This window comes from Diplotaxodon limnothrissa, linkage group LG11 (genome assembly GCF_057381915.1).
Source record: "Diplotaxodon limnothrissa isolate DT_005_m linkage group LG11, D_limnothrissa_male_GT1.1, whole genome shotgun sequence".
Taxonomy (NCBI): domain Eukaryota; kingdom Metazoa; phylum Chordata; class Actinopteri; order Cichliformes; family Cichlidae; genus Diplotaxodon; species Diplotaxodon limnothrissa.
This window is the reverse complement of record NC_140606.1, coordinates 13,805,522-13,920,959: the sequence shown is the minus strand read 5'-3', so window position 1 is coordinate 13,920,959 and position 115,438 is coordinate 13,805,522. Positions and strand designations below refer to the sequence as shown.

The 115,438-nt window shown below is 41.6% G+C and overlaps 6 protein-coding genes, 1 non-coding gene and 1 pseudogene across 10 annotated transcripts; 4 read left to right on the top strand and 4 right to left on the bottom strand.

Annotated features, from left to right (window-relative positions):
• Window positions 1–1,771: 1,771 nt before the first annotated feature.
• LOC146622450 (uncharacterized) lies at window positions 1,772–3,530 on the top strand (annotated as a pseudogene).
• A 1,208-nt stretch (window positions 3,531–4,738) lies between these two features.
• Window positions 4,739–7,559, top strand: LOC146622449 (snaclec agglucetin subunit beta-1-like). The gene is made up of 3 exons (XM_085366812.1): window positions 4,739–4,773; window positions 5,868–6,022; window positions 7,216–7,559. The coding sequence occupies exons 1-3, from the start codon at window positions 4,739–4,741 to the stop codon at window positions 7,557–7,559; spliced, it is 534 nt and encodes a 177-aa protein (XP_085222938.1).
• A 33,683-nt stretch (window positions 7,560–41,242) lies between these two features.
• On the bottom strand, window positions 41,243–41,351 carry LOC146622448 (U6 spliceosomal RNA). Its single transcript, XR_014906595.1, has one exon. It is a non-coding gene; the product is annotated as a U6 spliceosomal RNA (small nuclear RNA).
• Window positions 41,352–44,065: 2,714 nt separating this feature from the next.
• On the top strand, window positions 44,066–47,514 carry LOC146622447 (fucolectin-4-like). Of its 2 annotated transcripts, none has more exons than XM_085365144.1 (5): window positions 44,066–44,103; window positions 44,217–44,233; window positions 45,201–45,510; window positions 46,842–46,990; window positions 47,168–47,514. In XM_085365144.1, the coding sequence occupies exons 1-5, from the start codon at window positions 44,066–44,068 to the stop codon at window positions 47,512–47,514; spliced, it is 861 nt and encodes a 286-aa protein (XP_085221270.1). The 2 variants fall into 2 exon arrangements, with proteins under 2 accessions (XP_085221270.1, XP_085221271.1); XM_085365145.1 differs by having other exon boundaries at window positions 44,217–44,236; window positions 45,228–45,510.
• A 3,275-nt stretch (window positions 47,515–50,789) lies between these two features.
• LOC146622446 (uncharacterized) lies at window positions 50,790–54,097 on the bottom strand. The gene is made up of 6 exons (XM_085365143.1): window positions 53,806–54,097; window positions 53,606–53,725; window positions 53,331–53,449; window positions 52,970–53,137; window positions 52,235–52,359; window positions 50,790–52,122 (listed from the first exon to the last, which is right to left on the bottom strand). Exons 1-6 carry the CDS (start codon window positions 54,095–54,097, stop codon window positions 50,790–50,792), a joined length of 2,157 nt encoding a protein of 718 aa, XP_085221269.1.
• A 1,388-nt stretch (window positions 54,098–55,485) lies between these two features.
• Window positions 55,486–67,743, bottom strand: tbc1d31 (TBC1 domain family, member 31). Of its 2 annotated transcripts, none has more exons than XM_085365142.1 (23): window positions 67,589–67,743; window positions 65,537–65,677; window positions 65,222–65,337; window positions 64,726–64,904; window positions 64,395–64,546; window positions 64,153–64,312; window positions 63,724–63,924; window positions 63,428–63,601; window positions 63,261–63,355; window positions 63,036–63,182; window positions 62,428–62,561; window positions 62,046–62,179; window positions 61,748–61,927; window positions 61,422–61,654; window positions 61,228–61,300; window positions 61,008–61,087; window positions 60,781–60,916; window positions 60,090–60,182; window positions 59,606–59,734; window positions 59,337–59,492; window positions 56,142–56,211; window positions 55,890–56,060; window positions 55,486–55,634 (listed from the first exon to the last, which is right to left on the bottom strand). In XM_085365142.1, the coding sequence occupies exons 1-23, from the start codon at window positions 67,657–67,659 to the stop codon at window positions 55,486–55,488; spliced, it is 3,174 nt and encodes a 1,057-aa protein (XP_085221268.1). In that variant the 5' UTR covers window positions 67,660–67,743. The 2 variants fall into 2 exon arrangements, with proteins under 2 accessions (XP_085221268.1, XP_085221267.1); XM_085365141.1 differs by having other exon boundaries at window positions 63,261–63,340.
• Window positions 67,744–69,172: 1,429 nt separating this feature from the next.
• derl1 (derlin 1) lies at window positions 69,173–75,129 on the top strand. Its single transcript, XM_085365140.1, has 8 exons — window positions 69,173–69,488; window positions 70,894–71,005; window positions 71,118–71,182; window positions 71,819–71,845; window positions 72,381–72,476; window positions 72,649–72,701; window positions 72,819–72,929; window positions 74,040–75,129. The coding sequence occupies exons 1-8, from the start codon at window positions 69,336–69,338 to the stop codon at window positions 74,179–74,181; spliced, it is 759 nt and encodes a 252-aa protein (XP_085221266.1). The 5' UTR covers window positions 69,173–69,335; the 3' UTR covers window positions 74,182–75,129.
• A 1,396-nt stretch (window positions 75,130–76,525) lies between these two features.
• Window positions 76,526–105,128, bottom strand: zhx2a (zinc fingers and homeoboxes 2a). 2 transcript variants are annotated; one of them, XM_085366220.1, is made up of 14 exons: window positions 104,743–105,128; window positions 103,129–103,181; window positions 87,786–88,265; window positions 86,852–87,568; window positions 86,054–86,266; window positions 85,636–85,899; window positions 85,285–85,500; window positions 84,810–84,894; window positions 83,764–83,949; window positions 80,773–81,176; window positions 79,351–79,597; window positions 79,061–79,217; window positions 78,589–78,708; window positions 76,526–77,992 (listed from the first exon to the last, which is right to left on the bottom strand). In XM_085366220.1, the coding sequence occupies exons 3-13, from the start codon at window positions 87,882–87,884 to the stop codon at window positions 78,591–78,593; spliced, it is 2,706 nt and encodes a 901-aa protein (XP_085222346.1). In that variant the 5' UTR covers window positions 87,885–88,265; window positions 103,129–103,181; window positions 104,743–105,128; the 3' UTR covers window positions 76,526–77,992; window positions 78,589–78,590. The 2 variants fall into 2 exon arrangements, with proteins under 2 accessions (XP_085222346.1, XP_085222345.1); XM_085366219.1 differs by lacking the exon at window positions 103,129–103,181.
• Between the last annotated feature and the right edge of the window lie 10,310 nt (window positions 105,129–115,438).

Here is a 115,438-nt window from a genome sequence, read left to right as displayed (position 1 = left end):
GGACTGTGGATGAAAAGCAGTCCATCATTACTAGTCTTTAAAAGGGAACTAATCCATCACCAAGGTGGCAATATGGCTCAAGGAGGCCATAGACAGAGTTAAATAGGCAATCACTGTTAAGCATTGAAAAGCCCCAGTAAGCTGCAGGTATAATAAGGCCTACTGCGGCAACACCTAAACCTATTTTAAGTAGGCGTTTGGCACCATGACGCCATGAACCACTAGTCGGAGCCACGTCAGGAGATGGTTCTGAGACAGGACAATCAAGCTCTTCAGGTTGAAGACCAAGATTCTCCTGTGTCGGGACCACATCAGGAGGTGGTTCCAAGGCAGGAAAAAAAAGCTCCTCGGGTTCAGGAGCAAGATTCTCCAGCTGCAGAGGTTCACCAGTGATGTTGTGAACAGCAGCTAATATTTCTTCTTCCTCCTCCCTTCTCAGCTCATCCTGAAGATTATTAATTATTTCTCTTTTCATTTTAAGATGTTCATAAAGTTCATCTATGAGATCTTCGTTATGAACAATCTTGAAATTTTGCTCTTTGACTTTTTCTTTCAGCCAAAATATTTGCAGTGTCAGACTTTCTGTTGTCTTTTCTTGATACTCAAGATTTTGTAAACGTTTCTTGAGATTTGTGTTCGCTGTTTTTAATTTGTTTATCTCAGCAGCAATGCTGCTGTTCTCCTTAAGGAGATATTCTTCCTTTTCCTGAAAGTCACAGTGCATCATTTGAACGGTTTTAACCTGTTCCTGCAATTTAGCCTCCAGAGATTCCACCTGTGACTGTTTGTCATCCAGAGCCTGTCTCACCCGACGCTGAAGAGTACAGATTTCTTTTTTCAGCTCAACTATCTGTTCAGTCTTGTGATCTATTTCTCTATTCTGTTTTTCTATTATCTCTTCTTTTTTTGATATTTTATGGTGAGCTTCTCCCACTTGGTGCTCAAGTCTCACTAATGCTTCCTTGAGATGTGCGTTCTCTTTCTTCTGTTCATTTCTCTCCCTTTCAATCTGAGACAACTCAGCAACAATGTTGCTGTTCTGCTCAAGCAGAGATGCTTCCTTTTCCTGAAATTCATGGAGCATCATCCGAAAGGTTCTAACCTCTGCTTGCAAATTTTTATTCTCTGCAACAATTAGAGCTTGGATGTTATCTGACTGTTGAGTCACTTCTTCAAGCTCAACCATGCTTTCCCTAAAGTGGACATTCCTGTCATGCACATCTGTACTCATTTGTTCACGCTCATTTTTAAAGCGATAGTAATTCTTTTTGTAATATTTCTTTTCGCGCTTTAGGGTGCTTAACTCCAACTGGAGTTCTTGTATTTTCATTTGAAGGTCCCTAGGCTCCGATATTTCTCTCTCCACTAACCCACATAGTTCGATTGATTCCGCTGGAATCGCTCTGTCAGACTGTGAATTATTGACTATTTCTCGTGACATTTCTTTAAAAGCTTAATGCAACGTGTCGAAAGAAAAATACGTGTGCTTAATTATTTAACTTTAAAATAGTCCCTTTCTGAAAGGTTTCTGGTTTGCTAAACACAACTCGCTGTTTCTGAAAATGTTCCAAGTAAAACTGTGTTTGCAACGGTGAAGAGGGGGTATTTATAGACTTTCGTGGCTGCGAATTTGACGTCAGCGCTCTTTGAGCCTTTGATCCTTTGATTCTTTGGAACGTGATGTCACAGCAGGGGGCGTGGCCAGGATTTTTGGTCGAGGCGTCACATTAGCAGGCCAAGCAAATGTTTGCTGTATGGTCGGTCATATTATTCGTATGGTACAGTACGGAGCCCCGCAAGGGACATGGGAGAAAAAAATGAGAAGAACTTTTGCGAGCGCTCGCAAAAGTTACTCGGGATCTTGCAAAAGTTTTGCGAGCGTCCGCAAAAGATCCTGCTACTTTTTGATGGCGGTTCTGTTGAAGGGTGCGGTACGGTACGGAGCAGAAATGGAGGAGGATTTAGAACATTTCCTGCGGTCAAGAGAGGTCCCACAAGAGGACATCATACACATGCATCAAGACAAAGTACGTATAAAATTCCGTAAGTCAAAGAACAAGACAGCATAAAACACCGGGGTTGAGAAGGCGAGTAACTTGTTGAAAAACACTTGTTGTATATGCAAGCCTTTAATGTTAACTCTTGTAAATATGTTCAGGTTAATTAACATAACTGGTTAAGTGCACATATGTTTTGAAATTTCATAAAGTTATCTGGCTGTGCCGTTACCATGGTAACGTGGACGCCACTGTAATACATCCTTTTACTCTTGTAAGTGAGACATGTAGGCTGAAAATAAAATCTATTGACATATTTTGTAGACTTTTTAAGAACATTCATGATTTTTAATAGGCTAAGGTAAAAGATTAAAGAAGAGTCTCATGAACTTGAAGGGTTAATGTGTCTGCTGTCAATTACTGCAGTACTTGCACAAATAAATTTCAAACATATTCAGAACATTGATATTTTAGAATCTGTATAATTCATTTACATTTCTTATGGAAAGTGCATGTTTTTTCTTGTACCCAGGACCATGGACTGAATATCATCGCACAAGGTTTGCCTTTAGATTCAAGCAACCAACTTTCCCCATCAAATTCAGGAGATCCACAGAGCCCCCTACGTGTATCAATTGGCAGGATAAAGGTTGTTGATGATCTTTTGACTGTATTTATGGACAGTAGCATAATGAATGTGACTTTAAAGTTGAACTTTGTAAATGAAAATGCTGTTGATGACGCTGGGGTGTCAAGGGAGGTTTACACTGCATTTTGGGAGCAATTTTTGGAACAGTGTGAAGGTGAAACTGAACGAGTTCCAAGGCTGAGGCCAGACTTTTGTGAGGCTAAAAGGCAAGCAGTTGGGCAGATATGGGTGAAAAGGCTTACTAGATCATGGTGTCTTTCCTGTGAGGCTGTCAAAAGGCATCAGTTGATGTAGACATTCTGATTACCGTACATCGTTTCTCAACTATCTCCCTCCTGTTGAGAGATCAGCTGTTGAGAAAGTTCTAAAAGGCACATTGGATGAAAATGATGAAGAGGACCTGCTTCACCTTTTCTACAAGGATGGGTTCCCACTTCCCATCACCTAAGAACAACATGCATCCTGCCATTGAAACAATGGCTCATAAGGCCATTCTCCAAGAGCCAAAGTATATAATGGATTGCTTCTCCACACCCATGGCACGTCTGCAGCTGAAACTGTCAGACAAGGAAAGTGTGTTGTCTCTGTATGAGACAAAGAAGGCCACAGGCAAAAGAGTAGTGCAGCTATTTGAAACAACAAAATTGATACTGTCTCAGGGAGAACAGACAACCTTTAACCATCTTCAGCGTTATGTCAAAAACACTGATGAACCAAAGCTGAAAAAATCCTGCACTTCTGCACAGGATCTTCTGTGATCTGTGTTGACAAAATTTGTGTGTGCTTTAATGCTGAAACTGGGCTCAACAGAAGGCCTGTTGCTCATACCTGTGGAGCTACCCTTGAAGTGCCATTTACTTACAGTTCTTATCCTGAATTTTGTACCGGGTTCGACAATGTCCTTTCCAGCAATTACTTTGAAATGGACATCATTTGAACTTGATGTGTGTACTAATGGTTACAGCTGTAATTGTTATATGTATGATTATCCTTGAGTTCATAAATTCTGTCTTTTTTTTTTATTTATCATTGAAGCATTTCATACATTCAGCCGTATAGTGAGCAGTCATCAATTTAATTTTCCGATGGTTTAGTTGTATGTTACCTCAGATTTCACAAGGACTTTTCATTGTTTAAAATGCTTTGAAAATGACTTTTCCTCTGCTAATGTGTTTCCTCTTTTTTGATAAATGAGTGCAAATAAAAGCAGCTCCAGTTATTCAGATATTTTAAGATAAAATAAATGTTTTAACTGTTCTCAATTTTCTTCCATGGTCCATATTTTTTAGTCCATCCATCTCTTAAACGTTAATGTTGATTCAGAACAAAACCCTTACTTTAGCTTGATGCTGAGAAACTGAACTTTTTAACATGGGGTTCTATGAGGGCTGGCTGGCTTTTGAATCCAGCACACCAGAGCCTGACCAGAAACTGGTCGCTCCTGATATGGGCGTCACTTATGGCTGCCGTAATAGCATTTGAGCTTCTGATGAGGTCACGCATGAGGCGTTTTCATAATAAGACACGAAACGAATGCTGAATAAAATTTGAAATGTTTCTGCTGAGCTATTTAACAAGTCAGCAGCGCCGCTGTGTGGCCAAATGAGCGTACTGCATCAAAAATCAAACGAGACGCTGAAAATGATAATGTGATAATAAAACACGCCATGACTTAAGCCTGATATGTAGATTCCTGTGCTTTTGCAGCAAAAACCATGATGCTGCTTTACTTTGAATATCCCAGCTGCTTCTCTGCTCCAATGACCAAATGTATTTAATGTGCACAAATCAAAGTGAGAACTGCACTTCAAGACTGTACATGATGGAATTCATGTTATTGGTGATGAATAGGACTCACCCTGCAGCAAAGGTGCAGAAGCTACAGGGGGCTGCAGTGACGTGCCCGCAGGCTGTGCTGGCAGCCAGCTGCGGCAGAGTACCAGGCCCAGCCACCCGAGGTATGAGGGCCCCCTGCCTTCTGGTAGGGGCCCGACCGAGCCACGGGCGCCAGGCCCCGCCAAACAGCCACCGGGAGTGACCCAGTACATACCTAAGTGCCCAGCCCTGGACACCGAGAACCACCAACGCACCGATGCCCGAGGGCATCAACCACTGGTATGGAGTGTGGTGAGATCGGCCCCCACACCTGGGGGTAGCCTGACATAGACTTAGAGAAACAGGCTCACACAGACACAAACATGCATCCCTGCCCTCATGCACACATTTACAAATACTCAGCAGTGTGTGAAGCACTTTTCCATAAATAATTTCTGCATGAAACATGAAATCCAGACTAAATGCAGATGCAGAGCAGAAAGTAGACACAATGATGGACTTGTGAAGGTTTTTTCCCGGCAGCTTATTAATGAATGACCGATTGTTAATAATGTCTCTGTTTTTTTCTTTAAAGTAGACCAAATGTCCACCTGTTGAAATGTCACTTAATACCTTTTATTCACACAGCCTCCACTGGTGAAGTAAATTTCCTGCTATGCTAAGTTTCAAGTATTTGCATGTACTTGGATGCACACAGGATGTAGGTTGAACATGGTGATCATAACAGTCATGGTATGTTCTCATCTGCAAATCAGATGTAAAAGTCTGGGAATGCTTTGCCTACTGAACATAACAGCCTCACTCTGAGTGTAAACAGGAGAAATGAATATTTTCATGTTTTCTGCTGTGAGGGAAGTGACAGAAATACAAATCCAGCTCTGCCTCAGAGAGGGGATCATATCAACATCAGTGTGTCTACAGAAAACTCCAGAGTGAGGGTAGAAGTCTTTTCTTTCTCTTATTAGAGGACACATTTGTGCAAAGAGTCTAAAGTAAAGATGCTGTGGAGTCTGTTGTTCATCACTTTGATTGGTAAGTGGATCATTGTGTGGTCGGCTGTGTGCCTGCCTGCCACACAGCCGACCATGACAAACACAGAGAACCCTGTATCAGTTCTATCAGATGAAATAGGAGGTCTAATATGGTGTGATGTGGTTTGGAGTAATAATCAAGTATATGTGAAGAATATAAAAATCTTTATTTATTCTCATTTTCCTTTGTTGTTTATTTGTAGGTGTTTTCCTTCTTTCTAAAATGTTCTCAGACAGCAGCTCACATTTATTATCCAGCTGTTCGACTGTCTCCACTGTTTACAGCATGATTTAATCAAACAGAGCCAGAAACTCTTTCTGTACATCTGTCCAACCTTTTGTCTTTGTTTACAGGTGTGCAACAATCAACACAACTACTAGAGGAGGAAATAAAACATTTAACTGTGAAAATGGAACAAAGTGGGGGCGTTATGTAACTGTAACTGTGTACAAAAACACACCTGGGCTTGTGATTCTGTGTGAGGTGACGATGAAAGGCATAAAAAAAGGTACAATAAAACATTCTTACCCACTAAGTTAACTGGTCAGTCAGTAGAGTCGATATAAATGTGTAAATTAATTGCTTGATTGATTGATTGATTGATTGATTGATTGATTGATTGGTAATACTTTATTCATCCTGAGGGAAATTGGGTTAAGGCTGCCGACCTTTGCCAGCGCCATCATACCCTCCCGACCATACACACATTACACAGCATCACATGGGGAAGTCAGGTCAGAGAGATATAACAATGGAAAATGCACAACATGAGGAAAGATGAGGAGAAAAAAGAACTCCCCCCAGGCTGAGGTCCAACAGCGAGATCAGTTTGAGAACAGAAAAAAACACCTCAGCACATGAAGGATCACATCTCACAACATAGAAGACATAAGCTTCAAAGGCATTTGGAGGGGGTGGGGGGTGAGTGCAGGTCTGTGTCAGTGTACATGCGTGTGTGTGTGTGTGTGTGTGTGTGTGTGTGTGTGTGCGTGTGTGTTTTCTGTGTTCAGCCGAGAGAAAGTGTTCCTTCACCCGGTTAAGCAAAAGTCAACAATCTTCGATCAACGCGGATGGCCTTAAAGGAGGGACAAAGAGTTTTGACAACAATCCTGTTATCATGGAAGAATTTTTGTTGTTCCAGTCAGCTTCAACCTTGGCAGGCCTTCAGCTGGCACCAATCCTCTCAATTCCTGTTGTTCTTCTCCAAGATGTTATCCATTTTGCGTTCAAAACACAATCTGAGTACTCACAGCCTTGCCCATTGTCTATCATGTCGGGCAGCCTTATGGGATTTTGAACAGCTGTAGCCGCTTCTTTTACTTCGATAAGCCAGGTCCAATCAGCCAGAACTCTGTTATCGTGGTTCCGAATTGGTAGATGTCATTCAATGTCCTCCATCGAGAGTGTCGCCAGGCACACGACGCAACGACCATCGAGTATCCTGCAGCAAACGTCTCCGCAGGACAATCGGGCTCTCCCAAGCCCAGCAGGGTATCAATTCCATTACGGGACCAGTTGATCAAGCGCATAATTCTTTAGGTTTTAGAGAACAAGACTGAGAAACTCTTTGAGGGTTAAAGAATAAGCGAGAATAAGTAAGAAGAATTATGTGCTTAGATTAACGCAGCATGTTAGACACTCAGAAACACTGTTTGGTTTTGATGCTTCTAAGTTTCATTTTCTTGATGTTTTTCCTTTTAGAGCCCTTTAAACTGATTAAAGAGAACAAGACATGGGCAGACGCCCTGTACCACTGCAGAGAGGAACACATGGATCTGGTTTCCATCCTTGATAACGAGACCCAGGTCTGGGTTGGGTTGGAGGCTCAGAAGGCTGACACTCCCTTTGTCTGGCTGGGTCTTCACTACAGCTGCACCCTGGACCTCTGGTTCTGGGCTGATGATCATTGTGTAGGTTTTGATCAGTGGGCTGACAAGACAAGAACAGCAGACTGTAGCATAAGTGGTGCTATGAATACAAGTGGGAACCATTTGTGGTACAAGAAGTCTGTTTATGATAAATATAATTTCATCTGTGCAGTGTAAGAAGATCCATGGGTTGGTTTTGTTTATTCAGTTAGACAGGTGTCAGTAGTGGCTTGTTGGGTTGTAGCAAACTTTCCTCTAATAAATCAAAGGTGATGGGTTCAGGCTCAGTGTAGCAGGAAGATAAACAGTGGTGAAATTAAGCAGAACTTTCGTATTATAAACATGTTATTGTTTATTTTTAACAATCTTCTACAGCCTACTTAACTGTTGTCATTGCCACCTTTGTGTGTCTGAACTTACATTCAGTACAAACTCCTGTTGAATTGACTTTGATATGATAGCTATGTGAAACTAAAACAATCAGAGTCTAGGTATTTCTCACAAATCTTTAGATTATAAAACATATATTATTTTGAACTTATATATTCTTTCATTAAAACATGATTTCCTCGTGTCTGTCATGTGTGAACCTGCTTTAAAAATAAAACTGTAAATGGAGTACAAATGTTTGTCAGTTTAGTTTTCACGCCTCACTATGTCATTACCTGGTGGATTTGTGGTGTGGACACTTAACTTAGTGAACACTGTAACTCAAGAATGAGGTGATGTTTGATTTTTGAGATATGCCACAGCTGCATCTCCTAAGAGGAAGCTCGAGGGGAAGCTCAGGCAGCCACCAGTGTGGTGTGATGTTTCTATCAAGGTTATTCAATGACTCCATCTGTGTTTCAGATCGTCTCCTTTAAACACACTGTATAATTCTACATATGTCTTGTGCACAGCAAGACAACACATAATAATAATAATCATAATCATAATAATGGCTCCGTAAAAGGCTTCGGATAGTAGTTGAAATGTCTTCATAGTTTTTATATGGAGAGAAATTTCTTTTTAAAAAGGCTTACAGATGTAAGTTTATGGTCATGAGAATTTGCATAATCATGATGAAGTAACTGACCTCCCAGCCCATTGTTCCTTCAGTGGGCTGGTTTCAGTCATTATGCAAATGTACTGTTTATAAGATTGGGGAAACCTGCAGCTGATACTGAAGAAGTCTCTTGGATGAGTGATGAAACGCTACGTCCAGATGAACAGAATCAACCTTTGGGGAATAATAAATATTATAATTATAATAATAATAACAACAATTATCATTATTATTATTATTATGTTGATGTTTAACCATAGAGGAAGCTGAGTATCTGTGGAGATATGTACTTCTCTGGCAGTGATTGACTGAGCAGCATCCTCTAACAGCTTTGTGCTGTGTGGTAAAGTTGTTCCTCTCTGCAGTGGTTTTGTCACAGTGCTGCTTTGGATACTGAAGATTCTCTGGAGAAGCAGAAAGTTTACAAGTTCAGAGGTGAGCTGGCTGTGAGACAAGGAAACTATCAGGTACTGTCACTCATTCAATTTAGTCTGTGCTCTCTTACATCAAACACTTCATGAAAAAACATCCAGCTTAGTTTCAGTGAGACGTGGAGGTCTTTCGTAACTGGTATTTTTTTAGCTGACAAACAAGTGTCCATTCATGACCATCAATTTACATTTTTATCAGCAGCATCAGTATTTGAATATTTCCACAAGGCTTGAACCTAGTTTTCTTATTTCCATGTTTCCTACCCAACAAGTCGTCTCATTAAAAAGGGGATTTTTGTGGTTCCATTTCACGCAGCCAAAAGTGCACAGATGTAGTAAGCAGTGTATTTATTGACAATTTGTTTTTGCCTTTATTTTGTCATTTAATTCGTCTTCAAGACCCAATAAAGTCTTACTTGTTATCATCCATCGTTCACCTGGGCCTTACACTGAGTTTCTGTCTGATTTCTCAGACTTTTTATCTGGTTTATTGATCAGCTCAGATAAAATGATTTTAACATTCATGTAGATGCTAAAAATGACAGCCTCAACATGGCATTTAATCCATTATTAGACTCAATTGGCTTCTGTCAAAATGTAAAAGAACCCACCAGACACTTCGATCCATACTCCAATATATTGTAATCATGCATTTCCACCCTCATGTTTAGACGCCTCTTTTGAGGTCTGGACACAGAAAGGTATTATTACTCTCAAAGACTTATATATTGACAGGCAGTTTGCATCATTTACTCAGTTGCAGAACAAGTTCTCTCTCCCTGCGTCACATTTTTTTTATTATTTACAGATAGGAATCTATGTTCGTCAGAGTATTTCCATCTCTTCCGGAAGAGGGGTCAATTTTTACACTCCTTCTGAGCTCCCCGGATTCTAAAAAGTTGGTTTCTGGTTTTGTGAAAGCCTTTTCTAAGTATTTAAATTTTAAATCTGACTTTTTGAAGATGGCATGGGAGGAAGAGCTTGGTTTGCTGATTGGAGATGAGGTGTGGGAGAGGAGTCTGTGTAGGATCCATTCTTGCTCTATAAATGCAAGGCATCAGTTAATTCAATTTAAAGTGCTTCACAGACTTCATTATTCAAAAATTAAACTGCACAGGATTTTCCCTTCTATCAGTCCGATATGCGATCGTTGTAAACTTGGAGATGGCTCTCTCACTCATTTATTTTGGACTTGTCCCAAATTGCATAACTATTGGTTGGACATTTTTAAATGTTTTTCTGGTATCTATAATTGCACATTAGAGCCGGACCCAATAATTGCATTGTTTGGATCTTCCTCTTCCCTTTTACACCTCAGCTCTGCTGCACAAACTACAGTTTTGTTCGGAATGGTAATTGCTAAGAAAATTATCTTGACTCTCTGGAAGTCTGATATTGTACCTCAATTCAAAATGTGGCTAACAGAACTGACTGCTCTACTACATATGGAGAGAATTAGGTACACATTAGCGGACAAACTTAGTAAGTTCTTTGATGTGTGGCAGCCATTTTTAGACCATGTATTAAAACAAAGTCCTGTTTGATCGATCACCAATAACTCGGCCTACCACCTTAGCGTTTTATTTCTGTTTATTCCCAGTGTTGAAGTAGTATTTTTGTCGATGCAGTGTAATCTTCTGTCTTCTTTGTGTGTTTTAGCCCTTGCTGTTGTGTTGTCTGTTGTTGTTGTTTTTTGTTTGTTTTTTTGTCTCTTTTTTTTCTCTCTTATATCAAAAAATCTCAATAAACATAATAAATTTTTTTTTAAAAAATGTAAAAGAACCCACCCACCACTTTAATCACACTCTAGATCTTGTTTTAACATATGGCATAGAAACTGAACATTTAACAGTGTTTCCTGAAAACCCTCTCCTGTCTGATCATTTCCTGATAACATTTACATTTACAATAATTGATTACACAGCGGTGGAGAGTAGACTTCATCACAGTAGATGTCTTTCTGAAAGCGCTGTAACTAAGTTTAAGAATATAATCCTCCCACTGTGAGCAGCTTCAATGCCCTGTACCAACACAGAGCAGAGCAGCTACCTGAACGCTGCTCCAACAGAGGTCGATTATCTTGTTAATAATTTTACCTCCTCACTGTGTACGACTCTGGATACTGTAGCTCCTGTGAAAACTAAGGTCTCAAATCAGAAGTACCTGACTCCGTGGTATAATTCTCAGATGACACTAAAGCAGATGACTCGTAAGCTGGAGAGGAAATGGCGTGTCACAAATTTAGAGGATCATCATTTAGCCTGGAGAAATAGTTTGTTGCTTTATAAGAAAGCCCTCCGCAAAGCCAGAACATCTTACTATTCATCACTGATTGAAGAAAATAAGAACAACCACAGGTTTCTCTTCAGCACTGTAGCCAGGCTGACAAAAAGTCAGAGCTCTTTTGAGCCAACCATCCCTTTAACGTTAACTAGTAATGACTTCATGAACTTCTTCACAAATAAAATTTTAATCATTAGAGAAAAAATTACCAATAATCATCCCACAGATGTAATATTATCTACAGCTACTCTTAGTACCATTGATGTTAAGTTAGACTCTTTTTCTCCAGTTGATCTTTCTGAGTTAACTTCAATAATTACTTCCTCCAAACCATCAACGTGTCTTTTAGACCCCATTCCTACAAAACTGCTCAAAGAAGTCCTGCCATTAATTAATGCTTCAATCTTAAATATGATCAACCTATCTCTAAAAATCGGCTATGTACCACAGGCCTTAAAGGTGGCTGTAGTTAAACCTTTACTTAAAAAGCCATCTCTAGACCCAGCAGTCTTAGCTAATTATAGGCCAATCTCCAACCTTCCTTTCATATCAAAAATCCTTGAAAGAGTAGTTGTCAAACAGCTAACAGATCATCTGCAGAGGAATGGTTTATTTGAAGAGTTTCAGTCAGGTTTCAGAGCTCATCACAGCACAGAAACAGCTTTAGTGACGGTTACAAATGATGTTCTTATGGCCTCTGACAGTGGACTCATCTCTGTGCTTGTCCTGCTAGACCTCAGTGCAGCGTTCGATACTGTTGAGCATGCTGTAGGTATTACAGGTACTGCACTGCAGTGGTTTGTATCATATCTATCTAATAGACTCCAATTTGTGCATGTAAATGGAGAGTCCTCTTCACACACTGAGGTTAATTATGGTGTTCCACAGGGTTCAGTGCTATGACCAATTCTGTTTACATTATACATGCTTCCCTTAGGCAGTATCATTAGAAGACATAGCATACTACATAGCATACAGACATAGCTGTCAGACTGTACAATCAGAACTGCTCCCAACAAACATAGATGTTTACATCTGCGCTGTAACTGCAATAAGTTAATCAACCAATTCGCACTACAACCTGGTTTGCCTCTTATCTGTAGTTATTTTTCTTTAATGCAATAACTGTACAGTACTCTGTTTATAGTAACCATTGTCCTTAATGTAAATATGTAAGAAAAATTGTGTATGTTTCTGTTCTGTGTCCTGTGTACTGTTTGTTTGTATATGTGTCTTTCTGGCTTCTGTTACAACCAAATTTCCCCTTGTGGGACAATTAAAGGATTATTCTATTCTATTCTATTCTATTCTATTCTATTCTTCTATACATTTTCACTGCTATGCAGATGACACTCAACTCTATCTATCTATGCAGGAATGTCTTAAAGACATAAAGACCTGGATGGTCGCTAACTTTCTGCCTCCTAATTCAGATAAAACTGAGGTTATTGTACTTGCCCCTGAAAATCTTGGAAATATGGTATCTAACCAGATTCTTACTCTGGATGGCATTACCTTGGCCTCCAGTAACGCTGTGAGGAACCTTGGAGTCATTTTTGACCAAGACATGTCCTTCAACGCACATATTAAACAAATATGTAAGACTGCGTTCTTCCATTTGCGCAACATCTCTAAAATTAGAAATATCCTGTCTCAGAGTGACGCTGAAAAACTAGTTCATGCATTTATTACTTCCAGGCTGTAATTCATTATTATCAGGATGTTCTAAAAACTCCCTGAAAAGCCTTCAATATTCCAAAATGCTGCAGCAAGAGTGCTGACAGGGACTAGAAAGAGAGAGCCTATTTCTCCTGTTTTGGCTTCCCTTCATTGGCTTCCTGTTAAATCCAGAATTGAATTCAAAATCCTGCTCCTCACATACAAGGTCTTGAATAATCAGGCCCCATCTTATCTTAATGACCTTGTAGTGCCATATCACCCTATTAGAACACTTCGCTCTCGCTCTGCAGGCCTACTTGTTGTTCCTAGAGTATTTAAAAGTAGAATGCGAGGCAGAGCCTTCAGTTTTCAGGCCCCTCTTCTGTGGAACCAGCTTCCAGTTTGGATTCGGGAGACAGACACTATCTCTACTTTTAAGATTAGGCTTAAAACTTTCCTTTTTGCTAAAGCATATAGTTAGGGCTGGACCAGGTGACCCTGAATCCTCCCTTAGTTATGCTACAATAGACGTAGGCTGCCGGGGGATTCCCATGATGCATTGAGTTTTTCCTTTCCAGTCATCTTTCTCACTCACTATGTGTTAACAGACCTCTCTGCATTGAATCATATCTGTTATTAACCTCTGTCTCTCTTCCACAGCATGTCTTTATCCTGTGTTCCTTCTCTCACCCCAACCGGTCGCAGCAGATGGCCCCGCCCCTCCCTGATCCTGGTTCTGCTGGAGGTTTCTTCCTGTTAAAAGGGAGTTTTTCCTTCCCACTGTTGCCAAAGTGCTTGCTCATAAGGGGTCATATGATTGTTGGGTTTTTCTCTGTATCTATTATTGTACGATCTACTGTACAATATAAAGCGCCTTGAGGCGACTGCTGTTGTAATTTGGTGCTATATAAATAAAACTGAATTTAATTGAATAAAGTTAAATGTTAAGACTTTTTGTATTTTGTTCTAAATACAGAAGATGGCACAGGCAGGCGGAATGACAAAAAATAAAAAATAAAATAATACTGAAAAAATTACTTGGTACACATGAGAGTCAAGAGTAGTTTTATTTTTTTATTAGCATGTTAAATGAACTCTGTTGTACTTTTATTCAGCAGGTTATCAAAAATATAACATTTTCCCATTGTTGTATTTCATCAGGACAAGATACAGCATGTAACCTTTGTATTTACATTCTGTATGTCACATGTTAATAGTAAACTTTCCACGGGGACATCCCATGATATACTGAGCCTTTCTTCTTCACTCTCTGTGTGTTCATAAACCTCTACTGCATATGAAAAATTATTAAAATCTCTCGTATGTTTGCCTTTTATTATGTTTTTGTTATGGTCCTGGGTCTGTTTACAGAGCGGTTTTTAGATTTTTGGACTTTTGAGTTTGTTTTCTTTAAATCTAGACAATTTAAAAATGTCTTAGGGTTTATATTATTTCATATAAATCTTCCTCTTTGTGTAATCAGACTTGTTCTTGGTCCCTAGATTTTCTCGTCTGGACTTGCCGAGAACGCGAGTATGAACTCGCATACTCGACAATTGAGAAAGGCTCAATAAGTCATATATGGAAGCAACAGAGAACAATAAAGCATGTGTAATGGTTTCTTGTTCAAGACATTCTTGTAGAGAATAGCAATGGGTTTTGACAGTTTTGTTTTCACATGGTTTATATTAGACTTCCAGCTAAGTTTATCATCAATTATTACTCCAAGAAGTTTATTTTCGTACACTCTTTCAATTTCAATTCCATTAACCCTGATTTTAGATAAATTTTTCATTTATCTAGTGCCAAAAATAATACATTTTTTTTTGTTTAAATTTAACGATAACTTATTTATATCAAATCAGTTTTTCAATATATTTAACTCCTTTTGAACTGTAGTCAGAAGCTGTTCTAGGTTTTTACCTGAGCAATAAAGAATGGTATCATCAGCAAACAATACACATTTTAACGGTTTGGAAACATTACATATATAATTTAGATTTGGGTATGATCCGTTTCCTCCTCTTTTATCAAGTATTCATCAGTGATGTTCCTGATAGCTGTTCACTCTCACACTCACACCAATGGCCCATTTCGAATCACCAGTTAACCTAACCCTGTTAAATGCATGTGTTTGACTTCAGGAGGAAGCCAGACTACCCTGGAGAGATCCCACGCAAACACAGAGAGAACATGCAAACACCTCAGCCAGATGGTGGAGCTTTTCTCCAGTCTTACCATTTATTTTTACATATTCAGCTGTGCTCCCACCCGTTTCCTCTTCCTTCTTTACCTTGGGTGTGTTCAAATGTAAATGGTAAATGGTCTGTATTTATATAGCGCTTTACTAGTCCCTAAGGACCCCAAAGCGCTTTACATATCCAGTCATCCACCCATTCACACACTGGTGATGGCAAGCTACATTGTAGCCACAGCCACCCTGGGGCGCACTGACAGAGGTGAGGCTGCCGGACACTAGCGCCACCGGGCCCTCTGACCACCACCAGTAGGCAACGGGTGAAGTGTCTTGCCCAAGGACACAACGACCGAGACTGTCCAAGCCAGGGATCGAACCGGCAACCTTCCGATTGCAAGGCAAACTCCCAACTCTTGAGCCACGATCGCCCCTATCTTTTTTTTCCTATCTTTTTTTTTCCCAACCTCTTTTTTGCTTAACCTTGATGATGTTTTTATCAAGGTCAGAATCAAAGGTTGGTGGGAGAAGTGATAAGGAGCTAGAAAAAGAAAAGCCGTGCATTTATTAGAACAATCTTACTCTAGCATCTTTAATAGTGTGGTGCCGGATGTCCACCATGTTAAAACTATAATGTGCAGAATGCAGACTACAAAATTTGCGTCTTAGTTTACTAAACTGTGTTTTAACAGTTTTTTTTATACAGGTTATGTAAATGAGAACAGGAAAAGAGAAAGAGAATAGTTAAATGAGTCACACAGAAGCGAATTCAAAAATCTGTGGCGCATAATTTACTTTGCAAATTGCACAAAATCTAACTCCAAATAAAATCCAGTCTTCTGTCTGTAGCGGCTGTGATAGTTGTTTTTTTTAGAAGTTTGTAGTTTTAGGAGGGGAAGATTTTATCAATGTAGTGATCAAATGTGCTAGTTTCTAATTACTGCTCATTGCTGGTAGAGTTTATGACTCTTAGATGCAGATCTTTTTATCTACCTCGGGAATTCACCGCTGTGCTCATCACAGCAGTGTACATCCCACCCAGCGCTAATACTACAGAGGTGCTCTGAATGTGTGAGCTGTACGGGCGATCAGTGAGCTCCAGAACTAACACCCCGATGGACTGTTGATTATTGCCGAAGATTTCAGTCACACAAATCTCAAGTCAGTGCTTCCGAAATTTAGAAGTTTGTAGTTTTAGGAGGGGAAGATGTTACCAGTGTAGTAGTCAATACATGCCAAGGCCTTTATCCTACTCATACAAACTTCCAGTCCAAAGATCTTACAGGAATGAGCCCAGAATAAACAGAACAAGGGGTCAATATGAGGAAGGATATATCCAAAAAAAATAAGGTTTGGAATAAAATTAGAACATCACAATAAAAGGTCACTAACGACCCACGGTGCACCTTTAGTGGTGCAATCCACCACTAGTATGTCTGGTTGGTTAGCCATCACCAGTTTGTCCGTCTGTGTCTGGAAGTCCCACAGGATCTTAGTTCGGTCATTCTCGAGCACCCTTGGGGATGTCTCCCATTTTGACTTTGGGACTTCCAGGCCATACTAGGCACAAATCTTCCTGTGAACTATGCCAGCCACTTGGTTGTGATGTTCCATGTTTACTCTGAATGCTAGCATTTTGCACCCTCCTGTTATGTGGTTCATAACAGTCATTCCTTATTTTACTGCCCTCTGCCATGGCAAAGACTAGAGATAATGCTCAGTTCAAGATAGTATTTTAACACGTAATAAGAAGAGATGAGTAAATAGTGAGAGTCAGTCAGGGTGTTTGTTGGGTCTGTGTTTCCACAAACCCCGCCAATTCTAGAGACTTATTCATCATGAAGAAAACAAGACAGTCGATCGATCGATTATTTGCGCAAGGGAGGCCTCGTCTGTGTCCACCACGAAAATGACCCCCAGATCTGATCTGGTGTGTGTGTGTGTGTGTGTGTGTGTGTGTGTGTGTGTGTGTGTGTGTGTGTGTGTGTGTGTCAGACCTCCTGCTGACCAAAGGGTCGTAAACCCAGGAAAGAAACAGATCTTTCAGATAGGATGTATCTGCAATAAAACCTCCCCCAGCACAGAGTGGTTGGAGAGGTGGTAAGGATCAAAGGAATGGCTTTGATCCTACTGCTTGAACTAAGACTGTACAAATTTAAGAAACACAATGGCAACATTCAACAATTAGACTTAACAGTGTTAGTGTAAATCAGTGGTATGTGTAGCTGTGGAAAAGATGAAGAAATACATACTGAATACTAAATGAATACTTACTACATACTAAATGAATAATACTCACATTACTGCTGTTTCTGCAACACTACACCACCCTCCTTTCCACTGAGGCATGGCTAGCATATTCAGTCTCCCCTGAATCACTGTGTTTCTTAGAAATGTCCTCATTTGCTCTAAGGCTCAACTTCTGCTCTAGTCATGGGTGTGGTGATGGGATCATTGGGAGAGTGACAGTCTCTGAAAAGACTTCCCCTGGGTTGTTCAGCTGGAGCAGGTCTACAGAACCACAGCAGGCTCTGAACACTTCCTCGGTGTAGATGAGGCAAAGCTTGGTCTTTAGTTTGCCTCCACTGAGGACAGGATAGACTTTCAAGGTGTTGCTTTAATATTTAAAATGACCAACCAGCAGATATTCTTTCTAAAATGGAAGAACCAGTTACTGTGATTTGAATGAATTGTGACCAGTGTTTTAAGTTTTTAATATCACAACAACAGCATGAAGAAATTTCAAATCTGAGGTCATTTTCACAGCCTGCGCTGCCATCTTCAGGACAAAAAGTGCAAAACAATTTTGAATGTCTTTTGAATAAAATATGAAATATTTAGAAACCAAATGCTCAAAGAGACACATTGCAGATATATTTGATTTGATAACTTTCCATTTTTACTCCCTGGATTTTTGTTTTTTTTAAGCAAACTTCAGTTCTCTCAGTGAAAGTCCAGCATCAAACTTGTATGGTTTAGATTTATTACTGGATGGAAAACTTACAATCATATAACATATTTTGGTTAGATGACTGGAATAAAAGACAGCTCTTATGCAATAGCAAACATGAAAATCAGAGCACCTCATTCTAAAAGAAAATGAAAATAAAAATACTCAAATACTATCTAGATGGGAAGAAATTTCACAAACTGACTCATTGCAGTGGCGGTATCCTTTTACAGTACCATACTCCAATTCAGTGAGCTCTTTAGAGCGTCATGTTTTTGTAAAGACAAACTACAAAGCTGAGTGTTACACATCCATGACCAAGGGGGGCTCATATACGTTTCCCCCCAGCAAAAAATACTTCAGCAACCAGTGGTGCTATATACTCTGAACTTGTACTGTACTTCCTACTACTACCAGCCTAACTATTTCTATTAATCTTCCTGCTACTAATAATAATATAGTGATTATAACAATAACTGAAGCTCAAATATAGCAAAAATGATTTTCATGGTTTTATGTGATGGCCAGTTATCAACCTGCATAATAAATATTTTTAGACATGGACACATGCAGGTATTAAAATGTAAGTCTACTAATATATGCTGTGCTATTGTAGATAAACTTGTTAGTCTGTAGTGGACCTCTTATCACTTCTGAAGGCTGATTCATGTGTTAAAACGGATCTAGAAGTAGCTCTGAGCTCAGGAGCTGCTCAGGTCCTTATTTTATGCAGCAGCGCCAACTGCTGCTCAAAGCAATGAACTACCAGATGAGGTTTAATATTGTCTCCTTGTTCACAAATTAGGCTCTACACACCTCCATGTTCACCGAGCTGTGTGCTTTATCAGTACAACTCCTTCACGCTCTTTTACACATGAGCACAGTGACAGACCTGAGACTGAGACCAAATCAAAAGTTCCTTTTCATTGGTATTTGGTTTCAGTACTCCGTGCTTATTGTTTCAGTGAGTTTTCATCCTGGCAGCAGTTAGAGGTGAGGGAACCTCTGCAAGATACAAATAGATGTCACTGAACTGGAGCTCTGGGACAGACGTCACTTTCAGGAATTTAAATAAAGCTGAATATGGCAGAATATGAATCACAAGTCCCTGAAAATTAGAGTTTCTCTTGATGTCTTTGTTTTTCCTCCTTGGATAGATGATCCAGCAACAACACTTTTGTCCTGCAGTACTACCGACTGTCTACTATTGGCCATGTCGGTCACATGACTGAAAACTATGTTGGAGGACAAACCCAATAAATTTGGATCAAAAGATCCGAACGTGTGAGAAGCACTTTTTTCTTTTCTTTGTCCCTGTCCCCTTCGTGCTGTAGCAATCAGAATTATTGTCTGAAAACCAAAAAAAAAAAGAAAAAGAAAAGCCAAATGGATTAATTTTTTCAAGTGGATCATTATGGCTTTGCCATGGTCCATGTGAAGGACCAGGCAGCAAAGGGATAGAGAACACAGGAAAAAAATTCTTCAAGATGGTTTTTGTAAATTTTTTTATTTTAGCACCCAAACAAAGCTAAAAAAGGAGACAGAATTCAAAAATATAATTGTCACAGCGTGGAATGGACAAGTTTAACTAAGTGATTTTATTTTGCATGTGTTGCTGTGTTTTATTAGTTTTAATTTTTTAATAATGTACAGTGTTTTGTTCTTATGATTTTATTGCATGTTTTTATTGTATATATTAACTTGTCCTGGAGAGACTCCAGCCCCTCCTGATCACTAATTGCACACACCCGGCAGGTCACAGAGACCTGGCAGGACAGAGCGAGGGATTGGCAAAGTAGATGGTGGCAGGCGGCGGCGGCGGCGATAGAAACCGAGAGATCGGAGGATATTCTTGAGGGAAGCTTGAAGACACTGGCGAATTGGTTGCAGAGAGGCAACTGGGAATATTCTGCTGCGGTGCGGGAGATTCGCAGCTGGGGGACGAGCAGAAGTAAGCCGGATTTCGGGCGAGACAAATGACGCGCGCTTGGGCCTAGGATAGCACCGGTGTTCCAGATCTACTGGCGTTTAAATCAACTGGCGTTAGTCGAACAGATGTGCGGCAGTCTTGCGTTTCAGGAGCTGCTACCGACAAACCAGCAAAAAAAACGCCAAATGTGTCACCTGTGACACTTGTGAGGTTATCTCAAACACACTCCGTCAGTCTTGATGCTGTTGAACAACTAAATGTTTAAAAATGTGGCGAGTTTACCTGGTGATATCCTCACGCGCGACGCAATCGCGAAAACAGCAAACAAGTAACACCACACCGATGTTGTTCACAGGACAGCAAGAGTAAACGATCGGGAGACTCTTGTCGTCGTTATCGTTCCCCTCGCACGGTTTATTTCTCCGAATTCAGCGTTTTTGCTTCACAACTACAGCGTGCAGTTTACTTTGTGCACTAACATGGACTCGAGTCAACCAGCGCCACCTCTGGCCAAGTGCCACAGCCTACAGCCAGATCAACTTGTGACACACATCTGCAGCACGTTTGAATTCGTGTCATGCACATTTGTACCTTTCAATTGTGTCTGTTTGTGCGTCATGCAAATAAACCTTTGAAATGAATGAAATGACACTAATATTTCACTAGTGTTGTAACATCACATGTCGTTAGTGTAGTATGCCTGTGTCTTTTCTCTGCGAACAAACATTTTAGAGTTGGTTGTTATATACAGTCCGTACAAGTGTGGTTAATCTAACGAACATTTGTAAGGAGATGGCAGTTACTGTGAATGTACAGTGGGTGATTAGTAATAAACAGTCAGACAATGACCCTGACAATCTCATTCAGTCTTGCAGATTGAATGCACCTTCTGTGGAAAGTGGTACCACACAGTGTGTGTGGACTTCCCCTGTGCAGAAGGCGACTACAAATGTTGTGGGTGCTAAATAAACAGAAGAAAGTGATCCCTGTTGTCTTTGCTTACTGATTGTTTTCAGTGTTGACAATCCACATTGCCGGGATTGTATCTGTCAACATGTTTGTGGGTAGATTTGGATGTACCAGGGGTAAGTGCAGCCACTCAGCCTCTACTCAATGTGATCATAGCAGCAGGTGCAGATGTGTCACAAGTTAATCTAGTAGTGGGCTATGGTACTTGGCCACAGGTGGCAGCAGTGGACTGACCTCCATTGGAGACTGCTCCAGCTGCTGTGTGATACTGGATCTGCTACAAATTGAAGATCATAAGCAAGTTTTGGAAATTAACCCTTGTATTAAGTTGAAGAACAAACAATTGACATTGATTTTGTTGCGGGTCATTTAGATCCGTACTGTGTAAATCCACTCAGAATTATCCAAAAACTGCAATAAAACAATAGCAACTTTATTTTCCATTAGATAAACATGTAGAACACAGACATACAACAGTTAGACTTTCCATAACTATTTTAGGAACAATTTGGTTTTTCTTTCTTACAAACACATTTCTTTTGAACTTGCCCAACGTTCTCAGTTTTTCAATGCTCAACATTTTCTATTTTGTCCACATGATGGACAGAATGTAACTGTGTGCTTTCTGCAGATGTACTTCTTGCATTTCTCACAAAAAGTGCTTGTTTTCAAACAGGAACCTTCCTAACTAAGATTTAAAACAAAGGATTTCTACGTCTCCTCCAGTCTCACAAACAGATGACAAACCAAGCGACACACCTGAGTCACTGACTTTCTTAAATCCACTCACTCTCACTGGCTTTTTATTACTAATCACTGTGTAACTGCTGTGAATTCACAGTAACTGCCATCTCCTTACAAATGATCATTAGATTAACCACACTTATACAGACTGTATATAACTACCAACTCTCCAGCCATGTTGATGGATTGCCTATATTGGCTGGAAATATTAATTTCCAGGGAAAAGACACAGGCAGACTCTGCTTACAGGATGTGACAACACTAATGAAATATTGATGTGTCATGTTTGTGTCACGGGGTGGAGAGAGACAAGTTACCTAGGTTTTTTGTTGTGCATGTTTTTGTTGTGTTTTGTCTTTTTAATGTTTTAATATTGTACATTGGGTTATTTTTATGAGTTTTACTGCATGTTTTAATGGTATTTATTTGGTGACTTGTCCTGGAAAGACTCCGCCCCTACCTGATAATAAACTGATCACACCTGCGAGAGATCCCAGAGAGGCCAATAAGAGGGCCTGGCAGACCACAGGAGGGAGTTCGACCAGTGTCGTTAATCTAAGTGAACGACACCCCCCCCACATCATCTGTTACCAGGCAAACTCCAGTGCAGCCTGCCGAATGCACACAGGCAATATGTAGTAAATCATACTGTAAACATGTAGGCAACCTTTCAATAGCTGAACTTTGCTCCATTGATCGGCCAGACATCGCGCTGCCCGTAGCTTCAAACCATTAATTAACTTAACCGAGCTTCAACCCTTTAATTATGCAATATGTGTATAACATGATTACAGTTGCACCTGCAATGAAAGATTATGTGCTTATGCTAACACCTGAAATACAGACTTTAATATAACCTCACCAGTTTCAATAAATGTGTCAATGAAATGATAACAATGATAAATCATAAATGATGCAACAATAATAATAAGGATTATGAATATAAAATAATATTTCATCTCGACAGCAGAAGAAGAACTACTTCTGCAACTGGCCTAAGGAAGGTTCTTGTGTCACCTTGGTCGGTCGTTTTTACTTCAACCTTTCTCACATGTCCATCCTTCCCAGGAAAGGTTGGTGTGACTATGGCCATGGGCCAGTAGTTGCGGATGGTCTGCTTGTCCCTGAGGAGGACCAGATCCCCAACTTGAAGGTTTCTGCGTGTCACTGTCCATTTTTGTCTTTGTTGTAAGGATGGTAAGTATTCTTTGCTCCAACGGGCCCAAAACTGGTTCGCGAGTGCTTGAACTTGCCTCCATTGTTTTGTGAAGAGGTCCTTATCTGTGAAATCTCCTGGAGGAGGTGGAACTCCTGATTTCTGTGTGAGGAGCATGGCTGGTGAAAGAATGAAAGGTTGGTGTGGGTCTGTAGACACAGGTAGGAGTGGACGTGCATTGATGATGGCTGTAATTTCTGCCATTAGTGTTGACAGCACTTCATGGGTCAGGCGACTCTTTTGCTGCAAGAGCATTGAATCAAGGATTCTCCTGGCAACACCAATCATCCGTTCCCATGAGCCTCCCATGTGGGAAGCATGTGGAGGTCTGAAGTTCCAGCTACATCCTTGCTTGCTGAGGTACCCCTGTACAGTATTATCCATCTCCAACTCCTTGCTAGCTCCAATGAAGTTGGTCCCACAATCAGACTGAAGTTCTTTTGCAGGGCCTCTGAGAGCGAAGAACCGCCTGAGAGCATTTATACAGCTAGATGTGTCCATAGACTCAATCAGCTCAATGTGGACGCCCCTTGAACTCAAACAACTAAACATCATGGCCCACCGTTTGCTCTCTGACTGTCCTCCTCTGGTGCGTCTGGTTACAACAGACCAAGGTCCAAAGACGTCAAGCCCCACGTATGTGAAGGGAGGGCAAACCTTGAGACGTTCCGGCGGTAAGTCAGCCATACGTTGTTCTTCCGGTCTCCCACGCAGCTTCCGGCAGATTACGCATTTGTGTAGGACTGAATTGATTAGTCGCTTCCCACCCAAAATCCACAGTCCAGCTGCCCTTACTGCACCTTCTGTGAGATGTCGACCCTGATGTCTCACCTGCTCATGGTGATGTCGTACGAGCAGTAAGGAAACGTAGCTGTCCTTGGGTAGGATTACTGGGTTCTTTTCTTCACACGTTAGTTGAGAATGTTCCAGTCTGCCTCCAATGCAGATGAGACTACTCTCCAAAGTTGGACTGAGTTTATGCAACGGGCTGTTTGTGGGCACCACTTTGTTTGCTTGGAAGGCTGACAGTTCCTTGGCAAAGGCTGGCATTTGTGCTGCTTGCAGAATGACATGTTTTGCTTGAGCTATTTCATCCACAGTACGAGGTAAGCGACATGTGTGCCATCCTGTACACCTGCTGTTTTGGTTTGAATGTTTGTGAGATCTTGCCACATGGATAAGGAAAGCCACTGCTCGCAGTAGAGAGGTAAAGGTGGAGAAACGGCGAAAGCGATCAGGGGTAAGTACAGGTTCCTTCAGATGAGTAGTGTAGGTGCGTACCTGTGGTCGAATCTCTGAGTCATTTCCCAGGTCGATGAGCTCAAACGTCTCACTGGTTTGTGTTGTTTCTGCAGATAACTGATGCAGGAATGAAGGTCCGGTGAACCAAGAACTCTGTGTCAGATGGGATGCAGGCAAAGATCTGGATGCATGGTCCGCAGGGTTTGCTTCCGAGCACACATAATGCCATTGTTCTGGTCTGGTAGATTGTCGGATACGTTGGACTCTGTTATGGACATATGTGTAGAAGCGTTTTGTCATGTTACAAATGTACCCGAGTACCACCTTACTGTCCGTGTAGAACCTGACAGCATCCAATTTCAGATCCAGCTCCTCCCGGATGAGATCCGCCATTTCTACTGCTAGGACAGCAGCGCAGAGTTCGAGCCTCGGGATTGTTGGTTCAGACTGGGGTGCTAATTTGGCTTTGCCCATAACAAATCCTACTTCCACTTTTCCATCCTCCTGGATGGCTCTCAAGTAAGCGATAGCCCCAATGGCCATAGTTGAGGCATCTGAGAATACAAACAACTCTGTACGCACAGCTTTGGTGAGCGAGGTTGATGTGTATGCACGTGGCACATGAAGCTCCTTTAGGACTTGAAGAGAATCTCTCCAGGTTTCCCATTTCTTCAGCTTGTCTTCTGGGAGAGGTGCATCTCAGTCAGTTCCGAACTAAGTTCCCTAAGAAGAGCTCGTCCCTGGATTGTGACGGGTGCCAGCATACCCATTGGATCAAAAACACTATTGACGGTAGAGAGGACTCCACGTCGGGTGAAAGGTTTGATAATAGTTGATGCAGAGAATGTGAATGTGTCTTTTCTGATCTCCCAAAGCAAACCCAGGCTGCGCTGCATGGGTGCTGTCTCTCCGCTCAAATCCAGATCCTTGATGAGCGCGACACAATCTTCTGGCGGGAAAGCTCCAGTGACTGCTGGACTGTTCGACACAAACTTGTGCAAGCGGAGGTTTGATTCAGCAAGTGACGCCTGAGTCCGTTGGAGAAGCTTGATTGCTTCTGCTTCAGATGGGAGAGACACCAAGCCATCATCCACGTAAAAGTGCCTTTCCACAAATTTCACTGTGTCGGCACCGTACTTCTGGGCACCTTCAGCAATGGCTCTTCGCAGACCATAGATGGCCACAGCCGGAGATGGTGAGTTGCCAAAGACATGAACCCTCATGCGATAGTCGATAACTGCCTTGGTGAGGTCGTTGTCCTCATACCACAAAAACCGGAGGAAGTTGCGGTGCCTTTCATGGACCAAAAAGCAGTGAAACATTTGTTGGATGTCGGCGAGGATAGCTACTCTCTCCCTTCGAAAGCGTAGAAGGACACCCAAGAGAGAATTGTTGAGGTCGGGACCAGTCAGAAGCACGTCATTGAGGGAGACCCCGCAGTACTGAGCGCTGGAATCAAAAACCACCCTGATTTGGTTGGGCTTTTGTGGGTGGTATACCCCGAATGATGGAAGAAACCAGCACTCTTCATCTTCCCTCAAGGGTGGTGCCACCTCTGTGTGACCGTTGGCAATGATCTTCTCCATGAATGCCACATATTGCTTCTGCATCTCGGGTTTCTTCCTGAATTGGCGTTGCAAGGATTCAAACCTCTTAACCGCATGCTCTTTATTATTTGGCAAACGTTGCCGTGGTTCTTTGAACGGCAATGGAGCAACCCAACTACCAGTGTCATCTCTGTGGACATTTGTATCCATGATCTCTAGGAAGAGGATGTCTTCTATTGATGGGGCAGGTTTGTTATCATGTTCAGATTGGTTAAACACTGTGTGTCCTAGCATCCTCTCTGGCATTTTGTTAGACTCGTTGAAGCTTGGCTGTATTTCTTTGACCTGCATGAAACTTGCACAGGGCTGAAATATGGAATGGCGACCGCTGTCTAGCACATGGGTCTTGAATGTGTCAACTATTGGCTTATGCACATTACCTAGGCACACCTCCCCTATCACCACCCAGCCTAGATCGAGACGTTGTGCAAAGGGAGCGTTGTGCGGCCCGTTAACTTGCTGCCTGACCTTGTGTGCTCTAAGCACGTCTCTCCCGAGCAGCAGGAGTATCTCTGCTTCTGGGTCTAGATCAGGGATGTGTTTGGCTATATGGTGGAGATGAGGATGATGCAAAACTGCACCTGGTGTTGGGATTTCAGCTTGATTGTTGGGGATTTCAGGGCACTCAAGGAGTGGTGGAAGAGGTATGAGAACGTTGCCATTCAACGACTCTATCTGGAATCCTTCTGCCTTCCTGCCATACGTTTCGATGACGCCGGAGCATGTTCTGAGATGGTATAAGAGTGGTTTGTTCTCCACACCAAACAGCTCAAAGAACTCTGGCCTGGCTAATGAGCGATTGCTCTGGTCGTCCAGAATTACATAAGCTTTAATGGCTTTGTGTTTTGAATGTTTGGGGTAGACCTTTGCAAGGCAGATCTTAGAGCAAGAACGACCCCACTGGCCGGGGCCACAAACCTCTGTGCAGCTGGTTCTAACATCAGTTACATTAGAGTCATCTTCTCCCTCCCCGCCGTTCTCTTGTGGTGGTGGAGGAGCCTTGGTGAGTTGAGGTTGTGGGCCAGGGTGCATGGCTGCATCATGATAGATGCTTTCACACTCTAAGCATGTCACGGAAGATTTGCAGTCTTTGGCAACATGTGAAGTTGAAGAACAACACTTGAAGCATATTCCTTTCTGTTTTAGAAAGGCCTTCCTGTCATCCATGGACTTGTTTCTGAATGTCCTGCATTTTTTAAGTGGGTGAGGTTTATTGTGCAATGGGCAGTTCTTGTTAGGGTCGCTGTTGATTGTAGAGACATCTGTTTTGTGAACTGCGATAGACTTGTTGGTGTTAAAGCTCTTCATAGGTAATCTTTCTGATTTTGTGGGGTTTGCGCCGTTGCTTTGACGAATAAAGCTGGGGTCATTTCGCTTCTTTGCCTCATGACAGACAAAGTTACAAAAGTAACTAAAGGGAGGGAAGCAGCCGTTATTCTCTTCTTTGTACCACGACCCAGATGACACCCACTTCTCCTGGAGCCCATATGGGAGCTTGTCTACTATGGGTCCAATACCTCTGGAAGTGTCTAGATATGACAGCCCAGTGAGGTATCCATCCTCCTTGGCGCCTTGTATCTCCATAAGCAAATCCCCAAGTTCACGTAATCTGATGTGATCTTTGGCTGCAATTTTTGGAAAACTGTCAAGTCTCTGAAACAGTGACTGCTCGATCATTTCAGGGGCACCATAGCAGTCATTCAGCCTCTCCCATGCCTTGCGCAGAGCCAAACCAGCATTATTCACATGCACTGAGCGTATGCATCTTATTTGCTGTCCAGACTCTTTTCCTAACCATTTGGTCATGAGGTCTAATTCTTGTGTTTCTGTAAGTTGAACCTCAGCCACAGCGTTAGTGAATGAGGACCGCCATGCACGGAAATTCTCTGGCTTATCATCAAATTGGTACAGTCCTGACGTAACGAGATCACGTCGCGCCAAATATTGTGCCAGAGGGTCTGGTGGTTGTGACACGCTCATTGGAAGCATATGCCGGGGTGTTTGTGATTGAGCACCTATATACGTGCGAGGGTTTGCTCTTTCGACGTCGGTCTTCAATTCAGCTCTAGTCAGTTTAGACAGGTTTGTTGTGGGTGGATGCGTCCCATTATCCACTTCAGGCTTGGGCTTGCTATTGCTATGTTGGAATTCCGCTAAGCTTACAGGTGGATGCCATGTTCTGAAACTGTCTTGTGATTCTGCACGGTCTACAGATTTAACAGGTGGGACAGATACTGGTGCGAAGGTAGACTGATTCTGATCATTTGAGAGCAACATATTCACTAGTACGTTGCAATCTAAGCCTGTCTTCTGACTCAGATTTCACATTTTCTACATTTCCATGCATTTCTGCTACATCTTCTAACACCTGTGCTTCAGCGATGGCTGCGTCTGCTTCACGATTTAATGTTAGCACTTCCAGCTCTGTATCAATTCTAGCGGCTTCCAACTGATTTTGAGCTTCTCGAGTTTTCCTTTCTGCTTCTCTAGCAGCCTTTTCCAATTTTAATTTAGCCTCCTGGCTAGCATATGATGCTCGTACCTTCTGCTTCAGCTTCTGCTTTAGCTCTGGCGCGAGCCGCACTTACAGATGATGCTGATGTCACGTTGCTCCTGGTATTTGATACTGATGACTTGTTGCTTGCTGCCATCACGAACACGTGGGACCATCGAGTGCCGCCTTTTCACTGTAGTGTTCTGTTGCAGAGTGTAGCAACTCTGATCAAACACCAAGCTAAACCTCTGTCAATGAATACACGAGTCCGAGTAGAGTTGACTTTTTACTCAGAATCTTGATTTGACAAGCGGTGAAAACTGTAGTTGAAAAGAAATACAGAATAGAAAAAATGATCGTTTACATAAATATTGCATCACGAAATAACTCAAAATGTGACCTTACACCTTCGTGTTAGCTTTAGCAACAGTAATGATCATCAAAACTACCTTTTTTAACATGTACAAATCAACCTCCATGAATCACAAACAAAATATAATTTTTAACAAATACCGCTATTTATGCCTTTTTAACACCTTCATCATTAAATATATACATTTACGGCGTTGCCTGAACAATGTTCCCAAGTGGATGGCTGTGGATAAGCCTCAGAGCAAGACCGCATGTCCCTCTCCCTCTTAGAGCAACCAGGAAGAGGAATTAAACAGGAAATGAAGCAATACAGGTAACCCACCAGGAAGTGAGGTTATTAGCAAGTTCACCTTCAAAATTAAAGCTTCTTAACATTTTTAACTCTTTTTACTGTTCTTTTTAACTTAAATACATACAAAAGAATTATTTTAAAGCAAACATTAAAGATAAATAACATAAATGCCTTTGAGGCATCACAACACATATGCTTTCAATTGTGTAATTTAAGTAATCTAGGTAGGTCTTTAGTTAGAGCTACCTAGATAGAGATATAGTGTGTATTGTTAAGATTCAAAATTGAGGAAGGAGAGTACACACCACTCTTGGTCCAGAGGATCTTTGGTCAAACAATGATTTTAATGAACACACGTGTGGGAAGACACTCTGTACGCAGACAGCCAGTAGTCCTCGACTTAATCAAAGCATGAACAGATATTTTATAGCATCAGGGTTTGATTTACTGACGCCCCTTCATGCGTCACAGATACATTTTATACATAGATCAGACTTTTAACCCAGAAGATCATCTTCTATTTTCATGGCTAGCCCTTCCTGTGTACCTTTCAGTTCTTATCCTATTCCTCTTTCTTGCCGAGACACCAAGAAACGGTTCCTCTTTTACCGAGACAATTTTGCAGTTACAGCCAAACATAACTAACCTCTCCTCTAAATAAGTCTAATTTAAAGTGTGTGTGTCACGACCTCACTCAGCCTCGATGTCACCTCTCGCACTTCTGACCTTTTACCAGACCAGAAGCTCACTGAGACTATGTGTATGTCTTCTACTAAATAAATGTTTTAACCAAGAACCTCTACTAAAACCTTAATATAAAATGATCTGATATATAAGTGTTTTGTAAGCATGTATTGCAATTCCTTCTATGTTCTAGTTTTCCCTCAGCATGGATCATCTAGACCAGGGGTGCTCAATACGTCGATCGCGATCGACCAGTCGATCGCAAAGGTAGTATTGGTAGATCGCATGGCATTAAAAAAATAGATGCCAGCCTATCATCCATCCCGTCACTTGATTGATACAGGGAAGCCAGTCAGATGACAGCAGATTTTTTCTGACGCTTAGGTCGCTGCGCATGCGCAAACAGCGGCGCGAAGTGTAGTAAAACTGACAAGCTAGTCAGCGAGTTAACTCCAATTTTTAGCTCTCGGTTTTTTCTCTTAAACCTGGCCGTCAGCAGCTACTGTCCGGACTATGCATCCCTGGCTGATTCAATTCAGTGCAAGTCATCAGAGTAAACTCAGGTAACGACAAAAAATTTACATAGTTAATTGTGTTGTGAAATATTGGATATTGCGGTTATGCATGTATATACATTGTAGATATAAAGAATCCTCAATATATTTATAAATAAGTATATGTTTTGGATTTTTGTAGTGGGTAGATCATTTTGACTTGGTCATTTTATAAGTAGCTCACATGCGGAAAAAGTGTGAGCACCCCTGATCTAGACACTCTCACTAGATGAAGCTTAAGACCTTTAAAGAACCTGAACATCAACTCAAATAAGCACAGATATGCAATATGTATAAAATAGTTATAACTGCACCTGAAATACAAAGTTAATATCATCATAAACATCTTAAGGCCATCTTAAAGCTATCTGTTACATTGTTAAAGCCTCGTCTTAGCCTGCGGCTCAAAATAACTTCCTGCTTTCACTTCTGCATACAACTTCCTGTCAGCCTGCAACTCAGTCTTTCTGAAAGAGACACTGTTTAACCCCTGAATGCAATATAAACTCCAGATTATATTATTAATGCAATGGTAATGATGACAATTATTTAACAATAGCAGTAAAATAATTTCCCTGCTCCACACTCCCTCTCTCGACCTCTGGAACACCAGAGGTCGCAATACATTGTGTCCTCGCTCAGACCCTCTCTGGTGGTTTAGCAGGCCTCGAGATCTCCAGGATCCTCGCCCCTCCTGTGGTCGCTGAGATCTTCTGCAAAGGAAACAAAACACCTTTTCTTGCATCTCCCTAACTTATCCTTTTTGGGACTCTTTAATCAAAAGCATGATCCTAATTATGCTCTTAACTTATGGACTTGTATTTATGTATATTCTTCAACGTTCCTCATCACTTTAAAACTCTTTAAGCCCTGCTTTCACGTCCGGTTGCTCGCTCTATTTTCCCTTATCTGATCATCAACATCCTGTGCACAAATTGTCGCTGCTGCAAGTTCCTCTACTCTAAAAGATCCTAAAAGAAAACAACCACTTTAATCAATTAAGTTTAAGCATATAAGCAATTACTCCTGTATACATTTCATCATAGCTAAATGCTGCCTTGAAACAATTCCTATGTGTTAACTTCATTTTAACCTCACATTTCCTATGTTATAACCCATTTTGGTATAGCCTTTTTATTTCATTTTGCTCCTTTTAATGTAACCATACCTTCTAATTCTAGTTTATCAGACTTAACCAAAATATATGCTTTCCTTCCTCTTTGGTCCTTCTTTAAGTTCAGTCAAAAAGCTAAATGAATTTGAGGCCTTTTGCCTGGAATCAATACTGTCATGTGTGTTTCTTAACTCTGTGTCTGTAAGCGTGTGCAATCCTTCAATAACTTCAATAACTCATCTCAAAAATGCAATATGTATAAAAATCATTTCTATTTATAAGCTCTCCCCTTTATCCTAAAAATACCTCCTATGTAATATCTGTATGTGTAAGCCTACATTATAACCACTACTTCTAGAAATCAAAAAGAAATCAAAGCTGTTCTACTCCTTCAACCCTCACTAATTTTCCCTCTAAGACTTATTCACAGCTTTGAAAAACCGGCATTGTATCTTCTAAACAGGATGTTTTTTCCCTTTGTGACTCTTACCCTCTTGTGCCCCTCTGTCTATTTATGAGCTCTCGTCTCTCTTTGTGTTTATTCCATGTTTCCCCCAGCCTGTTATGTCTGTGTTCTCCCCGTGCTTTCTCTCCTCCTGTCTGAACCTCTGTGTACTTCCTGTTTTACTTTGACAGTCTCTCGTCAGTATGCGTAATGTTGTGTTCACTCCTGCCCTGTCTCGTTATGTTTATCAGTGTCACCTGTGTGTAATCTCCCTATGTTCTCTGGGTGTATTTCCCCGGACCTCCCTGCATCCTCGTTTCTGGTTTGTGTTATTAGCTTACCCAGTTTAGGTTTCCGGTTTCTTATTTTTTCAGTTTCAGTTTTACCATATCCAAATGATCAAAAACCCAAAAGGTCCTGAAATGATCCTAAATTATTAAACAATTAAATTATTAAACCCTAAACCCCCCTTTATCTTGATACATTTCATGTGTCAAGATACTATACAAAACTTAAAATGCTCAGTTTCCCCACTCATGATCCAATCTATGTCATTAAAATAAACTTAAAACAGAACAGTTATCAGTCATGTGTTTCTTCAATTAATGATAACTGAGTTACATCAAAAAATATTTCCCCTTTAGCATTTGGCATTCTCCCAACAATATACTATAATCCCATAATCTAACCCCAGTCAACAAAACAAAACAGAAATTTTCTCTGGTAAAAACAAATTGTTTGTCCACATTAATTCATCCTCACTCACATGCAGTCACACATTCACTCACATCCAGTCACACCATGTTTTTGCTGATAGTGGAGCTTCCCGCACGATCAGATACTCCACCCTCAGCAAAATGAGCTCAGTCATTTTTTATTTTCCATAGGAAAATATTTCTTTATGCTTTTGGACTGGATTAACTCGCATAAAATCCTTTTTACAGGGACTTACAACCTTGATCAGTCCCCACAGGTAGCTTTCTCCTCAGCCAATTGTAATCTGGAAAGCCCCCCCCTTGTATTTGCTCTCCCCGAGAATTTTCAGCGCTGTTGCAGGCCTGCTTAAAACAGAAATAAAAAAAATAGAGCTGATTGTTAGCTCATGAGAACACAAAACAAAATCACCTGACAGGTTTTCTTTAAGTGCACTGTTACAAAATAATGGGCCCCTCCCAGACATGTCCATGTTTCCTAAAACTCCCTCTATTAAAAACAAAAACACCAACCCAAACCTAACTGACAAAATCAACCCCTCACCACAACAACCTCAACAACCTTAAACACACAAGTCTTGCCACCACATAATTTCACCTCCTCAATACACCGAAAGTCTCATTAAAACCACACAATTTACACACAAAAATCACCCCCTTATGCTCTGTAACATACTTCAATTCAGCATAAAACATAACCCCCTTACAACAACATATCACTAAACTATAAATTTCCTACCCACATCTGCACTTCTCTTGTCTGCCATGCTTCCTCTCCTGAAAGTCACTTCCTCAATTACAAATTCAAATGCATTTTATTAAACATTCACACCATTGTATCATTCATACAAAATAGCAAGCTGTTCTTCATTGCATATGTTTGTGTTCTTAGCCAGGTTTAATCAGTGTCTATGCATTAAACTCCATGAGCTTGTCTTGTCTTTATAAGGTTAATGCATTTTCTGTTTGTGTATGTGAATTTGCATATGTTGCTTTTGCAGTGTGTCAGACTCCTTCATAATTTTGCCTTTAAACAGTCAATTTTCTCCTCCCCAAATTTACTAACCCAAATTCTGATTTCCTACCTTAAATAGCAGCATTCCTTGTCCTCAGCCAGAAGGTAGGGCTCCACTTGCCACTTACCCCCTCTGCCTCAGCCCAGCGGCTTTACCCGTCAGGTCCCGTCTTCTTACTGAAGCCGAGTAATCGTGACTGTGCCTGCCTTAGGTTGTCCCAGGGTTTTGAGGTGGGATCTTACCCGTCATGGGCTATCCAGCCTTCCATACTCGCCTGATACGGGGCCCAAGTGGGCAGGGGAGGGAACACACTGGCTCTGGAAATTAAAGGAGTGTAAGCTGCTTCCTTCATTGCATCTTATATTAAACTATCTCACTTCTGACTCCTTCCTAGAATAATTTCACATATGGCACTTTGTGTATGTGTGTTTTCTATTCATTAATGTAATTGTCAGTTATTTTCTCTCTTCATTTTACCTTCTTTTGTTTGTTTGTGACGTTCTACTTTAGTTCTACTAAACCTTGATGTAAAAACAATACTCCCTTATTTCACGCACACACTCTGCATTTTGCCTACGCACACACTTCTCTCTCAGACTTCCTCTGTTCACACACCACCTTGCACTCACTCTACTATCAACTTTCGTAGTGTTATTATTATTTAGTATTTTGTACACCTCACACAGAATCATTCAAATCGAGTACTCACAGCATTCACATCACAACCTTCAACTTTCACTTTCAATCCTGCAAGACGCAGAGATGGACATCTCCTTCACCTAACATAAAACTAAATTACCATATCAACATACAATTACTGAAATTCAAACTCAAATACACCGTCTGTTTTAATAAAGTCAAAGAGTAAACAGGTGTACCAAGTGTATGTACTTATGTGTTTTAAACTGAAAGAAAAAGAAACTCAAACTCTTATAACATCACTCATGCCTTTCTCAAATTAAAAACACTTTCAAACTTTAAAACATCCTACTTTACATCACCAAAGAAATACCTCTCACACCTTTATTCATCATTCAAAACCTTCTAGTCACCGCATTCACACAAGAAATTGAAAAAATAAAACACACCAGCAACTATTGCTGGAGAGAAGTTACTACTGAAAGTAATATGTTAATCTTAAGTATACACAGTGCACTCAATATATTTATATATCTACATCCAACTTCAGTCAATTACTATGCATCCCCTACGGCAACTCAAAACTTTATTTATAGTCCTCTAATAAACATAAATGGCATTTTAAACACACACTCAACAATGTTTGCAGCAGTATTTGTAAAACCAACGGTGGCTTAAACAGTTCACTGCTTACTCATTTGCATTTTCACTCACACACACACCGTCTAAAAATAGCTCCAGCATTGCCTCAGACTCCTTTCACACAGAGATCTATTATTTTATATTCACAAAGACGTCTTATATTTACAACTGCACAGATTTTATGCCTTTTAACACCTACCGAATTTCGAAAAATTTAAGTTAACGGTCTAACCGATAAAAGTCCAACTTTTTTGTAATCAATTAACCAGTATCTGTCCAACAGTTTCTGGCCTCATCTCTAAAGTCCCTAACTCAATTTAAAAGTGTCCAACACCCAAGGTCCAACCTTTGCTGCCCAAAAAAGCGCAGACTACCGTTCCAAACGGTAGAGTGGTCCAACCACTAGTTATTCTGGAGTGCCCCAAGCTCCACAGTGACCAACTGACTATCCCTCTTCGAGGACAATGCCTAAGCGTCCCTGGCATTGGCAAGCGTTACCTCTGAGCACTGCGCTTCCTAGAACCCCCTCGGTTCCGTTCTAAAATAATTTATAATACTTTGGAACAACAGTAAAACACCCAACAAAGTGTAAGACTGAAGCAGGTCCAACCTTATAACCAAAAAATAAGCAAATTCCCTAACATACTAAAAACATTGAGCAGTCCAACTGCTTTTCCTTTTAGCGGTCCAACCGCATTCAATCATTACCAGCAGTCCAACTGCTTTTCCTTTTAGCGGTCCAACCGCATTCAATCATTACCAGCAGTCCAACTGCTTTTAAATCCTCAGTACTGTCATGAGATTCTCATCAAAATCAAAACAGACATCCACCAGTAACTTCAGTGAGTAGACTTAAATTTTATCATGTCCAATTTGGCACACTTTGGAAATAATTCAACAGGTAGTGCCTTACCTTTTGGATAAGCCGGCTTATGCCCACTCACTTCGACCACTGGAATTCATGTCTGCCCGTCAGACCACCTCAGAGACCACCAAATTTCTCCATCTAAACCTCCAATCCTCCCTCCTCAACCACCGGACGAAGCCCCCAAATGTTAAGATTCAAAATTGAGGAAGGAGAGTACACACCACTCTTGGTCCAGAGGATCTTTGGTCAAACAATGATTTTAATGAACACACGTGTGGGAAGACACTCTGTACGCAGACAGCCAGTAGTCCTCGACTTAATCAAAGCATGAACAGATATTTTATAGCATCAGGGTTTGATTTACTGACGCCCCTTCATGCGTCACAGATACATTTTATACATAGATCAGACTTTTAACCCAGAAGATCATCTTCTATTTTCATGGCTAGCCCTTCCTGTGTACCTTTCAGTTCTTATCCTATTCCTCTTTCTTGCCGAGACACCAAGAAACGGTTCCTCTTTTACCGAGACAATTTTGCAGTTACAGCCAAACATAACTAACCTCTCCTCTAAATAAGTCTAATTTAAAGTGTGTGTGTCACGACCTCACTCAGCCTCGATGTCACCTCTCGCACTTCTGACCTTTTACCAGACCAGAAGCTCACTGAGACTATGTGTATGTCTTCTACTAAATAAATGTTTTAACCAAGAACCTCTACTAAAACCTTAATATAAAATGATCTGATATATAAGTGTTTTGTAAGCATGTATTGCAATTCCTTCTATGTTCTAGTTTTCCCTCAGCATGGATCATCTAGACACTCTCACTAGATGAAGCTTAAGACCTTTAAAGAACCTGAACATCAACTCAAATAAGCACAGATATGCAATATGTATAAAATAGTTATAACTGCACCTGAAATACAAAGTTAATATCATCATAAACATCTTAAGGCCATCTTAAAGCTATCTGTTACATTGTTAAAGCCTCGTCTTAGCCTGCGGCTCAAAATAACTTCCTGCTTTCACTTCTGCATACAACTTCCTGTCAGCCTGCAACTCAGTCTTTCTGAAAGAGACACTGTTTAACCCCTGAATGCAATATAAACTCCAGATTATATTATTAATGCAATGGTAATGATGACAATTATTTAACAATAGCAGTAAAATAATTTCCCTGCTCCACAGTATCTGTGTGCATGAGCGTGTTTGTGGCCTGGGTTCAGCCACCCGAGGTCTGAGGGCCCGCCACCTTCCATCCAGTGTGGTCGGGGAGATTGGCCCCCACACCTGGGGGGGGGGGGGACTGACAGACATAGACAGAGATACAGGCACACACAGACACAAACATGCATTCCCACCCTCATGCACACACAAATACTCGCAGTGTGAGAAGCGCTTTGCTCTAAATAATTCTGCATGAAACATGAAGTCCCGACTAAATGCAGAGCAGAAAGTAGACACAATGATGGACTTGTGAAGGTTTTTTCCCCGGCAGCTTATTAATGAATGACTGATTGTTAATAGTGGCTCTTTTTCTTTAAAGTAGACCAAATGTCACTGAATATATCTTATTCACACAGCCTCCACTGGTGAAGTAAATTTCCCGGTATACTGAGGTATTTGCTTGTGCTGCTACTTGGATGCACGCACAATGTAAGTTGAACATGGTGATTATAACAATCGTGGTATGTTCACGTCTGCAAATGAGATGTAAAAGTCTGGGAATGCTTTGCCTACTGAACATAACAGCCTCACTCTGAGTGTAAACAGGAGAAATGAATATTTTCATGTTGGCAGCTATGAGGGAAGTGACAGAAATACAAATCCAGCTCTGACTCAGAGAGGGGATTTATTCTCCAGCCACAACCTCCAGGAGTACACGGACACTGTACTCTCGTACATCAGGAACTGTGTTGACAATGTCACCGTCAACAAAAGGGTCAGGGTGTTTCCAAATCAAAAACCCTGGATGAATAGCGAAGTGCAATCCCTCCTAAAAAGCCGCAACACTGCCTTCAAGTCAGGGGACAGGGCTGCATATAGGGCGGCCAGGGCAGACCTGAGTAGAGGCATCAGGAAAGCTAAGGCTGCCTATAGGAGGAGGATTGAAGATCACTTTGCTGACAACGACCCCAGAAAAATGTGGCAGGGGATCAATCACATTACCAACTACAGAAGCAATAACCAGGCAACATCTAGGACTGATGCCTCACTGGCTGAGCATCTAAACTGTTTCTTTGCCCGCTTTGAGATGACCAAGCCCTCAGCTGCCACACCCCTTCCACCCGCCCCCAGCACTGGCACACTAACACTCAGGGAGCATCAAGTGAGGTGTGTTCTAAGGTCAGTGAATCCCAGGAAGGCGGCAGGTCCTGATGGAATACATGGAAAGGTTCTCAGAGCATGTGCTGACGAACTGACCGGAGTCTTCACTAAAATCTTCAACCTTTCCTTGTCATCAAACACCGTCCCGCCCTGCCTCAAAACCTCCACCATCATCCCCATCGCCAAGAAGACAGCTGTGGCCAGCCCAAATGACTACAGGCCTGTTGCACTTACGCCTGTAGTGATGAAGTGCTTTGAGAGACTGGTCTGTCAGCACATCAGGGCCGGTCTGCCTCCCACTCTGGACCCCCACCAATTTGCCTACAGGACAAATCGTTCCACCGAGGACGCTATCACCATAGTGCTCCACACTGCGCTGAGTCACCTGGAGCACCGAGGAAGCTATGTGAGAATGCTCTTTCTGGACTTCAGCTCAGCATTCAATCATATCATCCCGGAGATCCTGGTCCAGAAACTGTCTCACCTGGGACTCTCCACCCCCATCTGCCTCTGGATCAAGGACTTCCTGACAAATAGACCACAGTCTGTCAGACTCGGCCCCCACCGGTCCAGCACCATCACACTCAGCACCGGGTCTCCACAAGGATGTGTTTTGAGTCCCCTCCTGTTTACGCTCTACACATCCGACTGCTCCCCTACCCATCTCTCAAACACCATCATAAAGTTCGCGGATGACACCACAGTGGTTGGACTCATCTCAAGGGGGGATGAGTCGGACTACAGAGATGAGGTCAACAGACTGACTGAGTGGTGTTCAGTTAACAACCTCCAACTGAACACCACGAAAACTAAAGAACTTATCTTGGACTTCAGGAAGGGCAGAGCAGACCCGGCCCCACTTTACATTCACGGGAACTGTGTGGAGAGGGTACACTCCATGAGGTTTCTGGGCGTGCAGATATCTGATGACCTCTCCTGGACTGCAAATACCACGGCGGTGGTTAAAAAGGCCCAGCAGCGTCTCCACTTTCTGAGAGTGCTCAGGAGGAACAACCTGGAGGAGAGGCTGCTGGTGACATTTTACAGAGCCACCATAGAGAGCATCCTAACGATCACTGGCTGCTCTCTGCCCAGCCTGGAGGTCACTGCAAACTCTCGGTACCTCAGCAGAGCTGGCAATATCATCAAGGATCACTCTCACCCCAGCAACCAACTGTTTGAACTATTACCGTCAGGCCGACGGTACAGGTCACATAAAATCAGGACAAACAGATTCAGGGATAGCTTCTTTCCCAGAGCTATCACCATAGTAAATAAGCACAAAAACAATTGAACCTATTCCATACCGTCACTGTCATTATATTATGCTGCTATTCATACTGTCATTATATTAACGCTGCTATCCTGTATATATTGTACATACTATTGTTTGAGTACTTACGATTGTTTTTTTGTACTTTTTATATTTTACATTTATATTTATTATTGAAACTTGCACCAAGGGAGTGGCACTCCAATTTCGTTGTACTCTGTACAATGACAATAAAGGCTATTCTATTCTATTCTATTCTATTCTATTCTATTCTATATCAACATCAGTGTGTCTACAGAAAACTCCAGAGTGAGGGTAGAAGTCTTTTCTTTCTCTTATTAGAGGACACATTTGTGCAAAGAGTCTAAAGTAAAGATGCTGTGGAGTCTGTTGTTCATCACTTTGATTCGTAAGTGGATCATTTGTGGGGAAACTTGGCTCGAAACCAATAGAATCTCAACGAGACCAAAGTCCTGACCACTGACGGCTCACCAGCGATCGTCCACCTCAACGGTGTGCAGATCAAACAAGTTCAATAATTTAAATATCTGGGGTCCCTCGTCGAGGAGAAGAAAGTGGCATCATCAGTGGAGATACGCTCCAGAATTGGGCAGGCAGCGCAGTGTTCGCTTCCCTGCACTGGTGCGTTTGGAAGAAGAACAACATCTCATTGGCGACAAAGATCCGCCTTTACCAAACCCTGATCCTGCCCACTCTTCTTTACGGCGCGGAGACGTGGACAATGCTCAAACACAACCTGAGCAAGCTCGAAGTTTTCCAAATGCGTTGCCTTAGATGCGTTCTCGGCGTTTCCCTTCGCGACCGTCATTCGAATGACACCATCCTCACCAGCTGCGGCAGCCAACCGACGATCGGCGACCTAATCCAGTGCCGCCGACTCCGTTGGTTTGGCCACATTTGTCGAATGGACCAGAGCCACTACCCCCATGGCCTACTCTTTGATTTTATGGGACCCCTAACTTTCAAATGTACTTCCTCCATTAAGAGCCTCGGTGTTACTTTTGACAGTGCTTTTAAATTTGATAAACAAATCAGCTCCGTAGTCAAGGGATCCTTTTATCATCTACGGATTTTAGCTAAAGTCAAGTCCTACCTGTGCAGGAACGATCTAGAAAGGGTGGTCCATGCTTTTATTACATCACGGCTGGACTACTGTAACTCCCTTTATGCTGGTTTAGATCGTTTCTGTCTGCATCGCCTCCAACTGGTGCAGAACGCTGCTGCTCGCATGCTGACCGGTTCCAAAAAGAGAGACCACATCACTCCGGTCCTCTGCTCTCTCCACTGGCTCCCAGTTGCTTTTAGAATTGATTTTAAAATTTTACTGCTGGTTTTTAAGGTTCTTAACGGTACTGCACCTCCTTACCTGGCAAAGCTTCTTTGCATTTACTGCCCCAGGAGATCTTTGAGGTCAGCAGACCTGATGCTTTTAGATGTTCCCAGGTACAGATTAAAGACTAGGGGAGAGAGGGCTTTTGCTGTGGCTGCACCCAGACTGTGGAACAGTTTACCTCCTCACATCAGATTCTCCACAAGCCTAGGAACTTTTAAAACTGCTCTTAAAACTCGCCTCTTCTCATTGGCTTTTAGCAAGGTTTAACTTACTGTATTAACTTATTGTTTTATCAGTGAGGTGTTTTATGTACTTGTGTTTTATTGTATTTTATATTTGTATTTTATTGTACAGCACTTTGGTCAGTCTTGGTTGTTTTTAAATGTGCTTTATAAATAAACTTGACTTGACTACTCTGGTTGACCTGCCCCACCGATTGGAGGGTGCATCGAAATGCACCAAAAAAGACATGGATGAAACAAATCCAGGATGATTTCAAGGCCCTTCAACTTGACCTCGAGCAGGCAAGAACCATCGCCTTAGATCGAAAAGCGTGGAAGATAATCGTTGGTCAAGCAGGAGAACCTGCGGCACCTACAGCAGCGTACTGGTTGCGCGGCCGACGACCACCGCCGCTCGTCGCCCACTAAACGACAAGAATTGGTTTAAAACTGAGCAGGCTGCTTCTAAGTTCAATATAGTTTTGGACCTAGTGACTTTAAACTGTACTTCCAGCGGGGGAGCTGTCCCCAGGGAGGGGCCGCTTGCCCCTCCCTTTCTTCCCTCCCCATCCTCAGCTGCCTCCCTATTCCCGCTCTACGAATTTGCGTGTCATCCTTGCGCAGGGGCCATGCTAATCTTCTCTGTATCGTATCCAATTTAGCGTACGCGCTTGCCGAAGCAAGCGCGTCCCCTTCTGGCCGCCTGTGCCTCAATTTTATTCTGCAGCCTAGACATCAAAATTACTCACACTCTCACATAACACATAAATATAGGGCCTTGGGGGTGGGCACGTTTTACAGCATCCAGAGGATGGTCGGTGTACTCCAACCCACCTCTGGCGCTGGTGCCCTACCCTCAATTTTAAATGCATTTAGACACTAAGGGTTTTTGGGAGGAGCCGTGCTGCTCTCTGAGAGGAAGCAAGTACCATGCTCTCCTGAGTTTTAAATGCACTTTAGAACAGCACACAGCAACACTACATATGAGCGGGCGTAGGGAGGTTTGAGGTCTTCACTCACCCCGGTTCTGTTAGCCGTCAGGGCTGGGGGGCTGGGAGGAGGTGCTGGCCGTCAGACTGGGGTCTGGAATGCGGGGCCTCCCTGCTACTGCAGATAAGGTGGTCCGCTTGCCTCCACCCCAGAGAGAAGGGTTACATCTCCTGGGTCTAGGTGCGGCTTGCCCCTCTGGGAGCGGGGGTACCTGGACCTGGGATATCAAGGTCAAGGTCAAGGTTCTTTATTTGTCACATGCATAGTTATACAAGTATAACACACAGTGAAATGTAGCCTGACACGCTCCTCGACATGTGCAAAAAAATTGGGGGGGGGGGGGGGGGGGTGTAGAGGAAAAACATTATATATATATATATATATATATATATATATGCAGTATATACATTGGGTGAATGTGCAGTAGTAGCAGTAGCTATACTGCTATCTACTATAGTAGATATAGAGTATGTTTGGGGAGTGCGACTGTCTGTGCAGTGTCTATTTGTGTCTGTCTACACGTTGGGTGAGTGCCGAGTATTTGGTTGTGCATATGGGGTGGGAATGCACGTCTGTGTCCGCGTGTGCCTGTTCGTCTGTGTCTATATGTCAGGTTGGGTCTTAGACTCAACCTCTCTGGGTACATCTCAGGCCTTCTAAAGTACGGAGGCCTATCTCCCCTCACCACACTCCCTGCCGGTGGCTGATGCCCTCAGACGTTGGTGTGTTGGTGGTCCTTGTCGTCTGGGCGCTCATGTATGTACCGGCTCACTCCTGGTGGCTGATTGGCGGGGCCGGGCACCTGTGGCCCGGCTGGGCTCCTTCCGGGGGGCGGGATGCCCTCAGGCCTCTGGCCTCTGGGCCTGAAGCTCGGTCCTCTCTGGCACAGCTGGCTGCCGGCAGAGCCCGCGGGCACGCCACTGCAACCCCCTCTGGCCTCTGCTCCGTAGCTGCGGGGTGACCTCTCGTTTGGGGCTCTACTCAGCTCTTCCCAGGAGGGTGGCACGGTCCCCCCCCCCCTTTGGTGGTCCTCCTCGGGTCCTTGTACTCTGGGGCCTCTGGATATCTGGGGCCTGGATCTCCTCCATAACCAATAACCAATAACAATCTCCAGTTCAGTATGAGATACTATAGGGCTCAATTTAGAAATGTTTCTTAAATGATAGAAGCAGGACCGAACCAGAGATTTAACGTTGACATCCAGGGTAAGAGCAGAATCAAAGGTTACCCCAAGGTTCCCGATAGACGATTTCACAAATATTGAAAGAGGACCAACAGCATTCATTAATGAATTGAATTTTGTTGAAGGGAATTTTGTTCGCTCAAATTAAACTTCTCTTTGCTCAAAATAATTTTCTCCTCAAAATGCAACATTTGCACTTGCAATTTTTAATTAGTGTTTTTTTTTTATTATTTTTAAGTGCGCTCAGAATAGAGGCACAAAAATTATGCCATAGTGTTTGTTACAGAATAAATATATATTCTTAGTGCTTATTTTTTGTTTATATTGTTTTATAGAGGCCAGTGTAGAAAAACGTCACTGAGTTATAATGTGAGCTAAAGGTCACAGAGTACTGTGTAAGACAGGAAACTCTGCACGCTTTGTGCACCGTTGCAAAAGAACAGGTAGACAGGAAGTGAAACTAGGCAGAGGGTACTGCAGAGTTGTTTTGATCGAAACTGTGTGTGACGTATGACAGAACTTTAATATATGCATTTGGCTTGTAATGCTTTAGATTTGCTCAGAATTTTGCCTGAGCACATCCCTTTCCGGAAATAATTCTTGAATAAAAAAATTATTATTTTTGACCACACTGAGTCGGGTTTTCTCTGTTCAGTTCAGGGGATAAAAGAATCGGGTTTAATATGTTACTCCAACTTTAATCTGGGCTTCACACAACTCAACTCACAAGGTGGCAAAAACCCAAAAACATTACCCTTGTTGCTGGGTGTAAGTGGAGCCCCCTGGTGGTCTGTGACAAGTTTTGCTTTAGCAATAAACATTTTCTTGTTCTTCATCTCCCACTTAGCGTCTAGTTTCAAAAACATGTAACTTTCTGTATTTAGAAAGTTACATGTTACATTTGTGCTGCTACTTGGATGGACGCACAATCTAGGATGAACATGGTGATCATAACAATCACGCTATGTTCACATCTGCAAATCAGATGTAAAAGTCTGGGAATGCTTTGCCTACTGAACATAACAGCCTCATTCTGAGTCTAAACAGGAGAAATGAATATTTTCATGTTGGCAGCTATGAGGGGAGTGACAGAAATACAAATCCAGCTCTGACTCAGAGAGGGGATCATATCAACATCAGTGTGTCTACAGAAAACTCCAGAGTGAGGGTAGAAGTCTTTTCTTTCTCTTATTAGAGGACACATTTGTGCAAAGAGTCTAAAGTAAAGATGCTGTGGAGTCTGTTGTTCATCACTTTGATTGGTAAGTGGATCATTTGATGTTCCTGCCTGGCACAGTGATGTTTCAATGATCGTTATAAAGAATGGAAAAGTAGTAATTCACTCATTCTTACATCGTTCTCTGAAACTTCACAGAAAGATCAACTCAACAGGATCCAGGTAAGAGTGCATTTCTAATCAGTTTCTTCAGGTTATATCGAAAAGTATGATGGTGCTTCTGTTGTGAATATACTTATTTGTAAAGGAAATAATATCCTATTTCTCAATTCATTTATTTATGCATCACAGTAGACGTCGCATCTGTGGGAAAATGTTTCATGTGGGGATTTTCTGTTGGACCAAAGCAATATTACAAATATCTGTATAAATATGTTATAAATGTAAATTTATATTGAATTCTGTTATTAGGATACATGATCCCTGTGATTATAAACATGCAGTCATTGGTGTGTGGGTGTGAGTGGATTATATTAAACTGGGTCATCCTTCGGGATGTTTTTAGAGTCAAATTATAAAATTTCATTAATTCTGATGAATTTTTATTTGCTAAAGACAGTGTTGGGAAGGTTCTGAACCGTAGTAAAGGGACATCTGGCTAATACATTGGGTTCCGTGTCGGGCTTGTAGCCGAAAAATAGCTTTACTTTGTTGTCTGGGTCAAGTTTGAGACAGAGAGAGGTGTTAAAAGGCTGCTCCAAAGGAACTTATTGTTTCGGAGGAAAACACGAACACAGTGTACAGTAGATAATATTTTGTATTTTAAATACGTAACGGCGGTACATGTATTCCATTACTCCCCAACACTGGCTAACGGCATAACTATTCAACATTAACTGCAATGTAATGTAGTGATGCTGCTTGGGAATAATCTGCATGCGTGTGTGTGTGTGTGTGTGTGTGTGTGTGTGTGTGTGTGTGTGTGTGTGTGTGTGCAGTAGTGGTTTTTGATATGGTCAAGGCGGCATCATGGCATGGCAAAAAAAGAAGTTGCTCGTACCCATTCTGCCTTGACATCATGCTAGCAAATTTTGGGGATTGCATAGTCACTGACCGTTTTCTATTGCCCATTTCTGAAGTATTATTACCACTGACATTGCTTTTTTTTATTTTTTAACTTTACTTTCTGTTACATCATCAGGATGTAGTCCAGGCTGGGAAACTATCAAACTGGATGACAAAGTGGCATTTCAGTCTTCAGTCTACACAGATTATTATGGTGTCAACTACTCTGCTGACAGAGCTTTGGATGGGAATATCTTGATATCTGCTCACACTGCACAAGAGACCAACTCCTGGTGGACAGTTGACTTATTGGGTCTATGGGAAATTTCCTGCATCACAATTTACAACACAAATCAAGACAATGTTGATCTAAGAGGCGCTCACATCCTCATCGGGAACTCATCTGAGAGAAATCCTGCTGACACCACTGAGTAATACCTTCATCTTACTTTGAATCATTCTGTTCTCAGTCAGTCCAATATTTTTAGATGGTGTCCATGAATAATTTCAAGGATTTTAATAACCAAGAACAAAATATTGGAGTTTTTTCTGGTTCTAAAACACTTTGATTATTATGCTTGTAGTGAAATTTGTATGTCACAGTGACTGTAGAGAAACCTCTGTGGTTTGATTTTGCTGATTGAATGTAAATGATAGATGTCACAGCTGATATACTGAGAGGCTGATGATGTACAAGTTAGAAAACACCTGCAAACAAGCAAAACAAAAGCAAATGAGGAAAATATTTTCAACATTTTCTATCACATTAAAGTGAGAAAATGAGAACTGAATAGAGAAAAATGTTGTCAAACATAAAATTCAACCAAACACTTAAATGTCTTTAAATACAGTAACACTGTCATGGTCCTGAGTCTGAGGACTCAGTGTTTTGTGTTTCCTTATGCTTTTGTTCATTCCAAATGTGTATTCTGTTGTGATTTTTGCCATTTGTTAGGTTTCTGTTCCTTGCCTGCCTGCTCCCACTTCTCTGTGTTCCCTCTGTCTGTCCATGGTGTTATTGTGTCTGCTCATGAGTCTGCCTGTCAAGTTCAGTGTCCTGTCTGGTTCTCTGTGTCTGTTAAGTTTCCTGTTTTATTCTGAAAGTTCATGTCTCATGTCAGTGTGTTCAGTTTTACCTCTCCCCTGTCTCGTTAGGTCTTATTTCTCCCAGCTGTGTCCCCCTTCTGTCTCTAACTCCTTGATGACTCCCTCAGTGTATTTAAGCCCAGTGTGTCTTTGTGTCAGCGTCGCGTCGTTAACGTCTGTTCACCCTCACTTGCTGCGTGTTTAGGATTTCCAGTCCTCCTGCATCTCTGTTTAGAGTTTTGTTTGCTTTTGTGAGTTTTATTTTATCTTGATGTTCTGCTCCAGCAATAAAGCTGCATTTTCTGTTTAAACCTCGTGTCCTGAGAATCCTGCATTTTGGGTCCACCACTCCTGCCTGCCTGCCACACAGCCGACCATGACAAACACAGAGAACCCTGTATCAGTTCTATCAGATGAAATAGGAGGTCTAATATGGTGTGATGTGGTTTGGAGTAATAATCACGTATATGTGAAGAATATAAAAATCTTTATTTATTCTCATTTTCCTTTGTTGTTTATTTGTAGGTGTTTTCCTTCTTTCTAAAATGTTCTCAGACAGCAGCTCACATTTATTATCCAGCTGTTCGACTGTCTCCACTGTTTACAGCATGATTTAATCAAACAGAGCCAGAAACTCTTTCTGTACATCTGTCCAACCTTTTGTCTTTTATCACAGGTGTGCAACAATAAGCACAACTACTAGAGGAGAAACTAAAACATTTAACTGTGAAAATGGAACAAAGTGGGGGCGTTATGTAACTGTGTACAAAAACACATCTGGGTTTTTAATTCTGTGTGAGGTGACGATGAAAGGCATAAAAAAAGGTACAATAAAATATTCTTACCCACTAAGTTAACTGGTCAGTCAGTAGAGTCAATATAAATGTGTAAATGTTGACAGTAAGAATTATGTGCTTGAATCAACGCAGCATGTTAGACACTCAGAAACACTGTTTGGTTTGATGCTTCTAAGTTTCATTTTCTTGATGTTTTTCCTTTTAGAGCCCTTTAAACTGATTAAAGAGAACAAGACATGGGCAGACGCCCTGTACCACTGCAGAGAGGAACACATGCATCTGGTTTCCATCCTTGATAACGAGACCCAGGTCTGGGTTGAGTTGGAGGCTCAGAAGGCTGACACTCCCTTTGTCTGGCTGGGTCTTCAATACATCTGTAGCTTCGACTTCTGGATCTGGGTCAACGATCAGTGTGTATTTTTTGATCAGTGGGCTCCAGATGAGACAAGAACAGCAGTCTGTGGCATGAACGCTGCCATGAATAAAGGTGGGAACCATTTGTGGTACAAGAAGTCTGTTTATGATAAATATAATTTCATCTGTGCAGTGTAAGAAGATCCATGGGTTGGTTTTGTTTATTCAGTTAGACAGGTGTCAGTAGTGGCTTGTTGGGTTCTAGCAAACTTTCCTCTAATAAATCAAAGGTGATGGGTTCAGGCTCAGTGTAGCAGGAAGATAAACAGTGGAGAAATTAAGCAGAACTTTTCTATTAACACTCAGAAAGATGTTATTGTTTATTTTTAACAATCTTCTACAGCCTATTTAACTGTCTTCACTGCCTCCTTTGTGTGTCGGAAGTTACATTTAGGACAAGCTTCTGCTGCATGTATTTTGATATGATGGTTATGTGAATCAATAATTAGTTATCTTTTCCCTTAATTTAAAACATGATTTATTAATGTCTGTCATGTGTGAACCTGTTGTAAAAATAAAACTGCAAATGGAGCACAAATGTTTGTCAATTCATTTTTTTTCATCTCACCACATCATCACGCCACCTGGTGGATGGGTGATCTGGAGACCCAACTTTGTGAACACAGTAACTCCTTCATTAAGGAAGCTGAGTAGCTGCTGGATCATGGCAAAAGTAAGGACATGCACTTCACTGGCAGTGACTGACTGAGCAGCATCCTCTAACAGCTTTGTGTAGTAAATTTGTTTCTCTCTGCAGTGGTTTTGTCACAGTGCTGCTCTGGATACTGAAGATTCTCTGGAGAAGCAGAAAGTCTACAAGTTCAGAGGTGACCTGGCTGTGAGACAAGGAAACTATCAGGTACTGTCACTCATTCAATTTAGTCTGTGCTCTCTTACATCAAACACTTCCTCGGAAAGTTTCACTGGGACATGGAGGTCTATTGTAGCAGGTATTTGTATAGCTGATAAACCTCCTGTACAGCTGATGCAAACTAACAGGCAAATAAAAAAAAAAGTCCATTCATGACCATCACTTTGTTGCTTTATCAACAGCATCAGTATTTGAATATTTCTGTAAGACTGTTGTAAAGTTATGAACAAACAAGACTAGTTAGATCATTTTCATATTTCCAGCCTAATAAGTGACTTATTAGGCTGGAAATATGAAAATGATCTAACTCAGAAAAGAGCAATTTTTATAGTCCCATTTCACACAGCCAAAGAGCACAGATGTAGTCAGCAGTGGTTTACACAGCAGCAACATTTCCAGATAGCATGGAAAAGATTTCATAAAATATTGACAAGAAACTTCTGTTTCAGTGAAAAAATAAAACCTGCAGAAGCTGTTTAAGCGTTGGACCAAATCACACTCTGGGTTTGACTCTTCCTGTTGTTGTTGCTGCCACTCTCACTTTTCCACCTTAGCGTTTGTAACGTTTTAGAAGTTTTGTTTGGTTTCTTTTTGTTTGGTGTGTGTGGGTCAGAAAGCCTTGGAGGCATACAGCAGCTGCCTGCAGTGGATCGCTGACAACAACCTGACCATTAGACGAGATGTCGTGGAGGGGATGGCCCGATGCTGCACCAGACTGGGACAGAGAGACAGAGCGCTGGAGTTGGCCCAGTTACTGGTAATTCTTTACCTGACTGGGTTTTCCATGAGGAACAGTCAGAGTGAATACTGTCAGCTATCATGTGACCATCCTGTGACTTTTTATCCGCTTTTTAAAAATCTGTCTTCCTTAACAGTGACCCTGTCTGCACTATAAACTCTGAACACTAAGGGTGTGTTCCAAAAGTCCCTCCTATCTCCTTTTTCTAACCTCTTTTCCTCTTTTTGGATGAAAACATCATTGAGGTCAAAGAAAAGTGGGTAGGATCACTGAAAAGCATTTAGGAAAAGAGAAGAGCTGTGCGATGAGAATTGGAACAACCTTACACCAGTCGGATGACGAATGTTGAAACTAACTCGTGCAGATGGACTACAGAATACAGAATCTTATTTCACCACAATGTGTTTTAACCTCACTCTGCTTGTCATTTAAATGATAGCAGCCTGTGAGAAATATCTCTTTGGAAACATCCAGCTTAGTTAACTGGTACTTTTATAGCTGATAAACAAGTGTCCATTCATGACCATCAGTTTACATTTTTATCAGCAGCATCAGTGTTTGAATATTTCCCCGAGTCTTGATCCTAGTTTGCTCATTTCCATGTTTCCTACCCAACAAGTTGTCTCATTAAAAAGGACATTTCTGTCATTTCATTTCACACAGCCAAAGTGCACAGATGTAGTCAGCACTGTGTTACATTGTGTTTTTATTGAAAGTTAAGAAGAACTTGACAAATTTTCTTTCACCTTTATTTTGTCATTTAATTTGCCTTTAAGACCTACAAAATGTAATTTTTCAGGTTTTTTTGTATTTAAAGTTGCTCTTGTCACAAGGCTTAAATTCCAGACAGTTTGGGTTAAATTGGCTCCTTTTTATAAACCAACAGTTTTTCTCTCTTTGATCTTGGTGATGTCAGAGGACCTGATCCCAGAGAAGATGAGGGAGGACTACCAGGATGGGGAGAGCCTGACCAGTGTCTCTTTGCACATCTTCAGACAGCGCTGGTGGAACAAGATCTTACTGACAGGCGTGTTAGAGACTGACGGGCAGCAGCATGAAACACAATATCCTCATGCTGCAGTGTTGACTGTTTACAAAGGTGAACACAGACAGGAAGGAAGTGAAGAACCAGCTGAAGATGGTTCAGACAAAGAGCATCGTGACTAAGCCATCACTATTTCAATAACTATACAGCAGTGACTCTTTTTTGCATTAAACCATGAAACAAAGTGAATTATTTTAACTGCTTCATGTTCTGCTTCACATGTTGCTTGTGGTTGTTAGTTTAAACACAGTATTTCTATATTTCTGATAAAAAAAAGTCTGTTTCAGATGCTGTTTGTATCAGACAAGCTGTTCTGAGCATTATGCAGATAATAAAATCTCTCAGGACAGTGTAGGCTTGTTGTTTGTTCTCTTCACGTTAGTGGCAACAGATTAACTCCTCACATCGCTCCACTCAACATCAACCTTAGCAGATGTTTAATAACAGAAAGCACTTTCGTGAGTGTGTGTAGCGGCTGTAAAATTACCCCAAATGTTCTACTTTAACACACCTTTCAGGATTAAAGACATGTAACAGATTACACGTTGTCATGAAGTTATATTTTATTTTAACAAAAATACGCAGATACAGCTGCTGGACTTGTAGCAATAATAAGCTCATCTCTTGGTCTAGTATAATTTCAAGAGGTTTACATTAAAATATCACCCAAGCTCAGTGAAACTTATGAGGATATTGTGTTGTTTTTATAGCTGCAGCTCCTGTGTGTCTGTGGGTGGATAAATGTGACCAATATAGAGTTAGCTAAACGTTCTGTTTAGACTGAACCCTGCTGTCTGTCTCTCGTTCATACTCTTGCTTCTTCTCAGTGGTGTATTCATGCTGCTCTGTAAAGGCCCCCAGCCAGCCATCTGTCCCATCCTATGGGGGGTCCTGAAGGAGCTGTGACGCTCCATAGGATGATTCTGGGGGCTCCAGTTTAGCCTCCAAAGGGGATTAGGCTGCTGGAAAGCGTGGGACTGAAGATTAATCTGGGCTGCTGTACCTGGAAGAAAGAGCTTTGGGTCTTTCTGAAGCTGAGGCCTAAGATGAGCTCCTGTTGAAGCTGGAAGCTCTTTGATAGTTTGTGGTTGGAGCTGGGGCTGGTAGTACCTCTGTGGCTGAGCCTGCCTCCTGGTTTCTAGAAAGGAGAATTTGGTTTGCACACCAGGTGTGTGTCCTCTTAGAGGTGTAAAAAGAAACTGATGAGTGGTGTTTGCTTGTTTGTGTTGTGTTGTAGGAGGAGGGTGGAGTTTGGGATTATCATGTTGAAGTTCCGGTTTGGGTTTGAAACTGTGTGAGGAGCTCCGCTGTCCTCTCTGTGTGTTCAGGTCTGCAGCAGTCCTCAGAGGGTTTGTGTTTCTGTTCCTCTGCTGAAAGAAGAGCCCTTCGGTAGCCACGTCTGCAGGATCAAGATTTGAATTCTTCAAAGGTGTTTCACAGAGTACAGTCCTGTGCTGTCTGTGTGTCGGGGACACAGTGTGCAGAGGGTCTGACTCTTGAATCGCTGCATTCTTTTCAGCTGTAGTGCTGATGTAGTGGGTATGATCAGGCAGGTTTAGGTGGCTCTGAATCTGGTATTCGCTCTTCTCTTTTTCATTATGCCTTGTGTGTCCAGATTCCATTGTATATTTGGGCTTTTCCACAGATTTACTCTGCACCTCACGCTCCATTTCTGGTTGAATCAAAGGCTTCGGGTACAGCTGCAGAGGTTTTCTTTGGATTTGTGTACCAGTGTCTGCTCTGTGCTGAGGTTGGTTATCCCCCCGGCTGCTCACCAGTGCTGGACTCTGGGGTTTATGTAGAACTGTCCCAGCTGCTTTTGTCTGAGTGTTTTCAGCATCTTTATTCCAGTCCCACTGAAGACCTGTCTGGTTTGATGTCTGCTTACTGATACCAGTATCGCTATGAAGAGCCGCATGTGATGTGGCGTGTCGGCAAAGAGTGTGGGGCACAGTGATAAAGGTGACAAAGCCGGTGACGGGTTTGGAGCTGGAGTGCAGCCTGTGAAATTCCTGCAGGAAACATGTGACTGCGCTGCCCTTTAACAGAACAGCAAGACTCCGATGGACCTGCCAGGACAACCAGGAGAAGCTGAAGGGATCACACGATCACACACACACACGGTTACTAATTGTACAACAGAAAATTTAAGAGAATACATACAAAAATTGTTGATAATGATGATGTTCCTGCATGTTTATACCTGTATGAACCAGTCAGCACTTCAGTCCAGTCACTGATGATAAAACTCTCTGCAATCTGACCTTTCAGCTTCCTGCCTGTCTTTGCACAGTAGGTCTGTCCATAGACGCTGTGTACTGACAGTTTCTGTGCACACACACACAATTATTTAACACAAACTGTATCATTTGTATTTTTATTGCTGTATCATTGATGGATGTAGATATTTATCTTGACAAACATATCATTTGTTTACTGATTGTCATAAGCAGTCTTTTAAGCAGCAACTTCCAGGGCTAAGAAAACAAATCCTAATTTGGAAGTGATAATTGTGGTACCTGCCTAGACTACAGATTACTGAGTTAAAATGCCCATCCCAGAACAACAGGGATGGGCATCAGCCATTTTTGTTACATGATCCAGTGGCAGCAGCGTGTTTTAGGAAAAGTCCCTTAAAGATCAAATGCTGGCTCATGAAAGAAGAAAACATCACATCAGACAAAAAAGAAAACAGCATGGTCATCATATAGAGCTCGGTGAAGTTGCTTTCCATGTACAGTGTTTGCTTGTGCTGTACTGTTGCATCAGAGATACTGTGGTTCTCTGGCAGGCTTGATTTAAGGTTGCATGGTTACAAGATAAAAAAAGAACAAGATATAAAGCATGTATATGGATACTTAACGTTTTTACTCTTGATTTCTTCAGAAGAGTGCTGCAATTTGAAGGTAGTGAGAAAGAGAATGACGAGTGGACTCACAGGAAAGTTTTTACTGTCGAGTTTGAGGTCCTGCCACATGTTAACAAACAGGTTCAGGTTCAGCTGGTCCAACAGCAGATGTACAGACACGTTTCTCTTCTTGCTCGCCTCCAGAAGATCGCAAAGCAGCTCCACGTCACTGAAGCTGTCCACCACTATAGCCAGGGCCTATAGACACGTGGTTATGAGTTACTGAGGAATCACTTTACCAAACACCTGCAGTCACAGAGATCACTCACACTGCCTCAGCTCACAAGATCCAGCACTGGGTTTTTATTTCACATGCGCGGGTATGCATGCTATATTCCTTTTTACATGTACAAACATACACAAAGAAACACACAGACACATCCAGGCATACCAGTTTAGCCTTTCTGATGAACTGCCTAACCAGGTCTTTCATGCCAGCTGCTCTGCAGTCTGAGGGGAAGAAAACTTGAATCATCTGTTTAACCAACACAGGACCGCTCGATTTCACGTCTATGAAAAGGAGCAAAAGAAAACTATAAACAGCAGTGAATTGCAACAGAAAGCTCAAAAATACATTGCCCCCAAAATGTGCACTGACCTACAGAGGATTTAAACACTTTTACAAAATATTTAGTACTCCATTAGTACCTTTCAGCTGACACTGACCTGACTCTGCCAGAGTACAGTCACTGTCTGCTGACACTTCAGAGCACTGTGTGGGAGAGTTTGAGCCAGCAGATAAACTCTCCAACTCTTTGCCATCATCATGCTGCTCACTAGGATCATCTGCATGAGACAGAAAACCATTTAAAGCAACTCAACCTGGGATAATGGGAACATTAAAGATGCACGGAAATATTTCTAACCTGTGTGACTATCCCTCCCATTCTTCAGGATGTAATTCTTCTCTGGCTCTGACAGAAAGTCCACTTCTCCCTCTGCTCTCAACACCTCGTGGTAATCCTCCAAGCCCCGGCTGAGGAGACAGTCCGCTGCAAGACGAGCGCTCTCGTTGTGGCTCAGGTCCACTGTGGAGCTGCTAGATATGAAATCATAGGAGGAGGAAGGGATGCGGAGGTCTTGGAGACGTCGCCTTACCTTCCCCAGCGGCTTGGACGTCCTGTACCACAGCGCAGACACACTGTTGGAGGCATCCATGGATACAAAGCCTTATTTTCAGGTTAGAGAAAAGTTAGCATGCTGACGTTACAGCTCTGGAAATCAGTTTCTCTAAGAGAGATCTACTGATTCAGACATGCAGACAGGTAAAGAGAGAAAGGTAGATCCACCCCTGCTGAGGGCAAGATGGTTTCCTAAAACATAATGAGAAGTGACAGGTGAAAAGTGAGTCAGTCAGACTGTGGGTGTAAGACAGTGACCTTCAAGTGTGTAACTGTGAAGGTAAAGATAAAGAAATTTACAGGAAATGATGCAAAGATAGAATAAAAATATTAGCCTGTAAAATTTGAGACATCATTCAAAGAAATTCTGCTTTTAGATGTGATTCTGTGGCTCCAATACCTCCCTGTTTGTGCTTTTGTTTGTTAATTAACTTTGGCAGTGACAACAGGGCAGTGCATGCTTTGCAGTTTCCTTCCCATGGCCTGTGACAGAGTGATGCAGAAGAACAGGTGAGCACAGATAAAACATGGGTGGAGAGATAGAAAGCAGTGAGTGACAGGAATGGAGATCGCTGCCAGTTCAGCTCATGTCAAATAACACCTGGATGCTCACAAGACCAAAAGTGATGACAGTTAATGCCACACCCAGACAGTGAGAAGAGGCCCATAGGTCAGTGTTTTTGCACTTCTGCTTTGGTAGAGTCTAATCTCTAACTCTAATCAAATCATAAATCCTCTCATCTAAATATAACCCAACCTAAATGCATTCTGAATACAGAAAAGTGTGACTGCAGATATTTAAATTAAAGTTTGTTTTTTAAAAATACATGACTCTGATAAAGAAAGTCATAATGACACAAAGATCAATGCAGATTTTTAAATGTTTTTATGCAAATAGATTTTAAATAAAGCAAATACAAAATACATTAAAGTAAAAAAGGACTCATGTAAGAACTGCACATCTGTTAAAAACATGACAGCAAATTTAAACAGTTTATTCTTCACTATGGACTCTGCAGAAGAAGCGTGTGAGTCCGTTACACACAGTACCGAGAGTATGTCAGATGGTCTTACACACTGCTTAAAGAAAAATAGTCAAAGCTGGTTTTTGAGAGAACCACCCAAACATTACAGGTTGATGCGAGCAACAATGTGCACATGACATGAAGCACAAACAAAGCCAGAAACTGAAATAAACTGTTTCTGTTCTCGACTTGTGTTTTGCTAAAACATGAGTTTTCATGAGGATGAAGAGTGGAAGCTGTTTGACTGCATTTGTACTTTAAGGTGGAGGGATGGATGGCAAAAACATTCTTTGGAAGCAGTTAGCTCATCGGTCTGATTCACTGTCCGTCTGTTCCAGAGGTCTCGAGATAAGAATATGTTTCTGTGACTCTGTGAAGCCAGAGTTTGAGGGAGTTGTGGTCACTGGGAGGACAGTGTGTGGACAGACTGTGAGGAGGCAGAGCTGCCCTCTTTGGCTCTTGCTGCCAGCTTCTGTCTCAGTTCTCTGATTTCCTTCAGCAGTTCTCTCTCACTGCTGTCCAGCTGGGCCCGACCTCGGTCCAGTGAGACTGACAGGAAAAGAAAGAAAGGATTACTGATACAAAAACACATTTGACAAAGGAGGATAGAAGGAAGGCAGCTTCACAGTTTGTAGTTGTGCTCCAACACTTGACAGATTAGTAACAGATTATTATAATCAGATTATAATCGTGCGGTGGTTACAATAGATCATTACTTGAAATACTACCCAGCTTTGGTAAACCGATGGGGAAATACATTTTGCCACTTAATTTTTAAAAAACATGGTGATAACAAGGACTTACAGTTGGTGGAGGTGCTCTCTGAGGGTGAGCTGCTGTTCAGACACAACACCTGACTTCCTGCTGGTCTCGCAGTGGTGAAGGAGTTAGTCCTGACAGGAGTGACGGCACCGTGTCTGTGTAGAGGGTCTCTACTCAAACACGGTGACCTTATCCTCGTCTGCCCCTCACCATCTGATAAACAATAAATACACTGAGATGAGTCTGAATAATAGACTGTGTGTGTGTCTGTGTGTGGCAGTGAGGCGGTAATACCTGTAAATGCTGAAGGGCATGGTTGGTGATGATCCTGTAGCAGAGCTCTGAGAGTCATCACCTCATCCCACTGCAAATTAACAAGCAGTCATTCTTTAAATGAACAATGCTCACATTACATCAGATGATGATGATAACAATCAACTGGGATCACAAAGATTTGTCTTAAGGTCTGTTAAGGTTCAAAATTGAGGAGGGAGAGTACAAACCACTCTTGGTCCAGAAGCTCTTTGGTCAAACAATGATTTTAATGAACACACGTGTGGGAAGACACTCTGTACGCAGACAGCCAGTAGTCCTCGACTTAATCAAAGCATGAACAGATATTTTATAGCATCAGGGTTTGATTTACTGACGCCCCTTCATGCGTCACAGATACATTTTATACATAGATCAGATCAACACCAGAATGACTTTTCACCTAGAAGATCATCTTCTATTTTCATGGCTGGTACTTTCCGTTATCTTAAAGTGAATTGTTCCTCTTTCTTGTCGAGACATAACTAATCTCTCCTCTAAATAAATCTGACTAATGTGTGTGTATGTGTTGACCTCACATGCTCTTTGTGTCACCTCTTAACTGTCTGTGTCTCGTCCTCAAATGCTCTTTCTCAATTCACCTGTTGCACTTCTGAGCTTTCACTAGACCAGAGGCTCACTGAGACTATGTGTATGTCTTCTACTAAATAAATGTTTTAACCAAGAACCTCTACTTAAAAGCTTAATATAAAATGATCTGATATATAAGTGTTTTGTAAGCATGTATTGCAATCCTTCTATGGCTCCAAGTCACTTGCACAATAGATTGTCCGAACATCGCGCCGAACAAAGCTTCCGACCCCCAATTAATTGACCGAGCTCCAACTCTTTAATAAGCACAGATATGCATTGTGTATAAAATAGTCATAACTGCTTAAGGCCTTCTTAAAGCTATCTGTTACATTGTTAAAGCCTCGTCTTAGCCTGCTGCTCAAAATAACTTCCACTTCTGCAAAACTCTCCAAGCCTGTTTCCTGTCAGCCTGTGACTTTTAGCTTTTCTGAAAGACACACACTGTTCAACCCCTGAATGCAATATAAACTCCAGATTATATTATTAATGCAATGGTAATGATGACAATTATTTAACAATAGCAGTAAAATAATTTCCCTGCTCCACAGGTCTCACATAAAAGCCCAATAAAAACTCATATATTCTGTCACTTTTCAAGCCGACACATAATAAAAATCAGGGCTGCAGCAAACAGTTATTTTAGTAATCAAGAATTCCACTGGTTATAAATAATATATAAGCACTCTCAAGTACAGTAATGTCAAATAAAGCATACATGCAATCTAAACTAAGGCATAAAATAAAATTCCCATTACTCTATTTTCTTGAAGTGGGGACTTTCTGACATTAGGAGGCAAAAAGAGACTGGATAGATTTGGTGTGTGCTCGTGTGCCCTGTGCTGTGATACCAAGTCGTTGTTATGATGTTTTTAATAATAATTCAGTGTCCAGCCTAACAGCCCAAGGTCAGTGGCTTTTTACTGGTATATGTACATTTTATTAGAGATGGCACGATACCACTTTTTTATGTCCGATACCGATACCGATATCATAAATTTGGATATCTGCCGATACCGATATGAATCCGATATAGTGTTTTTTAATCAACAAAACTGTTTTTTAAATATCTTGCTGCATTTTGTATAAGTTCATACTCAAGTTTAAAACAACAACTACACTAAAGCTATTCTGTTATACCTATATGCAAAAAAAAAAATTTCATAGTTCAGCAATACTGATCAATCTAATAAACTTAAACCTACACCATCCTCCCTATTCTGGTATTTTAAAGAGTACTTAGCATAAATATTAAGCAACCTAACTAATAGGGTTCCAACTCCCAGCAACAACAAAAATAAATAAATAAAAAATAGGGAACCACCCCTCACGCTCCACCTCATGATGCTTAATCGACGTAATCAACCTTAATTTGATGCAGTGTGAAAAAAAATGCACAGAAATCAATTATTTTTCAAGAAATATTAAATAGATTCAACATCTTTCTTCAACAAAATTGCAGACTGCACAGATGGTACCTTCCCAAAGGAAAAAGTACTATAGCTTACTAGGGTATATATATTAGACGTAATAGTTACTATATACAGTAATTGACTTCTATTCATTTTACATCAAATTAAAACTTTGGGTGTCAGATAATTATTTATTAAAAGCTAGACATTTTAAATGAGAATAAGAAAGAAAAGTATGTCTTTGTGCCCCCTTTTCCCTGTTAATGCCCTATCGGCCCCCCTGGCTAAACTTTGCTAGATCCGCCCCTGCACAGTTACCAGCGTCAGCTACGTAGAAAAAGATCCTGGTGTAGAAAGTAATATTAAATACATTCTAACAACAGCTTATCAAGCTTAAACGTGCTGCTGTTGTTCAGCCGCTGGTTTCCTCTTTCTGGTGCAAAGTGGACCAAAAACAAACTAGAGACACGGACTCGCGACAGAAAAGCCGATCAGCTGATCGTTAAGCAGTTTCATGATTGAAGTAGCAGCAGGAGAGGCAGTCGCTTGTTAAGCTTAATGCAGGAATGCTTTACAAACATTCAGAGATGGACTTACACACTTGCTTTACTTCTCTCGGGGATAACTTTGTCGGAGATGAAATGCCGGGTTGCTAGCGAAGCTCCACATGCTATCCAGACCACCTACAGGTCCCGCATGCCACAGCCGCACTATCACGTGATGCATACTGCTCCGACGTGCTAACGTTCTGAGGTGAGTTACGGCGTGTTGCAAGTTTTGTGAGGTGCTTTCGTGATATTTAATGGATCGGATTACATTTTTTATTTTTCTCCGATATCCGATCCAGTAATTTAGGTCAGTATCGGACCGATACCGATACGTAATATCGGATCGGTCCATCTCTACATTTTATCGGGCTTTATAAAAATCTTTTATTTTTATTTTATGTTTTTTTTTATTTTACTTTATAGAATTATAATCTAAAACAAAATATTTTATTTCTCTATAAATCTGAAAAACAAAAGCCTTGAAATAAATATGGTCTAGTACACCCCATGCCGCCCCTCCCCCATTAATCAGTACTTCAAGTTTTACTCAAGTTTGTAACACAAGTGTATGTACTTCTTAAATGCAGAATGTCTGTATTTTTGCCAGCTCTGCATGTTGTTCTCACCTTCCTTCCTGCCACATCTCCCACAGTGTCCGTCTCTGTCAGTCCCTCTCTCGTCCTGTCCTGCCCAGAGTCCGCCTGCTGCAGGCGTTCCCTCACCTCCCTCCAGTCTGACTCCAGGCCCAGCTGACGTGCCCCTCCGAGGAACTCCTCCCGGCTCTGTGTGTGTGTTTGTGGAGAAATATGATTTAGGTGACTCTACTGCTCCTGTTGAAAAGCCAGATGGACACACGACTTCATGTTTGACAATTACACTGGAATTTGTAACTAGCCTGCATGTCTTCCTCAGCGTTACGCAGCAGCTCTGTGCAACTCTTTCCCTCTCTTTCCGCCGGCCTCATTCTCCTCTCCACTTGCTCCTCGTCCTCTCGTCCTGCACGCTCCTGCTCTTTCAACAAACGCTGGGACAGTGGTGGAAAAACCATGAAAGAAAAGCAGCAAAACTGATTAGACAGTGGAACTTTTAATAACAGTCACAGTGCTGGGAATTATATAAACATCTGTGAAACCACATTTCACAAGACTTTACCCAAAGCGTAACAGGTCTCATGCTTGAGTGATCTTAATTGAGCATTTAACTGGAAGCTGTAACTGTTTTAGCTACAACCAAAACTTGGTTCGTGAAACACATTTTACTTAGAAATTGTTTTCCAGGTTAATGAGAGTCACTATTGGAAAGAAATGTACTAACACAAAGGGAAGAAGTGCAGAGTGAAGGAGGTGAGGCTGGTAGGGAGTCAGGAGGGTGTTTGTCACCTGTTCAAGTTGTTTCCTTTGAACCTCCATCTCCATCTGTCTGACCTCGAGATCCTGGACTGCTGCAGCTGTCTCCTGGTCATAAAGAGTCATCTGCAGCACAAAATATCAACAAGCACATAAATCTCTGTGACAATACACTGAGTCATTTTGGTGTTCCGGTCCATTACAGGATTTATAATGTGCTAAACTTCCACTATATGAACCAGATTACTAACATAGTGAAGTGTACACATACACATCTAAACATTAACATCCATCCATCCGCTTATCCTTTTCAGGGTCGCGGGGGGTGCTGGAGCCTATCCCAGCTGTCATAGGGCGAGAGGCGGGGTACACCCTGGACAGGTCACCAGTCTGTCACAGGGCTAACACACCTATGGGCAATTTGGATTTATCAATTAACAATTTGGATTTATCAATTAACTTGGACTGTGGGAGGAAGCCGGAGTACCCGGGGAGAACCCACGCAAACACGAGGAGAACATGCAAACTCCACACAGAAAGACCCTGCTGGCCTGATGGTGGGATTGAACTCAGGACCTTCTTGCTGTGTGGCAACAGTGCTAACCACTGTGCCACCGTGCTGCCACGTGCTAAACATTACCATCCACAATACACAGAAGAGATAAATCATTGAAACTTGAAATCTACCAGTATATATGTTTTATGTGTAACTTGCTGCATTTACCTTCCTGCTGATCTCCTGGTCTAGTCTTTGTATCTGTGAGGCTCTCAGGTCCTGCTGGTGTTTGAGAAAGCGTCTTCTGGTTGTGTCCAGCAGCTCTAACTCCTTCACCTTGAGCTCTCTCTTCATGGCGGCCAACCTGAACAACACAGCACAGTGTCACCAACCCATTCTCTGAACTCCCGTCATTCATTTAAGTCATACTTCATTTTCAAAGGTGCAACGTGTACTTTGCCCTCTGCTGTGTCAGTCTCTCCTCTTCCTGTGACAGAATGTTTCTGCGCTGTTCTTCTGCTTTCTGCAGCAGCTCCTAAAACAGATTCAATTAAAACAGTAAAAACTGATTCCCTTTATTTCCACTTTATTTTAAGTGTTTGTTTGTGTTGAACGCCGCACAGTCTGAGGATTACAGTAATATACTCCTTTCAGAATTCGGAAAAATTAATCTACCTGTTGTGCATAAAAGGCCTCCTCTTCAGCCTGGCGACGTAAAAAATCTGCACGCATTGCTGACACCTCCTGCCTGAACACACACTTACATGTTATGCCTTCTTCCTCCCTCCTTATATTAAGTTTTAATATTTACTATTACAAAAAACTTTTTTTTTCTTTCTTTCTTTATTATTGTTTTGTTTTAATCTCACCTCTCTCTGAGATACTCCATCTCCTGCAGTCGTATCTTCTCCTTCTCCCTGCTTTGGTATTCCACTATGAATTCTGGGTAATGATTGAACACAGGGTACTGGCCTTTGGTCAGTGGTGTAAAGTCAGAGAGCATGGCCCTGGGATGGATGTCAGCTGGTGTGCTGCTCATGAGTCGGTAGGCCTCCTTTACCATTGCTCCAACATCCATGTTGTTACGATGGTGGAAGAAATACTACAGAAGAGGAGAGACAGAAAAGTTCATTATGTGTCAAAATTTGTGTTCTCCTGGATTAGATTAGATGAGAAAAAATGATGGGAAAAGTACCTCAAAGTCTTGCTTCTGTGAGCAGAGGAGGAGAGGCTCACGGCAACAGATGATGTAAGCCACACAGGCCATCAGCAGAAATGATGGATGGTTGGAGAAAATGTTGTCAAACAGTTTCAGCCACTCATCCCGAGTCAGAACCTCTGAGAAGAAGGTCTCCAGCAGGGGCCACACGAAGAGCTAGAGCAAGCGGGGAGAAGTGTCATAAAAGTGCAGAGAACGTGTGATCCCACTGAGCGCGTGCAATTTTATGGCACATTATCTGACAGCCTCTCTGTGGTTCTGCAGCTTCTGTTACCTGCGAAGTAACGCCACAGTCCACCAGGTGCTGCAGCAGCTCCTTGTCATGATGAGCCAGGACATTCTCTGCCATGTTCAGGATATTCAGTGGAGGGTTGGGGAAATACTCAAACCAGTGCTGGCACCAGTTCACTGCACAACCAAACAACTGAATCAGCAGAGATTCCTGTGAAAGGTTCAGGTTGACTAAAAGAAAAGAGGACTTTTGCATTTGGATCAAATTTATATAGCAATCAGAAGTGTCTGTACACTCTAAGCAGCAGTGTATTTTGACCTCATGCTTGTAGCAGTACCATTCTCAGACTGATCAAGTTTTCAAATGTTTGCCGATGTAATATTGCAAAAACACACAGCGATGATGGAGCTCTGTAAGAAAATACCTATGACAGTGGCCACCACTTCGAAGCAGAGCATCGGATTGTTCTGGAAGAGCTTGACAAAAGGAAAAGCTACCAGAGGAAGGTATTCCACCTCTCCAAAGATGGCTGCCCAGTGAGCTAAAGCAGACAACACCCTGTGAAGAAGACAAAACAAGCAGTCACAATGTTTTTGGGTCCAACTATGCTGTATGCTCATTAAACATACAAATCTGGCGGTGGTGGTTCTTGAGTTAACCCATTAGTGCCCTTTTACACACGGAGGAAAAGTTCCTGTTAAGGTTTCAACATCGAGTCTTCTATAGTTTTCTTGACAGTAAAACTGGGTCAAGATGGACTGAGAGACACCAACACTTGTGTAAGTTTTTGATTTGCCTTTTTGTCCTGTCTCGCACTCTCTTTTCTTTCCCCTCACCCCCAACAGGTTGCGGAGGATGGGAGTTTTTCCTTCCCATTGTCGCCAAGTGTTTGCGTGATTGTTAAGGTTTCTTTCAAATAGGTACTCTATCTTTACCCTCCAAAATAAAGCGCCTCGAGGTGACTGTTGTTGTGACCTGGTTCTAAATAATTAACACTGCATTGAATTGGATTATATGCGTGAGTGTGAGCACCTCTGCAGTCCTCTCAGCAGTTTGTGACTTTTGATGGGGTATTTCTCATGCAGAGTGAGGAAGGCTGAATGTAGGCCTTTGTCTGTCAGACTGCTGTATGCTGCATGATTCTCTGGCAGGCACAGCAAGGACCGCCACACAAACATTCTGCAATGCAAATATAGAAAATTACTTATTATTTTTCTACATGCATGCCTAAATCTTCCTGGTGAAAGTTGTGTTTACCTGTATTTAGCTGGGTATTCTCCAAATGCCTTTAGCAGAGCCACCAGTCTCTTCTTATTTAAACCAGCTGGAAGTTCATTCTGTTCACAAAGAAACTAAATTCAAAACAACCCTTTAGCTTACACAGTCATTACATCCACAAAATGATGTGTGTTCTAGCAGTTTACCTCTTTATCCTCAGCTGTAGTCCCAGCAGGAGGTCTAAGGGTCTTCACTTGTGTGCGTCTGCCTGAACTCTTGGTTGGTCTTTGAACAGCCTCTGACCTTACCTTGACCTTTAGGTTTGAAAAGTCCTGATCAGCTTCACCACCAGAGACTACTGCCACCTGAGAGGGAGGCGGCTGTGGAGAGTGCCAGGGTAAAACAAACAATCAAACACACACACGCGCACACACAAAATTTCCAATCAAGACATGTGGTAACTTTTGGTATGAACCCTATTCATCACATTCTTGCTTGTCACCTTGTTTAATTCCTGCGTGAGACTCTGGACGCTGTAGATATTGACGCTTCCATTATCCATGATCGCCACAATGTGTCGGCCGTTAGGGCTTACTGCCACTGTAGTGATGGATTCATCATGGGAACCCACGTGAAAGAGAAGCTTGCATGTGTGAATGTGGATGAACCGCATCACACCATCCTGGCTCAACACACCCAGTGTCTATAAGACATTAAAGTTATAACCAAAAAGGAAACTGAGAAATTCAGAGGAAATGTACAAATTAACAGCATATAGCCATATTAGTTACATGCCAGTTAATTTTCTCTTCAATGTACAAGATATGAGATTATCTTAAAAAAAATCTACTTGAGGAATACTTTTTGAGAACGTTATTTTTAACATGAAAACTGGAAAAAACCTAAACCCTTCTGGTAGTGCTGTTTGTACCTGGCTGGCTCCTCCGTCGAAGCTGTCGGGCAGGAATTCCAGCTGTCTGACAGTTCGAACCTGCGTGGGCATCTGAATCACCCTGAGCAGCTGTTTGGTGTCCAGACACCACAGGTGCAGCAGGTTGGAGCGCCCACCTGCTGCAAGGCTCTTACCGTCACTGCCAACACAGCACAAGTATGCATTAGTTAGAGACTTTTGTAAGGGGCTGTTAATGAGTGGCTGTGAGATGAGAGACCCACCGTGTGACAGCAAAGGCCTTGTAGAAGATTCTGGGTCCACAATCGGGAACAGGGAGCTGGTATTTGCAGAAAAGTGTGTCACTCTCCCACGCAAAGATGGAATCATCACTGAAACAGCTGAGGATGGTGTTGCTGAGAGGCAAGAAAAACACCTGCAATGCAAACAACACCTGACGTGGTCAGTCTACAGTGTGGATGTCCATTCATTTATATCAAATTAGTGCGTCTCGACCTATAGCACCTAGAACAAGCTCCAGCTCACCTGCAACCATTAATTGCCTAAGCAGAAGAAAATGGATGGATAGTTTGCAGAGCATGTCTGCATGCTCACCCTCTGTATGCCTACAGACTGCCTGATGTTGAGCTTTCTCTTCCTTTGGAACGTGTCCAGGTCCCAGAGCTGCGCTGTGTCTGAGGATGTGGTGATTGCATAGCGGCCTGAGCTGTGGACGGAGATGGATGAGACTGCTCCCTCGTGACCTCGCATCCAACTCACCAGCTGCTTAGTGTCTATGTAATTAACCAGAACAAGTTAATTTGTAGTTCAAAAGAAGAACCAAATTACACATTTTGGATTAAAATGACCAGCTGCTACTGGGAGAAATGAAAAAACCCGCAGAGTGCTGGCTGGCTGTGGTTACAATAAAGAAAATCCTTTAAAAAATTTTTGTTAAGAATAAAATTACAATTCAATTTTATTTATATAGCGCCAAATCACAACAACAGTCACCTCAAGGCGCTTTATATTGTACGGTAGACCCTACAATAATTCTGTACAATGAACTACAAATGAAAAACTAAGCAGCACTTTATGTGTGAGGACGTACCTTTGTCGAAGCATTTAATAGTGTAGTCAGCCAAAGCCACGAGGAACTCTGTAGTCCTGCGGAGGCTAAATGCCAAAGAAGTGCACGCCTGTCCTGTTTTCTGCACCAGCCGAAATCTATCAATAAAATAAAATCAAATAAATTTCAAAAGCATCAAAGGTTTTAAGACTCCATTCTGAATATATTTAATATTCTAATTCAAAGGAAGAACATTTATGAATCAAACAATCCTGGTTGATAAAAGTAAATCCTAAACAATACAGAATTCTGTACATTTATATACTAAATAACCAAGTGTCCCTCATAGCCACACACCTGTTTCTACTGATGTCAAAAACATAAATGTTGCCATGGTGATCCCCAGCCAGGAAGGAATCACCAGTGGTGTCGAAGGCCACGTGGAGGAAACGCACCGTCTTGGCCTGCTGAGCAGTGCGGACCACAGTCACTAACACACTGAAAAAGGCAAACAAGGCACCTCATCAGAGACAAAATAGTGTCTGAGTGAATCATCGCTGCTCCCTAGTGGTCACCTAGGAAAAGATCTACTACGATCTCTCTGCACCTGTCTGCATTAACCACCTGAGGTCTTACTTACACAGGTGTGGGATATGAGCTATGTTAACATTACCTTAGGAATAGAACAATTTCTCACTGGCACAGATTCTTTATAAAAGAACTGAAATCGAAATCAAATTTCATCTCTGGGCTCCTTGATGGTGGTGTGAGAGAATGTTAGAAAGAAAATGAGTGAATAGATCATTCTTGCATTATTTAATATTTTCTAAAAACAATAACCTAAAAATGAATGATTAGCAACAAGGATTCGACCTAAATGAAAAGAACAAAATTTGCTTGTTACTAAGTATTATACAAATTTTGCATAAATTTCGTTCACAGCAAAATATGATCAACTAGCACGAGACATTCAAAGCATGTTTTCTGTAAGAGAAAGAATTTAACTACATAATTTAACAACCCCAAGATGACATCTGACGACCTCCCATGAACCCTTAATGACGAGTTATGACACGTTAGTCAAAGATGTGGCGTGACGACCATGTGATGTTTCCAGTTTTTTTCAAGGGCAGCTGCAGAGGCAGAGACCACCCTCTTTAACTTCTGATGCACACTCACACGTTCTGTTCTACAACCAAATATGACAGGAAGCAACAAAAGACCTCCAAGGTTTTACTCCTAGTAGGGTTTCAAGGAGTAAAGAGTTAAAGGTTTTTGCAACTTGAAAACAGTCACTGTGCGTACTACAAGAAAATATTTTTGTGTTTCTGTGTGTGGAGTGAAACTAGAACTGAAGCAATGTGCAAAGATAAAGCAGTTCAGAAACAGGTATAAAGATAAGGTTTTCGTTAGGTATAAGAAAGAGAGAGATGTTTGAATGTCAATAAATGTCTCTGGTTAATTAGTTAGAATTCCAGGTTTATTCAAATTTTGCAATCAACACACCAAAATTGGAGGTATTTGGATTTTGTATTTCACACAGTGTATGTAAATGCAAGTAAAAGTGAAATTATAAATATGTATATTGTTGTTATTGAGGTTAATATCAATAAAGAGGCAGGATAAACAATAATGGATTTACTGGCAAAGAGTCGGGTTAAATAAGTGTGCACTTCTTCCCACTCTTTTGGATATGTCAACTAAGTCAGCCAAAGTGAAGCAGTGTATTTTGCATGACTTTCTGTGTACTGCTTCCATGTTCAAAAGAAACTGAACTAAACAGCAAACAAATAAATGCCAGGTCTCTCTTGGAAATGAGATTTTTAATCTCAATGAGATTTTTTACCTGGATAAATAAAGGACTAATAATAAATAATTGCCATAGACAATTTCATCCATGTCTCATCCACGGATGTTTGATTGGGGTGAAATTTGGGGTGAGGTCACAGTGCACTAGTCGCAACATTTTTATATTCATGAAGCCAGTCAGAGACTTGTGAAGAAGATTTTCATTTATTTATTCAAAATTTCCTTTAATTTGATTCACATTCAAACATAAATCATTTGTAAATCTGCGATTTGCTAGAACTACAGTTAAAGTTTCATAGTTTTCTAGGATTACTGCTGCCTTAATGAACTAGTAAAACATAACTAATTCTTTGATTGCAATTAGTAAATAAAATAACTCATCACAACAGTAGTAACGAATCAGTATTCGTTATGTAAATACCAACAGACAGCAAAAATACTTAAAGTAAGAGTGCCAAAATACAGCAATCACGGGAATACAGACTGACAACTTAGAGCGCTATGTGTAATAAAGATGCCCCGCATGTAAATGAGTCCGTGCAGCATCAGCTGCTGACAGTCTGATCAACTAAAGAAGACTTTTGTGAAAATTAAACCTACCTCTTCCCCGGTGTTGGTTTTCGATGCCAGATTTTACCCTCCTCTTTGTTCCCAATGTCCGTCACCTCCATTTTCAAAAAAGTCCACACAGTTCAGGAGGTAAATTTACAAAACACCGCTTGAGTTAACTTAATGTCACTATGATATAGCATGGCTTCCCCGCTAGCAGGTTAGCCGGCTAATCTTTTTACAGGCGGGGTAAACAGCGGCAAATTTAAAAGAGTAACATTGACGAAGTGCGGTAATGAGAGAAACCGTTAATGCCCTCGATTAAGGCTTAGCAATGTAATTCAGATTTAAGTAGTGCCCTAAAGGTTTAGCTGACCCCCTACGAACAGGTTGTATTCACTTGTTATTGTTTTGTTTATTTTATTGGTTGGGTTTAAGAACAGTTATTTTGTCGCCCAAAATTGACGAAATACGGCAGAAGGCGTGGCCAAGGAACATGAACGCGAGGTTTTTTTTCCACCCCTGTAGATTTCTTTTTCCACAAGACCCAGAAAAAAGTGAATATTAAGTAAATTTTTATTTAAAAATAAAATTGAAAAAATAAATACGTGACGTTTATTTATGTATTAGTGTATATTTGTTTATTTTATATATTTATTCATACATTCATCTACATCCACACAATAAAGCTCCGAGTTTTTCAGTTATTCTTTTTATTATCATAAGTTTTCTTATCTCATATGTCAGACCTCCAAAAGCCATTCTAATACTTAAGTATGTAAGTAAAATATCCAAATCCTTCACCCACTTCTTTAAAGGCAGAGTGAAAGATAAAAGGTAAACTCCAGCAACTGAACCCTGAACTGAACTGATAATTAATTACGATTAACTGATCGCCACCACTTTTTTAAAAAGCATTATTTCGTGCCCAGTTCTCTTCTTGTGGTCTGTTTTTAGATCTCCACAGGGGGCTGCGAGAACGGCGTCGTTCGGCACGCCTCTTTGTGTTGCTGGCTGCCTCTGGATGGTCAAGTGAGCGTGTTTGCAAATTTCACAGGAAGTGCAATAAAATGTAAGGCAAACAAGATATTGTTAGATACTGAAAACACATCCGGTTTGAATGGTTAAATTAAGAGCTTTTTATAAACGAATTTGGTCAATATATGTGCAAGCACACACGGGTTGGCATGTATTTACACTTTATCGTCAACTGTGCACATCCTTAATATTATAAATGACCCCACGAACTGATCATACTGCCTAAGGACCTTTGTAACACTTTTACACAGCGCGAACAGGAATGGTTTCTCTAAAATTCTTCATTTTATGTGTGTATCCAATCACAAGTGCTGTTTTCTGCAACAAGCGTTTAACTTTAAAATGAAAGCATTCCAGTACGCTCAAAAATGCGTAATTTTCCATTATTTGCCTCGGATAAACGTAGTTTGTTAATTGGTAATAATAATTTAAATTATATTTTTGATTTTATTTGTCTCTAGTTCAGTAATAGTCATATAGTAAGTAAAATTTTTTGTTTTGTTTTATCCAGTCTGTGGTAACAGTTGTCGAATTGGGTTTTACTTTGGAAAGCTAAACCGGATGTTTCCTTTCTGATGTCAGTGGCTTCATCGTATTTTGAAGCTAGCTCACCGTGATTAGCCACGTCATGTAAACTTAACAGTGGAGCAGTTGTGATATAAAGACAGGAAGCAGTCGCTGATTTGGGAAGGACTTTAGGGAATTGTTAAAGAAGAAATTTTATTTCAGGTCTCAAAGTTGGCAGTAATCCTATGGAAAGATGTCAGATATCGGGGACTGGTTCAGAAGCATCCCTTTCATCACCCGGTACTGGTTTGCTGCCTCCATTGCTGTTCCCCTTATAGGCAAATTGGGATTGGTTGATATCAGGAATCTCTTGCTATTTCCGGAGATGGTCTTCAGCAGATTTCATGTGAGTGTTTCTTGGTTTTTGGTAACTTGTCTGTCTGTTGGATTAGATAGCGGATAAATGCTGAGTTACTGTCTTTTGGAAACTAGGAGTTAGTTAGCAGGTGGCTAGCACTGCTAACTCAGGAGGCCTGAGTGTGGGGCAACCAATGAGAGGGCGAGACGCAGGAGGGTGGGACTTCCGGATGTTGTCAAAATGCTTGGATATGTAGTGACGCTGAAATGTAAACCAAATATGAAAACAAATACATATTTTTTATAATTTAATTACCAGAGAAGTATAGACATGTTTTATTTTAAAGTATTTGTTGTGGAAATATAAGTTAGTTTTAGTGCGCTCTCGTCCACAAGGTGGAGACATGTATTGCAGGGGATGTTATGAAATTAGGCCCTCAGGCACTGTGAAGGCCTCGTGCAAGCTTAGGGCATAGGTGTAAATCAGTAATCAAACACAGCTCAGGGCAAAGGGAATCGGTCAGTGTGATCACTTTAAGTGCTGAAAAGTAGCTACCAAGTAATTCACTTCATATCAGTTCTAGTACTTAACTTAGAAGGACATGTCATGATTTCCACCTTCAGTAATTCGAAATGTATCTCACATCTATAGTTAAGGGATAATCTGAAGAATATTAAATATAAATAATTACAGCATTAATACAGTACTTTGCTATGTACTTTGTTTGCAGTGGTATTACTGTGTTTTCTTAAGTGAAGGAATAAGGTTCTTTTCACTGAACAATCCATGCACCTTCTGGAATTATTGGACTTTCTTGCTGTGGATTATTAATCTTAGGACATGTTGATTAAAACCACAGTTAATTTCATTATGTAGGCAGCCTATTGTATGGCTAATGAAAGAAAGCAAAATAAACTGAAATAAAAGTGTAGTGCAGAGTCAGTATACTATATATAACCCCCTGATCTTTATGAGCCTATAAAATGTCAAGTTATAGTTAAGATGGTCACGCAAGCTGTGTGAAAGCATTGAATATGAGACTCTGTTGATTGAAAAGTTATTAACCTTTTGTCAAGTCCCAAACAACAAAATAAGATTTTTTTTTTTTTTGTTTGACGGCACAAAAACTGGATAATGGTATGATCAGACACTCCTTTAAATTGTAACTGCATCTTGTCTTTTGCCTCCGGATTAATGGGAATTTAACCATTAATTCCCATTAATTTTTTAAATGTGGTATTGATTCAACTTCTTTTACCAATTTTCAAATATTACTGTGAGGAAACACACACTCTGCAGAGGAATACCACACAGGAAGTAATAATTTGCAACCCACATGAGACTTAATGTGTTACAGACTTGGTGGTGAACATCTGGATGTGCAAACAGGCACAGCGACGCTGATGTCTTACTGATTTTTCTGTTGGGTTAATAACTCTTCTGCTTATTTCAGATCTGGAGACCAGTGACAGCCACTCTTTATTTCCCAATAACCCCTAATACCGGCTTCCTGTACCTGGTCAACCTTTATTTCCTCTACCATTACTCCACTCGGCTAGAGACAGGTAAGCTCACCGGCCTAGGCGGTTTATAAACATACAGTGCTCTTTCTAGCATCTTGTTTTCATTTGTGTCATCATCATCATCTTCGTCCTGATTTTCTTTTTCTTATACCAGGGTCATTTGATGGCAGGCCTGCAGACTATATCTTCATGCTTCTCTTCAACTGGATTTGCATAGTTGTATCCTTTCAAACTGGCAATTCCTGTTTTAAAATCTCACATTTTAATCTACCTAACAGGAAATCATTCTTTCATCATCCAGCTACCTCCCTGTTAGCCTGTTTCCCACTCTACCATTCATTCTGACCCCTCCTGCATTTCTCTTTCATCTTCTCTCTGCCTCTCTCTCGTTCGCTGCAGCAGTGTGCCATGTCAGGGTGGCTCTGTGCCAGGGCCCAGTGTCAGTCTGCCCCTGCAGAGCAGAGAAACCTAATCTAGGTCACATGCAGCACCAGCAGTACACTCAGGCCCACATCTCAGCTCTCTGTCTTCTTGTGAGAGTTCAGCTCAGATTGGGTGTTTGCTGCTCAGACATTTCTCCTTTATATGGGAAAAGCAGCAAAACTCTACCTCATCCAAACAACATGTTCAGTCTTTGTCAGTTCAGCTAAATGGTGAGAACGGTTAAAAAAAAAAAAGTGGGGGTCTCCCATGCCAAGGTCAGATGCCTTGCTCAAGTGGAAACGGCAGAGGTGACTGGCAGCTTCCAAAAACTGGTGTAGGGGATTTGAACTGGCAACCTCCCGGTCCCCAGCTGTTCTAATTGTACAGCTCCAGCTGTGATTCTATTGTTGTCGTCCTTGACTCAACCTGCAGATAACCGGGCTGCTGATAAACATGCAGGTGAGCATCTTCCTCGTCTGTCTCTCTCTCTGCATGTAGACTGCTGTAGCGTCTATATAAAGCATTTGTTTACAACTGTCCTTTGAAATCTTAGGAGTGTTTCATAACACAAGACACCCACTTTAAAAAGGAAAGGTTTACATTTTGGAGAAAAAAAATAAACACTGCAGAGACGCTGCCACCTGCTCCTCTAAAGCTTACTAATTTATGCGGCATTTCACAAAGCGTATCCAGACCATTTCTTTCTGCTCCTGGCCAAGAAGTTGCATTAGGAAAAAAATAAAATTGCACAGATTAAAGAGCAGCGCATTAACTATTAGGTGTGCTAGTACCGGTAAGTGGATTTGACTGTCTTTGGACAGAGCCAGGCTGTTGTGTTGTTTGATGGTATGTGACAATGAACTTGTGGTGGTCGTGGGATGACAATGTGCAGAAAAATGAATCAGACTTACATAAACTAGATGTTTTGCAAACGTACTGTAAAAATACTCCTGGCATGTTGATTGTGACTTGCTGGTTTTGTTCATCTTTTCAGCTGCTGATGATCCCGCTGATTATGTCTGTGTTGTACATCTGGGCTCAGTTCAACAAAGACACCGTGGTGTCCTTCTGGTTTGGAACGCAGTTTAAGGTACGCCCATCAAATGTTGAATGCTCTATCTTCTTGTCAGGTTCACGTTTCACAGAAATATCAGAAAGGATAAAATACACATACCAATGACGTAACTGTGACGGTTTATGCTAACTCAGCATAAATAATTCCAGGATTTTTATGAACACAATTTTCTGCTGCTTTGTTCTAGGCTCATTATCTACCTTGGGTCATTCTGGCGTTCAACTTTATCATCGGAGGATCGTAAGTAACAAATTTAGATCAAAGCCTTTAAATCTGTATTCCAGTCTGGGGAATAACTTGTACTAACTGTGTAATGGTGTTCCTGTGAGTAATCTTCCTCTCTTTGTTCTTGTGCAGATTTGTGAATGAACTGACAGGAAACCTGGTGGGCCATCTCTACTTCTTCCTCATGTTCAAATACCCCATGGACCTGGGAGGACGCGCCTTCCTCTCCACGCCAGAGTTCTTGTACGTTTGTGTGCACGCGCAGCATTTCAGAAGCGCCGTTTTAGTGTTTAAGTGTTATCACTGCATTTACTGAAGTGCACTCAGCTTTAAAACAACACTATGGAGCTTTTTATTAACACATCGCCTGTCACAATCCAGAGTTTAAACTCTCATTTATCTCAGTACACTTGGAGAATCTGCTGCTTTAGCCTTACTTTGTGAGAAGACTTAGTTATTGTGGCTCTTACAGAAAATGTGCATTCCTGCCTAATGAGTCAGTTTTACAGTTTACTTCTTTGCAACTCCAAGACTGTTTTATCAGTTAATGTCATGTTGTAATTGTCACTGGTGGCCACACTGATAACTAACAGGCAAAGTTATATAGTCTTTTCAAACCAGCAGCACAAGGGGTAACCACAACTGTAATGACATGGGGTTTGAAAGTGTTTGTTGCTCGTCCTTGCAAGGTGCAATCATGAAGTCATCTGTGGTTTTGGCTCTTTAGAAGAGCTGCACTGCTTCTAGCAAGGCTCCCATATTTAGATCACTCTCTGAAGGTCCTAATCGGACCATGTGCAAGTGAGCATGACTCAGAGACGCTGAAGGAGATTCAGACATGCACACATGGAAATGGCCAGACTGTCACAGAATGATTCAAATGCAGCAGTGGTGTTGGAAACATTGCTGCACTGCCTGAGGAGATGACCACGAAGGGGAGAGTGGTCCTGTTTAAATTGGGTACTGTTTATTTTTAATGATAGGGTTGTATTTCCACAATTATGAAACCCTCTGTTGCTCGGTTAAAATTTCAAACACAAACTGATATCTAAAGTGTCTTTTAAAAGGGTTGATTTTACCTCTGATTTCCCGTCCAATCACTTATTTGAGTCAAATGTTTGAAAATTAATTTCCCAGTGGAGGGGCTGAGGGTCTGCCACAGAATCATGTAACAACAAAGTCAAGGCAGACAACAAATTATCAAAAAACCGATAACACAGATATGTTTGTGTGGTGTAGCTATGGGTGCTTTTGTCACACTTAAAATTTATAATGCTAATTCTTCTCACCAAAACCAAACAGATTTTGTTGCTTGATTGAGTTCAGAGATCACATTTTAACATCTCTCTGCAGGTACCGGTTCTTTCCTAACAGGAGGGGAGGGGTGTCCGGATTTGGAGTCCCTCCGACCAGGAGGCAAGCTCCCCAGGACAATGCAGGGGGACTCGGAGGACGTCACAACTGGGGGCAAGGTTTCCGACTTGGGGGCGAATGAGAGAGAACTGCACTCTCTCAGCTGCCAGAAGAGCTGGGCAGCTGTTCTCAGATTTAAACGCTTGTTTCATTGAATTTGTTCTTGTTGAATCTTGAGACTTTAAATTTAATTCATGGTTAACTTTAGAAGATGCAACAGGATCAAATTTGAGAAGGCACGCATTTCACTGCCCTGCACAGCAGGACCTGGACTCTGGCTGTAGGCTCTGTTCACTAAGTAAAGTCAGCTCTACTTTTACTACTGGAAATGTGTCCATGTTAGGAAGATAGAAAATTAAATTGTTCTCTTTTTTTTGTTTTGGTGATTATTCTTGACTGCCGCGTCTATTTTCTTCTTTCTTTCTCATCTTCTTCTTACCATCCCTCTTCCGCCTTTCTAACCCACCCTGCCATTGGACTGTCAAGATGAGAGATGTTGCAGCTGCACACCAGCACGCTGTGGATTTCAACTCTTGTGTTCCTCCCCCTCCTCCTCTCACTCTCTGTGATGCCATATCAGATTACATTGTAATTACCAATGCACTGGGAGCGTGCTCCCAGCAGTCCCCTCAGCAGAACATGGGCAAAGCTATTTAGAGAGCACTGTCTCCAGGTCTGATTCTACATTGGTGTGAAATGTTTGTGAGCCTCTGTGGCACAGACCTGGATCTTTTACTGATTTCATCTGAAAAAAAAAATATAGGTAAAGATAGGATCCTGCTCTTTTTTTTGTAAATATAGCAATTGTTTATTGAAAGGTTGAGTGAGTCAGTGTGTCATTGTCTTACTTATACAGGAGACAACCATTCAGCCAATCAGGTGCCAACAAGACATATTGGAAATCACCTTAATATAATAAAACACACATTTAGCACTCATTGTCAATATTTATCCATCTGGATATTAACTTGGAAATCATTTGTTCCCTAAATATCAGGAAATAGTCGGGGGAAGCAAAGTAACGTTTACAACAGCCACAAGTAGTAAAGTCAAAACTCTTTGTGCAAAAGTCTTGAATTCCTGATTTCTTTATATTTTGCTAGGAAAGTGGGTGCAGTGATTTATTACAATGTGCAAACATACATGGACATGCTGTATTTAATGCCAAAAAAAAAAGAGAGTAGTTGTACAGAACAGACTTCAGGGATGGTTCTCCAGACTTCTTGAAAGGATGTTGAGGTGCGGGCTCTGGCTCTGATGGTGTTCCATTGTGTGTGTTTTTTTTATCCAGGTATGATTTTACTGCATTTGTAAGTGTTTTTGTGATCATTATGCTGAAAATGGAGTGATTGCCAATCAGATGCTTTCCGTATTCTGTTACATGAGGATCAACGTACGTTTCTGTGTCCATCAATTCTGACAATATCTCCAAAACCACTGGCTGATGTGCAGCTGCACCCCGTGACAGAGCCTCCACCGTCCTTTACAGATGGCTGTACACACTCACTGTTTTACCTCTCTCCATCATGGCAATGAACAGTTTGAACCAGCAATTAATTTCAAATTTGGATTCATCTCTCCATAGGAACAGTTGCCAGATTTTCAGTTCATTTTTTGCGTAATTCTGCATGTCTCTACCTCGTTTGTTTCCCTTCCCTATAAATGGCTTTTTGACAGCCATCCTTCCACGGAGAACATTTCTGATGAGGTTTCAGTGAACAATAGATGGATCAACTGAAGCCTGGTGAATACGTGGTGCTAGGACCAGCACCAAAACCTCATCCCAACTCTGTAGCATGGTGGAGAGAGTACATTTTGTGGCTGCTGGCCTGGAACATTTGCGATCGCCAAGTGAAACAATTCAAAATTTTGCCAGGAAATGTTACAGAAGACTATCAGAGCAGCAGTCAATCAACTGAAGGTACAACAGAATGGTTAAAGAGGGGGAAAAAAACCTGATCTTGATTTAAATTCTGTGGTATGACTTGATGAGGGTTCTTCAGTCAAAACACTCCAGAAATATTGAAGTGAAACAGGTGTGGGTGGGGTGGGGTTCTTCTAAATTCCTTCGCATCTTTGTACACAAGCTACAGCTACAGACATCCTTTTCCCCCAGCCCACACAGTGATAGCCCAGTTCATTTCAATGCAAACCCCCTACAGTCAGGCTGTGTTTGCAATTGTGACTTAGATGAAGATTAGACCACATTTTATGAGCACTGAATGCAGAAATTCTGTTAATGCCAAACCTTCACAAAAGGCTTTAAATTTGGTGTGTGTCATTTACACCGGAAGACCAAGGGAAGGCTTTACAGTTGGTTGTGTTTTTATTGAGTTACAGCAGACTGTAAGTAGAAAATGAAAATACAAGCTGTATTTCATACTAGCAAAAAAGAAAAAAACAAAACAAAATTACAGTATCCCAGATACATAACTGAAAGTGAAACTAAAGCAGTAGCAGCAGCAACAGACATTCAGCCAGCACACAGCCATACACCTGCTGTTAAACCGAGGGTTAACTGAACTTTCTTTGACTGCACAAATATTTAATATTTATTATTAAATATTTATTTCTTTTAATCATTCTTGAAAATGAGTACGAAAAAAAAAAGTTGAAGTACATGCAAGTATTTCATGACAGCTTTGGGTGCTGTGACATTCCAAATGTCTGTCTGTACAGAAATCAGCTGAACCCGATCTGGCTTTGATCAGAAGAACCTACGTAATCACCAGCGGTGTGCTCACAGATCGCAGCTGAGCAAAGTGGATACCTGACACGGCTCAAGTAAAGGAGCTTTGATTATTGTGTGCCATGCATTAAAAGGTTTTTCAAAAATATGCTTTTGGCGTTTTCAGGCAAGTTTTTAAAAACACTGGACCGCTAAGCTGAAATCCTCAGCCCGGCTGTGCTCTGCCCACTTCTGAGGCCGACGGGAAACGTCTGATAAGAGAGCTGAAAAGGCAGCACGGTGCGATCGAACAGACACTCCGCCCTCCGCTCGGTGGAGTTAATCAGGAACGTGAACATTCTGTACTGTTTCAGTGTCTTGGACATGCCCCGGGTTCTGACGCAGGAGCGAGCCGATGAGGAAAGATAACAGAGTTTAGGATGTACGGAGCGTTCATGCATCCACCCTAATGCGGTTAGTCTTGGTCTGTGGCTGTTTGTGTTCATTCTCTGGTCTCTCAGCGGTGAAGCTGTAGCTGTGTTCAGTTTGCCCAAAAGAAAAAACAAAAAGATACCATCACTCCTTCTACTTCCTTTGCTCTGACACTTCTGAGTGATTTCCATCTTCTCTACTGTAATTCTACAGAGGGCGAGTTAAGGTGCAGAAGACAAGCAAAAAGTTACAAAAAAGTTCCTAACAGTTTTCATTCAGGCGGTCATGACAATATCTATCACTACCACAGGGAAATATGCAAGTGCCATCAAAGTCTACTCATAATGAGTAGTGATTTTCAAAAAATACGTCTGATCTTCAGCAAATGACAGACTATATCATACAGTTTGATCTCAAAGAACAAAACCAAACCGAACATTCCAGGTTTTTGGGACAACAGTCAGCCTTTTTCTTTAAAAAAACAACAAAAAAAAAAAAAAACGTTTTCTCAGGAAAACTGTACAAACTCTAGTAATACAGAAAATATTTACAGGGCTCTTTTTTTTCTTAAAAAACAAAAAACAAAGAGAGCGAGCACTGTAGTAAGAGCAATGCATCAAGTCCAGCTTTGGCACTCCTCTAAATGTCAGGGTCTACGCTTCCATCAAGTGCTTTAATGGTGCAACTCCACAGTCCCCCAGGATGTTGGGATGACATCACAGGCAGACAATGACATCACTGCTTCCATGTTTGGCCATCTCAGGTCGTCGGTGACTCAGCAGTCAGTGATGTACTGTACAGAACCAGAGACAAAGCCTGAATCAATACTTGTGTTACAGTTCTTCCTTTCGTGTTCAAATTAAATGTGTTTCATCTGCTTCCCCAGATTAGAATTCAATATTTTTATGACAGTTTGCTGTTGTGGACATACAGTAGAAACAGAAATCTATTGTCATCTGCTCCCTTTGCTCTGCCTTCTTGTGACTGTAATGATTTGTGTGTGAACATGTAGTCCATCTCCATGCTAATTGATGGTGTCTGCTATCTTTGTGAAGGACCAATCAGAGGTAATTGCACACTAATAACTTCCTGGATAGCCGGAGGCTGCAGCTGTGGCATCTTAAAAAAGGAGCAGTTCACCATTTATTTAAGCCAAGCTTCACTTGGCATGAATAAATCTCTTAGCACGATCCACGTTTCCTATAGGATGGTTGCAGAGGACTGGAACATATCCCAGCATGAGTGAGAGGCAGCGAGACACCATGAAACCTTTGTGGCAGACTTTGAAGGTGCAATGCTTTCACACATCAGTCTTCTGTTTTTACTGCAACAGATTTAAGCTCACACTGCTAACAAATAAAAAGGGCTGTTTCACCCAGTTCAACTCACCATCAACCAGTGACCCTCCCCGGTTGCTCCAAGGTCAGAATGTCCGTGTCAGTTGCCAACCTTTGTCTTTCCGCTCCTCCTTCACCATCCTCCCCCACAGCCAAGGTCACCTTTACCCACCTGGCAAGAAACCAGACTGAAAGTTTGAACACAAACAGACTGCTTCTGGGAACTGGAAATAAAGAAAAGACTTTCTCTTTAAGCTTTGCACTGATGTTTCTAAGAAATGCAGCATAAACCCTTCATGAAAATCAGTAGCTCGGCACCCACAGCTTAGAGTGTCCATATGATGCGGTACTTCTGGACTGCTCTTGGAAAGGTATCTTAAAATAACTCCTCAGATAGGAGTTTAAAATAAATACATAAATAAAAATCAAATATTGGCAGCAAGTTTCTTCTTTTTTTTTTGTTCTGCCTAACATGACTCTGACAATAGAAGATAAAAGACTTTCTTTGTCTCTTCTTCACTCACCTTCCTTTTTCAGTGGCATTTGAGCTGTTCTGGTCCGGCCTGGTCCGGCTCAGGTCGGTCACACCATCTGCCAGTCTGTCTGTCAACCGCTGGACTTTGTCCTGCTCTGGCTGTTTGGACTGTTCTGGAGTAGATACTTTCTCAACAGCCTTGTCCACTGAACACAGAGATGTAGAATTTGGAAAATGAGCAAAAGAAGCACCAAAACAAGCCAAAGAGTTTCAGACTCTACAAAAAAGTAAAGAAAAGAAAAAAAATGACACTACTCTATGTTCTCCTCCAAAACTTACCTTTTACAGCCTTGATTTCCAAGGAAATGCACTTGTTCTTCTCAGAACTCTGACCGTTCTGTTCCTGGCTTGCTTTCTGCTTCTCTGCAACGCCTTGGAAACCTTCCATCCAGTCGAGAGTTTCGCCGTTCTTCAGTGCAGAGCGGTGGTCCTTGAACCAGCGTACAATGTCAGTGCGTCCAAGACTTGTTTGCACCTCCAGCTGACTGTACTCCTCAGGAGATGGCCACTGGGTCCGGCAAAACGTCTGTCATGGCAAGCAACAAAGATATACGTGGAATTCAAAAATTACAAAGCAAAAACATGTTTTATTGGAAAAAGGCAGCAGCCTTGACAAGCAGCGGTGAAATCAGCGGGTTACATGTGCAAGGAGCTCTTTTGTAGACGCAGTATTACTTCTTACACTCCTCACCTCCTCTACAGGACATCACCACTTGGATGACAGTCAATCAGCTCAGTATCAGTGGCAATAAAAGTAAAGTTATTCTTATCAAAAGATCAAAAAGCCTCACTTTCCAGAATAAAACCTTTTGTAATCTCTAGTGGATGATTGTCACTCTAATCCCACATGAGTAACGTCTCGTGCTCAGCTTACTTCCACCTTTGTAACATTTCTAGACTTCGCCCTTTTCTTTCTTTCTCAACACAGCATACAAGCCTTGGTTCATAGTCCAGTCACCTCATTTGGATTATTCTAACTGCATTCTTTCTGAGGAGTTCTTTTCTGGGACACCAATTGGCTCCAGATGGTAGAGATCTCTACAACAAGTCTACGGACCATATTACGTCCACCCAGCTCACTCGCTCCCCATTTCTTGGAACTTGTTACGATAGCACCTTCGTCAGCTTGACTCCTTGACAGAGTTCAAATATCAGCTGAAATCCCATTTGGTTCATTTACATATGATCCTGTTTTAGATGTTCTATGTTTAATATTTTTGTTATCCTGACCTTTCAATACTGTTCTTGTTGCTTTGTGTTGAAAGGTGCCCACAAATAAAATTTATTATCATTTATTTTTATTATTGCAACTGCCAGCATTTACAGCAGGCATGTGCAGTGTGTGTTAATGGTTATGCAACATGTTATTAGGTGTTTTCATGTGGAAGATAATATGTGAACAAAGTGCTAAAAATATACGCATGTTATGTGTGAAAATTTTTCTGTTCCAAATTTGCAGAGTACCGTACGTGAAACTCATCTACGTTATTATCTTGCTGTGTGTTACAGAGTCAATCATGTAGATTTTTTCTATATGATAACCGTCCACAATGTTTCACTTCTTTAACATCTCACCAACTAACTTAAAATACCTTTTCCTAAAATTAGGTTTACATTAGTTCATGTTTATACTCTGTTGCATATTCTAACACTCTGCTATGTAATCAGCATAAATGGAAATGTGTCTTTATCAACTCTTACCTCCCTGAGGAGGGCGAGGGAGCGGCTGCTGATGGGAGCTGGGCTCGTGGAGGCTGACAGGATGGGAGGATGTGGAGAAGAGGAGCAGGATGACGTGAGGATGGGAGGCGATGCAGATGAGGGTTGGGTCGGAGGCCGAGGGGAGGAAGCGGCAAGCACAGGGGGGGAGGAAGACAAGGAGGAGGAAAGGACAGGCGGATGCGGAGAGGAGCGGAGAGGCTTCCCGTCCTGCTCTCGATGAGAAGCCCCATTAAGCAGCGCACCCGGCCGCTCTATTCTGTCCTCCGTGTTCTTAGCAGCCATTGTGAGTAAAGTCTTCTCCATGTTGTCCCTCAGTGCCCTGCGCTCCGAAAACCAGCAGTCAACCTCTGTCTTGGACAGCCTGGTCTCCTGGGCCAGCTGATCTGCAGGAGAACAATAGGAGTTCAATAGCTCACAGTTTTATTTATTTAAGTTCTTTTTTTTTTTTTAAACCTTGGAATTTGGTCTGTCTCTGGGGGTCTTAAAAAATGGCCTCATTAAAAATATTCCTGCTATTCCTGCCAACCAGGTACCCACCAGGGACGAGCCCGTAGCTCCTCTGGGGCGGAAGGGAATTAAGTCGCATGCTGTGAACTAGTAAAGACTGAAGAAAATATTACTTTTTTCTTAAAGAAATTTTAACATTTACATCCTAAATTTAGGACCATGATATAGAACATAACTAACTAGTTGGCTAATACCACTTCACTTTTTAACGAGTACATTAAAAGTTCTGTAATTCACAACATTTTTTGACTGACACAGAGCGCTCTGTGCATAATTAACTCCTGATCTCCAAGGCGACTGTCCTATGTCTCTGATCTGCACACATCAAAAAATGTGGAGTCAGATGGTTTAACCACCAAGAAATAAAAGAAAAATTACATTCATTACATGACATCAGTTTCTCAGCAAATTTAGAAAGTTTGCAGATAACTTCTTTGGCTGAAGCCTTCAGTGCTCAAATGTTTCTGTCTACTGCAAGATCTGTGATGTGCGGGGGCTGGCCTGGTGTCTTGCTGTGGTGGGAAGGTTGAAGGTCATTTCCTGGCACTGGCCAGAGCGGGTTCGGTGCTGGATGGGGGATGGATCCACCCCAAGGATGGCATCCAATGGGTTCTGCCAGGTTGGCTTTGGACTGGGTGACCTGCAGCTGGTAGACGTATGGAAAAGCATTTTTCTTTTCAGGCCCTATCTAAGAGCTGCGGCTCTCTACCTTGGGTGGTATGGGTTGTTGTGGGACGTGGATCTATAGGGGCCTCTTTTTCTTTCCCGTGGTCTGCCCCCCTCAGTCACGGTGGAGATCAGGTGGGTACCTTGTGGGGCTGGGTCATATTGTGCCACCGCGGTTATGTCCCAGCACCCTGGTTGTGCTGGCTGGTGTCCTTCCTTTACTGGGCTCTGTGTCTGTTCACTTTCCCTCGGCTCATTTTTCTCACTTTTCCTGGGTGGAAATGGGACATGTTATCTGGCCTTTGCTGCGCTCAACAGGGGCACCAAACCGTGGTGGAGAGCTTCCTGCATGTTTCTAGCTCACCACACCAACATGCCAATATCAACTATGGACTAATTTTCACTGTTGATTTTGACCACTTGGTCAGGTCCTCATCACCACTTTCAGTTGAAATATTTAAACTCTGGTGACCTTGATCTTCATAACATAAATCCCTACTCCACCCATTAATGTTTCTTCTTGTTTCTTCATCTCTGCTTGAAAGTTTTGTTCCTGGGTTTCACTGATTTGTCATGAAAGATGCTAGCTAACTAAAATGTAGGTTAATCTTTCAACAAAGCCTGGTGAAGCTCAAAGGCTACGTTCACACTGCAGGTCTTAATGCTCAATTCCGATTTTTTGATCAAATCCGATTTTTTTGTCTGCTCGTTCACACTACAAATAAAATGCGACAGCAAACGCGCTCTAGTGTGAACGCTCAAAGCGGCCCGCATGCGCAAAAGAAGACTTCACACACAACGCGCTCTGTTTAGACCCAGAGCAAACAGTATTGTTTGATAGATGGCCCTTAATATAAAGACTTCGGACTTTATGTTTCCCAATTTTTGCTTTAAGTTATTTTGTTGTTTACATAATAATGTAAATAACCTAATAATTATCCTTATTGCTGTTTTAGAGAGGAGCGGTGCTTCAAAGGATAGCTGCAGATTTCTGTCAGAATCTGCAGATTACACAGTACAAATAAAATGTTCACGTTTCTCCAACGTTGTCTTCCCAACAGTTTCACTGATATCTACACGGGATGGCCAGAGAAGCGTTCGCGATGTCTTCTCTGGCGCTTCTCTGGCACTGATAATTGGCGTCTGTCTTGTGTCAGTGACGTAAAAGACGGATTTAATGCGACCTGACCGTTCAAACAGCAGTCGCTTTCTAAAACATCGGATATGTATCGGATTCAGTACCACATACGAAAGTGACCCAGATCGGATTTGAAAATATCGGATTTGCGCCGTTCACACTGTCATAGCATGATCGGATATGGGTCGCATAGGGTCAAAAAAAATCGGATTTGATGCGCTTTCGCCTGCAGTGTGAACGTAGCCAAAAAGGCCTAATGAGGTATCAGAAGAACACAAGTTGACAGGACAGATGTCTCCACCTGTAGCTGGTGTTACATATAACATGACAGTTTTATATTCATGAGCAGGACACTTGCCAACACTTTCCTGAAGAAACGCGTTTGTATCATTTTGCTACATCCAGCTTTTCTGTGCAACCACTGGAGTTCATCATTACAAACTAGGGGTGTTGCAAGGCAGTGGGCTTTCTGGGCTTGGGCTTATTGTGATATACGTCACTGATGTTTGTGCAGTACTGCCCGGCAAAATTTAAACGACAAGGCTAATGTAAAACACTCCAACTTGACCAACAGCCTTGTTTTTTATTTTTTAAATACTTTTCCCTATCATGCACACAGCTATTCCCCCCTGTGAGAGAGACTTTGCTGCAGGCTTTACCTAGCTCTGCCTCTGTTGGAGAGCTACTTTTCTGGAAACTCTCCTCCAGCGCCTTCAGCTGCTCCGACGACTTCCCCTTCACCCTCTCTAACAGTGGAAACTGGCTGGGGACCGCTTTCTTTATTGGGGCATCTTTAGGAAGTGGTGTTACCTCTGCTTTGACCAGCACAGGTGGAGGAGGAACACCTTCAAGTACGACAGAAAGAAATGTTTACGGACCAAAACATGCTAGGATATTCTTCTAACACAACACATGTGAGTATTATTTCTGGATGATACAGCACAATGCCTAGAAACGATCCTTAAAGGCCAGCTTTAGAGTATAATTTTCTAATTATGGTGATGTAGCCATTGAAATCCACCTTTTAGTACTAAATGTACTTGTTGCACATAGAGAAAAATGTAGTTCTCTTGCCAAAAAGAGGCAGTTTGTAATGACTTGTCCGTTAGCAGATTAGTATCCAGTCTTCAAAGATATCATTTTCAAATTCTGTAGAATATTAGATAATAACAGAAACTCAAACTAATTTAATTTAGGTGAAAATCAGGTCACAGTCACACCAAATGCGAAAAATGAAATCAGACACTGCAAAATAAAGATATAATCTTGTAATTTTTTATTGCTTATAAAGATAATAAAATACACTATTTTAGTAGGCAATGCTTCAAGCTCATGACGGGTCATATGAATTAGGAAAAAGAATTAGTTTCCACTGGATCATCTCCAAACTTTAAAGCAATGTATTAGTCACTGGAGGACATAAGCACTCTGTTTGAGCTCTTTAAAACATCCCCCCTGTACAATATTCTGACTTCACAATGAATGAAAAAGATTAAAATACTACACTAAATTTAAATGTTGACATGAGCACAAATAATCTATGAAAACAATACAGAGGTCAATATTAGGGATTCCCAAAAAACAGACTGACGTCAGTATGTTGTAATAAAAACATCATAAAACACAAGTTTTAGTATAGCACTTGCCCTTCAGTGCTCTTGTTTTTCACATGTTTCCTTATTGCAGCACTAAATACGTCACATACCTTTGAGATTGAGGAGTCTTTGCTCACTGAACCACTTCTTTATCTCTCCTCTGGATAACCCGGTGGTCTCTATCAGCCTGTAAATCTACCACATGACAAGATACATCAAAGTAATAACTATAGTAATTTTCCCCTCAACTGCATGTTTGGAAATGGACATGTACACAGCAGGGATATGGGATATGGAAAGACCAAAGAGGACTACCTCTTCCCCACATCCATGAATCTTCCCAGAAAAGATTCATGGTTGTAGTGAAGGAGGACATGGAGGGTTAGTGTGACTGATCAGGATGCTATGGATAAGTCAGATAGATCCACTGTAGCAACAACTAAAAGGAGCAGCCAAAAGAAGAAGAAAAAAACAAAAAACAAAAGAACCACCTGGGTGTTTGGGGAAAAAACAACAACTAGAAAATACAAGCAGTGATACCTATCACGGTAGCACAAAAAACTTTTCTCACTTGCTTATTCTTACCTCATCTTCCTCAGGGAAAGGGCACTGTGTGTAGCTGGACCTCAGCACAGACAGCTGCTCTGATGTTTTATTGGGGTCAACGGTGAAACTCAGCACTTTAGATGATGCCAGCTTGGATGTGGCCATCGGGGCAAAGATGGTCTGAATGATGGAGGGCCGTTTACTCTCTGTAGCAACCGAAGGAGAGGCTAAGGGTCGTTTGAGCGACTGCGCCACCTGCAGTAATCATGAAAGAACATTTTCCATGCTCAAAGCTAAGGCAAGTTAAAACAGTTTGGTCAAAGGCAAACTTTACCCCTCCCCTGCTTCTGCTGCCTTAAAGACTGCCATTTTCCACCTAGAGTTTTGTACCTGGTTAGCCACTGTGAGTGCCAGTGGTGCACAAGTAACAGTAGAGCCATTGGCTACAGGAGTCAGCACAAGGCTGGTCTGTCCCAGGAGCTGACAGGGCAGGGACTGCAGGACAGAGGCTGCTGGCTGCATGGGTTTGGAGGGCGTGCTTGAGGTGGACTGGTTGGTAGATGATTGGGAGTTGAGCTGAGGAGTAACCACGGTGAAAGTCTGAGGCACGGAGGATATTGTACCATTGAACATTTTCTTCCTCGCTTCTTCCACCTGTCATTGAAAAACAGACATGTTATACATGTCCCACAACCTGATTGGTACATTTAGTGACTGTAAATTAAATACAGTTATTATTTATATTACTATGTTTTGTTTTTATGTTTATTGTGAAAAACCGGGACAAAAATAAACACAATTCTCCTACCTCCTCAGGTGACCAGCTGATACCCTGTTTGAGCCGCTGTGTGGTGAACCAGACTTTGATCTGCTCCTCTGGATGTTTTGATGCTGCAGTGAGCCACGAGAGCTCAGCCTGTGTTGGGTAGGGGAACTTGTTGAAGGACGAGATCAGCGTCAGGTTGTCGTCCAATGTGGGGTTGTATTTGGTTGTGTTGAGGGGCACTGCAATCTTCGGCACCTAAAAAAAAGAAAGAAAAAAAAAAGTGCAATGCAACAATGAGATGCCCTCCTAAGAGTAAGCACTTGGTGACAGTGGGAAGGAAAAAAAACTATTTTAACAGGAAGAAACCTGCAGAAAACTTAATTCGCCATGTAAGCTATTCTGCTTTTATAGACTGCAGATGAAGATCGTGTTTTTTTGCATGCAATGATAAACTGCACAAAATAAACACTTATCCAAATATCACAAAACTAACTGGGTTATTGAGTGCATGGTTGTAACAAAGCATTAACAGCAAAATCTTCCAACTTTTGTATGGTTCTAGCGATATCGCTCTAACTACTATCTACTAAATATGGAGCTAAGCCCAAGAATTAGAGTTAGCATAGTTAGCATAAATTCTTCAGGAGAAAAAGCTAGCCAGGCTACTAAGCTAACTAATAATTATGTTACATCTTGTATAATTTAAAACAATGACTTTATTTTAAAAAAATTGCTTCAAAATAAAGGTTTTAAATGTGAACAGAATGAAGTTAGTTGTTTCCACTCATGTCCAGGTAAGCTAAGCTAATTCCTGCTTACTGTTCCTCCACTTTTTCCTACCTGGGTATAGTTTAGAGGCCGCTGCAGGGAAGGCATGATGTGAGAAAGGCCGTCTGCTTTAAGGAGAGTCGACTCCGGGATGATGACCGTACCATTCACATTGACAGCTGTGATTGGTTTCTTGGTGAGATCCGCAGTTATTTTTCCCAACTGGGAGTCTGTCCGTTTGTTATCCGATGTCATTATTTTTGGTTTACCGATTTTGACTGTGGTGGGTTTGCTCAGTGGCACAGTGCCGAGTTCGTCCCCTTTGCCGGAAATGGCACCAGAAGTGTTGTAAATGACAGCGTTGTTGCTGCACCCCTCTATCGTCTGTTCTAAGATTGTCTGGTTGTTCATTTTTATACGTTTAAATTTAAAGTTGCTCTCCCCTGGGTGGCACCTCTCGTTGTGTTCCGTCAGGGTGTCAAACTTTTTTGTGTTGAAGTTACAGACAGCACACAGGTACAGGGGGTTAAGGATGACATTTGGGTGGTTTGCGTCTACGTGTTCTTTGAAAGTATTCAAATTCTGGGTAGAAAAGGGGCAGTATTTGCACTCATATCCCCCCTGCTGTCTGCGCTGAGGCTTAGAAACGTCTGGTGGCTCAGCTGCTGGTTTGTCAGGAGCCAAAGGAGGGTCAGAGGCCTTTTCCATTACATCCAAGTCCATGGATTGCTCGGGTTGTGTTGAACTGCTATCCATAGGCACCCCTTGGGTATGGTTCTCTGTTGTTGTCTGGCAGGAGAAGGTACAACAGAATTACATTTTTAAATCTGGATATATCAATTTATCATCTGAATCATGCCCACTGAACTCCAAACAAATCTAATTCTTCCTCCCAACAATTATTCAAATATGGATTACTAAAAGTAATTCAACTAAGTACACCATTAAAAAATAAATAAATAAATAAAACAATACTGAAAACCCACATGCTGTTGGCAGAGCCTACCTCCATGTTCTGAGAGTCCTCCACTTCATCATCCAGCTCCACCATTGTCTGCTCTGGTCGGATCATACAGGGAGTGGAGGCCTTACGTCGACTGGACATGTTGGTGGATGGGTTTGTCCCGGTGCTCGTGTTTGGCCAGGGATGCTATAAAGGAGGCTATGGCTGAAGTTCCAGGATGCAGGACTTGTATGCAAAGACCTTCTTAAGGTGCTGAAGTGCAGTCAGGAGGACTGCCTACTAGAAGAATACAGATATAGATCCCGAGGTAGCAAGCACCGGACAACTTGTGAGACTGGGATCAGAGTCCGAGGAACACTCACCCCCCCCAGAGTAAAATTATTGGCTGGAGAAAGGAGGAGGACAGTAGGCGGTGAAAGTCTGGCAGAGATGGGACTCCTGTAGTGTCATGTAGGCTGGGCTCACTGACAGTGTCAGCTCCAGTGCTGGCTGATCTCCTCGGACTGCATGATAGGACGCTACCTAGATGGCAGAAAGTAGAGAAAAAGCAGTGTATTTTTTATATATGTTTAAAAACATATATTTCCCTTTTCTTTGCATGTACTCTACTTCCTAAAACACATCTATGAAACTATGATAACTTTAAAGACAAGGAAATCAAAGCTGAGCTAGAATGACATATTTGTATGCAGACAGCAGCATGTTACAGTTATATCAGCAAGGCATGTGTGGCCTAATGTGTCTACATAAGACGCAGGAATATATGAATAACATGAGTCATACCAGCTTTTCACAGGAATGATTTTAAAGAATTACACCAATAAATAAAATGTGTTGGGCTCTAAAATAAAATAAAATAAAATGTTTTTTCTATAATGTACAATATATGCAATGCACCACAAAGTAAGAACCATAAACATTCCCACAACATCAGTTCCCTTTAAACAGACACACACACAAAAAACCAACATGGGAAAGAAGAAACATGAATATTTTTGAGTTGGCACCAAACTGACCCATGTAGGGGTGCAGCACACCACTGTCCAAAGGAGGTAAAGCCAACTGCTGGGCAGTGAGCAAAAATGGCTCAAAGTAAAAAAGGTGGCTGATACATAAGCACAGCAGAAAGCTTACAGGTGGTCAGAGCAGTACAAAGCTGGCCCTCGAAAGACTGGGAAACAGAAAAAGTCCAACAGTGCTTTGGACTTTTCTGGCCAACTACCTTTTAGAAGCTAGGTGAAGTAAACTAGAAGAGCAAACAACACTATACACTGGAAGACTGATGCATAACTCTGTACTTCTTCATTTTAATTCATATACTGCCAAGTTCAACAACCGCTGGGAACTCAACATGCATGCTACATATTAAAAAAAAAAAAAAAAAAAACTCAAACAAAGAATCAGATGATCACCTATGAGCAAACATGGCAATGGTGGAGAGAAAGAGGACGTCTATTTATCAGGAAGATACCATTCAGAGGGGTGCAGCTGCAACTGGTATGGGGGTTAAGGGATCAAGGGATATTTAAATCCCACATTAAGTCTTGATGAATGAAATATTCAAGTTGAAATCCTTTACTTATAATTTTTTGAGCAGCATAATCATTTTTTCTTCTTTCAACTGCTTCCTTTTAAAGTTGCCACAGAGGATGAAAATCTTATTATTTCTGATCTGCATATTTGATTTGGCAAATATTTTGTACCTCATGCAACCCTCTAATTTACCAGCAGTACACTGGCTCGTGACCTCCTGTGGGTGGGTTGTCTATACTGCAATTTGGATTAATTATTCACTGATCAGACACATCTTCCTGTGCGTGGCTAATGAAAAATGAATATTGGATCAAACAGCAATTCTCTGAAATGGCAACTGAATAAATACAAATATGTGACAAATTAAAAGAAAATCCGAGATACTATACATCAGCGGTCCCCAACCCCCGGGCCTCGGACCGGTACCGGTCCGTGAGAGTTGAGGCTCAGGTGTGAAATGTATGGTTTTCAGGGTTTTTAAAATCGGTTTTCAGCGTTATTTTGTTATCGTTTTTATCGTTAACTCGGTTTTCCTGGGTCTTTTCACGTGTGTTATGAATAAATCTTCTTTTTTTTTGGTACCGGTACTAGTTTTATTTTGTTGCACTTAAAGGCCGGTCCGTGAAAATAATGTCGGGCGCAAAAAAGGTTGGAGACCGCTGTTATACATTACACCTGTGTTTTATTCCCTGCAACAGTCTCATTCGGTTCAAGGGCTCTCTGTCCATGGGGTTTGTAGCTCCCTGTGTTTAGTCTACAACAGAGCACAAACCTGGTCTTGTCAGGTGTTGTCCCAGCATCGATTCTGCCTCAAGACTCTGGACAGTTTGAGACCAGTGGACCCAAACAACGCCAGTATAATGCCATCCATAACAGCATGACTGGATCCCCTGACTAAAGGAGCTCACGAGTCCAGTTCTCCAATCTGTCACTCAAGCAACATTTATTTAAATCACACAAACCTGCTATTGTTACAGTCTGTCAGTTTCACTTGGCCTTCATAAGTGGCAGATATATTCAACTAGATGAGATGATTTTTATTTTAAGTTCCACAACAGTGCTCCAGTGTTGTCTATTTATGTAGAGTAAAACTTTTAATCATCACACTTTCATCACTGTGACTCGGCAACACGGCCGGTATGCAAATATATGCAGCTGACAGGTCTGCTGCTGTAAGACAAGTTGTCCTGAGAAATATTGACTAATCATTCATAAATCAGATTGTGCTGCCAAGCGTGAACAGAGTGAGAAACCAGAGATAAAGCAGCTTCTGATCCAAATCTTTTAAAGCTGCGAGCTTCTTTATTTGAGTTTTAGTGGAAATGAGAACTTCATAAAGTAGCAGCAGTTACAAAAAGCTGAAGGACTGAGAGAATAGGAAACTTTTCTTGGGTAATATTGTACTGAGTGGGAAGAGAGAGGAAAAAGAAAAGCTTATCTGACTGAAAAAGTCTATTGATATTCTGGAGGCCTCACGCTGAAGCTTCATACTCATATCCACATGAGTAAAAATCAAATGAGTCGATGCAGCAGCGGTGCTCTTCTATCAACCCGCATAAGCACAGAGGACGAGAAAACCTCTTCCAAATATGAATCCCACGTATACAACACCATTTAAATATTTCATACTTCTATTTACCCAGAAGCATCACATGGCAATTTAATCTGGACAGAAGAACGATAAGTAGTATGATTGTACGATGCAGGGCAGAGCAAGAGCAACAATGTGACTTCAGGGTAATCCATCAGCTGCAAATATTAGGCCTGAACTTCGATCATGCGAGAGTCTCACATACTTTTCCTGGATCTCTCCATCAGCTACACATTAATCAAAAGGCGCGATTCCCCTTCAACACGCCATCATTCGCAAGTCCACTCATTGTCCCGAGATATCTCATCCCCTCAAACGACCCACTGAGGCATCATTAAAATGCAGACTCATTACCATGGTGTCGCTATAGCAACTGTGGAGCTGTAGTCAAGTGGCTGCTACATCCTGACGGAGGCTGTATATACACACACACACCACCCAACTGTGTTTGGTGCTTTTAGAGACAAAAACTAAAATCAATTTCAGGCTCAGTGTTTTGACAGTCTGGGAATTTGCAATCCTGCTGGATCCATACACTGGCACATTTCTTGTATTTTTCTGAGCCATTGTGGAAGGTCAAGGTACAGTCAGTGGGAAGGAAAAAAAAAGAAAAAAGAAAACCCACTTTCCAGAATATTGACTTCAAGGCATGAGCAGCACTTTGAAGAGAGTTCTCAGTCTTTTCACCATCCAAAAGCAAAGTAAGCAAACTTACAGTATGGCAGACAGTCTTTACACTACTATGTAAATATGGAGCTATTGTATGCCATGTTATTTCTGGCCATTTAACAAAGAGAAATACTATGGCTGAGCTCATTTAACAAAACGGATATAAAAATACTGCAGTTCTGTTTTTGGCTCAGTTTAAAACCTCCTTGGGATGCTTTTTATGTGGGAAAAAAAAACAAAACCATTTGAGCCCTCAAGAGCACCACTTACCATCAGTGTCTCTCACTGGCCTTGCCCAAAATCCAGCACTGTAGCACACATCTGGTAGGGCAGAATGGGAGATGCATCTGTCAGCTGCATCTGAAGAGCCACTTCATATGACCCACTGAACCAGTGCCGCCTCACCGGCCTTGAATGCATTTTTTGGATTTCTGCAGTTACAGTAGGGCAAAAAAGTATTTAGTCAGCCACCGATTGTGCAAGTTCCCCCACTTAAAATGATGACAGAGGTCAGTAATTTGCACCAGAGGTACACTTCAACTGTGAGAGACAGAATGTGAAAAAAAAAATCCATGAATCCACATGGTAGGATTTGTAAAGAATTTATTCGTAAATCAGGGTGGAAAATAAGTATTTGGTCACCTCAAACAAGGAAAATCTCTGGCTCTCACAGACCTGTAACGTCTTCTGTAAGAAGCTTTTCTGTCCCCCACTCGTTACCTGTATGAATGGCACCTGTTTGAACTCATCATCTGTATAAAAGACACCCGTCCACAGCCTCAAACAGTCAGACTCCAAACTCCGCCATGGCCAAGACCAAAGAGCTTTCGAAGGACACCAGGAAAAGTATTGTAGACCTGCACCAGACTGGGAAGAGTGAATCTACAATAGGCAAGCAGCTTGGTGTGAAAAAATCAACTGTGGGAGCAATCATCAGAAAATGGAAGACATACAAGACCACTGATAATCTCCCTCGATCTGGGGCTCCACGCAAGATCTCATCCCGTGGGGTCAAAATGATCATGGGAACGGTGAGCAAAGATCCCAGAACCACACGGGGGGACCTGGTGAATGACCTGCAGAGAGCTGGGACCAAAGTAACAAAGGTCACCATCAGTAACACACTACAACGGCAGGGAATCAAATCCCGCAGTGCCAGACGTGTTCCGCTGCTGAAGCCAGTGCATGTCCAGGCCCGTCTGAAGTTTGCCAGAGAGCACATGGATGATACAGCAGAGGATTGGGAGAATGTCATGTGGTCAGATGAAACCAAAGTAGAACTTTTTGGTATAAACTCAACTCGTCGTGTTTGGAGGAAGAAGAATACTGAGTTGCATCCCAAGAACACCATACCTACTGTGAAGCATGGGGGTGGAAACATCATGCTATGGGGCTGTTTTTCTGCCAAGGGGACAGGACGACTGATCCGTGTTAAGGACAGAATGAATGGGGCCATGTATCGTGAGATTTTGAGCCAAAACCTCCTTCCATCAGTGAGAACTTTGAAGATGAAACGAGGCTGGGTCTTCCAACATGACAATGATCCAAAACACACCGCCCGGGCAACAAAGGAGTGGCTCCGTAAGAAGCATTTGAAAGTCCTGGAGTGGCCTAGCCAGTCTCCAGACCTCAACCCCATAGAAAATCTGTGGCGGGAGTTGAAAGTCCGTGTTGCTCGGCGACAGCCCCAAAACATCACTGCTCTCGAGAAGATCTGCATGGAGGAATGGGCCAAAATACCAGCTACTGTGTGTGCAAACCTGGTAAAGACCTATAGTAAACGTTTGACCTCTGTTATTGCCAACAAAGGTTATGTTACAAAGTATTGAGTTGTATTTTTGTTATTGACCAAATACTTATTTTGAGCAAGGTACCGTCCCTACACACTGCTCCCCGGGCGCCTGCTTAGTGGGCTGCCCACTGCTTCACTGAGTGAATGGGTCAAATGCAGAGAAAAACAAGTAATTTCCCCATGGGGATCAATAAAAGTATCCATTATTATTATTATTATTATTATTATTATTTTCCACCCTGATTTACCAATAAATTCTTTACAAATCCTACCATGTGGATTCATGGATTTTTTTTTCACATTCTGTCTCTCACAGTTGAAGTGTACCTCTGGTGCAAATTACTGACCTCTGTCATCATTTTAAGTGGGGGAACTTGCACAATCGGTGGCTGACTAAATACTTTTTTGCCCCACTGTAGGTGATTGAGGCACAACAGGGCAGAGGGAGCACTGAGCTTAACCCACACAAGCAGGGTGGATGCAAGTTCAACGCTTTCCTTTACGCAACATCTGTATTTGTATGCTATAGCAATTTCTACGCGCCTCAACAATGACTCAGTGCTTTCAACTCGCTGCTCCAAGCTTCTCAAAAATGTTCACCAAGTCACTGAATGACATCAGGAGGAGTTTGCTTCATAAGTCAGTACTACTGAGTCACCGGTTTTATTTAAAAAAAAAAACAAAAACAAAAAACACGCCGAGAACAAGTTTGACTCAGACACTGCTCAGAATCTGATAGAAGTCCATCATATTACACAACATAAACACAGACCGCACTGCAGTCTGATTTGTTGCAGTTAAGTTAAACATGTGCGTGGACTGTCTCAAACAAAGAGAAAAGCCTGTGTAAATACTGGTGAACACTGAGGAAACACTGGCACAGACAGCCTCTTCCTCTCTCTACTCTGTCATTTTCAGCAGAGGAGGGAGGGGTTGCACTCCCGCTGGCTACTTGGGAGCCCCAAATCCAATGATGGAAAAGACAAGTACGATTAACAGCCACAGTGCTGAAAAACTGTCTAGGTTTATCTAGATACCTTAATAAACTTTTTAATGGATACTCTAAAGTCTCACGCATTTAAAAAAAAAAAGTATATGTATATATTATCAGGTGTCCTTGAAAAGAATATGAGGCCTTTCCAGAATGATTACTTGGCTCTAAACACCTCAGCTGCAGAGCTGAACGAAATGTGAACTAGTTGGCTGTCTGAGCTTTCGCCATGGCAACTTTCACTTCATACCAAATACCAAAAATGTTAATCACTCCGTACTCAAACTTGGCTACGGCCACAACCCAGGTGAAACCTTCAGTCTCCCACCTGTTTGTTAGTGTGTCTAACCTCATCAGCCAGTCAGCATCTGTGTGCAGAGTGAGCTCCGAGCTGGAGTCACAAACTCCCGACTGTCTGGATGCTCATTAAACTTGTATGAATACTCAGCCTGGCAGCCCCCTTGCCTGCCTGCCTGGCTGCCGTCTGTCTGTCTGTACTTTCCCGTTGTCTAGCTGTCTGTCTGCTTGGTGCATTATATTAGTGGAGCAGTCTTTCTGAAGAAGCAACATTTTAATGCTGCCAGGCAGCGAATACATTTATCATCCCAGGCAGTAATCAGCGTAAGATACACACTGGCATACATACTGAGGAGGACACAGGGGAAATCAATACAAACCCTGCATACCACTGAGCCTGTCTAATGTATGAAGACAGACATCATGATTTAATATGACAGAAACATAACAGTGGTATAAGGCGGGACATCTATCCAAGCGGTAGCGAGAAGGAAACGACAGTGAGCAGATGAGTCACAGCAGCTCTCTCAACTCAACTCCTATTTCTGGACGTCATTAACATAATCTCAAAGTGGGGTAAAGGATAAAAGTGTCTCAAAGGCCGGACTTTTGGTCAAGCAGGGCAGCCTTCTGTCGCACAAAAACACCTATCAGGAGTATAAAGCCCACGTGCCAGCTTGTCACTACCTATTAAACTGCTAATAATTCATAGCAATGCTTTATTTTTCTAGAAGTTAGCATTTTTTAATGGATAACTTAAAAAACTGCAATGAATCAAAGTTATAAAGCAAAAACTGATCAGGAGTCTTTTGCAAGACCACACTGGGTCTGAAATGTGAAATGGTTAGCGTTGACTCATTGCTCTATACAACCTGAACTAAGATTGAGCTAAACAGCTGGTGGATTTCATTGTTAGCAGAGGAGCAAATACGACTGAGGAAATTGATGTTGTAACACATACATAGTACCAGAGTTTTCAGGCATCCAGTCACAAAGGCACATGAATGGCAACCTCTGCGGTTACCGCACTTGAAGCCATGCATGAAGTACAATCCAACCGGGCACACTGAAGCTCTAAAATAACAAGCAGAGGACAAGAAGGCGGCAGAGAAACCAAAAAACTGCAACTGCACCGACTATAAGAGTGACACGACTTTGCTGATACTTTAACACAGGGAAGAAAGAAAAAAAAAAAAAAAAAAAGACTCCATGGCTCAGTCACACATCTATCACTAAAACGTATTGCACGCACTGCTCTTTTGGCTTTGCTGTATGGGGCGTGCTCCTCTCTCCCCGTCTTGTTTTGAGAGTTTTCCCTCCTGACTGCTTGTTCCAAGAGTCAGCCACTGCAGTGAGGAGGACAATGCGTACGTCTCACTTGTGTGGTTGAGGAGAAGCACCGTCGCCATTAATACAACGTGTCCCAGTTGGGGCGTGTGTGTGTGTGTGCGTGTACATGTGGGGAGGGGAGAAGAGCAGAATTTCGGACCGTCGCAGAATTAATTTAAATCTCATCACGCGGCTCCTCTAGAGCAAAGCGAAGTACTGCACTGTGTTTGAGGGCTTGGTATGTTCTGCATAGCAACAGAGCAGTGCTACTTTTGCTGGGCTGGTATGAAGACTAATGATGAAAATGGTGATTCTGCCAAAAGGGAATGTGGCCCGTCCTATGCTTCTTAAATGGCATTTTATTGTTACATGTGCCATCTTGGAGTCGTGATTAAAATAGTGGTACAAGGACTACTTTTTTCAAATCTACCTGCCCTACTGTACTCTCTAAGCTACTAAAGTTGATGGGACTGAGCAGGAGTTTTCTTTACTAGAATAGATCAATTCACCAAATCCTGATATGACATCTCCAGGAAACTAGGCTCATCATCCCTGTGGTGACCTCATTACAAGTTCCCCATGCAGTACACAGGAAACGCCGTCCAGCAGGCTACACTGCATTTGATCATGAATCCAGTCCTCCATTTAATCTTGTTCACACATTAAAACTGCGCGAGCACACACACCTGTCTCTTCATTGAACACACACAAGAGTAGGGCTGCCACGATTAGTCGACTAGTCACGATTATGTCGACTATTAAAATCGTCGACGACTAATTTAATAGTCGACGCATCGTTTGAAGCTTTGTAAGATCACAAAGGACGCAGGAATGAGTAGTAGGATTTAAGAGTGTAATAACGGACTGAAACAGAAGATGGCAGCACTGCATGTACAAGGATGCCAGCTGCCGTTAAACCCCGAAGAAGAAGAAGCAGTGTCCCAGAATTCATAGCGCAGCTGTCAACAATGGCGGCAGCTAGTAGTTTTAACTTTACTCTTATTATTCTTTCTGGGTCACAAAATAAACGTTTAACATATTTTCAGGCGAGAATGTAGCTGTGTAAACCTCAAATATCTGCCCAGTTTATCAAGACACCGCATATTTTCAAAAGCGCTCCGACGTTTTCGGAGACGTCTGTTACCCACTAGCTCGTTAGCTAGGCGGGGGCAAGGCTAACTAGAGCCGTGAGAACACCGGACTCCCGGCAAATCGTTTTCAAACCCACCGCCGTCTTTCGCTAGTCAGGTTAAACATATATATAAGTCACTTAGATAACTTAAAAATGTTATTGTTTGGCTTTCTTTAGTATTTTATTTGTTCCTGAGTAAATCGGTTTGGCTGAGATTAAAGTTATAGTTTTTGCACAGCTAAAACTGTCAAGCAGACAGCTGATTATCAGAAGTGTGAGATGCTGGAGAATATACTCCGGTGTCCTGTTATATTTTAGAAAGCAAGGAGTTTATTAAACTTCACCGAAACAATCTGCAAATTTCATTAAAAATTAATAAACTACCATCTTGTCTTTATTTTTAGTTAGCACAAACACTTCAAGCTGTAAGCTAATGATAGTTATATAAGACCAGATGCTGCTGGTGCAATAAGCTGTACGCTGTACGTCCAATGGATGATGATCTGATTAGTCGACTAATCGCAAAAATAATCGGTGACTAGTCGACTATCAAAATAATCGTTTGTGGCAGCCCTACACAAGAGCACCGTCTCTCACACACACAAAAGGGCAGGCTATAAAAATATCCAAGTGTCACCCACTCTGCACCCGATGGTTGTGTTACTATGGTAACACTGTAACCAACAGAAAATGTGCGTGAGTGTGTGCTTGCATCCAAGAGCAGAGATGCTGCAGAGGTCAATCAGTGTCACGACAGCTGCGATGTGAATAATCCAACTCAATGTTGATTTTTTTTTTTTTTTTTTTTTTTTTTTTTTTTTTTTAAAGAGTTTAGTCTTTGGAAAAAAAAAAAAAAAGGGGGGGGGGGGGGCGCTAGATCCTAAAAAATAAATATATTTGTATGGCATTGGATCCCACATTACTGGACTCTTATGGGATGCATCTTAAACATATGAGTCACACTATGGTGGGCTATCTTAGATTTTGTGTTGCCTGAAGTGTGACAGAAACGGACTTGTAGCCAACACTATTGTGCAACACGTACACAGTCACAACTTACATGTGGGCAGCTATTGCCACTAGGATTTACTTGGGACCCTAGTCCAGGGGACAGTACCTGAGGCCTGCTAAGCTAGTGTAATGTGTGGCAAGGAGACACTTGAATAATGTAAATTCCACTATCATCATATTTGCCATTAGCTAACTTTACTAGCAGAGCAGCCTGGTGCTTAAGCTTTGCTGACATGACCGAGACGTATGCGTACAGCTGCGAGTCAGACTTGGGATACCAGCAGTTAACTGCAGGCTGAAAGAGTGTAGAAGCTAGTTACAGTATTTATATTTACTTCATAACCATCAGCTCAGTCTTAGGCATTGTTACACAAACAAACTTGGTCTCTGCCATTTCTAGAGTAACGTTTTACCTGTCATTTTATAGGACTGTTGTCATTATAACATATGTCATAACAATTGTGATGAACACTCGTTGATGAGGTTCCCCTGGCGACCCAAATGATGAGGGCCAAAATGTCATTGAGCACTCATTTGATACAGCAACTACAAGAAGTAAGGAATTGATAGCACATGTGGTGTTGGGTAACCACAAATGGGGAAAAAAAAAAAAGTTTAAAAATATATCTCTCATTAACATTTTTTTTTGTTTAGGCGAATTGGTTCTGTGTTCCTCTTTGCACACTACTCATCCACTGCAACCACACCCACCCCAGCTGTGCACTCTTTTTTTCACTCTCCCGTCAGATAAAACTCTTGTACTCCACACACTTTTAAAAGCTTAAACGACTTGCCAAACCTTACTATATTAGGCTTTTCCGATCCCTCCGGGAAGGGCAAAAATGTGATTATTCGGTTATATTTAGGGAACAAATTAAGTAGGGCAAAGGTCAAATCAGGTCAACAACAGAACATGAGAGGGATTTTTAAAGCTTTAGTCCAAAGTTTGCCCCAAGTGAAATTGCACTGTAGCGTAATGCGGTGTGATGTTTGCATATAGTATGTCCTCAATATGCAGAGGACACTCTGCCTCCACATTTCTCTAAACTACCTTGCAATGGAGTGTTTCGTGTTTGCCACGAGCCTCGGTGAGCAGTCAATGCTCTGTGCGGATGGATTTCCCACCTGTCAATCTCTGCCTTCCCTGCAGTGGGTGTGGCTTATGTTGTGAACGATCTCCAGCCTTTCCCCATTGGGCTCGGCTGTGCAGAAGGGGTGTGTCTGAGCGTTTCCACTGGTTGACGTGGTGCAGTGCAGAAAGCCTTTTAGCAAGCTCCCTCTTCTCCAAGCACCCTCTCCCTTTCCCTTAAACTTGAAATTCTTGAGGACACAGCCTAATGGTAGCAGGGAAGCCAGTGTGTACACATCCTCAGGCACAAATGGTCTACATGACTGTGTGCAGGAAGATAAAACCCAACTTTTTTTTTTGTTTAACTTCCATGTGGTGGTTGTTAAGTTCAGATTTCACCAGTGGATTTGTTCAGCACAACTTATTTTAAGTTTGACCCTGCGGCAGAAGCTGTGAGAAACAAGACCACTGGCTGATGGATGATGTACACAGGAGGGTAAAATCCTTACACAAGGAAAAAAAAGAATTATTTAAGCCTATTGGTGAATAGCAATGTGGCAATTAAGCAGTGAACACTTTAATAAAATACAATGATCCACTGCTTATAAAATGACTGACTGCAGATATTAATGGTGGGTTCCAGTGTACAGTTTTCTCCCACACACACCCACCTATCTTGCAGTCTCAATGCTAGACTGTCTCTTGTTTCTCTCTCTCTCACACTGCTTAGACATTCTGGCTCTAGTGTCTCCTTTCTTTTCTTTGTCACCCCTTCTTTCTCTCCGTGTCACCAGTTTTCTCCTCGACACCCTTCATTCAGTTTGAATTTCCAGCATTGTAAACGTACATTCAGTTCCTTATCCGTGACCCGCCCCCTATTCGGCGATAAGATTTTCAAGAGAACGAGCGGGCGACACCATATCAAGTGATCCATTAAGAGATGGGGATTGCCTTAGTGGAAACGTAAAACTGTCAGCGGTTAAGAACGCTGCGACCTTTTGTGTGCTTTACCTGGAAATGTTTCTGCTGTGGGGGAATATTTCAAGGAATTCAACTAGGTCCTGAGCTGACGAATGGCAGCTCTTTTAAGCTGAAATATCGACCTGATGCTAACATGGAGAATTACTTTTACAGGTTAAAATGCGTGTGAGGCTCAAGTCTCCATTGGCTCCAGTTGTCCATCTGCATCACTTTCAGTACGGTAAGTGCTAACCAACGTCTTCTTGTGTACCAAGCTCAGACATCACAAGTCGTCTCTAATACAAGTGTTGATTTCTTGTTTTCCCTAAGTTGTCTCCTCACATCCTCCCTCTCAGCCCCACCTACAGGTGATGAGCTCATCTCTGTGGTTGCCTTAGTCACCTAACAACACGTCTGAGAAGCCGGCGGAAGCACAGCGGAGAGGAGGACCTGAACTGAGAAAACACTGGAACAAAGCACAGCGTAGATGCTGGTGATGTCAGTACTGTGCCAAGCTGAGCACGACAGGCCGTGATGACAGCAACAACCTCCATCCTCCAACCCGTGATGACTCATTCCAGTGTTTCACCAAGAGAATGGACAGCCATTATAGGACTCACAGTTTGATGTGGAAATGTGATGTGTGGTCAGGAAATGCATTCCCAATTAGTGTAAAAGAAAAAAAAAAAAAAAAAGTCTGTGTTAAAAACCCACGACAGGTCTGCTAGTCTCTAAAAAACAGCAGCCGTAGATTGTGGAATACAAGCGTGAGCTAAAGACAAACATAAAAATGTGTGACCATAAATTGATGCTTGTGCACTCACATGCAGTTTATATTATTTCTATCCGGATGCATAAACCTGGAGGGAAAAAAAAAACAAAAAAAACAAGCAACGTGGGTTGATGGTTCACTGTTAACATACGGCTGTAAAAAAATAAAAATAAAAAATCAAGCAGACACCCATCGAGCTACTAAGCGTACATTATGGCAATGACCCCTTTTAACACAAATTTCCCATCATTACACCCTCCAAACTGTCACTGTAAATTGAACAGGCTCTGATGTTATCGTGCTTCAGATTATTGTTTGAGTTAAACAAACTACAACAATCTGCCCGGGGTTAATGTGGAAACCTGTTGCTTACTTCAAATGCTGACAACAGCAGAAAAGAAAGTATATTTTAAAAGTACACATTATATATAGTACTGTATAAAAGTCTTGATTCACCACATTTGCTTCAGAGGATTTTTGTTTGTTAAGAGATTTAACACTGATCTATGAATTCCAGTAGGCATCCAACTCAAGATATATGAACTATTGTGTGCAAACATAACAGACGACTTATCAAATAACCAATTTTAATAGGTTTCTTTTGTTACTAGCAGCCTGTCACAAAAACATCATTCTGTCCTTTCTTTAGTTGAATTTACTTTTTTTTTTAAAAATATGCCAAAGATAGAAGTCTGAGAGGTGCAAAATAACATTTTTGCACCAACAAGATGATTCCCAAAGAGCTATTAGCCAAAAACCTGCATGTCTCTCCATGGCGTGTAGTGTTCTGTTGGAGGATAAAAGAAGTGGCAGGCCTAACATCCAGGGCAGCAAATGTAATACGTAATGAAATGCACAGATGCATCTGACGCTTCAGTTGAGCCATCTACTGTTTACTAAAGTCTCATCAGGAATGGTCTTAGTGAAAGGGTGGCTGTCAAGCAACCATACTTAAGGAAGGGAAGGTATGACAAATTACACAAGAGCTGGACTGGGAAGAGAAAAGCAATCCAAAAACCAAGAACAGTTCAATCTGATCAAATATGTTATCTAATCCTAATGTCATTCTCTGCCTTCAAGGAAGCTTAGACCCCTAAGGGGGAAAAAAAAACAAAAAAAACCCTCAAGCTGCCTGTCCACTTTCATTTATCGGAAAAAACAACATACAGAATTTCTCTATTACAAAAACAGAAACAACAAAAAAAAAACAAAACCCAAAACCCTGAACTGATAGCTTTCTGCTCCATATTAGCTTATTTGCACTCTGACAATCTCACAAGATTGCTAGCATGATTGGCACATACAACATCTGTGCCAATCCTGATGACTGTCAACAATGAGATATCACACGTCCTCTCTAAAAGTCACATTTGACGAGACTGCGCTCAATTCATTGTCAGAATACAAAAACAATGTTGAAAGATTAAAAGCTAGTTTGGTTGCAGCGTGTGTGTAATTTTTATTTTTTTTATTTTAAATAAACAAAACATCAGCCTTGACTTTTCCCGCTGTTAACGCACCTTTTGGCTTTGCTTTGATTTGGAACAGCTTGTGTACAGGCTGTCGGGAGTGAATCAAACAGAAAGATCTTTTTGTTTTCATTCAGTTCCTCGGTTATAATTTGACACCAATTCTTGATGCTCTGATTTTTTTTTCCCCCTCGTTATTTGAATAACTGTGACAGACTGAGTCTTGTTCATTTTCCACCATCTGACTAGAGCAAACGAATAAAACGCCTCTAGGAACAAATAGAGCGACTCACTTCCCAGCTGGATGTTTTGGCTGTGACATTCGAAGGGGTCACAGTACATTGAGAAAGACTGTTGAGGAAGCTAGGAAGGAGAGAATAAATAAAATCAGCTTTTAAACAAGAGCAGATTTGTTTTTATGCCAGTTCTTTAATTCTGCAATAAAGCAAATTACGATTAAAAAAAGAAAAGAGAAAAAACGAAATGTGATTGTGTACTTCTAATCCAGAAAAGAAGGTATCCGCTCTGATTATTCAGCTACCAATGAAAACGATCCGGCTGTCATTCCAAATTACATAACATCTTCTCTGATTTTGGCAGATCACAAGTGGAAAACCACGCGAAGAACAAAAACACGAGCCAAATGTCTCTTCACACAGAAAGAGCAAGGGTGCGTGGCTTAGTGAGCGGAGCCCAAGTTTATACCCAGAGGAATTGCTGGTAACGCGGCTGACAGGAGGGTTAACTGCACTCTGATCAAAATCACTTACATCTTTAACACAAGAGGGTGGGAGGGGAGGAATCGCTGTTGATCAGAGAAAGCCTAGAAACACAAAACATCAGGTCATCGTAGAGCTGAGGGAACAGCGTGAAATGAACAACACATTTTAAAAATTTACACCAGACAGACAACTGCGGGAATGTTTTCTTTTTTAACCAACTAGTTTTTTCACTTGTAGGGAGTGACCATGCCGACTATACGTGCACTTTTAATTATTATAGACAGTATTTGCAGTGTGGCTTTATATTTAATCTGCGCACTGATAATCAAACCACAAGTGCCACTGGCAGTTGCTGCAGACTGCTGTAACTGAATGTCACCATTAATTTTCCTTATTACAAACACCTCGGTCTGTTATTTGGTAAATAAGAACATTTAACAGTCACCCACATTAATGATTTTTCCCATGTGCTGCATGGAAAATAATAATGATGACTGCCCACATGAATGAAGCGCTAACAGAGCCAACGGCACTGCATTTTACTGCATAGCTGGTAAAGAAATTTAGTGCCAGACTGAGGTATCACCCAACTCTCCTAAAGCACCTCAAATGTTCATAATGAGTATTTATCCAGTAATAAAGATGACAGAGCCAGATCTGTATGCACTGTTATGTGTAAAAATAAATAAACAACGATTAATATAGGAAACATCCTAAATGTATAACTGGGCAATGTGTTAACATTTGTGTTTGGGCATTGTGTCACCTCAGTGTGTACACGCAGGTTACTTCCAAAAACGTACTGGTGGACAGAGAGCACTGACCCCAGCTGAGTGCTACAGAGGCTGCTCACAGTTTGGGCCACGGGCCTCATGACCAAACTTCATATTATTAATAAAAGAGAACCACGCCTGGCTTTTACAGCAGTTTCAGACCCACTGCAACAGCACTGCCTGCCTGCAGTAAGAACCGCGGTCTCGGGAGGGGAGGAGGCATCACCAGGGGTAACGTTACGCCTACATCGCAGAGACGCACGAATCAAAGTCTATAAACAACGTCGGACTCCAAAAGTTACACTCAAACCTCAGCACGCCTGAATGCGAGCTGGTGCACGCCGCTGGTAAGGAGTCCCAACGGTTGTTTCCTCTGGCCAGCCCGAAAACGTGACAGAGGGGCGCAGGGAGGAAAAAAAAATACTCTCCCCAAATGTTCCCCCTCTCGCCATCGACGTAACAACATGTCGGCAAAGGACGGCCATGTTTTGCTGGTTATGTCGACACGGGGAGGAGGAAAAGTAGGCACGATGTTCCTCCCGTCTGCCTTCCCCCGCCACGGTCACACAACACACCGAACACACAACTTGAAACGCGGAGGAGGCGAAAACGTCCAATTAAGAAGTTGTCGGGAAACGTTGCGAGAGCACGCAGGTGGAAACGGCAGGGGCAGGCAAAGTTCACGCGGCCAGACAAGTTAAAATATTTATCCAGAGGCGCGTGGGTGTTTTGGGAACCACGCTAAGCCCGAACGAGCCGCGAGAGGGGCGCAAACAAACAACTACACGCAGTTTTAACTTGAGAGACTTTTCGAGGGGGGAGCCGTGGGGAGAAGGAGGGAGATGAGGGAGAGAAAAAAAACACGAAGAAGAGTTTCTCCATTTCTTACCTGCCCACCGTTTTGGCGCGACGCTCAGGTAGTGCGGTACAATCCCAGAGCCGCTGGAGAGCCGACAAACACGCCGAATCTGTTTCAAACACTCTCTCGGCGGCTCGATAACCGAGCAGACAACAGGCGACAGGAAAGAAAAAATTGGCGATCACAAGGAGGATCTACGCCAAAAGCCACATGATCGCCGACGTCAGAGTACGTATTTGCATGCCGTACCGAAGCGCCGGTGCCCGTCCACAGCGGGTCCATGGTGTTACGGCCGTGAAAAGTTTAACGGCAGGCCGGAGAAAGTGAAACAACTCTCCGGGAACACAACAGGAGTGCTAGTGTCTCCATGAAGCAGTCCCGCTGCTCCAAAAATGAATGAACCGAGTCTTCTTGCCGTCAAGTTTCCCCCCGTGCTGATGCCTGCCTCTCTGCTCGGAGCTAATTGAATATTTAAGAAGCTCAGGGGGTGGGCTTTTGCGGCCCTTAAAGTCCCGCCCCCCGCCTGTTACCACGCCCACTCCAGTATCTCCCTGTATGCAACGTGCATGTGATGTGAGGTGTGGGGCTGCTGCTGCAGTGCCTTCTCAGCTGGAGGCTGTCCTGCATTATGCAGACGGGAATCCTGTATTCACCTCTGCCTCTGCAACACGCTTACATCTGGATCCAAGAAGGTTACTCTGAGGTCAGCTCATACTCAGGAGTTTGTGTTGGTAAAATTCTGCCCTGAGGTGACACATGAGGACCAGCTCCCACGCAACAGTGACCTCCACTGGATTCACTTTAGAACTGATATTGACCTTGGATTATCCATGCATGTGTCATTCATGTTTTCTAACTGCATACTGATGGATTCAGGAGAAATATTAAGAAGCTCTGATTCTCTCTGGTATTCACAAAAGTCAGTGTCAAGAAATGTTCGACAATCAGAGATCAGTGGAGGTTAGATAGGCCAGGGTTGGTTGTTACAGAGCAATGACCCTGGAGTTTTCATTGTTTGGCTTAGACACATGAGCAGGATTAAGCCACTGCGAAGCTTGTTGTTGATGTGGAGACACTGAAGAGGTTGATGAAGAATAGAATAGAATAGGCCTTTATTGTCATTGTACATGTACAACAAAATTGTGGGTGCTTCACACCAACTGTGCCGGAATAAAATATAAATAGTAGTAGACAGCAGGAATTAATAGCAAACAATACAAATATATACAAAACAAGAGAAATATATACAAAAACAATAGAAATTCACACATTAGAGAACAAGTTGCAAAGTGCTTGGAAGTAGTGCAAAGATAAAGACTTGGTCTGAATAGGAAAGTATCTGGGATTTTAAAAAAGTAACAAAAATATTTATAGATTTGGGATCTGTAAATGCAGGAGGACACTGAATTCATCCCATCCATCAGTCATCAATTCATTAATCCCAGCTGCCATAAGACGAGAGGCAGAGTACACCCAGGACAGGTCGCCAGTCTGTAGCAGAGCTAACACATAGAGACAGACAACCATTCATAATTAAATTCATACCTATGGCCCAATTTAGAATCACCAGTTAACGTAACCCCACTGAATGCATGTGTTTGGACTGTGGGAGGAACCCGGAGCACCTAGAGAGAACCCATGCAGACACTGGGAGAACGTCCAGACTCTACACTTAAAGACCCCGACCCCAGGGTGGATTTGAACCAACCCAGGACATTTTTGTTGTGCCACCATGCTGCCCCACACTAAATACAGATATTAAAAAATAATAATAATAACAGTGTAGAGAAACAGTTAGCAATTTAGAAGACAACTGCAAAAGGTCACTAAAAGTATCAGTGTGTTGCATACAATGCTACCACTGTTTTGTTGTCTTGGTTAATCCAGTGATGTTTGATCTGGTTTTCTTAGCTCTGTGCACATTGGGCATATTAATTAACTTGTTGCAGGAGAGCTACTTGTCTGTGGCTACTTATTTGATTGATGGTGTGGTATGCTGATAAGCTAATGGCTTCTATTCAGATTTCAGCCACAAATCATCTTAAATATTAAGGTCAGAAATACCAGCTAAATATAAAAATAGATAAATTGTTATTTATGCAGAAATGGCATGCATTGGATTATATAATTTAGGGCAGTATATGTCCGATATAATTTTTTTCAGTCCCTGATTTCCTGATTAGTCAAGTCATAAAGAGGAAAAACTTGATCAGCAGCTTGTTATTTGCATTTAGAGCAGATAATCTACAAACTCATCTGGCTAAATGAACGCAAATATTTAATCTGAAGGGCTGTCGTGTTTGGCCATTGATTCAAGATTACAGCGCTGGTACTGACACCTCCAGAGGAAGTTCACAATCGTTAATATCAAGGTTTCAGATATGACTAAAAAACTTTAAAAAATAAGGACTTGAGTTTAATGATCAAACTGTCCGCACAGATCCTTTGCCACAAAACAGCCCCACTGTTTGAATGATGCTGGGATCACGCTAGTTCTTAAAGCTAAGTGCCTCTTCACCGGTGTCTTTCCTGCCTAATCTGTACCTACAGTGGTTTAGTTGAGCCTTGATATCGTTAAGGATTTTCTGCTGAAGTAGATGAAATTAATTGACCTGTCACAATATGTCTTGATCTCATGTGGCCCTTGGGGAAATACTGTAAAGCACCATGTTATCAAAATATAACAGGGAGAGGTTTTCTTGCCTACCTGTCAGCATTTTTTTAGAACAGGTCAGTGCAGTCAGATCTTCAACCAGTTGCATTTCTGTTGGGGGCATTTCACACACTCTTTGAATATTTAAAAATGTTTCATTTAGCAAACAAGTGTTTTGGGGTCAAATATATGCAGTGCAGTCTTAAGGTTTTAGTTTTAGTTCATCACGGACATTTTTCTTTATAAAATTAAACAAGAACAGAACAGACATTGACTAGGACAAGCCCACAAGTTCATTAAAGCTTCAGTTGTACACAACTATCTAGGGTCATTGTTAAGAAATACAGAGGTAAGAGCTGCTTACTTTGAGGAGGTTGAAGTCTTGTGCGTTTTTATTGTAGATAATGTCTGCTGAAACACTCGCCAAGGCTTGAGTGGGCCTTAAACTCTTTTTGATAAATGACTTAGCACAAAGGATAAGTAATTGAATTAGAAGACATCTGTTTCTTTGCTAAGAAGAAAGCTCATGCACATAAAATGAGAGTTAACTCACAAGATGTGTTGTGTAACAAAAAAAACAAAAACAAAAAAACGCAATTACATGAAGTTCTCCTGCATGCTGAGCCAGTGGCAAAGTTTTCATAGAAACCTTTGTGTATTCAACACTTTAGATAAGTTCCCTTTAAAAGTGTGGGTAAAATGTGCGTCTCTAACTGTGGTACCGTACTACACTGAGTTTGCTGCTCTTTCATTTGAAGATCTCACTTCCTTCTTTGCTGTAAAATGCTAGCTGAGATGCATATTTATGGTTACATTTTAAGCCTTCCAGCATGATATCTGTCAAGCAGAACAGTTATAATTCTGTGCAAGTTAAATGCATTTTAAATATATAAAATAGAGGTTTATTTATTAAAATAATTGATCATTAAGCAAAATATGCTTGGCACTGTATACCAGCTGAGTAAATTTCATTTGACCAGATTTGATGAGATTTAATGTTTTACATTGTGCTTAGGGAACAAATTTACATGGAAATATTTCAAGTGATCAGACTGCTTAAAATCAAAATTTTAGGCATATATATTATTTTTTTAATTATTTCATCCAAAAGATCTTTTTTTATGCTAATGCACACTGGCAGCTGTATGAAAGGGAATCAGGTATGACAAACTTTATTACGAGAAACTTGATAGAAATATTTTCATCTTCATTTTTTCTGTGTTTTTAATGGTAGAAACAGATGTGCATCAGGACTTGTGTGCAGATCAGAAAATCATTACTCTTCCCAAGATAATCGTGATAGATAAAAATGGTCACTAGATGGTGCCAAATAACTGTAGCATCACGCCTGACTGGCATCGAGCTGTTGTGTTTGGATGTGCACACTGTGAAGACTGGAGGTGCTGCCAGCTAAACAGTGACGTTAACTGTCATTTATATTTTTAAATAAAGATGTCTTTAACATGTTAGTCAGCCAGTATATTTGCGGCCTCAAAGACAACTCCAAATATGACGAACATTTTTAACTTATTACTTATTCCTTTACTTATTCCTGATTCTGACAAGATTAATATCACTGCAGGAACTATAGAGTTGAAAAGAGCTGGGAGAGGTTCAAAGACTGAGAAAGAAAGAGGGAGATGCATTCAAGGAAAGCTGATTTAATAATGATATAGTATTCTGACAGGGTGGTTTGTTGAAATGAAAGTGTCAGCATGTGGTATGTGCACGGAAGCTTGCTCATAGTGATTATGTAACATGGAAAAATCTCTCTTGTGTAGATTCATATATGTAGAGTGATGCTTAAGTTTCAAACAGTGTTTATCTGCTGGATTTTAATTTGTTAGACATTTGATTTTTGACTAATACAAATAATAATAAAGCTAGCCTGTGTGAGTTTTCCAAGTTAATTTTTCCTTTGTAACCAACAGGCTTATTAAAAAGAACACATCATCAGAACAGAAACATTTGTCAGTCTTCAGGCTTTGCTAAAAAAAAAAAACACACAAATGTTTCCTGACCAGCTATTGGTAGCTTCCTCTTACACAGCCTAGGGCTAGTGCATGGAGTGACAAGATGATGTGTTCAGACCCAGATGCCTAAGCATTAAAAATCTATATCACAAAGGTCTTAAGACCTTAAAATTGACACAGATTGAACTTGCTTTGGTGGATTCTCCAGCTTAGCATGTTGAAAAAACTGTGCTGAAACAACAATTAAGTTTAAAAATGGTTATTTTCTCTGAGTTTGCCTCCGGTCCAAGTGAAACGTAATATAGAAGGCTGCAGATTGTCATATGGCATACCATTTTACCATCCTCATGCCAGGACACATACAATTTTGACCACTTCTAACACACGTGGTAAGTCTCAGTTTTCCCACTCTGTCATCCCCTCAAATATGCGATCCATTCACAACAGCACCACCAGTGCCACCTCACTAATGTTTTTATCTTTATTATTATTAATTTGTTAGTACCAATAAGTGCTTGGGTTCTTTTGGCTTCCAGAAATAATATAAGCTTGGCCTTTTGGACCTGTTATGCTAAGTTCTTTCTCAACTTTTTTTATTCTTGACTACAAGAGAAGCTTTACATGATCCACGGCTCAAAATAACCCGCATTTATCTTATCTTAGACTGCAGTGCTGCCCCAGAGTTCATCAGCTGTCCTAAACAACTCTGCTCCTCCCTTTAAGCAAACCTTCTTCTGATTGGCTGTCTCTTATAAACACAAGGTATAAACAGCAGCTGGGTGGCTGTTCTATGATCACAGCTTGAGCTGTGTGCTCGGGATACTGGCTCACAGTGACATCATACAGAGCCAAGAAAAGAGAAAAAGAAAATAATGTTTAGAGGAGCTTTTGGCTCTCAGGGACTTGCACAGACACTGACCCCATTATTTCAAATTTAGGCCTGGAGTATGAGCATGACCATAACAGTGTACATAAATATGAGAGAAAACATTCAAAAGCATGCTGACTTGTTTAAAAGTCTCAAAAGGTGAGACTGGAGAGTCTTCATTTGTAATGAGCTCTGTGGAGGATGTAGTTAATGAATGATGTGAATGTGTTTAGATGTTGTCTCCAAGTTGTGCATGTTCTTCCCCTGCGAGAAGTTTTGGCCCATTCACACATTAGACAGCTGTAATATTATCAAGAAGCTGCTTTGGTAACAATACATTCACAGACAGCTGATCCATTGGGAGTTTATAAATCCTGTCAAGGCTCTTCCCACATTACACACACACATCCCGATACAACCATGATACAGGAAATGAAGAGTGGGGATACTATGAAGAGGGAGAGGGAGATGAGAAGGAATGGCAGAAAGATACAAGGAAGAGGAAGGGATGGCTGGGTGGCTAAAGAGAACATGTTCTTACAGCTGCGCTCCCACAGCGTGTTCTGGCAAAGCAGCTTGGTAAAATATCTCAAGAGCTAGACAAGAAGAAATGAGAAACAGGATGCAGAGTTGAGCAGCTAAAAAGTGGAACCGGTAACATTTTTGGAATAAGAGCTATGCATAAATCCTCTGTCGGTGTGTTTTAGGTAGGAATGCATCCTGGATTGTAGTATCAGATGGTCCTGTCTCAGTCTCCGGAGAATCTTAGGATCCCCTTGTTTAGCCTACTGCCAAGATCTAGTTCTTTCTTGTAAAGAGCTTCACTTTCTGTCATCTTAATGATGCAACATATTCAACAGAAAGCATTTTCATAAACTAGAATCCACTGCATCCACGCCAAGTGCTTGTTCACATGCTGATCATGGTCCAGAATTACCAGCTCGTGCACATCTGCTCACCACCTTAGCATCTGTGTGTCTGCATTTTTAAGAGTGGCTGCATAGTTCTTAACTGGAGAACACTAAACGCTTATAAACTGGTGAGCGGACCAAACTGGCAGTAGCAGAGGGCTCACTGCCTGGCAGGAGAGCGACTAATATTTCCTGTCTTTCATGTTTTTTACACCAATCTTCACTAACAAGCTGAAAGAATTTAGACTCCTTATTGGAGAAAATTGTACATACTGCATTCACTTTTAGTCATAGCTTATAAGCAGAACCATTAATATACTCTTAGCTACAGGTCTTTTGAAAGTTGTCTTCCTCCACAAATGTTTTCCTTACTCCTTTCACATGTTCTTAGTTATTATTCATCTGTAGCTCTTTTCCACAGCGTGTCTTTGTCCTGTCTTCCTCCCCTCACCTCTTAATGGTCCCAGCAGATGGCTGCCCCTCCCTGAGCCGGGGTCTACCATGGGTTTCTTCCTTTTAAAAGGGAGTTTTTCCTTACCACTGTCGCAAAAGTGATTCCTCATACAGAGTCATATGATTGTCAGGTTTTTTATTATTGTACGGGCTTTATCTTACAATATAAAGTGCCTTGAGGTGACTGTTGTTATGATTTGGCGCTATATAAATAAAATTGAATTGAATTGAATTCTTATTGACAGCAAAACCGTAACGACTACTTGCTCATTTCGCTCGACTTGAGAGCACAATCCAAAGTAGCACAGCGCTGTAAGAAAATCCAGCTTTCTAATGGTCGTGCTGGAGTGCCACTGGAGTGGCCCAGAACGGACTGCACATACAACCTATAACTTGGCCTTCGTAGGTCAAAATATTTATCAAGCATTTTAAAAATTTTTAAAGGAACTACTTAATGTGTTTATAACAATGTGCTTTGGAGGACAGGGCATTTATACCAGAGTAATAAACTTAAGTGGATTTACTTTTAAATGGCAGCAGAAAGAAAATGCGAGAAACCTGGATCCTTCTTTCTACTACATCCTTCAGAGGAACAGAGAGTCTCAGATTTCTTTGGGTTTCAATAGGTGATTATAAGTGAGAATATACAACGGCATTTTCTCAAATGTGTTTTTGAGATTCCCATCTGCTTCTACTAACTTGATGAGGAAAAAAGCCCAAACCCTTACTCTTCTCCTCTTAACAAGCAGGAAACCAGATCGCCGCTCTTCCTCTTCTCTCATGCCCTCTGCTCCTGCCTCTCTTCCCTCTTTGCCCCAGCTTTCTTTAATTTCAAATCCATGTAATTCTTTTGTTTTGGAGGACAAAAACAGCATTCTTTCTAATTGAGAAAATCAGCAGCACAATGCACAAAGCCTGGCACTATTATATTTTCCCAGGGCATACAGAAAAGAGGAAGAGGACCATTTATCCAACGATTTGTCACCCCCATTTCCATTTCTGTGAAATCCTTATCCTTGCGGTTTGGACCACTGTCACTTCACAAAACCATGATATGAAAATATTTACCACAGTGACATGAATTGGGAGGAGACACTTTGAAATTGCTTCCTATGCGTTTTTTTCCCTTCTTCTCTGGAGTCATCAATGGCACAGATGTGTGTGTGTCTGTATGTGTGTGTTTATCTGCACACACGTGCATGTGTAGGTGCCGCCTCTCTGTGCTATACTTGCGTTTCTCAGAGTCTGACAGAGCTACCACTGTAATCATCAAACACACAGATGGTTACAATTAGATATGGCTTTGAGTATCCGAAGGGGAGGGGTTGGGGTTGGGGGTGGGAGCAGAGGGAGAGATAGCAGAGGCAAAGCCGATTAGCTGAAATCACAGGGATAGGTAAGCAGAAAGCGTGATGCAGGGAAACAAGAGAAGATGATGGGCAAAAGATGAAGACAGTGGAGACAATAATGAGAAAAATGATTTTTTTTAGAAAGCAAAAAACAAAGCAAGGGTGCAGACAATGAAAGAGTGGCTCCAAGAAACTTACAGCCACTTATTTATTTTAAGGTGTGAGCAACAAACTGTCTCTTTACTTGTCATCATTTGGCTAAGTGGCACTTCGGGCCCAGATCAGCACAATGAAACCAGTCAGTCTAAACTCTCTTGCTGAACTCTATTGTTGCTCCCTCTCCTTTTCTTTCCTATTCCTGCTCCGGCATACCCATATGTCATCTGCTTCCAGCAAGGTATAGTTATGGCTAATTTATAGTTCCGCAAATTTGTCCGTCTGCATACACGTTTTTGTTAGGACAGGGGGTTCACCCACCTCAGACATGCTCTCGTGCAGGCCAGAAAGAGCCTGACTGACTGTGCATCACTGATGACATAAGCATTTCACGAATGTTGATTGGTTGAGAAATGCGTGGGAATACGGAAGGGATTGACTGAGGAGCTAACTGGGAACAGGAGAACTGTGGGAAAAAAAGCCATAAAAGATCAAACAATACAATATGAACAGCACTAACCATGCTAGATACTTGTCATTGTTTTTAACATTTGGTTACATTCAGCTTTGTGTGTTATAACTTCATTCTTCTACGCAGCTAGCTGATGGACCAATAACAGCAGAAGCAAGAGTGGCCCGCAGACTGGTTGTTGCACATACTTTGTACACTGCCTCCATGTGGCAGGTAGATGGGCAGTCCCTGGACAGGTGAAGAATGTGAACACGCTACACTGAACCATAAATTTACAAATTTGGAAGATTTCATGAGTACATGTCGAGGCTGTGTAATTCTGCTGGAAAGTGGTCATATTCACTATTTTTGTTGTACAAGTGACAGTGAGGGTCATGTTAAGGTAAAGTATTGCAGTTAACTACACATGAAAGGCAACTTTTCTCACCATCACACACTTGACAAATTGATGCGTTCAGTGAGTGACTGTCAATGACTGTTTGTTGGCTTGGGAAGTGCACGAGAGCAGAATGTACTGCAATCTGCTGCCACAGCAAATATAAGAAGAGTGGTGGAAAACCCGAAGAATACAAGAATGGTTTGTTCAGTGTGTAGTATGGGACACAGCAAAGGACCGGAATAAGGAAGCATAGACATGATAACACGTTACTAAATATAACATCTTTAGCAGGACATATGCTTAAATGTATTTTACATGCAGATAGTTCCAGAAACCTCAGTGGGATTCAGCGCAACGCAAACTAACTGTGTTTCCTAGCTGGAGTAGGAAATCAGGCTCCACACAGAAACAATGCTCTCTTTGTGGCATAGTCAGTGCAGCCATATGGATAGGCCTGACAAAACACAGTTGCATGTCAAAGCATAGAAACCGATCTCATCTACTCTGTAACCATCCACCTTGTTGCTGATTCTTTGTTTCCTCCCTTCAGTGGACGCATTTGTGTGTGCATATATGTGAAACTTATGTCAGTTTCACTGTGTATCTACCTCGTTTATATATGCATGATGCACTTGGCCTCATGGTCTGTAATCAAAGTATACAAGACCAACATTATGTAATCTGTTGCAATGTGCTTCCCATTTCCCCTTTCATTTGGTTGTATACAGCGTGTCAGAGAACCTCTCTCTTGCTTGTCTGGTAGGAACTTAACATGTACCTTGTAGCAGAATTCAGACAGGGCTCTAAACAGCACTGTGGTTGTATTTGGTAAATACACAGCTTATATATTTATATGAAGTTTTTATTGCAGGGCTGGGGACTAAGGCTATAATCACCTAAAGAGCACTACATCTTCTCAGCATTTTTCTCTGTTTTTGCTTGTTTTTGAATAAATATTTTTCACTGAGTCATTTAAGGGTTTCCCTTTTTCACTCTCTCTCTCTTCCTCTCTTCTCTGTTATTTGGAAACCGCAACATTTTTTTAGCTTTTTTCCCCCCGTCTGTCTCTGTCATCATTTCATTTTGCTGATTACAGATGTTACAGTATATTGTAGCAAGTGCTTTTCTGTTTCCCTTTTATGTCTTGTAGTTATTGAATGAGCAATGTGTTCGTGTAGTCATTAAAGCATTTCAGGATGCTCAAAAATCCTCTAGTAAGACTAAAAATACTGTAAATTACCGTGGGATACAGATTGAAATCAACACCAAGTTCTGATTCACTGCCTCACATCCTTTCCTTTTCGGTCTCTCCTTACCTGACCTTTCTACCTCTCCGCTCCTTCTCATTTCCTTCCTTTCACTCCCTCTTTGAAAAGCGTCAGTCTTTAATTTGCAGCCAGCATAACACAATAATGGATGTTTTGTTATTAAGCATTAAATAAAAAACAGCTTTCGTGCTCCTCACAGTCTCCCACTTCTTTTGTCTTTGTTAAAACCTAAACACGAGCTTTC

Coding starts and splice junctions, on each gene's coding strand:
- zhx2a (XM_085366220.1), bottom strand. CDS start 87,884: ATGTCCAGTCGACGTAAGGCCTCCACTCCCTGTATGATCCGACCAGAG. Junction 85,900..86,053: donor TCAGCTGGTCACCTGAGGAG/GTAGGAGAATTG, acceptor TTTCAATGACAG/GTGGAAGAAGCGAGGAAGAA. Junction 79,598..80,772: donor CCCTCGCCCTCCTCAGGGAG/GTAAGAGTTGAT, acceptor TTGCCATGACAG/ACGTTTTGCCGGACCCAGTG.
- LOC146622446 (XM_085365143.1), bottom strand. CDS start 54,097: ATGGATGCCTCCAACAGTGTGTCTGCGCTGTGGTACAGGACGTCCAAG. Junction 53,726..53,805: donor TGGGAGGGATAGTCACACAG/GTTAGAAATATT, acceptor TGTCTCATGCAG/ATGATCCTAGTGAGCAGCAT. Junction 52,360..52,969: donor TCGACAGTAAAAACTTTCCT/GTGAGTCCACTC, acceptor GTGTGTGCACAG/AAACTGTCAGTACACAGCGT.
- LOC146622447 (XM_085365144.1), top strand. CDS start 44,066: ATGCTGTGGAGTCTGTTGTTCATCACTTTGATTGGTAA. Junction 45,511..46,841: donor AATCCTGCTGACACCACTGA/GTAATACCTTCA, acceptor CTTTTATCACAG/GTGTGCAACAATAAGCACAA. Junction 46,991..47,167: donor GATGAAAGGCATAAAAAAAG/GTACAATAAAAT, acceptor TTTTCCTTTTAG/AGCCCTTTAAACTGATTAAA.
- derl1 (XM_085365140.1), top strand. CDS start 69,336: ATGTCAGATATCGGGGACTGGTTCAGAAGCATCCCTTTCATCACCCGG. Junction 71,183..71,818: donor TCAACTGGATTTGCATAGTT/GTATCCTTTCAA, acceptor CTCAACCTGCAG/ATAACCGGGCTGCTGATAAA. Junction 71,846..72,380: donor GGCTGCTGATAAACATGCAG/GTGAGCATCTTC, acceptor TCATCTTTTCAG/CTGCTGATGATCCCGCTGAT.
- tbc1d31 (XM_085365142.1), bottom strand. CDS start 67,659: ATGGAGGTGACGGACATTGGGAACAAAGAGGAGGGTAAAATCTGGCAT. Junction 65,678..67,588: donor AAACCAACACCGGGGAAGAG/GTAGGTTTAATT, acceptor TGCCTTTTTCAG/TGTGTTAGTGACTGTGGTCC. Junction 56,061..56,141: donor ATGCCCTTCAGCATTTACAG/GTATTACCGCCT, acceptor ATTGTTTATCAG/ATGGTGAGGGGCAGACGAGG.
- LOC146622449 (XM_085366812.1), top strand. CDS start 4,739: ATGCCCGAGGGCATCAACCACTGGTATGGAGTGTG. Junction 4,774..5,867: donor AACCACTGGTATGGAGTGTG/GTGAGATCGGCC, acceptor CTTTGTTTACAG/GTGTGCAACAATCAACACAA. Junction 6,023..7,215: donor GATGAAAGGCATAAAAAAAG/GTACAATAAAAC, acceptor TTTTCCTTTTAG/AGCCCTTTAAACTGATTAAA.